The sequence below is a fragment of the Aulonocara stuartgranti genome (assembly GCF_965226115.1).
Source record: "Aulonocara stuartgranti genome assembly, chromosome: 8".
In the NCBI taxonomy this organism is placed as follows: Eukaryota; Metazoa; Chordata; class Actinopteri; order Cichliformes; family Cichlidae; genus Aulonocara; species Aulonocara stuartgranti.
Window position 1 is genome coordinate 31,621,366 of NC_138959.1, and position 144,179 is coordinate 31,765,544.

Consider the following 144,179-nt stretch of genomic DNA (forward strand, 5'->3'; position numbering starts at 1 on the left):
CAAACTTTGAATGGATTGTTAACACTGGGCCACTCTACATGCCTGTTTCCAGTTATGTTTACAGACACAGTGACACCAACGGCAGGAGTTATGTCACATTATTGTAACTGAGAAACGTCACAGCATTGCTCACAATGTGAGGGCGGGGCTGCAATAACCCTGCTGTGCTTTCATATTAAGACTAATCTGTGTTGACGTTTCTCTGATTATTGTTTCATAATGAAGAAAGGTCAGATATTACCAAACACATATAAAAAAAACTCATCTAAACAACATGTAGTGTAAAAATAAATGTCTTGGAGACAGCAGCTAATCAGATATTTTAATTGTCAGGTTTGGATTCAGCACATTAAAATAATAAGAAACAGCACTTTATATGTGAAACAGACGACTGTCCAGCAGAGTAAGACAAGCAGGTGAACAGCAGCAGTATATCGTGAAGCCTTTTATGGGCATGTTGGATGACAACAGCCATTCTTTCTAAATATGTTTCCTGTTCTTGTATAATTTACCAAGAAACCGTTGCACAAATGACCCAGAGGAACCCACAGACTGAGCTGCAAACATGTTCTTTTATTAGCACGTCAAGCTTCACCCTGAAGACGAGCTGCGTCTGCTCACAGACTCGGAGATGTGATTGAAAGCAGCTGTAGGATGTTTTTTACAGATGAATAAGACCGATAACTAAAAAGATGATTCTACACTCAAACTGGTGATGAGTTTTTCCTCTTACAGGTGTGGGGCGTTAGAGCCATTTCAGCTGAAAGCAGCTAGTGAACCTGTGACACTTGGATATACATTTGTGATCAAATGTCAGTTCTTTCTTTTTTTTACCGTAGCATCAGATCTTTCTGTGTCCTATCGGTACAATTTATGCTATCTCGCTAATACTAATGTTAATTCCCGGTGTCTTCTGGTGCCTCCGTCACAGTCATGTCTTCCTGCACTTTCAAAACACGGACTTTTCCATTTTCTTTTCCCGTCTGCTCCTTTTTGCCTCCATCGTGTTCTTCGTTTGCCGCCTGGTTGAGGCCCTCCAGCTCAGCGGCGCTTACGGCCATCTCAATCTTAGCCTGTCCATCTTCTCGTTCCCTCCTAATGCAAAGAAAGTTCCCGGTGGCAATGACAAAGGCAGATACTGTCACTTCACAGCCCGCCAACAGGAACACGTACATGTACTGATGGGTAGCGTCCAGGAGCCGACCTGGTGGAGAGTGCAACAGTGTTAGTATGAATGTTGTTCATTGTTCCCGTGATCACTTTATAAAAACAAAGAGGATACTAAGAAAGGGACACATGTAACGGTTGGTTTGTGTCCATGCGTGTTAGAAAGATGGAGCAGAGTACATGACCTAGTGTTTGTCACTGACTATGGATGAACCAAGGGTTGTTATTTTTGGTTTTATCTTAAACAGATACACAAAGTCAACATCTCTGTAAAAGACATGACAGCTGATGTTCTTCGGGAAGTGCTGGGACAGCTATAGCTAGCTTAAAAGCATCTGAAGCTCAAACACTTTAAGTCTGGATCTACTCATGTTGGCTGAGGTGATTAAGTAGTAAACTTCACAGTATAAACCCATCCAGAAAAACCCCACCGTACTAGCTTTCTATTATTTTAATAATTATCATTAATATTGTTTTGCATCGAGGGCAACATGGTGGTTGCAACCCTGTCCTCGGACATTTTCCCATGCAGATGTGAAGAGATGCAGATTAAACTGATAATCTGAGGATTAGGTGTTATTATACAGATGAGATATTTTACTCTAAATGTGGGCGGGATGGTAACAGAGAGAGCACCATCATTGCTTGGATACTCTGACCTGCTCCAGGAGGTCCCACCAGCACAGCAACAGCTTCCATTAGCAGCACCAGGCCGATGGCACTGGAAAACTTCTCTTTCCCCACAATGGCCATGAGGACCTCAAACTGAAGTGCTCCAACCATCCCGTATGATATACCAAAGAAAATACAGAAGACCACCAGACCAGCATAGTTCTTTGCCTGAAATGAGACAACAGGTTTCACACTACGTATACGGCCCAGTTTACAATATTCACTTATTACGACCCAGATCTGCAATCATTAAGACAACTCGCCAACTGGAAGCATTCTACTTGAAGAGGACTTGACTGCAATGTTACCTGCGATCCTATGATGTCAGTGCACCCATTGAAGATCATAGCGAAGCTGAAGAGATAGACGCTTCGAGGCCGCACACGCTTCATGCCTGCTATGAGTCCTGATGCAGGTCGGGCAAACATATCAACAAATCCTAAGATCGAGAGCAGCAGTGCTGAGTTGGTGTCCTTGTAGCCAAGGCCTTTAGCATAACTGACCACAAACACAGGCGGCACAAACAAGCCTAGCACCATCACAGAAGCTGCAATGGCATAGATTACAAAACCTCTGTCCTTGAACACACTGAAGTCCAATAGTTTCTTCTTTGCCTTCGGTTTGTCTGCAGCCAGCAGAGTGTTTTCTTCCAGCATCTGGGACTTCTTAGGGGTGGACAGGGGCCGCATGAGAGCACCACAGGCACAGCAGTTGAACAGCATGCCTCCTAGTATAAGGAATCCACCCCGCCAACCATACTGGTTTTGGAGACTCTGCCCCAATGGAGACAGACAGCATAGCGCCACAGGGCTGCCTGCTGCTGCCAAGCCATTGGCTAGAGGACGCTTCTCACTGAAGTAGCAGTTCAACATTATCAGAGATGGCTGGAAGTTCATTGCTAGACCCAGACCTGCAGAGAGACGCAAGTATAGAGAAATGAGTCACATTGCAGGGTTAATGAATCATTAATTGATTATTGGATCAATTATTCAATTAAGACAGACAGACTAGTACTTGCCACTCTGAGCATAAATTTGTTCACAAAGTCTAAATATTTAACACTTTTTGTGACTCTACCTGTAATAACTCCAGTGCAGAGGTAAATATGTGTGATGCTTTTGGCAAAGGAAGCCAGAATCATTCCCACTGAAGCAAAGACTCCTCCAACCATCATCACCGGCCTACAGCCAAATCTGTTGACCAGCACGCTGCACAGAGGGCCTAAGAACACAGTTCATCAGTCAGTACACAGAATACGTGTGCAATCAGTTATTAGCAGTTTCATGTGTTATACTTGGGTACCTGTGCCATATAGCATGGCAAGCAGTATTGAGGAGATCCAAGCTGTGGCACTGTAGCCAACCTCAAACTCTTGAATAAGGTCCTTGAAGAAGATGCTGACAGCCTTGGGGAACGCGTATGAGAAGCCAGTGATGACGAAGCATCCCGCCAACACTGCCCAACCCCAGCCTCCATCTGGCGCCTTCACTCCAGGAGGTCCATCATCCAACACCGCTCCTCCCATTATTTTCTGGGAGCTATGATGAGGTCAGTAACTGTAGACACATTGGTACAAAGCACAGACTTAATACAGCCATCAACCAACTCAATGCAAAAGCTGTGCCACAGCTGCAGATTCTTCAATATGTGAGTAAATCATACTAAACAGACTTTGTGACAAAAAGGAAAAATAAAGCAAACATAAGCTGTCTCTCAGGAGCATCTCCTCAGCCTGCTATGCAGCCTCAGCAAGCTAACAGTGCTGCAAGTTACTGGATCATCAGCACGTACGGCCTTGTCTGGCTGTTTGCTGGTCTGGAGACATCAGCAGTTGTCAGAAATGAATTAAATGTTGCTACCTATCAATCTGTTGGAGGGGTTATAAGGTCATTTCCAAAAATCTGAACTCAATCATGCTACAACAAGGGCAATTTTTTCAAGGAGGAAATCTTCCAGACACTTGCCGATCTTCCAAGTGGATTCTCAGCTAATCCAAGTACAGACCATGCAGTGCTTAGAGAAACCGTAAAGAAACCCTAGAGCTACATTTCAAACTCTACAGTTAAATGTTAAAGTTCATGACAGTACAATCAAACTATCTCCTGTGTCTAACCCAGGGCCAAAATACTAAACTCCTCTTTATTTAAAAAATAATCTCCAGTCAGTTTGTCTGACTCAAGCTTAATGAGCCTTATAATGTCATACAGAGATGCTCTCAGGTGGTAGAGACAGGAGAGCCTTCAGTTTTCAGGCCCCTCTTCTGTGGAACCAGCTTCCAGTTTGGATTCAGGAGACAGACACTATCTCTACTTTCAAGATCAGGCTTCAAACTTTCCTTTTTGCTAAAGCATATAGTTAGGGCTGGACCAGGTGACCCTGAATCCTCCCTTAGTTATGCTGCGATAGACGTAGGCTGCCGGGGGATTCCCATGATGCATTGAGTTTTTCCTTTCCAGTCACCTTTCTCACTCACTATGTGTTAACAGACCTCTCTGCATTGAATCATATCTGTTATTAACCTCTGTCTCTCTTCCACAGCAGGTCTTTATCCTGTCTTCCTTCTCTCACCCCAACCAGTCACAGCAGATGGCCCCGCCCCTCCCTGAGCCTGGTTCTGCCGGAGGTTTCTTCCTGTTAAAAGGGAGTTTTTCCTTCCCACTGTCGCCAAAGTGCTTGCTCATAGGGGGTTATATGATTGTTGGGTTTTTCTCTGTATCTATTATCTCTGGCTGTAGCTCAGGTGGTAGAGCAGGTCATCTACTGATCGGAAGGTTGGTGGTTCGATTCCTGGCTTCCCCTAGTCTGCATGCCAAATATCCTTGGGCAAGATACTAACCCCAAATTGCTCTCCAATGCATCCATCGGAGTATGAATGTGTGTGAATGTTAGCTATAAAGCATTTAGAAAAATGTGCTTTTACGAATGGGTGAATGCACAAGTTGTGTAAAGCGCTTTGAGTGCTCAGATGAGTAGAAAAGCGTTATATAAGAACCAGTCCATTTACCATTATTATAGGGTCTACTGTACAATATAAAGCGCCTTGAGGCGACTGTTGTTGTGATTTGGCACTGTATTAAATTGAATTGAATAAAGCATGACCAAGAGGCAACGATGAGGTGTGGCATGAGGACTATCTTGATGGGTATCCCAGGGACCAGCTGTCATCAAGGTTATGTGGCTTTTTTTCCATTGCCTATGATCAGGAGTGTGCTCATGTCTGCGTTTAAGGAACATCTTCTAGAAACACAGTTCATTTCATTTAGGTGTAGCTGGCTATAGTTGGATAATTAATTTGACTTATTCCAAGTTACATGGAAAAAATAATCACATTTCCTGAATTATTTTTGATCTATTAATTGTCTTTATGAAGTTGTGTTTCTTTTTGTATACCATAAATTAGGCAAGACATTTTCCTTTACAGTGGTGCGCTTTGGCTCTGTTGTCTCACGTCCCTTTTGTTGAACACTTAAAATGAAATTTGGTGTGTGTGGTCCACAATTTACAATAAGTCTGACTGATTATTCAGAGTAAGTATTTCCTTGCTTTGTACCATGCCTGAACACTAGCTTGTGGCTGCGGCAGGAACACCCAGACCTCCCTGTCTCAAAGCCATCTCCTCCAGAGCTCCAATCAAATGTCTCTCAGCAGTGTCTCCTCAGTCTGCCCTACTCTATCTCTAAGGAAGAGGCCAGCCACTGTCACGGCGGGGTACGCCAATGTGATGATGCAGTGGACCCAAGAGCAGAGAGGGAAGGAGGTGGAACTAAGTTTTTTTTAAAAAAGGCACACTGTTTATTTAGGCTGTGAACATGAATACAAAAATAAAGCAGCATGAGCAGTGACAGACTATAATAACTGTGTCTAAACTGTGATAACTATGAATGAACTTTGATAAGACGTGAAGGGACGTACCACAGAGAAGAAGACAGAGGACTTAAATACAGACAGGAGGAAGTGGAAACACAGCTGACTGAAATGAACATAATGACGCTGCAGGGGAAGTGAAACTAAACACACTGAACAAAGAAACACACGACTCTTTCAAAATAAACCAGGAAACACTGAGAGATGTAGACATGAAGACAAGGACAGACTTACAGAAGGGGACATCGATGGAAACCTAAACAAGTATAAAACTCAACTAAATCCTAACTAATAATGGCAACACGATAACTAAGCACATATTCAGCATAAGAACTCAAAATGCTGCGTCACAGACGGTTAGATTAGGAAAGTAGATCTGCAGGTAAATCGAGAGCTCTGCTTTTACACTATGCCCTCTCTCTTTACCACAACGGGCCGGTGCAGGGTCCGGCTCACTGTGGCCACGCCCCCAATAAGTCCGTCAGTTTCTTCTTTCCCTCCCTAGAAATTCTGTCCATAAAAACTGTGCACAGACTCGGTGACAAAGAGCAGCCCTGGAGGAGTCCAACTTACTGCCAGCAATGCAGACCGGGCTCCTGTAACAGTGTACAGGAAACAAATGGCTCGTAGCAGGTCTATAGAACAAAGTGCTGTATGCTTGGAAAGGACAGTATGACCAGGACCAATTCAGAATCATCAGACAACCTAACATGCATGTCTTTGAATAGTGGGCTCTAATTATACTTATATAAATGAGAAACCTTCAATGACTGTGAGAATATGAGCTTGTTGAATTATGACCTTTTGTAAAATTTGAACAAATAAAATGTAAACCTAGGGGGCTTCCGGTGTGGCGGTAGAGCAGTACGGTCGCATAAGTACAGAGCTCCCGCAAGCCAAGTAGATAAACTCCGCTAAAACACGAATTAAAGCGTGAGACAAAACAACTTTGGAAGATGAGCGGAGGGACAACAAAGCAAAGAATAAAAGAACTACGGACACCCAAGGTAAAGACATAAAACACCCGAACAACGAGGACAAGCTAGCACCTGAAGCTAATATGGCCGCGTTTCAAAACGGACTGGATTGTATTAGCAAACAAATTCAATCACTCCAAAACGAATTGAAATCAGACTTCATGACATTCAAAGAAGAAATTACCGGCCAAATGAGACACGAACTGTCTAAATTCAAAGAAGACATCGACCAGCAGTTTAAGAGCATGACTACAGAACTTAGAGAACAAGAAGGGAAATTAGAAGCTGCGCTGACGCACACAGAAGAAATAGAGACGTGGAGCCACGAGGCCAATCAAACCCTGACAGAACTAATGAGAGAACAAAAATCGATGGTGACCAAATTGGATGACTTGGAACTGTGATCCAGACGTAACAATCTGCGGATCTACGGGATACAAGAGGGAACCGAATCTAAGGCAGAATCGCTGACCCAGTTTCTGGAAGTCTGGCTCAGGGAGGAGCTTAATATTAACATCAACCTCCAGATTCAACACGCACACCGAGCGTTAACCCCGAAACAGCAGCAGGTCTCCCCCCGAGGTCAGTCGTTGTCAATTTCCAACAATTCACAACCAAAGAGATGATACATAAAAAGGTCAATAGTCACTCTGGACGGAAGCAGGGTTTATTTTGACCACGACTATTCGGCAAGAATGGTGCAAGAACGTAAAGCATACGTGAATATCAAAAAGATATTAAAGAAAGAAGGCATCCGCTTCCAGACTCCTCTCAGCAAGATGCAAGTCCATTGGCCAAATGGAGTGAAAACGTGTGGCAAAGCAGAGGAGGCTGCTAACGACCTGCAAGCGAGAGGATACAACGTGGAAAAAGGGATAAACAGCCAGGAGAGAGAGAGAGCACAGAGGGAAGTCTGTCAACCGGGGCAGCGACATGGAAACCGGTCCGGCCCACGTTTGCTGGGGTGGCTCGCAGGCGAGCTCGTGAGAGACTTCAAGAATTTCAGCATAACAATAACCATGCATGAGAGGCGTATATGGAGACGTATGACAACAAGATGGATTTAAGGTGTGTCTGGTAGGATTACATGGAAACACAAAGTTGGCTAGGGATGGACTATATAATATAATAATAAGGACTAGTATGAGTGTGACAATCTTTCGTGAGTCATATCTCATTACTGGAGGGGGGCCCTTTCAATATGAGAGACATACCCCCCAAAAACAAAGAGAGGAACAACAGGTGGGGAAGGTGGCTGGTACCTCTTTATTGAAGTCCTCTTATCTGTACAAAGTTAAACTAACTTGTAACTTGTTAATGAAAATGTTTTGTTTAAACAAGGGTTCAATGGAGTGCCTGTGGGGGTCTCAAAAGACAGCCAGTAAATCACAAAAGGATAATGCTCACTACACATGAAGAAATAAAGTGTATGTCCTTAAATGTTAATGGAATCTTTAACCCAGTTAAAAGGGCCAAGATTATGACTAAACTGAAAAAGGAGAAGACACAGATAACTTTCCTACAAGAAACTCATTTATCAAAAATAGAACATGAAAAACTGAGGAAATTTGGGTTCAAAAACACCTTTTATAGCTCTCATACAAACTCTAGGAAAAGAGGGGTTGCAATTCTGATAACTAATTCCCTTAAGTTTCAATCTCACAAAGAAATAAAGGATAAGGAAGGTAGATATGTTATAGTGAAGGGTGTGTTTCATCAAACACTGGTCACATTGATGAATGTGTATGCCCCCTGAAAGTAATAAGGAATTCTTCACATTAATTTTTGATATTCTTGTGCTACAAGCAGAAGGTATGTGCATATGTGGAGGAGATTTCAATGTGATATTAGATAGTCATTTGGACACAACCAGCCTGAAGAAAAATACAAATTCAATCCCAAAATTAGTAAGACATACACTGGAAGACACTAACTATTTTGATGTCTGGAGAGCTTTCCATCTGCTACAGAGGAATTATAGTCATTATTCAGCAACACATTATGTATATTCAAGAACAGACTACTTCTTTATGCAAAAAGGGAATAGAGATATAATAACAGATTGTTGGATTGGAGTGGCAGATGTGTCGGACCATAGTGCTATCTACTTAAAAATCTATCTTAAAGGTAGACCAAAAAACACAATATGGAGACTAAATGTGGGGCTATTAAACAATAAATCTGTGGTAGAACAAATACAAAAAGATGTCAAAACATATGTAGAAGAAAATGAAAAAGATCCCGTTTTTCTATGGGACTGTTTGAAGGCAGTTATACGTGGGAAACTAATCGCAATATCAAGTAACCTTAAAAGAGAAAGGATGAAGCAATATAACGAGTATGTAGTTGAAATGTCACAATTGGAGAATAAACACAAACGCAAGGTAGATGTCAAGATACAACAACAAATGAAAGATATTAAGAAGAAAATTAATAATTTACTCTTATATGAAACAGAAGTAAAAGCAAGATATGTAAAACAGAGCTACTATGAATCAGGCCCTAAAGCTGCACGGCTATTGGCAAGATGTTTACAGAAACAACAGTCAACAAATTGTATAATTCTAAGACAGAACAAATGGCACATAACCTAGAAGAGATAGAAAGTATCTTTACCGATTATTATAAGGACCTGTATACCCAAAATGCACTTACTAATAATGACCTAAATGATATCAAAACATTTTTAGATGCCTTAGATCCACCCTCTATTGGAACAATACAAAATGATCGCATGACAGCAAGCGATTGGAAAATTAAGAACAAACAAGGCACCAGGCAGTGATGGGTTTCCTGCCGAATGCTACAAGAAATTTGAAAAAAGAATTGATACCCTTACTCCACCAGACTCTTAATTGGACTCACACTAAACATGTGATTCTCTCCTCTTGGAGGGAGGCAATTATCACGTTGCTGCCAAAACCACAAAAACAAAGAGAATACTGCCAAAATTACAGGCCTATATCAGTGTTAAATGTTGATTATAAAATCGACCCTACAATCCTATCAAATAGGCTCCAGTCGTTTATACCAGACCTGATAGATGAGGACCAAGCAGGTTTTGTCAAAAATAGACAGGCACAAGACAATATTAGAAGGACCCTACACATCATACACCAAATACATAAAGACAAGATACCGGCTGCGTTGATAAGTTTAGACGCAGAAAAAGCCTTCGATCGAGTCAGCTGGGACTTCCTGTACCTAACCATGGCAAAGTTCGGGTTCACTACGAAATCAATCCAATGTATTAAATCTCTCTATGACAAACCGACTGCAAGACTAAAAGTTAACGGCTCATTGACAAAGACGTTCCAAGTAGAGAGAGGAGCTAGACAGGGTTGCTGTTTAAGTCCAACCTTATTTGCCTTGTATATTGAGCCATTGGCACAAATGATTAGACAAGACGCCCTAATAACAGGAATAGAAATCAATAAACAAGAGCATGTAATTAGTCTATTTGCTGATGACGTGTTGATAGCCCTCAAAAACCCCACAAACTCTTTTATGCAGCTCACAGAAATGTTAGGAAAATTTGGTACGCTTTCTGGCTACAAAGTAAATATACTTAAAACTCAAGTTCTAATGTTTAATTGTACACCAACTCAAAATCTTAAGGAATGGGAAATAAAGTGGGAGGCAAAAACCCTTAAATATTTAGGTATAAATATAACCAAAAACTATGCCAAACTATATCAAAGTAACTATGGACATATAAATAACAGGATAAGGCAGGATATGGAAAGATGGAATACATATCCGTTAGGATTTAGTGACAGGATAAATGTGATAAAGATAAATAGCTTACCACGATTGTTATATTTATTCCTCTTTTTTCCGATAAGCATATTCTCAGAATGGGATAAGTATATATCTAGATTTGTCTGGGAAGGCAAGCGGCCAAGGGTACGATACACTACTTTACAGCTTACTAAGGAGAAAGGAGGAATGTCGCTTCCTAATTTAAAAGAATATTTTCGTGCTGCACAGATACGCCAGATAACATATTGGTGTAGTGATGATTACGGGGCTCGCTGGAAGGATGTGGAGCTCTCCACACTCAATGTCCCAATTCAAACAAACATGGGTATAAAAAAGACCCCTGAATACATAACTAAAGACCAAGATAGGAACCCGATAATATCCTTTACATTAAATGTATGGTATGACACAGTAAAGGAGTTCAGGATTGGCAAAGAGCTTGGTTTGCTAAAATGGATAGCCTTCGATGAAGAATTTAGACCAGGAAAATTGGATCTTGGTTTTAAAAATTGGAATGAAAAGGGAATCACAGCAATTTGTTTATTAATCAAAAAAGGAGAAATTAAAAGTTTTGAAGAATTAAAACGGGAATACAACTTAAAAAACAAGGATTTTTTCAGATACTTACAGGTGAGAGATTACTTTAATAAAAACATAAAAATAGAGGAAGACAAAATCCATCCTATTATAAAAATAATTATGCTAGCATATAAAAGTGTTATTCCAAAAACAGTGTCTACAATGTTTGATGGAATCAAGACAGGACTCAACTGTATATGTTAAAGTAAAATGGGAAAGAGAGCTGAGTGAAGAAATCACTGAGGTGTGGTATGAAACATGGAAAGAACATAAGAATACAGCTCAGTCATTGAGGTGGAGAGAATTCATCTGGAAAAATCAAATTCGCTACTTTATTACACCTAAGATTAAAAATAAACAAACCAATACACAACAACAATGTTGGAGGCTGCGTGGATGGGATGAACCAGACCATACACACATTTTCTGGAAATGCAGAAAAATTCACACTTTCTGGGTCAAAATTCACTCAGCTCTCTGTGATATATCAGGTTATACAATTCCCAGAACCTGCCTTGTTTTGTATCTAGGATACTTGGAAGGTACTGTAGATGTAAAGGATCGATACCTGGCTCAGATTCTCCTTTTGGCAGCAAAGAAGGCCATCACCAAAAACTGGCTTAAGACAGAAACACCAGGAAAGCAGCAGTGGTAGCAATGGTGGAGGACATTATGGAGATGGAGAACTTTACATATAAACTGAAATTGAAGGAAGAACGCTTTTTGAATGACTGGGGAAAATGGTTAACGTACAACAAAAAAAAAAGAGAGCTGAATGAAGATAGACAGAAAAAAGAGAATTTGAAATGAATGAATGAAATGTTTGACACCGCAGGCATGTTTCCTTTTCTTTTCTTTTACTTTATCTTATTTTTCTAATTACCATTATATATGTGTATTAAATATATATATATTGTGACTCTCTTAGTATTCTGTTTTTCTGAAGAAACTGTATGTGTACTTGGGTTGACCGTGGCTCAGGGGGTTGGGAATCGCATCTGTAACCGGAAGGTCGCCGGTTCGATCCCTGGGCTCTCTGTCCTGGTCGTTGTGTCCTTGGGCAAGACACTTTACCCTACTTGCCTACTGGTGTTGGCCAGAGGGGCCGATGGCGCGATATGGCAGCCTCGCTTCTGTCAGTCTGCCCCAGAGCAGCTGTGGCTACAACCGTAGCTGCCTCCACCAGTGTGTGAATGTGAGAGTGAATGAATAATGGTATTGTAAAGCGCTTTGGGTGCCTAGAAAAGCGCTATATAAATCCAAATTATTACTAGACAGGAGAGTTGTTCAAATAAATAAAATAAAAAGTAAAAAAAAATGTAAATCTAAACAGCAGGAAATGTCGATAAAGAACAGAATGACTGTTTAACTGGCAGGGACAGTTTGTATTATGTTAGAAGCCAACGAGTCACACACATGTGGATAGAAACTGGTCTTCCTGTTCCTACATTAGACATGAGAAAACTCAGGACAGCAGGGCCCAGAATCGAGCATGTTAACGGGAACTGTTTGCCACGGTGGGCTTTCTTTCAACAGACCAAAAGAAAAAACAAAAACCTTCTAGATGTTCTGGTACAGAATTAAAAGTCTGTTGCAACATCTCTGCCACCATAATCTGTGATTCTCTGCACAGATACTGTTGTTTCTTCAGCCCAGTGTCGTCTATAATATGTGAAACATATGTCAACGTATCCCTCATGAATGATATCAAGTCATCTTGAGCCACAAACAACAATCCTGCAGCTCCGAGCTCCTTAGAATGGTAATGGCCTGTATTTATATAGCGCTTTACTAGTCCCTAAGGACCCCAAAGTGCTTTACACATCCAGTCATCCACCCATTCACACACACATTCACACACTGGTGATGGCAGCTACATTGTAGCCACAGCCACCCTGGGGCGCACTGACAGAGGCGAGGCTGCCGGACACTGGCGCCACCGGGCCCTCTGACCACCACCAGTAGGCACCACCAGTAGAATACCACGACCTTTGGCAGTGACGTTAATATATCCTTTTATTTAAGCAGTTTTAAAAAAAAATCATTGACACTAAAAATATCTTTTTTAAGAGTAATCAGGATAGCAGATATTGCAAACATATTTTAAGTGGACAGAAAGACCGGATTGGTTATAATGTAAGTACAATCACACAAAGTCAAAAAGATACTTGAAAAACATGGAACCTTTAAATTTGATATAAAACTCTTTTGTAAACCCTGCTCACCGAACATAAGTAAAGATATTACACATAGAAAACTCACGGAAACATTGGAAATCAGTTTTTGGCACAAACCGGTATCAGTGATACAGTCGCTGTATGTGCGGCGAATATAGTGGAAACCGGCAGTGCAACAGCAACATGGTGTCTATGTATACAAGAAATTTATTACTAAGTTGGTTATTCCAAACAGCATTATTATTATTATCTTGAAATCAGTCAGATACGGACGAGTCAACCTGGTGAAAACGCTGCACGTCTATGTAGCTGCTGAAGTCTCAGCGACTCAGGACACGAGCAGACACTTTCTGTCTAATCGCCTACTTTTGTGCTGCTTCCCATAATTTCACACGAGGGGAACGAGCCAGTGTTCACAGAGTACATTCTCAGTAGCTACATGTCCCATATATGCTTTTCTACATTGTGCTGATGCGCTTTAATAGACTGAATGACCAAAAACTAAACTTGGTGTGATGCATGCAGCTGGGCACACATGCGCCTGACTGGAGCAATAAGAGCTTCAGCTTTCAGTGCATCACGCAGACCTGAGATACACCTGAGCTCCATCACTCTGAGAGTTTAAAGTCTATTTGAACTTGTATTAAACTGTGAAGCAGTCGCTGCGCGCCCCACCTGTAGCACCCAGTGATGACGACAATCACAGCAGAGTGTGAAATGAAACAAATATCGCTCATCGATCACGTACCTGCTGAGATGCTGTCTGCGTCTGGCGGCTGGACTTCCTCGCATGAGCGCGCGTCCGTTGTCCGTTTTTATTGAAGCATGACGCGCACACGGAAAGCCTAAACCACGCCCCGCTTTCAGATCCACACTGCAGGAAACCGGACTCCGCTCCAAGTCAGGGATCTGTACCAGCACCAGCACAACAAAGCTCAGAAGACTCCTCCTGATGACGCCGGTGCTGTCCCAAAAAGTGATCGTCTTCCAAAAACTGATTTCCGGTATTTGCCAAAAACTGATTGCTCGTATTTAAATTGCTATAAGTAACTTATTGGGCTATAATATGTGAAACATATGTTAAATGCATCCCTTATGGATGACATAAAGCATAGGTGTCAAACTCTGGCCCGTGGGCCAAATTTGGCCCGCAGCCTAATTACATTTGGCCCGCGAAGCCATACCAAATTCCTATTAGAGCTGGCCTACTGGTATTATACAGCTAATATATATATTGCTTAGTATTAAGCTTTGTTTGTTCCATATTCAGTTTTTCAGCAAAGCGTGTTTGAGTTCATAAGAAAAGATTCATTCTTATATCTAGAGGAAGATTTGTTTTTCAATAAATATTAATGTTAGCCCAGTTTGGAATTTTGGCCCAGTGTGTATTTGAGTTTGACACCCCTGAAAGTCATCTTGAGCCACAAACAACATTCGTGTAACAAGGTAGAAGCCGCAATCAGTTTTTGGCAATGACTTTTACGTAACCTTTATTTATGCAGTTAAAAAAATCTCATTACCATTAAAAATGTCTTTTGTAAGAGTAAGCTGGCCAACAGGACAGCAGAAACGGCAGCAAATATTACAATAGTTCAGTAAAAATATTTTAAGTGAGGATAAAGGACCGGATTGGTTATAATGTAAGTACAATAACACAGAGTTGTAAAGATACTTGAAAAACAGATCATTTTTTAATTCTATATATAACCCCTTTGTAAACCGTGTTCGCCGAAGTCTGTTTACGAACATACGTAAAGATATTGCACAGAAAAAATACACAGAAACATTGGAAATCAGTTTTTGGCACAACACCGTGCTCCATCAGAACTATGTCAGGGTGGCGCTCCGTGATGCTGAGCACTGATCACTGCAGGTGGGACATGACTGTTATATGTATTAATGTAATGGCACTTCCGAGCTGTCACTTCTAGAAGAACACGAAGTCCGTGCTCCACTGTCCTCATCGCCCATCTGTCATCTCATACCAAACACAACATCGCACACAGTCTTGAACCCACAGCAGTAAACAGGAACCATGTCATCGCTGTAGCCGGGGAGCAATTTAGCCGACGCACGGTTTCCATGGAAACCGCTTACCTCGCAGGGGAATAAGCCAAAAAGTTCACGCCAGCTGTGACATGGTGACTGCATGAAGACCAGGCCTGCAGGTGTGCACGTAGCTGTTTAAGGTAACCCAACGATAGGCGGATGTGTGAGCGCGTGCTCGTTACGTCTTTGCACTTCCTGTTTTCATCCGGTAACAGCAGGTTCAGGGACCGGGCTGTCTCTGCGCTCGCGGCAGGAGTGATGCACCGGCTACAGCACACTGTGAGTGTAAAAGTTATACGTTTGTAACTTTGTCTCTGCGGCTGCGCACCACGACTGTGATGGAAACAGCCACTGACGTCATCATTAAAGTGGTGTCCACCATAATACCGCTATAAATCTGTATATGACATACAGCACCCAGCTGTTCAGCACATGCGCACAGACAACAGTCAGAGTCACAGAGCTGGACCTCTGAAGCTGAAACCCCAGGACAGCAGCCTGAGTCCTGGAGAATATTGGACTTGAAACAGTACAGCTGTGTAGTACTGTAGCTGTGTAGTACTGTAGCTGTGCAGTACTGTAGCTGTGTAGTACTGTAGCTGTGTAGTACTGTAGCTGTGCAGTACTGTAGCTGTGTAGTACTGTACTGTAGCTGTGTAGTACTGTAGCTGTGTAGTACTGTACTGTAGCTGTGTAGTACTGTAGCTGTGTAGTACTGTACTGTAGCTGTGTAGTACTGTACTGTAGCTGTGCAGTACTGTAGCTGTGCAGTACTGTAGCTGTGTAGTACTGTAGCTGTAGCTGTGTAGTACTGTAGCTGTGTAGTACTGTACTGTAGCTGTGCAGTACTGTAGCTGTGCAGTACTGTAGCTGTGCAGTACTGTAGCTGTGTAGTACTGTAGCTGTGTAGTACTGTAGCTGTGTAGTACTGTAGCTGTGCAGTACTGTAGCTGTGTAGTACTGTAGCTGTGCAGTACTGTAGCTGTGCAGTACTGTAGCTGTGCAGTACTGTAGCGGGGCACGTGGTGCATTGGGGAGACCAATGTGTGACTGATTACTGTCATTGTGAAAAATGAAGCTGTTCCCGTCTTTCACGTGTCTCACGGTGGATCAAAATCTGTGTAATTTGGCGTACTTCAGCGTTTTCTCCCTGTTTCCTGTTTCTTTGACGTTTTTTGTAGTCAGTGAAAGAAATGGGAACAAATGCAGTGTTTTTCCAACAGGCTCCTTGTAACACAGTAGAACAGGTACAATCTGACATTGATTCTTTTGTAAGTGTTATCAGGACCCAGCTGCAATGGTCCAGCTTTGAGGGCCAAGACCGTGAGTTTCATTCTTCTTCTTGGCTCTATACAGTTTTTGTTTGCTTACTTATTTACTGCTGTTATGTGTCGACACAACACTGGTTCATACCTTCAGTTAGAGACTTTTTGTGTTTGAATGATTCATACACAGAGTTAATGAGATTGTTAGCTGCACCATGGAGCTGGAAGTTACCTGGAATCCTCTGAATGAGTAACCAGGTTAGATAGATACATAACAAGGACCTTGATCCTCAAAGAGACTCAACATCATCTGTTTTTGGACGTAGTCTGAAAACACACCACAAAAAAAAAAGTTACTAATCCTTGTTGCCCAGCACTCAATCAGACATCCACAACAGTGAGCCGGTGCAGCGTATCCATTAGAGTCTAATGAGCTCGGAAAGTAATCAGCTGACTGACTAGAAGTGAAGAAGCTGTTGGGCTGAGAGGTGAAGTGCAGTCCCTTTCTTCCTGACCTCCTTAGAAAACCACGACCTGGATGGAACGAGGACAACTTACCAGGCAGAGGAGGCGTTATCCCCTCATGTAGTTATTTTTCCAAAGTGACAAAACCTGCACTGCATGTAAATTCAGTTCAATTCAATTTCTATAGCACCAAATCACAGCGGCAGCCTCAAGATACATCAAGCTGCAAGGTAACGATCCTACAGAGAGAAACTCCGTCCACCAAACGACCCGCTGTGAGCACTTCTCACTGACGTCGAGTTATTTGCTTCAGGTTTTAGTCACATCCGTCCTGCAGGTCTAATGAATGGAGTTAAAGATGGTTTATTTGTTTGCTGCAGATTGTGTGCAGCTCAGAGGTGTTTTTCACACCTTATTTTCAATAACACAAGAATTATGGAGATCAGGTTCATTCAAGCCTTAACAGAATAAAACGACTTTTCATTCACAGAGTAACACAAAGATCAAACCGTGTGGACCTGAAACGTCAGTATCTCAGCCTCATTTTAAACGACACTTACTGACGTGTGTATAAAGCTTTCATGCATCGCATCTCATGGTGCTGACAACATAAGGTGGACAGAGAAAGTACGCTTTATTAATTCTGTTTGTGGCAGCGGGCCATAAAAAATCAGACCTAGGGCCATGATTGGCCCCTGGGCTGGACTTTGGACATCCCTGTTGTAGCTTCTCATTTATTGGAGAGTCAATCAAGGTGAATAAACAACTTACCTGTCTGCAAAGAAGTTTTAATTAACAAGCATGTGGCACAGTGTAAAGAGGAGGACAGTGATTTCATTACAATTAGGATGTGTGTGTGTGTGTGTGTGTGTGTGTGTGTGTGTGTGTGTGTGTGTGTGTGTGTGTGTGTGTGTGTGTGTGTGTGTGGTCATCTTTCTTCTTAGAGGCGCTCTGTGTCTTTATATAATGCAAAGGTTTGTACACTGGCAGCACCACATGAATGTGAAAGCAGTGATATGTTTAATCCTAATAATGATTAATTGTCTTGACTATAGTCGTGGAGCTATAGATATAAAAAAACTGTGACTGCATTTATGATTATTGTTATGTACTTTACAGATGTTGTGGTCACTCTTGTGATATTAAGCCAGGCGAGGTTTTATAGAACATGAGCTGGTTATGGGCACGCTGTAGCATGCTGCAGGCGTGGGACATGAAGCATGTGGAGTGGAAAGCTGTGCTTTAAAACAAACATTTTTTTCATTGTATTTAAACTGCACCTCATGATAACAATCATCTCAAGGCTCTTTGTAATACGATCACATGATCCTCTATGAGCCCGCTGACAACTGCGAGGAAAGAAGTCCCTTTCAACAGGAAGTGTCCTCCTACAGATGCAGGGTCAGTAAGGAGAGGACAGAGAGGTGAACTATAGAAATGCATGAGTGAAAACAGGTGAGTGAAGAGGAAACGCTCAGTGCATGGAGGCAGTCGGCCTGCAGCCTGAGGCCATAGCAGGATAGCTGACCCAGCCAAACTCCAGGCTTCATCAGAGCGATTGAAGGCTGATCTTTAAAGTAGAGGCTGTCTGTCTCCTAAACTTAGACTAGCTTTCAGCTCCATGTCTGATAGAAATCTGTAATAATGTGAGAATATTTGTTTCATGTTCTGAGAAGGATGATGTGAAAACATGTGAACGTGTAACACCAGAACAATGTTGGTGTTGGAAATAATGAAGTAAGACCAGTGTAGCCGTGTGTTTGCAGTTACTCAGCAGTCGGGCTGTTCAGAGTGGGACGCTCATCAGCACTTTTTCATGTTTCTCTTTGTCATGATGAACTCGATTTGAACTTCTCTTTATTTGCACACATTTTGAAACATTCGTCTGCCTCTAGTGAAAACAATAGAGGTCTGTGGGCTATCAATAGACACTAAGACGTTGGATCTGGAAAGACAAATTGGTTTTGCTAAATATTTAAATGTCATTGTTTAATTTTCAATGCAACAAGCTCTGCAAACTAGATTCCATGCACCTCTATTGTCCCTGTTTAGATAACATGCAATCCCCAAATGAAACCAGGACAGGGCTCTAGAACGATATCAGGAAATATGTCATTTGCAAAAATATGTTTCACAGTATGTTTAAGCTGTTGATTGAAGGGTCTAGTGGTCCACAGGCTGTGAGGATGACTGAGGAGCTCTACATGTTGCTTTACATTAACAAGTTTTATTTCAGTGCAACTGCGAGGAGTTGTCTTTACTTGAGTGATGTTATTTAAAGCTATGTAAAAGTGTGTGTGTGTGTGTGTGTGTGTGTGTGTGTGTGTGTGTGTGTGTGTTGCAGAATAAAAGATCGTGGAGATGAGCTGAAACAGATGGAGAACAAATTACAGGTGGAGCGAGACTACCACAATAAGAAGTAAGTCAGAGCCAAACTCTTCTGTAGAACCTCAATTTGAAATAACAGTGAGTCACCGTAGCCTTTGGAGTAACAGTGTTTTTGTCAGCTGTGTTTGTTAACCCTAACCAGCAGTAGCCTCAGTAAAACGAGTAAACAGCACCTATTGAGTTTAATGAAGTAATAAAGTTATTATGATCCAATTGATCTTTCTGAGTTAACTTCAATAATTACTTCCTCCAAACCATCAACGTGTCTTTTAGACCCCATTCCTACAAAACTGCTCAAAGAAGTCCTGCCATTAATTAATTCTTCGATCTTAAATATGATCAACCTATCTCTAATAATCAGCTATGTACCACAGGCCTTCAAGCTGGCTGTAGTCAAAAAGCATCTCTAGACCCAGCAGTCTTAGCTAATTATAGGCCAATCTCCAACCTTCCTTTCATATCAAACATCCTTGAAAGAGTAGTTGTCAAACAGCTAACAGAGCATCTGCAGAGGAATGGCTTAATTGAAGAGTTTCAGTCAGGTTTCAGAGCTCATCATTACCTTGGCCTCCAGTAACGCTGTGAGGAACCTTGGAGTCATTTTTGACCAGGACATGTCCTTCAATGCACATATTAAACAAATATGTAAGACTGCTTTCTTCCATTTGTGCAACATCTCTAAAGTTAGAAATATCCTGTCTCAGAGTGACGCTGAAAAACTAGTTCATGCATTTATTACTTCCAGGCTGGACTACTGTAATTCATTATTATCAGGAAGTCCTAAAAACTCACTGAAAAGCCTTCAGCTAATCCAAAATGCTGCAGCAAGAGTCCTGACATGGACTAGAAAGAGAGAGCAGATTTCTCCTGTTTTGGCTTCCTGTTAAATCCAGAATTCAAAATCCTGCTCCTCACATACAAGGTCTTAAATAATCAGGCCCCATCTTATCTTAATGACCTTGTAGTACCATATCACCCTATCGGAGCACTTCGCTCTCGCTCTGCAGGCCTCATGGAAACCTCATGGTTTCTCCATGAGGTTTCTGGGCGTGCAGATCTCTGATGACCTCTCCTGGACTGCAAATACTACAGCGGTGGTTAAAAAGGCCCAGCAGCGTCTCCACTTTCTGAGAGTGCTCAGGAGGAACAACCTGGAGGAGAGGCTGCTGGTGACATTTTACAGAGCCACCATAGAGAGCATCCTAACGTACGGCATAACAACATGGTATGCAGGGTGCTCAGCTGCGGGCAGGAAAGTACTGCAGAGGGTCATCAACACAGCCCAGAAGATCACTGGCTGCTCTCTGCCCAGCCTGGAGGTCACTGCAAACTCTCGGTACCTCAGCAGGGCTGGCAATATCATCAAGGACCACTCTCACCCCAGCAACCAACTGTTTGAACTATTACCGTCAGGCCGACGGTACAGGCCACATAAAACCAGGACAAACAGATTCAGGGATAGCTTCTTTCCCAGAGCTATCACCGTAGTAAATAAGCACAAAAACAATTGAACCTATTCCATACAGTCACTGTCATTATATTATGCTGCTATTCATACTGTCATTATATTAATGCTGCTATCCCGTATATATTGTACTTACTATTGTTTGAGTACTTGCGATTATTTTATTGTACTTTTTATATTTTACATTTATATTTATTATTGAAACTTGCACCAAGGGAGTGGCACTCCAATTTCGTTGTACTCTGTACAATGACAATAAAGGCTATTCTATTCTATTCTATTCTACTTGTTGTTCCTAGAGTATTTAAAAGTAGAATGGGAGGCAGAGCCTTCAGTTTTCAGGCCCCTCTTCTGTGGAACCAGCTTCCAGTTTGGATTCAGGAGACAGACACTATCTCTACTTTCAAGATTAGGCTTCAAACTTTCCTTTTTGCTAAAGCATATAGTTAGGGCTGGACCAGGTGACCCTGAATCCTCCCTTAGTTATGCTGCAATAGACGTAGGCTGCCGGGGGATTCCCATGATGCATTGAGTTTTTCCTTTCCAGTCACCTTTCTCACTCACTATGTGTTAACAGACCTCTCTGCATTGAATCATATCTGTTATTAACCTCTGTCTCTCTTCCACAGCAGGTCTTTATCCTGTCTTCCTTCTCTCACCCCAACCAATCACAGCAGATGGCCCCGCCCCTTCCTGAGCCTGGTTCTGCCGGAGGTTTCTTCCTGTTAAAAGGGAGTTTTTCCTTCCCACTGTCGCCAAAGTGCTTGCTCATAGGGGGTCATATGATTGTTGGGTTTTTCTCTGTATCTATTATTGTACGATCTACTGTGCAACATAAAGCGCCTTGAGGTGACTGCTGTTGTGATTTGGTGCTGTATAAATAAAACTAAACTGAATTGAATTGAATTGAATTATGAATACTCAACGAGGAAGTGACCTAGGATTTTGAAACTGATACCATAGCTGCTAAAATTCTCACATGAGCCTTAATCACAGTGACCCTCACGTGAGAGGCGTGGGCGTGTCTGGATTAGCTTCCTGTCTCTCTCACAGCAGCATTTCATTTTACGTCCTCCTCCTCAGCCACCTTTTCTCGCCATGTTCCCTAAGGCTCAGTCCAACACACAGCAATATCACATATAAAATATAATAGCCCATATTTTAAGTACTAGTCTTATTCGGTCTGCATTTTCAAAGGCTTCACACAGAGCAGCCACAAATGTGGACTCAGTGGGACGAGTATGTCAGGCAGGTGTCCAGTGAAATGGTCCTGAAAGACACACAAATCATCAGCCTGCAGGAGAGAGAAACCACACTAAGGACTGAGCTGGAGCGGAGCAGGAAACAGACTGAAAGGTGAGAGGGGGAAAGAAGAAATACGAAGTCGGGAGTGCCATGGAGGTCCTTCCTGATGCATTGAATGGAGTAATAAACAGGGAGTATGGGCATCATCTCTTTGTATTTATAATTTCCTGTCAGGTACAAACAGCATCTGAGAGCTGGCCTCAACAGAGAGAAAGTCTTGGAGAAGAACAGCGTGCAGATGGAGCTGGAATGGCAGCGACGCTTTGAAGATGTAAAGGCGGACTACTACCTTGCAAATGAGCAGCTAATACAAGACCTGATCGAGGCCAGAGACCAGGTCAGTGGCTCACACATAACCCAACCCATTCAATAGACTCTGTGTGCACTTTAGCACTAATGCTAACTGAAATACCTGCAGTGATGGAAGCTGGACAGTTCACTGCAGGACAGAAAAAAGAGACTTTTTTTCACGTGTTTTCTGTTACACGCGTGTTCATGTCAGCAGGTGTCATTTAAAAAACGAGAAATGAGAACACATCAGATCTACGCTCATACAGACTGATGGTAGTGTTAGGAATGAAAGGACTGAATGATGGACATGATTACAGAGAGATTCGGATGCAGCAGGCTAGTCTGTGTGGATGACATTTCCTTGTAGCAGTTAGAGATGATACTGAGGAGTTTGTATGGTCCTCACGTTGCCTGACAACATCGGGGCATGCTCCTGATGAGATAACAGATCTGGCCCAGGGCATCATGGAGCTCCTGAACAGTCAGAGGTGCAACCTGGGAGTGTCTCTGGGGCCGCGACATAATGTCCCAGAGGTGTCCTACTGAATTTACATCAGGACCCACTGCACCAGTGTAGGGTCTGACACTGGTACAAGGATTTCATCCCAAGATGTAATCAAGATGTCCTTACCAATCCCTTTTTTTTTTTTTTCTTTTTTCTTTTTTTTTTGCCTGTCCCGTTTGGCTCTTTTGCATCAGAATTGTTGTCTAAAGGCAAACAAAGATGCCCAACGGATTTACTTTACCAAATTGACCATCCCAGCCTTGCCATAATGGTCCATTTGATTCACCTTTTATTGTTTATTTTATTTTCACTTACTGAATACGGGACAGACTTGACTGGGGGAAAGAAGGGGAGAAAGAAAGGGGGAAAGAGAAACAGCTGAGAAGAGGGACGGGGGAGAAGGGCAAAAGACAAAAACCAACAGAATGAGCAGAGAAAAAAAATGCATATATCAATCACCTGGATCACCTGCTGAGAAAGAAAAAAGAAAGCAAGCAGAAGAGAACAAGAGTAATAGAATAAACAACATCACAATGATATATGGGAATATGACAGTAAATACTAAATATTAAACATTATTGTGCAGCACATAAGATCAACAGAACACAGTGTGCTTTGAGGTAGGAGCCAAAAAGGGTGTAGTTTGTGATCACCCGTGTGTACACCTGTGAGCATGGACGCGCTTGTTTTTTTTTTTTTTAAAAGGTTCCTTCATGTAATAATCTGCTAGAGGGTGTGGGGGGGCCACAGCCCCGTCCTCCAGGGCATGAAGCAGGTATGGAGGAGATCAAAACTCCAGACATCCAGAGGCCCCCAGAACACAAGAGACCAAGGAAGACCAACAGAGGGGCAGCCGCGCCACTGTCCCAGAAAGAGCTGAGGAGAGTCCCAGATGAGGGCTCACTCAGCAGCCGCGGAGCAGAAGCCAGGGGGAGTTGCAGTGACGCGCCCGTGAGCTCCGCCGGCAGCCAGCCGTGCCTGAGTGACCGAGCCCCAGGCCGAGAGGCCGGGGGCACCCCACCTCCGAAGTGCCCGAGCGAGCCCCAGGCTCCAGGCCCCGATAAGCGGCCGCCAAGGAGTGAGCCGGTGTGTACCTGGACGCCCATCCCCGGACACAAAGAACCACCAACGCACCGATGTCTGAGGGGGTCCGCCACTGGCAGGGGAAGTGGTGGTGGGTGGAGATAGGCCTCCAAACCTTGGAGGGCCTGAGGTGTCCCCAGGGAGGTGGCGCCTGACACCCAACCTGACATATAGACACAGACATACAGGCACACACAGATACAAACATCCATTCCCACCCTCATGCTCTCATATGCACTTACTCCACACTCAACCAACGTGGAGACAGACATAAAGAGACGCTGTACACACGATCACACTCCCCAAGCGTACTCTACGAACCGGGTCTAGGTGCCCCCGCCCCTGGAGGGGGAACTGCACCCAGACCCAGGTGGTGTTACCCTTTTCCCTGCGGTGGGGAGAAGCAGACCGCCCCGACTCTGCAGCAGCAGGGAGGCCCCACACTCCAGACCGCAGTCGGACGGCCAACTCCTCCTCCTAGCCCCCCCGCTCCAGCAGGTCGCAGAGAATGGGGGTGAGAGAAGACTCCGAACCTCCCTCCACCCGCTCATTGTAGTGTTGATGCATGTGTGTTCTAAGGTGCAATTAAAACCCAGGAGGGCATGGAGCTACCTGCCAGAGAGCAGCAGGTAAGCGCATGGTCCCTCCTGCTAGCCCTCAATGTCTACATGTATTTAAAATTGAGAGGTGGGCAACGACGCCAGGGGTGGGGTGTACACCCTGATGGTACTTTGGTACCAATCCCTACATGAAAGTCCTTCCCCATAATGTGATGGTGTCTGTAACAATGTTGCAGGCAACATAACGCTCTCCACAGCTTCTTTCACGTGTGACCTGTGGTCAGGGTGAAGCTTCTTTCATCTGTGAAAAACACAGGGTGGATCTGCCAATACTGGTATTCTATGGCTAGTGCCAGTCATCCCATTCCTGTGCAGAAGCAGACCTGCTGAGGGGTTCAGGACCTGCTACAGCCCTTCAGCTCTCCTAGAGTAACTGTCCATCTCCCGAATCTCCTCCATGCTGATGTGCTGGGAGACACAGCAAACCTGCTGGTAATGGCAGCAGGCTCGGGTGGCCCCCACCCCCCCTCAACAGTGACCTGTTTCAGTTTCAGCACACTGACAGAGGAGAGCTGCTGGTTTCAAAGCCCAGGATGTTTTATGAATGTAACACAGTTTTCATGTGTCAGGCTAAAGCTGAGCTGATGGAGAGAGAGCAGCAGCTGCATGATCTGACCGTCTTGCTCCAGTCCACTAGCAGGGAGCAAGATCAGGCTGTACAGGTGAGCACATGTTTAACCACACACTAATATCAGTCTACGGCTTGGCTGCTCAGCCAAAGCGTGCTGGAACAGAGCTCCTGCTGTCATTCAGCTTTTTTTAAAACCCATTTTCTATTATAATTTACAACCTTGCAACTTATACTTGTCAATGTTCACAAGTTGAACAGATACAGGAACAGGGCAGCAATGTAGAAGTTAAATTAAAAAAAACTTCAAATAATATTAATAAGACGTGGCAATCTTAGTAGCAATAAATGAACAGAGTGAACCTCTGCTGGATTATTGAAACAATAAGCATGTATGGGTCATCACTGAACAATCCTCTCTGCATCTGCAGAGCATGTGTTATTCCCTCCATCTGATAAATCTCTCTTATTTTATCAATCAAGATTTAACCATTTAATGATGATACACTTTAGTGCTGCTGTAAGCAAGATTCTCAAGAGATACTCTTTATTGTTTCCTGTAAAACCATTTGGTAGTACCCCTAACATGGCTAACTGTTGGTCTTTTGTTAACGGTTGTTGGGAAACTATTGAGAGCTTTAAATATGTCCTTCCAAACGGAGCCAATGGACATGACCATGTGTGTGAATATGTGTGAATGGGTTCCTAAGTGAGTACCACAATTTCGCCAACAAGTGTCAGGAGTTGGTTCATTTTAGCAACGATCTCTGGGCGGTCTAAAATATCTCATGACCACCTTCCCTTTAAATTCTCTCCACAGCCCAGAATTAGTCACCAGATGGGCCTCACTGAACTCTTCTTCCCAAGTCTCCTCTGAGATTTGAGTGCCAAGCTCAGCTTCCCGCCTGGCCTTAATATACAAAGTTGCACTTGTATTAAAACTCATAAATGCATGATAGAAATTACTAATCAATTTTGGGGAGGAATTACTGTGAAATATTTTTAGAGATATTTCCTCGATGGGTGAGGGCTCCAAACTTGCTTCCATTCTTTATGTTTTGTCAAAAAACTTCTTAGCTGCAAAAATCTAAAAAAAAGTCAGAAGAAGGAAGCTGAAACTTCTGGAGCCCCTCTGATGACATGGTCCAAAAAATAAATAAATTGTGGCCACAAAATACTACTTCGTGCACTCGAAATAGTATAACGTGCGCACGAAATGCTCATTTGTGGGCACGAATTGGGTAAAACGTGGCAACGAATTCTGCATTTGTGGCAACAAAATAGATAACGTGCGCACATCATATTGATACAATCCTGGACAGCTGCGTAGAGACATAAGCATGAGAGTAGGCTAAACCTACACACCGTGGGCAGAGACGGTATGATTGACTTTTATTTTAGGCTGGGAATGAGCTACAAATACATTTTGAAAAGCCTGCAATGCAAGGAACCATTATTACGGAGAGACGTTAAAACAGGATACTGCAAGCCCAGTTGCTTTACAGACGTAAGTACCACCTGGACGCTGGGATAGATTTTATTGTCAACCAACTGCAAGGGCCTGGGAAGGATCACGGTTATCGGTCAAGTGTTTCGTGCCCACAAATTAGCATTTCGTGCCCACGAAATAGTATTTTGTGGCCACAATTTATTTATTTTTTGGACCATGTCATCAGAGGGGCTCTGTAGAAACTGACCTCTCAGCTGTTGAACTCAGGTGCTCATTCCTCACAACATGACAAAGTTTATGAAGCCCGTTATTTGACCATGCTCTGAAGCCAGGGTCTTCCATAATAGGACAAAAACCCTGCAGGTTGGAAAGGCTTGATACAATTAAAATTTCTTTTGGACCAAATGTTTGTTTGATTCTACGCCAAATCTTTAGTGTGACCCTTGTCCATTCCCCCATATGCACATCTTAAGTGAAATGTTAGAGAAAAGCAGGGATTCCAATGATCATATTGTCTTCTCAGTGTTTAGCCACGTGCTGAGGTGGTTTTTCCCAGCTCAGTCTGGGCGGAGTTCTTTTTTCTCCTCGTCTTTCCTCATGTGGTGCATTTTCCATAGTTATACCTCTCTGACCTGTCTACCCCGTGTGATGTTTGTGTCATGTACAGGTATGTATGGTCGAAAGGGTAAGATGGTGCTTGCAAAGGTCAGCAGCCTTAACCCAATTTCCTTCTGCGCAGAGCGCAGGGGTAAGCTTTTAGTAATAAGGGGGCGACTTTTTCCTTAAAGTCTTTATCATTAATAAAACCATCAGGCCAGGACTTGTTTTAGTTTTAAGGTTTGAAATCACCTGTAAAATGTCTTGTTCCTGAATTGGTTCATCTAACTCTTTTGCTACCGATTCCAGCAGTGTTCTTAGATTGATCTTTTCTAAGAAATCAGACAGTGTACTGTCATCCTTGCATGTATCTGAATTTTTATATAATGACTTGAAAAAATTGGCAAAGCAACTTGCCAATTTGGTTTGGTTTAGTAATTAGGGTTTGATTCGATCTCAGCTTTTGGACCATATTACAGAATTGCTGTTTCCTGAGTCTTATTGCCAGCACTCTACCAGCCCTACTACCTTGTTCCTAATACTTTTGTTTAATGTATCTTAAATTGCCCTCAATTTTATTGTTAATTAAACTATTAATCTCACTACGCAGCACTTTCAGATCGGACAGCTAGTCGGCTGTCTGTGGTTTTTGTGTGTTATTGCTCGAGGTGCCTTATTTTGGCCTCCAATTCACACCACCTGGCCTCCCTTTTTTTTTCTGGCACTTGCAAATGATATTATGCAACCTCTAATGTATGCCTTGGTGCAATCTGATAGAGTTAAGGGCGATATCTCCGGAGTTGTATTCAATTCTAAGTAAATATTTAATTCAGTATGTATGAACTCACTCAGGCAGCACGGTGGCACAGTGGTTAGCACTGTTGCCGCACAGCAAGAAGGTCCTGAGTTCAATTCCAACATCAGGCCGGGGTCTTTCTGTGTGGAGTTTGCATGTTCTCCCCGTGTTTGCGTGGGTTCCCTCCGGGTACTCCGGCTTCCTCCCACCGTCCAAAGACATGCAGCTTGTGGGGATAGGTTAATTGGATAATTCAAATTGCCACTAGGTGTGAATGGTTGTCTGTCTCTGTGTGTTGGCCCTGCGACAGACTGGCGACCTGTCCAGGTTGTACCCCACCTCTCGCCCTATGACAGCTGGGATAGGCTCCAGCGACCCTGAAAAGGATAAGTGGAAGTGAATGGATGGATGTATGAACTCACAAAACTCGCTATCATTTAGGAGTGAGGCCAAAGTTTTAGTTTTGGTGTCAATCCTAAGTCCCATGAGAGTGATAGCGGTGCATGGTCAGATAGTGTAATTGGTAAAATTCCAATATTGTTAATTCTATGTTCTTCTGTTTTGGAGGTAAAAAATAAATCTATCCTGGAATAGGATGCATGTCTATGCCAGTAAGAAGTATAACCTCTGACTCTAGGAAACCTATTTCTCCAAACATCAGTTGGTCCCAGTTCAGTTGTTAAGTGTTTTAGAGCTTTACTCATGTGAGACACATGACTTTTAGAGCTTGGTTGTTTGTCCATGTAAGGTGACAAGACACAGTCAAAATCACTCCAAGCAGTAAAATACCAGAACATTAAAAATTGTATGAACTTTGGCTCATCCTCATTAGGGGCATAAATATTGAAGAGAGAAACCAATACTCCATCGATGGAGCCATTGACCATAATGTACCTTCCATCTGGGTCTTTAGGATAGCCACCCCTCTTTTCCTGCCAGATTTGTGAGATGAATAAAACACTTGTTGTGCCCACGACCTTTTTAGCTTGTCATGCTCAACATCAGATAAATGTGTCTCCTGTAAAAAAGCTATGTGACCTCAGACCTCTACATTGGAGAGACCAAACAGCCACTTCACAAGCGCATGGCACAACACAGAAGAGCCACCTCCACAGGACAAGACTCAGCAGTCCATCTGCATCTAAAGGTCAAAGGTCACTCTTTCGAGGATGCCAGTGTTCACATTTTGGACAGAGAGGACAGATGGTTTGAAAGAGGAGTGAAAGAATCCATCTATGTCCACTGTGAGCGACCATCTTTGAACAGAGGCGGTGGTTTACGACACCAACTCTCTGCCATCTATAATCCAGTTTTGAGATCCCTTCCCAGACGCCTTAACGCCCACTCACATCCTGGACCATCTGACCTCAGGAATTCGCATGATAAGGTGGGGCCAGGTTTCACAATGAACACACCCGAAACTCTGGCTGATTGGGACCCACACCCAGTTTCACACCTTGGCTCAGGCGATTAGAGGATCATCAGGGGGTCCTTTTGTCCCTCTGTGGGGGGAAACTCCCACTAGGTTTATATCTGGGACTCTCCACCATTTGACCTTAGAACTGAAGAAGCTTCTCGGATGAGAGGTGAAATGTCTTCAAGCAACTTAAAGAAGTCCAGACGCTTTTCTTTGCAAGCTCCTTTGACTACGATGACCTGGATGACTGAGAACCTTCACAGACATATGTGACAATTGAAACTTTGTAGCTGACCTAGTGTTACCTCTTTTAACGGGGCTGTGGAGGCCTTTGACATTATAACTTATGACTTCATATGAAATGATGAACTGAAGTTCGGGGAGAATTGCTGCGAGCAGTCTCAGTGCAACCAACAGGTCTCAGTGCTGTCTGCTAGAACAATATTGGAACTCAGGCCTGCACAACTTGCAACTAAGCTCTGTGATGTAGCTTACTGAAGTAAAGAACTCCGAGTTACCTTCCACCTTGGTCCAGGAGATAAGACCATCATAGTTCACCACCTGCTGGAGAAAGTATGTTTTCCTTGACATAATCCATGGCTTTGGCAGCATCCACAAACTCTTTTTCAATGTTGTTGTAAGAGACAGGAAATCTGGCAGGGTACAGGATGTGGACTCCCAGTCTATCGTGGAGTATCTTCCTCACGCAGTGAAAGCTGCCCTGACTTTCGCCACCCTGCCGTGTAGTCGGGGAATATGGCGATTGGGTTTCCGTTGAAGAGTAGTTTACCTCTGCGCACACTCCTGAGGATGTCCACGGCATCTCCTTTGCTGTTTGATTTAGCAATGATAACTTGTGGGGTATCCCCGTGTCTCCGTTGAGTCAGACTACGATGAAATCTTTCCACGCGGACTTCCCTGTCAAGCCAAAACACCTCTTTCAGGAGCGCTGAGACCGCCTCCGGTGAGCTGGATCCCTGGGTTTCAGCCACACCGGTGGCTCGGCTTGGATAGCGGTAGTTTTGCTATTGATTTCTGCCGTGCTCTCATTGCCTACAACATGCTGGCTCATTATGATGATGGGACTTTCAGATGAATACAAGAAGCTAATAGAAGGGCTGCACGGTGGTGCAGTGATTAACCTCACAGCAAGAAGGTCCTGGGTTTGAATACACCGTCTGAGGGTGCATGTGATTATTAAAGTGGGACATCTGTCAGAATCACTGTACTGGGTTGACTTTCACAGATGCTCATTTCTGTTGTGGCCACAAGGTGGCAGTAATTTACTGTCCTGTACATCACTGATGACTGAGGATCTTCTAGACCCAGCAGTCTTAGCTAATTACAGGCCAATCTCCAACCTTCCTTTCATATCAAACTTCCTTGAAAGAGTAGTTGTCAAACAGCTAACAGATCATCTGCAGAGGTTTATTTGAAGAGTTTCAGTCAGGTTTCAGAGCTCATCACAGCACAGAAACAGCTTTAGTGAAGGTTACAAATGATCTTCTTATGGCCTCTGACAGTGGACTCATCTCTGTGCTTGTCCTGCTAGACCTCAGTGCAGCGTTCGATACTGTCGACCATAATATCCTATTAGAGTGATTAGAACATGCTGTAGGTATTACAGGTACATTTAGGATAAATATACACTTTGCTCAAAACATTTGTAATTTTGTTACCCATAAATTTGCATAATTATGGTTAAAAAGCTGTACAGTGATGCACATGTCTGAGAGCGGCACAGAGCTCTGCATAGTCCTGTTCAGTACTGATGGAAGCAGATTTATAGTTATTGTTGTGTTGTTGGTGTCCCTGCAGTCTCATCGTTTTGTGTATTTTTGATCTGAACATTCAACACACAATAATGCAAATTTCCAATTCCTGTTCTTCTTCCTGTGAAACATCACTTACACGACATAAAACCATCTAAATCCACAGGGTCTCACTCCAAAGGTGGATTCTCTGGCATCGGTGGAGATCCGGCGTCTACAGGAGCAGAACAGCGCCCTGCGTGCTGTGGTTACCCAGATGAGAAAGGACATGGAAGGTCTCGGCCATCTCCTAGTCTTACCTAATGCTGAGGCACCAGTGCAACCTCCGTATCAGGAATCTTCAGCCTCCAAAGGCAACACAGCAGGTGCTGTCTGGCTCTGTATACAAACCTTGATGAGTTTCTGCATCACTGTGACAAACTATACACGCAAACCCTTTCAGTGGGCTCCACATGCTAAGATAGATTTGACCCAGTGACCCACATCACTGCTGCTGATTCTTCTGTTAAACATGCTTTTGTTGAACTTACAGCCACAGACACTCTGCTCATCGCATGTAAGAAAGAAAAGCTTAGAATTATCATGAACTTGTTTTCTGTTTTTCATTTTAATGTATAAAATAATAGCTTTGGATAATCTGAGTGTTAAGCTAAACTTTAACACTCCTTCTCCTTCTCTGTAAAACTGGACTCAGACTCCCGTCAGCCTCTGGAGCAGGAGGTGCACCTGTCAGGTAAGCACCTCGAGGAGCAGCGAGGAGGTGTCACAGGACTGTCAGGCCTGGCTTCAGCCATGGAGGACCCACAACACATCAATCCAGGCAGATCACAGCCTGAAAATCAAGCTGGTATTATTCATACTGTTAATTTCCTCCATATAACCCCAAAACATTACGTTAGCTAACACAAACACTGTAAGTAGATGATAGAGAGGAACATAAGGCGTTAAGCAGCAGAGGTGTTTGTGGCTGTTGAACATGTTCATCTTCCACAGTCACTGAAACCTGTATCTTTGACGTTTGTTGGTCACATTGTCTCCCTCATATCACTGCATCATATTTGTGCCGTGGGTCCTCAGGTGGTTCGTGTCTGGATGAACGTGGCAGGTGCCCCGCTGTGACACGTGTGGAGTCAGCTTCCAATGACATCACACAGCAGGTACTACAGGAGGTTTATTGATCTGTCAGTGGAGGTGGAGCCACTGATCTGCTTAACCCTACCTATCACTGTTAGAAAGCACAAAATGGTTTCATCATCATCTTTTCAGAGGACACTGGTGCAGCAGCTCCAAGGAGACAGCAAGTATGTGAAACCAGCTCTGATGTGTGGCGTGTTTAAGAGCGTCCATCCTGCTAAAAATGACCCCCAGCTCCTTCGCGTCAGGCTGAAGCAGGCAGCGTCCTGCATCGCCCGTTTGAGCAGAGAGAAACAGCAGCTGATAGCGCTGGGCAACCGCCTCCGTGCCCAGATCGCCGCCGACGGACGGCAGGGTAGAGTTACACACCCGTCACTGCACACCCCGGTACAGCACAGCAGGGTGGCTGTGCTGGGAGGCTGCAGCCCAGCCCAGTTTACTGGAAGCATAAATGAATTTAAGGACAAACTGAGACGCTGGCAGTACAAAATCAAACTGGACCTGCACAGTCACACTTTTCCTCTTAAGAATAGTCGGATGGTGTGCCGCTATGAATTGTGGGGATTATTTACTCTCCTGTTGTAAAGAATGCTCCGGTTAATTGTATGCTAAAGGAGGTAATAAAGGACATAATGAAGTTTCCTTTAGAGAAGGAATGTGATTCCAGCACCTGTGAGTTCAGATACTGCAGGTGAAATCACACAGTTAGGAACAGCACGTACCTGATCGTCATCATCTCAGATCAGTCTGACATCACTCCACCTGACCAGTTAGCCTTCTTTTATTCAGTTCCTGTTGGCACTGACGTGGGCTTTCCTGCTGTTTCCTCCTTTTAGGAATGTAAAACAGCGACTCAGGGCCTTTTTGAGGAGACAGCAAACGACAGCAAAAGCATTTAGAGTTCCAGGATTGTGGAGTCACACGTATATCAAATGTTCTGCAGCGACTGCATGAGAACGTTTTATTACTGGATGGATTCAGACACAGCAGTACTGTGTGGGGCTGCAGTGGGAAAAGTTACAAGAAAAGTGATTCAGACTCTACGCGTATGGACTATTATTAGCATGCATGTGTGGTGTTTGTTTCCACAGGTGGATGATATATTCTGTGGTGTTTACAGACAGACTCATGAAAAATGAAGCAGTCCTTAAATATCTCTGTGTCCAACAGCACCGGGGGGGCTGGAGAAGGACACCCCCACAGAGAAACTAGGAGACCACCATGGCCGCCTTTCTGCTGTGGAACAGCTGCAGTACCAGCTCACCACTCAGGTATCTGCTCGTCCTCGTCCTCTTCTCCAGCAGGTTTACAGAGGTTTGAATGTGTTACTTTGTTGTAGATGTCATTTGAAATGGATACAAATGCCGTGGTCTCCATCCCTCAGTATCACACTGACACATGAGTGCAGGCGGCACTTTGTGCAAATGTGTTCAAATTAAAAATCTGACGTTTTTACTTGAGGGGAAAGTATGTGCTTTACTTTAATAAGAACACGTCCGTGTCTGTGCTGCACCGGATACAGTGTTGGTGTGTTTGTGCCATCAGGAGCTGCAATATGCACTGATGCAGAGAGCTTCTGCTGCTGCTGAACAGCACATCCCACCAACAAAGAGCCAGGCTTTCTTCAAAGGGACTGCAAACACTTGCCATGGGCTCAAACCCAGAGACACGTCTGAGGTGAGAGCCTTGAAGAATGCATTAATGCACTGCCAAGCCCAGCTGGCCTGTTCACTCCCTGCCTGGATGGCTGTGTTCTCCTCCAACATGCTTGTTATGTTGAGTGGTGTTCCTAAATGGCCTGTGGTTAAATGTGTGGGTTCAGTAACACTAGAAAAATGCTGCATACTGTAAATGCAAGTACACATTTGTGTGTATATATTAATGAAGTAGTAAACATCAGAAGAGTAAATCTGTGATTCGCACAGCCGTAGTGTAAAATAACTCTTCTTCTTCTTTAGACACGCTCACAGCTGCACTTGTCCAGGACTGTGTCGCATGAATCGCTGTGCTCATTAACGATGCTGTGGGACACTCTGGATCGTGGACTTACGGACTCAGAAGGTATCCACATCCTCCCCACGATGCGCTGTACTCGCAGTCTTTGCACATCACTGTAGTGTAGTCAGAGCACTGAGTGTCAGTTTGTAGCAGAAGACAAAACAAGTTCACAGCCAGCATCACAAACATTCATTTCATCTCATTTTGTATCTAGTTTGTGATCATAAGTACAGTTACTCTATGTTACTGGAATAAAACAAACTCTGCTCCCAGTGTGAGTCAGCGACAGATCAGCTGTTGCTCAACGTGTGGCCTGGTCTCTGTCAGCGCTCCAGGGAACAATTTCCCAACCAGATAAAGCTGACTTGCAGTGATTGGCATCATAGCAGTCAATAATTGTGAAACCAGAAAAACAAAGCACAAAGTTTGAATGATGTGTTGATAAAGGATGAGTTAGAGATGTCTGTGATAGCTGTTAAAGCAACAGTGCTGCTTTCTTGTGTACAGTTCCACTGTGGGAGAAACGTGAGTCTATCTTCTGTCTTTACCGACATCCAACAGTGAACTCTGAGACTGATGACTTATTTAATTATTTATTTATTTAGGACAGTGCATGTTAATGAACATAAATGTAAAAAAAACAAAACAATTACATGAATGTAAACATGCCAGATTATAGCCAAAGGCTAATTTCCATCTGTTGTCCTTAAACATAAAAAAATAGACATAATAAACTTATTTGAGCCAATGTTTCTGGGTGGTTCAGCAGGTAGAGGAGGTCATGATGAACAGGAAGGTACAGACACATCGAGCTACAGACCATCTCTAACTCGGACCACAGCCACAAATCTTCTTGTCCATCCAGCAGGTCGTCTCCAGTCTTCATGTGAAATATGGTTGGGCAACAGGCTGGGCCCAAGTTACTCCGTGAATGTTAGATAGAAAGTGCTTAAAGTGCTTGTGTGGATGGATGAGATTGCAGAAAGCACTGAGTGCTCAGTTACAGCAGAACAGTGCTAAATAAGAACGCGTCCACTTACCGTTTATTTCCTTCTGTTCAGCCCTGACAGCTCATTTCAGTGATGATGATGAATGTCTGCCTTTGGTGTCACTGTCATGGGGATGTGCTTCGTGAGTACAGACGTGAGGTCTCACGTCGTTTTGGGGATGGGAATGATGGTGGAGGGCGTCAGACTGGTGGGAATGGCAGCACGAGTCAGGGAGAGGTTGAACTTTGTACTGTTGTTGTTGTTTGTCAACAGAACTGCATAAAAATCAGCAACAGAATCCTTTTATTCATTTTAGGCATTATGTGGTACATATATATATGGGAAGCATCACTTTAGCTGAGCTGAGCACACATGTCATAAATACACTTGTAGCATCTGTAACCAAACCAGGTAATGAACAGCTGGTTGAAACTCGTGGGAGTTATGATGTCTTTGAACAGTTTATAGATCATAGACATGGCACGCATTAATAGGCTGCACTGGACCAACCTGCACCGACACGTCACTGCAGCGAATCGCAGTGACCTGTGCTGCTGTTAGTGTGTTTTTGGATCTGAATTCAACAAATGAAACAGTTGTAAGTCAACTTCTTTTGTCTCTCCAAAAGGTGAACGTGGGCTCAGGAGCAGACAGTCTGGTGGCTCTGGAGTCCAGATGATGGTGCATGGTAGTGGTGTGATTCCCAGCCAGCCCCAGACTGAGGTCCAGCAAAGCAGGAGCCAGTCTAAAACACTGCCAAGCACTACCAAGACCAACAGACCTGCAGTCCCTGCCAGGATCAGCAAGATCAGAAACTACAATGTTAAAGACTGAGATGGATGTTGAGGAAAAGCCCAGACCAGAGCTCCCAGCAGCTGGCACACTGGGAGTAACACACGAGCATCACGGACAACACAAAAAAGAGAGAAGAGTGGGACAAGGAAGGGAACGAGACTCTGATGGATGTAATGAAGACAATCAGACAGAAAACAACAGCAAACACACACCAGCAAAGGAGGAAACAGGCCACAAACACAAGAACACTCACAGTAAACATGAACACAAAGACAAAAACACTGCAGGACAGAGACAATCGAGACAGAGACAGGACGGATAAGAAACACTCAAGGGACCAAAAACCTGAAACTGGAGCTGAACCACACAGTCCATCAAACTGAGCAGGAAGCAGAACTGAATAACACAACAGGACAACTATGACTGACCGACAATGAAGCTATACAACAAACAGGTTACTGAATAAGATGTGATTGTTTTCATGCACATATGCACCGCAGCAGAAGGAGAAAACAAACCCTGACCAGCAAAAACCTGAACAGAAATCAAACGTGTTGAACCCACGTGAGAGTTTCAGGGAGGAATATTCATGATTTTAAGGAGCGTTACACCTTTATTGCTGCGCTCTCACACACTCTGTCAGATCCAATAACTGAAGAAACTACAGAGACACAGAACACACAGGAGCATACAGCACGAGGCCTTAAACACACACGAGGGGACGAGGCAGAGTGGACACCACAGGGGACACAGCTGGACAGAGTCACAGTAAGGGACTGTCAAAATAAAACAGGAAACGTAACACTGACACAGACACAAAGACGGACGAACCATGGACAAAAAGGTAAAGACACATGGAGACACGTGGAGGAAACTAATAAACCTGAAGCTAAACTAGAGTCACAAAAGTGAACTAACAGAATCCACAGAAAGACGAAGAACCAACCTGAGGAGCATGAGGAAGTAACACTGATCAGTGGGTTAGAACTCCAACATAAATCACGTACTCGTGAATAAATCCTTTATAAAGTTAAAATGTGTCCCCATCATTGTTCCAGTCTTGTTGTCCTTCAGTACATCTTCATGTCCTTCTAGTGGGAGGTTTCAGGTTTTGTCCTGTCGTGTGTAATTCTCTCTGGTGTTCATCCGTCTCTGTGCACACGAGGACAGTCGCACACAAACACTGTTGCAGCAGACCACGGTGGCTTCCACGCGAGCAGCTTCAAAACATGCTTCATCCCCGAGAAAGTATCTGCTTTACCACAGAGATCAGCTGGGTCATCAGCGTACACTGTGGGTGTGAATCAGAGCAGACAGTGGTGTGTCTGCGACAGAAACAATCACTGACAGGTTTGCATGTAAATAAAGCAACTTGCTTTGGTGAACTCTAAACACTCTGTCGTCATGGTTTAACAGACACATGATCAAATCTACAGGCAGCTTCTTTCTGAAACACGAGCAGCTGCTGCTGTTTCTCCTCAGGTTCAGAAACCCACTCCTGTTACATGTTGTTGTGGAGAAACAGGAAGTGCATTTCTCCCCTGGAATAGAGATTTTATAAGTGCTGGAGACCATATTTCATATGCTCCATATGATATCAGCTGTCACCCTGCCACATTTCCTCTCACCTCTCAGTAAACCTTTGTCAGTCCGTCCTTTTATTCCTGATATTCCCAGATACCAAACAGGTGATACACACTGCTAATTTTGTACACTGACCCACTGTGTGTTGTTTGGGACTGTCCCCTTCACTTTCATTATATTATCGTAGTATCTGTGGAAAACCTGGGAAACGCTGATCTGTGAAATACAAGTGTGGGCGTGCACAAAGTGTTTCGACACAAAGTGAACCATCATCAGGACATCATGTGTGGCAGCACTGGTATAGGGACACACAGGTGAATGCTGGGTGACAGCGAGACACACCTGAACTCTGAGTGCTTTGTATCACGCTCACTGCCTGCAGCACTCACATGGATGCAGATTCAGCTTGAGCGTTTTGCCCAAGGGCACTTTGTCATGCAGCCCTGAGGATCCACAGACAGGCTTTACTGTGGGGTATGACATGAAGTTATTTCAGACAACACGAGCTGTACCTGAGCTATCATCCATCCACAGACCTACATCGTGGTGAATGCACCTATTTTTATATAGCAGTCACACACTCACACAAGCACTTTCTTCTGTTTTTTCTCACATTCACACACTCCGATGGATGTGTGAGTAAATCTTGCCTGAGGATATTTGGCAAGCAGACTGGATCAGCAGGGACCGAAGCACACGCTCCAGTGTGAGACCTGCCCTGGCTTCTGAGGCTCCAGGTGGGACACACAGGTCACGGTGTGGCTGCTTTGGTGAGCTGTGTGCTTTGTGTAGATGAGTGTGATTGTTGTGGTCCATTACAGGACACTTCACCTCAGCTGAGGAGCCAAAGTCCCGATGAGCTGGATGGAGCTGATGAGTACTGACCATAGGTGGAGCTGGAGGTCAGCAGCTCCTTACACCATCATGCGACTGAACCGTGAACTCCAGTAACCCTGACAAGTCACGCGAGCTCTCCTGGCTACGTCACAGTTGGGTCCCGCCCTTTAATCACCCTATCTCAACAGTGGCTGCAGGTCTGCAGCGATTGGACGAAGCCTCACATCCTCGCTCCGTGATTGGCCAGCTTCGCCTGTCATCCAGAAGTTGCCGGCTGCACCTTCGCATCGTCAGCTGCGGTGTAACGTTGAGCAGCTCTGCGCGTGCACGTCCCGCAGCGCCCCGTGCACGCTATCAGTACCCCCCCACCTCCCTCCGTGACCGTCGTAGGAGGATGACTAGAGTTTATCGCGTCCCATCTGCCGGCTGCTCTCGTCACGCCGCTGCCGGTTGACCGTTAGTAACCCCGGCTCTTTTTTCTGCGCGCATCCACACAGTTGCTCCATCACTGGCTGGATCGCAGAGCCCTGCCTCTCCTCTCATTGGACTGCTGAGCCAAGCGGTTGTCAGCCCATGTGGCGTGGGCAGGCAGAGTGTGACACATTTAAGTTCATCAGAGAAAAAAGCGTGAATGAAGCGCGGAGGCTCTCACACCCACGGCGGCTGAAGACTCGACACATGACCGAGCGTGCTGAGCGGCTCAGCCTCACGTTTTACCGGAACATCCGTCGGTTCGGCTCAGACAGGTAAGCTCGTCCGCGGCTGCTGCTCGCTGCTTATTGTGGTCCCGACCGGTGTCCAAACTCGGCATCCCCGACAATTTTTGTTATAATGACTAACTACTCCTGACATTCTTGAGATGTTAGCTCTTCATACAACGAAGTTATAGTGGGATACAAATCATATCAGGCTGATCCTGCCACGATTTGTTCCCTCTGTGTAAATCACGGACAAACAGTCTCCCACATTGCTGATTTTTAGTTCACAAACACTTCTTATTATGACGCATTACTCCTGAAACTTTAGAGGATTTAGCTCTTTATATAGTAAAGTTACAGGAGAATAAAAATAGTTATCAGCCAAAATGTTAATGGTTTGTTAAAATAATCCCCAAGCTCAGCTGTGTGACAGCATGGAGCTGGCATACAAGATCCCAGGACAGAACAGCACTGAGGATGAGGGACGTAGCTCATCAGCATCTGTGACAGCCCACTGCCATCAGTTATTCTGGGAGAACTCGAGAGTCCGTGGACATACACGTGTTGGAGGCCTGGGCCCTGATCAGTATGGTGGCCACGCTGGTGCTTGGGTCCAGTGAACAGCAGCACTGTTGTTACTGCAGCCCTGTGGTCACCACGGTGCTTCAGGGCTCATTGATTCTTTTTAGACTCACTCATCTGTCAGATCGCTTTAAACTACAGTCACCATCGTTCACAGCACTTCATCAGCTTCACATTCAAAGTTGTTTAAAATGACCAGCTAAGCTAACAGGCATGTGTAGGACAGTGAGATTAAAGAATATGTTGACAAAAGAAACCAAACTCATTCCTGGAACTATTTCAGAAAGCATCGAGTCAGTGGCCGAGCCCCCTGCAGTGCAACGTGAAACTTTTTAATGACAGCAGTGTTGAAGCAACAAACTAATGTGGAGATGAAATCCAGGAACACGTTTTTCCTGTTCACGCAGCGCCCGTGGATCCACACATAGTTACAGTGTGGAGTCATGGAAGGAGCTGAGAATGTGTCATTGTTGTTCACTGTTTCACGCTCTTCCTGTGAAGATGCTGACAAGTCAGGTCCTGTTGTGGCTGCTGCAGAGCGAAGCCCTGACACAAAGGAGCAGAGTGAGGGAGAACGGGGGAAGACGAGGAGGATGTGCCCTGAATAGAAATGGTCACGCCGAGCTGTGCGCACACAGTGACTTTGCAGTTTAGCAGCTAGCTCGTAGTTAGCAAATTGTCTGCATACGCTCACAATGGGGTGTAATCTGGGTCAAGATGGTGCACTGAAGGAGCCGGGCTAGATGTAATCCCAGGGCGGGACATCCTGGAGTCCAAATCCCTTCAGACTGTGTCGTGTTGTGTAACGTGGTCGCGTTGTCTTCACATTTGTAATGCCACACAAGCAAAACAGTGGCATGAGTGTGATTGTTGGTTTTTGTTGGTGCAACCTCACAGTGTGCATGTCAGAGCTGCATGTGATGCTGCGCCGGGCTCTGGCACAGCTTTACTCAGGACCTGGATGGTTTTGGAGACACAGCGTAGCTGCAGCTCTGCAGGTCGCAGTCACACGCAGCAGTGTTTTTATTGTGTCCACAAAGTTGCAAACATCAGTGTGATCAGAGAGGACACACACACAGACCTGTTTTTTTCTAGGTCACTGTCCGGTGCAGCGTGGAGTGCTGTATTGTTGGGATGGTTGTTGCTATGGTTACATGAATAGTGAGTCTGGCCCCAGCACCGACCACATTCATTGTTGTTAAACTGCAGAATGCTTGTCACTGATTGGCCCTCTGTGTCTGCAGTAAATAAACATGGATGAGATCGTCATAGCTGGAATATCGGGCCGCCTGCCTGAGTCCAGCAACCTGGAGGAATTCTGGGAAAACCTCATCAATGGTGTGGATATGGTAACAGAGGACAACCGGCGATGGACACCAGGTAAAAGCTTCCCTTCGGTTTCTATGTAACATATTTACTGAGCTGAGTTTCTCGTCAAAGACTAATATTTTATACCTCCTGCACTGTGCAGCAGTGTTGGTGCCTCTGCAGGCTGAGCTGAGTTTAGCTGCTTTGACATATTTGAAGGTAAAATAATGAATGTGAGTCATCAGGAACAGAGGATGGAGCAGATTTAACCAACAGCTTGGTTTATTTACTTTAGTTGATTCATCTGATCGCTGCCAGTGTCACTTCAGTTTATTCCACTTCCTGTTAAAAAGTAAAGTTTTTTTTAATCATCATCATATGGATTTAACTTCATGGTTTCATTTTTTGTTATCCAAGTTTTACTGGTGATTCCTAACTGGTGTGATCATAAACCTGCTGTGTGCTTTTGCCTGCTTCCTGTGAGCTGCACACAGGCAGTAATAAGCACTCAGATGTCCTCTGTCGCTCTCTGTGCTGGAAAAGGGAAACGTCCTCGTGAGGATTTTCCTCCCCTCTTTGGCTCAGTCTGGTCTCACAGCATCGTGTTTGGTGCTCAGTGTGAGCAGTGGCTGTGGACCGTGTGTGGGGTCCTGCTGCTGTAACATTGTGCTGTTTGCAGGTCTGTACGGTCTTCCAAAGAGGAACGGGAAACTCAAAGACATCAGCCACTTCGACGCAGCCTTCTTTGGAGTCCATCCCAAACAGGCCAACAGCATGGACCCGCAGCTGCGCCTCATGCTGGAGATCGCCTACGAGGCTATTGTAGATGGAGGTGAGAGCAAACGAGTGGTGAGCTGAGGTTTAGTTTGCAGTTGGGGGAAAGACGACATGTGAGTGAAAATGAAATGTTGTGCTGCAGGACTGAATCCAGCCACGCTGCGCGGCAGCAAAACAGGCGTGTACATCGGTGTGAGCGGCTCCGAGGCGGGCGAAGCATTCAGCAGAGATCCAGAGGAGCTCCTGGGCTACAGCATGACGGGCTGCCAGCGCGGCATGTTGGCCAATAGACTGTCCTACTTCTTCGACTTCAGCGGTACGTGCACGCAGCGCTGCTCAGCACGTGTGTGTTTGCAGTGCTGTCGGCGTGATCCAGTGTGAGACACACACTCAGGTTTAGGTGGACGCTCTGCTGCAGCTCAGGATCACCTTTGATCTTAGAGTAGCAAAGGAGTCTGCAGATCAGTGACGTGCAGTAGTGTTTGTGTCGACAGGCAGGACGTAAACGTGCAGAGAGCACGCACGCTGCAGCAGCTGGACTGCTTTGAATGAACGATCTGGGCTCTGATTTTATTCGTCCACTGAATTGTTGCTGATATATTTTGTGTGTTTTTACTCTGTTTCTCGCTCTGTGCCGTAGTGGTTTCCTCAGCATACCACAGCTCGGACGATCAGATGGGCGGCTCCGTATGTGGCGCCCGGCTCTAACCCTGCTGCCTTTGTTCTCCAGGCCCCAGCACTGCCATAGACACGGCGTGCTCCTCCAGCCTGCTGGCTCTAGAAAACGCCTTCCACGCCATCCGGCAGGGCCACTGTGACGCTGCTTTAGTTGGGGGAGTGAACCTGCTTCTCAAGCCGAACACTTCAGTGCAGTTCATGAAGCTGGGCATGCTCAGTCCAGAGGGGACCTGCAAGTCATTTGATGCTTCAGGTAAAACATCACCTGGTCTACACGTGACATCACAGAGTTTCTGTTTGGGAGCGATGGGGAGGAGCCGCTCCTCCACCGGCTGCCGGCACATTTAATCTTTCTGTGTTACATTTACTTTGACATTTCTTGACTAACTCAATGACGTAGAACGTTTTTTGTCTCAGCTTTAACTGTCTTCAATGTGTGACATACATGCGAGCGTGCTGCAGGGTTAAAGCGTCACGTTTGTGTTGTCAGGAAATGGATACTGCCGCTCGGAGGCAGCGGTGGCAGTGCTGCTGACCAAACGACCGGCGGCTAGAAGAGTGTATGCCACAGTGATCAACGCAGGCAACAACACAGACGGATACAAAGAGCAAGGTAAGGAGGTCCAGGGGAGCACTGGAAGTCACGGCCGATCGGAGAAATGGTTTTGTTTACCGGTTTTCTGTGACGTGCTCACGCAGGGGTGACGTTTCCGTCTGGTGAGATGCAGCAGAGGCTGGTTCGTTCACTCTACCAGGAGGCCAGCGTGTCTCCAGAGCAGGTGGAGTACATCGAAGCCCACGGCACCGGGACAAAGGTCAGTGCAGCCGTCAGGTGTGTCGGCACAGAGAGGCGCTCTTACTAACCAGATCCACCGTATTTAACCTCTGCTCTGTCCACGCAGGTCGGCGACCCACAGGAAGTGAATGGCATCGTCAGCGTTTTCTGCGAGTCAAAGCGAGAGCCTCTGCTGATTGGCTCCACCAAGTCCAACATGGGTCATCCAGAGCCGGCCTCTGGGCTGGCTGCCCTGGCAAAGGTTTGAAACCACAGTCGTCTTCTAATGTTCTCACTGAGACCGTGTGACGTTGGAAACATCCAATCAGCTGACAGACGGTACACACAGATCACGAACACACTGTGTCCTGTATGCAGTCATCGCCGGGTGGAGCCACACCCACCCAAACACACCTCCTCCACTCTTCCTTTAGTGGCGTCTCAGAGAAATAAAAATGCTTCCAAATATTCTGAAGTGCTGCTTAGTAGAAATCTGGAGCTGTGGCCTCTTTTATGATGAGCTCTGTGTTAACCCTTTGAAGCCAGTCGGAGCGGGCACGCTCTTTTTTGCGTAACTATTTTTAAATCCCGGTAGCACTGCAACCACGTAAGCTAGCACAATAATTTGTTTTGCATATGAATCAGGAGGAGTTGTACTTACATCTGATGCCATCAGCTTGTCCTCGGTCACGGTTTCCTTCCACATAAAGTTTTGCAAAAACTGCATAAAAAGCCCTTGCAAGAACAAAAACATAATATTCCAGAAACACGCTTTGCCGATCCGATCAGCTGTTTGTAACACTTCCTACATTGAAACAGACGTCAGCGCGAACGATCGCATGTCCGCCATTTCCTGTCCGAAATTGGAAGTGACGTCATTTTCGCGGAAAATGTAGTTTTTTACTTGTAGGCCTTATAAACCTATACTGGTGTTTGCATAAGTCATGTTTGACTTGATGCTTTCCTGAATAGTTTCTGGGAAGCTTAGAACTTGAATTCCACAGCTGGAAATAGTTTATTTTGATGCACCTGCTGTTTTCTTTGCAAATTTGCATCATAGGATTGTTTTTGTTTTTCCTGCAGTATATAAAAATTGCTGCATCTCAAAAATAAAACTATGAAGACACTCAAAATAAGTTTCCTGTTGTTGTAAACTATTTTTTGCAACTTTTTAGTATTTAGAGTTTTGAGGGATAAGCCTCTTAAATTTCTCCAAGTAGAAATATATGTAAAAAAACAAAAACGATTTTCAATTTTTTTTTGTAGTTTATTGCACTTTTTTGCAATTGATGTAGTTACTATGGACTTAATGCATACATATTATTACAATTTGGGCTATAACAGTTGTATTGATGTATAGCAACTTGAAATGCTCCCAAAATTGGCACTACAGCATGTAAAAAAATAATATAAGCTCTGGCGGACTTGGTTCTATGGTCGGTCTTAAAGGGTTAAACTGGAATCATGAGTCATTATTTGCTTTAAACCGCTGCTCATGTGTTTGATGCGACGTGCAGGTGCTGCTCTCTCTGGAGCGAGGAGTCTGGGCCCCCAACCTGCACTTCCTCCATCCTAACCCTGACATCCCCGCCCTCACCGACGGTCGGGTTCGCGTCGTCGATCGGCCCGTTCCCGTCCGAGGAGGCATCGTAGGGATCAACTCCTTTGGATTCGGAGGTTCCAACGTTCACGTCATCCTTCGTCCGGCTGAGAAAACGGCCGCCTCGGCTTCACCCGGGAAGCTTCCCAGAATGCTTCAGGCCTGCGGGCGCACAGAGACGGCGGTGAGCTCCGTCCTGCAGAAGGGGAAGGAACACGCTGCGGACGACGCCTTCCTGTCTCTGCTGAACGAAGTGTCAGGAGCGCCCGCCGCCAGCATGCCCTACAGAGGTTTCGCTCTGATTGGCTCTCAGAGCGACGTCATGGAAGTGCAGCAGGTGCCGGGCGCCGCCAGGCCTCTGTGGTACGTTTGTTCAGGTGAGTCGCTGCACGCAGTCAGAAGTATGAGACGCTTCACATGATACAAAGATGTTTGGACAGATTTGGGGTGAACGATGAGATCGATGGAGGAACGAGAACGTAACAGGAGTGACGTTGAGTCGCTGAGAGCACGCTGTTACTAAGCAACCATCAGCTGGGCAACATGAAAGTTTGTTTCCAGTTTATTTAGAAGGGTTTGAACACAGCTGCGATGCAGAGCTGCACGCACCTACCTCATATACCAACGTGTTGCTACACGCTGTCTGTAATGCAGGTATGGGGACGCAGTGGGCCGGGATGGGCCGCAGTCTCATGCAGCTGCCAGACTTCAGAGACTCCATTCTGCGGTCCGATGCGGCGCTGAAGGAGACGGGGCTGGTGGTGTCTCGTCTGCTCATGGAGGCTCAGGAGAACACGTTCGAAGACACCGTTCACGCCTTCGTTGGCCTGGCTGCAGTACAGGTACAGCGATGCAGCGATGCTGCTTCACAGAGAGAAAAGGGAAGAATGTCAACACTCGTTCGTTTTCAAAGCTTCGAGTCGAGCACAGATCCATGTGTACCACTCAGTTTATAGAAGACGTCAGCACAAACATTTATTTATGACCCGACCAATCACTGTGCCCCTGCTTTAACTAACACCTGCGTGGAAACGTCTCACTCTGTGGAAACGAGTGTTTAGTCTGAGCTCACAGTGAGGAAGAGTTATTGGGTGTTTTTTACCTCTCAGCTGGAAAAGGTTGAGAGGAGCTTCAAATCGATACCTTAGCTCTATCTACTGAAAATGTCAGAGGAGTTTGGATCTCAGTGACCCCGACCTCAACATCAGGGGTCAGAGGTCAAGCGTTGTGAAAATCTTGTGAATGCATTGCACAGTCGAGCCACATTAGACCGGAGAGCACCAGAAAGAGCCTGCAGCGATCTGTGGGCACGAGGAGGAGGAGCATAAACATGCAGTGGCCTTCTATGGCTGCTGAGTTCACAGGTGGACGATGACTCAGACTGCCAGAGCAATCGTCGTGTTTTTTCTCCTTACAGATCGCTCAGATCGATCTGCTCACCAAGCTGGGTCTGCAGCCCGATGGCATCGTGGGGCACTCGGTGGGGGAGCTAGCCTGTGGCTATGCTGACCGCTCCCTGAGTCACAGCGAGGCCCTCCTGGCTGCGTACTGGAGAGGCCGCTGCATCAAGGAGGCCAGCCTTCCTCCAGGAGGCATGGCTGCAGTGGGTGAGAGCGCGTCTTCTTTTAACAGATGGGACTCAGTGTTGTGTTCAGGGCTCTGATTCTGCAGGGTCGGACGCCATGTTTGAGCTTTGTGCTTCCTGTGTGTTGCAGGGCTGACCTGGGAGGAGTGCATCGCTCAGTGTCCTCAGGGGGTGGTTCCAGCCTGCCACAACGCTGAGGACACGGTCACCATCTCCGGCCCTCAGGTCACTTTCCTGGTTCTTCTAGCAGCTTGAATTTCTTTTTCTGCTGGTTGGTTCAGTTTGAGTTATGGCACCAAATCAAGGTGCTTGCATACAGCACGTCTCTGTTTTACCTGAGCTTCATGTATCATATGACACACGTGATCGCCGTGACGCTCTCACTTATTTATAGCCAAACACAGTGAACTCATTGTTCCATCAGTCCAGATGAGTGACAGCTCAGTGTGTTTTAAACTATGGAAGCTGTGTCCTGCTGTACAGCTGTGGTCCCAGATGTTTGAACATGTGCCACGTTTGATTTTTAGGAAGCAGTCAGTGCCTTTGTGTCCGAGCTCAAACAACAAGGAGTGTTTGCAAAGGAAGTGCGCAGTGCCGGGGTGGCGTTTCACTCCTACTACATGGCCTCCATCGCTCCAGCCCTGCTCGCAGCTCTGAAGAAGGTATGTAGCGCCGCACGTCCCATCCATGCTCGGTCCTGTCAGTAGAAGCAGGGCTCACACATCAGCGTGCCAGGCGCCAACACTGTCACAGGAAACCTGGTGCAGACTGCTGTGCTGAATATTAATGAGCTGCCATCCTGTCACTGCAGGTGATCAAAGAGCCAAAGAAGCGTTCGGCGCGCTGGGTGAGCACCAGCATCCCTCAGTCTGAGTGGGACTCTGCTTTGGCTCTGCACAGCTCGGCTGAATACCACGTCAACAACCTCGTGAGCCCCGTGCTGTTCCAGGAGGGCCTGAGCCTGGTGCCCGAAAACGCTGTGGTGCTGGAAATAGCTCCGCATGCTCTGCTGCAGGTTTGCTACCAGTGCTGTCCACACATGTGGGGCTGCTTCCTGTGTGTGTCTGTGTGTGTCAGCCTCAACACACAGCGTTCAGCAGCTGTTGCTGTCTGAAGCTCAGAAACACTGATTTATCAAAGCTTTTTTTCCACACACACCTGTCCAGATGTTACTGGGTGATGTACTTTACAGGGACACTAGCCTGAATAGGTGGTGTTACCGTTGGAAACCAGGGCTGTAAAGCGTTTCACTCGCTGCTGTGACTGAAGCGTTGACTTCTTCACACAGGCCATCCTGAAGCGCAGCCTGAAGCCCACGTGTTCAGTCGTCCCCCTGATGAAGAGAGGTCACACCAACAACCTCGAGTTTTTCCTCTCGAACGTCGGGAGGATCTTCATGAACGGGTGAGGAGAGCCTCCCTCATTGGCTGTTTGACTGTGACAGCTGCTCACTCACACCACTCTCTGCCTTTAGCATCAACGTGGACGCCAACGCCCTGTGCCCCGCTGTGACCTACCCTGTGCCGGTTGGTACTCCAATGATCTCGCCCTTGGTGCAGTGGGACCACGCCCAGACGTGGGATATCCCTAAAGCGGAACACTTCCTGTCGGGCTCGGGAGGCTCTGGTTCTGCGGCGGTGTATAACATTGGTAAGAAGTGCGCTCGCAGTGTTTCCATCGCAGTGAAAACGTTTTTCTGATTTGGTTTAACGTCGCGTCATTGATGTAACAGACGTCAGCCCAGAGTCTGCAGACCACTATCTCATTGGACACAGCATCGATGGGCGTGTCCTCTACCCGGCAACTGGTTACCTGGTGCTGGCCTGGCGCACCTTGGTGAGGAGTCTAGGGGTTGTCATGGAAACGACGCCCGTAACCTTTGAGGATGTGACTATCCACAGGGCCACCATTCTGTCAAACGGCAGTAAGTATGGGAGGCGTGGCTTGTTAATGGCTTGAACCACGATCACATGACCTCGTCGAGCAGGTGAGGTCATGTGATCGGCCCAGTGCCTATCCTGTCAGTCCCACTTTAACCAGTAAGAGATGATGTGGAGGCGGTGAGATTGTTACAGCTTTGTAAGACCTGCCGAGCGTCTTAGTTACGCCACACTGACGATTTCACACGTTTAAATCCCTGAACTCACTGCGTGATTGGATGATGAAAATCCTCGATGCTCGTTATTGGCTGCCATGCTTCGTTTAACACGCCGGCGCTCTGCGGTGCACAGACGTGTTAACACACGTCAAACGAGGATTTTGTAACATTTTTCAGATTGAAAGTGAAATAATATCAAATATTGGTATTAATGTTTGAAAATCATCCTTCCTTCCTTGCTTCCTTGCTTCCACCTTGTATTAAATTCAGAAACCTTCAAGGAGACGGACGTACATCTTTGTTTCGGTTGCATATCGATGTTATTCTAGTTGAATTTGACCTTTGAGATAATTTTACAGATGTTGTCTCACTGTGTCACATGAGGGTTAGACGCTGCTCACACAGCAGCTCAGTCTGATTTTCTTCTGAATAATTATTTTTCCTCATTAATAAGACAAAAGTATTTTGTTTCCTCGATGACTCGACGGAGTCACTGACAGACGACTTCATTACTAAAATAATCAACAGCAACATCTTTTACATTTAATTGGTTTATTGTGAAAAACTCTGATTTTGATAAGTGCATTATTATTGTTATTGTTATTGTTACAGTGGATGAAGCTGTTGACTGTTTATCACAGGTGCGGTCCAGTTGGAGGTGCGTCTCATGCCCGCCACCAGCAGGTTCGAGGTTTCGGAGAATGGGAGCCTGACTGTCAGCGGTACGTCTTTGCATCAGCACACAGGCTGAGCTGCTGATGAAGATCCCAAAGTTTACACATCATTTACATTTGTCGCTGAAAATCACACAACATTATATCCACAAACATATTGTTTATTATTTAGTGCAGTGTCGTTTAAACGGGTTTCCCGTGTCGCTCGGCTGCTGATTGGTTCAGCACAGGCCGGCTGTAGCTCAGGTCACATGACACCGAGCTGCATCCATCAGGCTGAGGTGAAGCTCTGTGACCAGAGCAAGAAAACCTCAGAGGTCTGTTAGTTGTTCCAGCGACAGAGTAAAACTCGTCTGCAGACTTTTGACTTTCAGTATGAACTCGTGAATATTCAGAATCGCTGGTTTTCAGGTAAGGTGAGCATCCTGGAGGATTCGGCACTCGATTCATTCAACGGTGAGATCAGCCGGGAAGCTGCCGACAGGAGCGACGCCTCGATGAAGCTTATCGCACACGAGATCTACAAGGAGCTCAGACTGCGAGGCTACGACTATGGAAAAACCTTTCAGGGCATCTTGGAGTCAAACACAGCAGGTACGCTGGAGCTGTGGCTTATTGTCCTGCTGGGACATAAAAGGACATGATTCTAGTTACACTCAGATAAATGTTGGTAGGACTGTTTTTCTAATAATCTGATTGGCTGTTTCTAGGAGACCGTGGGAAGCTGGAATGGACAGGAAACTGGGTGACGTTTCTGGACACCATGTTGCAGATGATCGTCTTGGGGCTGCCGGGTGGAGGTTTGCGTTTGCCGACCAGAATCCGCTCCGTGTGCGTCCATCCTGCTGCACACCTGGAAAAAGTCAGCGAGCACGCTGAAGGAAAGCAAGGTGTGTTTGCCTCCCTCACTTCAGATCAGCAGCAGTGATCCTCCTGATCGTTACTTAGCGGTTTGTGGCTGTCATGTCAACATGATGTGACCGTTTTATGTGTAAAACACCGGCTGCTGTTCGCTCTCAGCGTTTGGTCCCCTTCAGCTCGATGTTTGACTCTGTTTGATTCCTGCAGCGGTTGATGTCCACGTAAGCCGTTACCTTGACAACATCACTGCTGGTGGAGTCCAGATCTGTGGCCTGCACGCCACAGTAGCCCCTCGCCGGCAGCAGCTGCAGAGCCCGCCCACACTGGAGGAGTTCCTGTTTGTTCCTGATGTGGAGACGGACTGCCTTACAGCCAATGGGAAGCTGGCAGAGCAGCTGAGGCTTTGCAAAGGTACAGACAATCTCTCCATCACTCACATGCAGTAAACATATGAGTGATAACTGGATCAAAATAATGTTTGCACGTGTGATCTGATGTAAACTGTGTGAGGAGACGGACATGATGGGATTGTCTGGTTGTTCGCATCTTTCTCCCTGTATGTATTTAAGAGCTGTTACCTGTTAGACTTGTTTTGATCTCCTTGTGAGGAGATGACGAACATCAAACCAAACATCGTGCTAAAGTCCGTCTTCTCTCCTGTCCTCCGTGTCCAGTTTTGATCCACACACTGCAGCAGAAGCTGGCCCCTCATGGTGTCAAGCTCTCCATCCCGGGGTTACAGGGGGGCTCTGATGCACCTCCTCCCAGCGGTGAGCCTTCTGAGCCCAGCCTGCTGCGGCTGCTAACCCTGCTCTGTGGCCTCGAGTTCAATGGGAACCTCCACTCTGAGCTGGAGCAGGTGGTGCAGAAGGAGCGGCTGTGCCTGCTTAAAGACGACCTGCTCCAGGGTCTGCTGGTCGACGACGCCCTGAGACATTGCCTCGACATCACGGTGGAAAACAGCACACCTGGCAGGATCAAAGTGTTGGAGGTAAGACTCTCAAACAGCTGGATTTAGCTGGATTATTTCCACACACTCATCATTTTCGCGCCTCTGACTCCTGCAGGCTCTCTCAGACGACGGCCAGCTCTTCTCTCGCGTCGTGCCCCTGCTCAACATCCAGCCCATGCTCCGTGTGGACTACACTGCGACTGCGGCCAGTCTGGAGCTTCTGGCCCCCCACCAGGCTCCCCTGGAGGAGCTCGGTGTCGCTGCGGCTCAGTGGGATCCTCTGACCGGCCCAGCTGCTGGAGACGTTGCTGTGGGGGCGGACCTGGTGCTGTGTAACCATGCATGGGGTCCAGTGAAGACAGAGCCCAGGCTGCTGGTAGCAAATCTGGCATCTGGAGCCAAAGAAAGTGGGTTTGTTCTCCTCCACACGCTGCTGAAGGGGGAGACTGTGGGGGAGGCTGTGGCCTTCCTGTCCAGCACTGCTCAGAGCAGCAGCCAGCAGGGACTCCTCACACAGGTGTGTTTAAACAGAACATTTTTCCACCCTGCTGTGACGTGCTGTCAGCTGAGTTTTGATTATTCTGATCTTGTTGGAAGGCTGAGTGGGAGGAAGTGCTCTCAGAGGCTTCTCTTAACCTGGTGGCTGTCAGGAAGTCTTTCTACGGCTCCGCCCTCTTTCTGTGTCGCCGTCAGTCTGTGAGTAAACAGCCGGTTTTCCTGCCTGTGGACAGCAAAGACTATCAGTGGGTGGAAACGCTCAAGGTCAGTCCCACTTTCGTCTCCCTGTCTGTCGTTGTCCCTGAACACTCACAGCTCGCTCATCGGGCTCGTCTGATTGGCTGTTTTCTCTGTGTTTTCTCTGTGTTATCATAAAGTATATATGAGAGAGATTTGAGCTGTTTAAAAGTCTAACTGTGGGGACTCTGCTCTGCAGCAGGAAGTGATGTCAGAGTCCTCAGACCATCCAGTGTGGCTGACTGCTTCTCAGCCAGAGTGTGGGATTGTGGGAATGGTCAACTGTTTACGGCAAGAGCCTGGTGGCAACCGGATACGGTACGACATCGTTAACAGCTCGTTGTTCTCACACTGCAGCTTTTATGTAGAAAGGATCACACCAAGACTTTCAGTCAGGATTTAGAGTCTTACTGATGATCACACATGTGCCAGAGCACAGGTTTCTAATAGACTCAGCACAAGTGTAATCAGTGAGGCTTCCTCAGACGTTAACACTTCATTGTACAGTGGAAACATAGTGGATCCTTTCTGTTGCTTATATTTCTGTGTAAAGTCAGTTTTTCCCACAGGCCTCAGATAGAGGCTCAAACCTCTGAGGACTCGTCCTCTGCTTTCAGACCAGCTAAAGTCTGTCACGCTCAGTCTGCCCTGGTTCAACACTTTGGGTTCACTGTTGTATTATTCATGTGTTACTGCAGGACCAACGTGTCTTTATGCCTGTTTGTGTTTCTTCTCTCGCTTTGCCACCAGCTGTGTGTTTGTGTCCAACCTAAACGAGTCTTCAGCAGCACCAGACCTCCAGCAGGATCACCAGTCCATCCAGTCAGTACTGCAGAAGGATCTGGTCATGAACGTGTTCAGGGACGGACGCTGGGGCACCTTCAGACACCAGCTCATCACTCATGGTTCGACTGGCACTCATACGTGTATTTAAGGAGGCGAATGAGCTGCAGATGGTCACGTGTCAGGATCCACTCATGTTTGGTCCAGGTCACTTTACATGTCTCGGCCTGCGCTCTAAACGTATGGAGGACGCACTTCCTATGAATGACATCACAAACATAAAGAATAAGAATGACGTTGTTATTTACACGTCATTCTTACAGTTCTGTTTCAAGACGCTGCAACACAGAGTTGAGATTCAGCTGCACTTTTACAAAAATGAATCCGTAAAATCTGCAAAACTGTAATTTTACATGGAACAAACAGTCGTCAGAATGACTTTTAATTGTAGAGCTGTGCTCTCTCACAAAGCTCTGTAAGGCGCCCCTGCTGCAGGTGTTTGAACCCAGCAGTGAGTTAGACAGTACTGCCTCCTTCCCTCTTGGTTCCCGCGCTCACTGAGGCTTGTCTGCTTGCTGTTTCAGATGTAAATGAAGCGCCGACCGAAGCCGCTTACGTCAACGTGCTGACACGCGGCGACCTGTCGTCTCTGCGCTGGATCGCGTCCCCGCTTCGCCACTTTGTGAGCAGCAGCCCTGCTGTGCAGCTGTGCCACGTCTACTACAGCTCGCTCAACTTCAGAGACATCATGCTGGCTACTGGCAAGCTGCCGCCCGACGCCATCCCAGGTAGTGTGTCTGTACACACCAAGTAATGCCACACTCTGCTGGGTCGTAGTGTGTGATGCTGTTGTTGAACATTCACAGTCACATGACAAACCTTTTCCATTTGTTATTTGTTATAAAGGGGACCAGGCTTTAAAGCAGTGCATGCTGGGTATGGAGTTTTCTGGTCGCGACCCCAGCGGGCGTCGTGTGATGGGGCTGTTGCCTGCCAAAGGCCTGGCAACGGTCGTGGACGCTGACAGAAGGTTCCTCTGGGAGGTTCCCCACAGCTGGTCAGTGTGCGGAGAACTCTGAACGTTCTCAGCAGCTTTAACATGAACATTAAAATACAAGAAATCTTTTTTTTAATCATCAGCAGCCTTCAGAGAAGCTCACCTGATGCCAGTAGTTACTAGTTTAACTGGCAGTGGTCTTCAGTCTGTTTGCACACATGAAGCTGTTTGTGCTGAAAGTTGAAACTAAACGCGTGATCAGAAACTTTGTATCAACTCTGCAGATACACAGTAACAGCACGTCCTACACATCTGTAACACAAAGATCCAGACTCCTGCTGATATGGTGACGTGTGTGTGTCCGTGTTTTAGATAAAAGAATCACTGTATGAATGTGTGTGTGAATGAGCAGACAGGCGTTGTGTACGTGCTCGATTATTAAGTGAGACAGTCTTCAGTGTCCAAGCCTGAAGGCGGAGCACTGACACAGGATTCATTTATTCATTAGTCTCATTCATGAAGCTGCTGCTGTGCAGTTTCTCCAGCATACAGCACAGTTACATCCTGCTACATAAACCACACACTTATTGTGTTGTGTGTGTGTTCAGGACACTGGAGCAAGCAGCTTCTGTGCCAGTGGTTTATGCCACAGCGTATTACTCCCTGGTAGTGCGTGGCAGATTACGCCCTGGAGAGACCGTGCTCATCCACTCGGGGTCAGGAGGCGTGGGCCAGGCTGCCATCGCCATAGCGCTCAGTAAGAAGTGCAGAGTGTTCACTACAGTCGGTGAGTATGTAACACTCGCACACAGACTCACAGTAACAACTCTTATTATAGATTCTTTTAAAGCCTCTTGCTAATAAGTTGTAATTATATCTCATGTCTTTTTACCCCAACTTTGGGGGCGGGGCCTCTTGTCTAGGCTCAATGGAGAAGCGGACGTACCTGCAGAAGAGATTCCCTCAGCTATCAGCAGAGGCTTTCGCCAACTCCAGAGATACTTCCTTTGAACGGCACATTCTGCTCCACACACAAGGCAAAGGTAGCTGCTCAGTGCTTCAGGGGACGATTGACATGACATCAGATATCTTGGATTAGCAGTCAGCAATCATTCCCTGTGCTCTGCTGCAGGGATGGAAGACCATTCTTCCAAACAATATTCCCTGAGTATTGATATACATTAGTATAAATGGCACTTACAGGTTACTCCAGCCTTTGAACACAGTCGTATTCCAAGAGCAGAGTAGCTGCTGTGAGTGGCTGATGAAAGCTGGGCCTGCAAAGCTGCTCGGGGCCCTGGCTTGAGTAGGCAGGCGAGATATGTGAAGGCCAGAGGCAGTGCCCCCACCCGTCGGCTCCATCCAGGCTCTGCACCGCCTTATGGATCATACTCAAAGGATCAGAGACTGGACTGTTTGAACAGAGAGCCGGTCCAGACTTCCTGTGTCGAGGTCCTGGATCCAAAGACGGACATTAAGTCCAGAATCTCTCGTCTTTCTTTCAGTAGTAATTTTCCCCGTCCGGTCACAGTGCTGCTGCTCAGCAGCTCTCACTGTAAACTCATTGGTGAAATGTGCATCATGCACCGGTGCCAGTGTGTTTCCTCCCAGTGCTGCATCGATGACTGTGTGTGCTTCTGTGTGAGCACTGGTGCTGTTCGTGGTTGTCAGCTCCGCCTCCTCTAACATGTTTGATGTTTCCTCTGGGACTTTAAAGCCGGTGTGGAACACGGCACGTGTACTGCAGACACTTTGTTCCATGTTGAGGAACCCAAGAATGTCCTGGAACAAGACTTGTGCACACAAAGCTTTAGCAGGTTTTTGAGTTTAACAAGTAACAGTTGTGTGAACTGAGTAATCCCCACTCAGTTATTCTTCCATGTTATACACTGACTGTATGTGACGTCGTGTTTGCTGCGTGTGTTTCAGGCGTGGATGTGGTGCTGAATTCTCTGGCCGAGGAGAAGCTGCAGGCCAGTGTTCGCTGCCTCGCTCGACACGGACGATTCCTGGAGATCGGCAAATATGACCTTTCCAACAACACTCCTCTGGGTCAGTAGATCTGGTGTTTATTGACAACAGGATAGATAAATATATAAACATGTTTTATTAGCTTTTTAAAGGTTCCTGCAGGTGTTAACCAGAGTTTTGTTGTCATAAATGATTCTTGAAGCCTTGACAAACGCTGTCACGTTGCTGTGATTCCTTCAGGCATGGCGTTATTCCTTAAGAATGTGGCTTTCCATGGTATCCTGCTGGATGCTCTCTTTGAAGAGGGCAACCAAGAGTGGGAGGAGGTGTCCCAGTGTTTGCAGCAGGGCATTGTGGGAGGAGTAGTTCAGCCTCTGAGAACCACAGTGTTCGATAAGGACCAAGTGGAACAAGCATTCAGATACATGGCTCAGGGCAAGCACATCGGCAAGGTCCTGGTTCAGGTGAGTGAGGTGTTTGTACTGGACCTGCCCATCCCTACATGCATGTGGTTGGTATGTTACTGTGACTGCAGAGTGGCTGGACTGCTGCTTATCTTCTGACCAGCTTTTCTTTTCTCACAGGTCCGTTGTGAGGAGCAGGGAGCAGCTGTACAGGCTGCTTCCCCTCTGTCTCTGCCAGCTATCTGTCGCACCTTCTGCCACTCGTCCCACTCCTACATTATAACTGGGGGGCTCGGGGGGTTTGGTTTGGAGCTTGCTCAGTGGCTGGTGGAGAGGGGAGCCCACAAACTGGTGCTGACTTCTAGATCAGGCGTGAGAAACGGTAATGCACGATGACACGGTGCTCCTACTGATGTGCACAGCCAAGTCCTGCATCAGTGCTGATGTGACTCATCTTACAGCTTCACTGTTGAACTGTCTTCAGGTTACCAGGCGAAGCGGGTGCAGGACTGGCAGAATCAGGGTGTGGAGGTGTTTGTGTCCACCAGTGATGTCGGCACACTGAAAGGAACAGAGCAACTGATTGCTGAGGCCTGTGCCATGGGTGCAGTGGGTGGTGTCTTTCACCTAGCCATGGTCAGATTCCCTTTAGTTATTTATATGTGTCACCTTGGAAAAATCATGTTTCACAGGTTTTATGGTCCTTCCTAAATTTGGACTACATATATCTGGTTCGTGCACTTTGGCTGCTGCAGCTGTCACTGAGCTGAGCCCTCCATACTTTTGCTCTTCAGTGTCACTAACTAACCGTGGGGGGGTAACTGCCCCTCCCAGAAACAAGCCGTGGATGTGTTAGAGGCAGCAGTGACTTTTTACAGCGAGCAGGGGAGAGTGCTACCTTTCATGTGTGTACCAGTGCTAGTACCTAACAGTAGCTTTCTTTCTTTACTTTTATTTTGAAACAATACATTTTATTTTCTAAAGTAACTTCTCAGTCAAGACGGTTTGTTTACATTTACGACGTCTTCCACCTTCCAGCAGGCGCCTCACTCGCTGTCTAATGCTGACGTTGCTGTCAGTGTTTGGATCCTGCATTATTACTGCATTATTACTGCATTATTACTGCATACTAGAATGATGGTCAGATCCCTTTGTTGGACTTCAATAGCTGCAGTGTCACATGACATGCAACGAAAACAAAAGCAAGAACGATGCTAACGATGTCGACTCAAGTTTCTCAATTATCAGATGCTAACATGCTAACAGCTAAACTACTGCCAGTTAACGTTTAAAGTGACCGTTTGTTGATGTTTGTTTGCATTCAGGTGTTGAAAGACGGTATGTTGGAGAATTTAACTCCTCAGCTTTATCTCGAAGTTAACAAACCTAAAAATGACGGCACCATCAACCTGGACAGGTAAGTTAGAAGAGTGGCTCCTCCCTCTGTGTGTCACTGGGCACCATCATGAGCTGACCTCTGGATGTTTCCATCCCCTCTCTAGAGTAACAAGGAAACTGTGTCCAGAGCTCAGACACTTTGTGGCCTTCTCTTCAGTCAGCTGTGGCCGTGGCAACGCTGGCCAAAGTAATTATGGCTACGCCAACTCTGCGATGGAGCGCGTGTGTGAGAAGCGCCACTATGATGGCCTGCCTGGACTTGCAGTCCAGTGGGGTGCCATTGGTGATGTTGGGGTGGTTCTAGAGACCATGGGTGGGAATGACGTTGTGATCGGTGGCACCCTCCCGCAGCGCATGGCCTCCTGTCTGGAAGTGCTGGACTTCTTCCTGTGCCAGCAGCACCCAGTGGTGTCCAGCTTTGTGCTGGCGGAGAGGACGGTCGTAAAGAGTGAAGCAGGAAACCGGAAAGACTTGGTGGACGCTGTAGCTCACATTCTAGGTAAGAGTCAGGTTATACCAAACTAGCGTTCATAAAGGTGTTATATAAGAAAAGACCGCCGTCCAGAGTCGCTTTGGTGATCTTTGAGGTTACTTTGTATCACAGACATCGACTCATTTCTTCGTTGTTTTTAACTTCTTCTCACTCACAGGTGTGCGGGATGTCAGCAGTCTGAATGCTGACACCTCATTGGCTGATTTGGGTCTGGACTCTTTGATGGGCGTTGAGGTTCGCCAGACTCTGGAACGCGACTATGACATCGTCATGGCCATGAGGGATATCCGCCAGCTCACCATTAACAAGTTGCGAGAGCTGGCCAATAGCAAGCCAGAAGGACAAAGCGGTATGAAGAGCTGCTTTTTAAATGCAGAAAGATCTTTGAAAAGGTTTCAGGTTGTAAAAAAGCACTTATGTATTTGTTTAAATCGAGCTGTTAAGACTCTTGTTAATATGAAATGTGTTATCATGTGTACAAACATAACTGAGTACATCTCCACACACCACAGCTAAGAAGGACGGCGTTCGCTCTGTGTTGGAGTCTGATCTGACCAAGCTGATGGTCAGCCCCAGCAGCCCTACTGTGATGTCACTGAACAAGGTGAAGAGCCAGGACGGGCCGCTGTTCCTGGTACATCCCATCGAGGGCTCCATCGCAGCCTTTAAGACGCTTGCTTCTAAGCTCAGCGTGCCTTGCTACGGCTTGCAGTGCACCAAAGGTTTGTTATACTTTAAAGACAATGAAAATACCGAGTCCTGCACAACAGACAGGAGCTACTGTGCACTTTGCATTTGGAAAGGAAATATGCAGAGTCGTTTATGAAACGTGTGCAGACTCAGGTGGATGCAGTCAGGAACAGTTTGTAGACTTCAGTCAGTATTTGGTGTGTCCGCCTTCTTCAGCACAGCCTCGACTCTGAGGAAGCTTTTTGTGATTGAAGTCAATCAAATCTAGAATCCTTCAGGACGTCCACAGCTCAGCAGGATCCCACACTGCTGGGTCCAGGTCCGGGTCCGGGTTCTGGGCTGATAGTGTTGCAGTGTGTCTGCGGATGGAAACGGACTCCATTATTGACGTCACTCATGGAATTAATTCCTTTATTGATTCTTATCGGCTCCACTGTGAGAGAACAGTCAAACACTTTCATTATGAATCAGTTATATGATGTCAAATGTTTGTGCATGTTGGAGGTGTGATCAGTGTTTGGGTCATGGGTGTACTCTGTTACATACTGCATTACTTTTTAGAAGTGTTCTATCTTAATTACTCCCAAGACAAAGTAATTAGTTACTTGTCTATTAGTTACTTGTTACAGTGCTTTCTTTGTGAAGCGCGCTGTCTCATAATTACATTTCACAATATAAACCTGCAGTCACACAAACACACTGTGTGTTTGTGCTGGTACCGTAGAAACATGATCAGAGGCGACCGCTCGACTGATCATCACCACCTCTGTTACCTGCTGAAGCTCAGCTTCCTCATCGCTCTGAGCTCTAGCTTGGAGCTAGCATGCTGTCCTTTTGTGCAATAAACATAAAAGTAATATTCATATCCAGCTTTAGACTGCGCCACTACAATTCGTCCTGATTGTAGCACAAGTGGAACCAATAAGCAGGATTCATTGGCAAGCAGACAACCAGTTCCAAGGAGTTGAACTACTGGGAAGAACCAGTGCGATGCATTTTGTGGTACGCGTCGTGGTAGCTAGCTCCTGCTAGGATTTAGGACAGACCTGAGGCTGATGAGAAGGATCTGGGTGTTGCAGGGCCGTCCTGGCTGACACGGCGCTGCGTGAAGCTCTGGGATGCTGCCTCTGGACTGGCACACTGGGGTGGTGGTTCCCCTGTTTAAAGACCTAGACCTGAGCGTGTGCTCCAACTGTCACACTCCTCAGCTTCCTCTATGCCAGGGTGTGTCTGTCAGTCAGGCCTCTGATTCAGGAGGAAGCAGTTTGTGTCCTGGTCATGATCACTGGAGCAGCTCGTTATCCTCTCGACTGCAGGGTCTGTGGGAGTTTGCACAACCAGTCTACATGTGGTTTGTGAGGCTTCCTACTTTTGTAGGATCTTCTTCTTACAGTACAAAGAGCCTTTGCTGCAGCTGTTGTTGTGTTTTGGCGCCTCATGGATAACTTTTCATGTCGTTTGAGTTTCAGGCTCGTTGGTGTTGCTGAGCTGTGTGCATCGTCGGTGTGGGTTTGTCAGCATAATGGGGCTCATATTAAAATGACTTTACAGTCACAGAGAAAAACTTTAAAACACAAAATCAACACTTTGAACCATCGTCATCAAATGATGAGTGTGCGTCCTCACCAGGTGTCACAATCATGTGTATCAAAACGTGTGTAACTGTTAAACAGCAAAATGTGTTGAAGCTGAAAGTCTGACTGTTCAAAGGTGAAACTGCAAACACTTGTACATGTACAGCTCCCTCCATAGTGGCCTGAGGAAAACCAAAGACCTGATGTGATTTCATGTTTTCTTTGTTTCACAGTTTAAAAGTTTGTGGTTCTGTTCTCAGACCTTTGTCACTCACATGTTGTGCATCAGCTGTTTATGTCACTGTGCAGCTAAACTAACTCCCCTCGTGTGTTTCCTTTGCAGCTGCTCCTCTGGATAGCATTGAGTCCCTGGCTGCCTACTACGTGAGCTGCGTCAGGCAGGTGCAGCCGGACGGCCCGTACAGAGTCGCTGGATATTCTTTTGGTGCCTGTGTAGCATTTGAAATGTGCTCTCAGCTGCAGACCCAGAATCAGCCTGTGGAGTTCCTGTTTCTCTTTGATGGCTCACATTCATATGTGGCGGCGTACACACAGGTCAGAGAAACACTCGCGCATCTTTATTTCATGTAATCAAAACATATTACGTAGGGCTGCTCAATTAATCGAATTTTAATCACGATTACGATCTGGGCTTTCAACGATCATTAAAAATGACTGAGCCGATTATTGGCCCCTCCCTCATTTATCCGCAACACCTTAAAGGCCGGTCCGTGAAAATATTGTCGGGCATAAACCGTCCGTGGCGCAAAAAAGGTTGGAGACTGCTGATTAAGAGGACCCGAGGGAAGCTCGGAAAGCTAAGCAGAAGTTATTTGGAGAGGAGAGTGACTGCCGCTGGTTGAAAAGAGAGGTAAAAAAAACTTCAGTGGTGTTGCACACTATTTTATATTATTTTTTAAAGTCATTGTTCAATACATTGTTATTGTTAACCCTTTAAAGCCGTCAGAGCAGCACGCTCCATTTTGTGTAACTATTTTTAAATCCCTGTAGAACCTGAACCGTGTAAGCTAGCGCAATAATTTGTTTTGCATATGAAACTTACATCTTATGCCATCAGCTTGTCCTCGGTCACGGTTTCCTTCCACATAAATTGCATAAAAAGCTCTTGCAGGAACAAAAACATAATATTCCAGAAACACGCTTTGCCGATCCGATCAGCTGTTCGTAACACTTCCCACAGTGAAACAGACGTCAGCGCGAACTATCACATGTCCGCCATTTCCTGCCCGAAACCGGAAGTGACGTCATTTTCGTGGAAAATGTAGTTTTTTTTACTTGTAGGCCTTAAAAGCCTATACTGGTCATGTTTGACTTTTCTGAATAGTTTCTGGGATGCTTAGAACTCGAATTCCACAGCTGGAAATAGTTTATTTTGATGCACCTGCTGTTTTCTTTGCAAATTTGCATCATAGGATTGTTTTTGTTTTTCCTGCAGTATATAAAAATTGCTGTATCTCCAAAATAAAACTATGAGGACACTCAAAATAAATTTCCTGTGGTGGGAAACTATTTTTTGCAACTTTTTTGTATTTAAAGTTTTGAGAGATAAACCTCTTAAATTTCTCCAAGTAGAAATATATGTAAAAAAACAAAAACAATTTTCAATTTTTTTGTAGTTTATTGCACTTTTTTGCAATTAATGTAGTTACTATGGACTTAATGCATACATATTATTAAAATATGGGCTATAACAGTTGTATAGCAACTTGAAATGCTCCCACAAATGGCACTACAGCATGTAAAAAAATAATATAAGCTCTGGCGGACTTGGTTCTATGGTAGGTCTTAAAGGGTTAAATAAATATCGTCAAATAATCGCGATCTCAATTTCAGTGAAAATAATCGTGATTATCATTTTTGCCATAATCGAGCAGCCCTAATATTAGGGATGATTGGCAGTGAGCCGCAGATGCGTTAAATGAAGGAAGGGTCACGTGTCGCGCTCAGGGATTTGACCTGAACGTGTCGACCTGTGATGGACGAATTCACAGGTCCAGGTTATGATTGTCAATTCAATTCAATTCAATTCAATTCAATTTTATTTATATAGCGCCAAATCACAACAAAAGTCGCCTCAAGGCGCTTCATAGATACAGAGAAAAACCCAACAATCATATGACCCCCTATGAGCAAGCACTTTGGCGACAGTGGGAAGGAAAAACTCCCTTTTAACAGGAAGAAACCTCCGGCAGAACCAGGCTCAGGGAGGGGCGGCCATCTGCTGCGACCGGTTGGGGTGAGAGAAGGAAGACAGGATAAAGACATGCTGTGGAAGAGAGACAGAGGTTAATAACAGATATGATTCAATGCAGAGAGGTCTATTAATACATAGTGAGTGAGAAAGGTGACTGGAAAGGAAAAACTCAATGCATCATGGGAATCCCCCGGCAGCCTACATCTATTGCAGCATAACAAAGGGAGGATTCAGGGTCACCTGGTCCAGCCCTAACTATATGCTTTAGAAAAAAGGAAAGTTTTAAGCCTAATCTTAAAAGTAGAGATAGTGTCTGTCTCCCGAATCCAAACTGGAAGCTGGTTCCACAGAAGAGGGGCCTGAAAACTGAAGGCTCTCCCTCCCATTCTACTTTTAAATACTCTAGGAACAACAAGTAGGCCTGCAGAGCGAGAGCGGAGCGCTCTAATAGGGTGATATGGTACTACAAGGTCATTAAGATAAGATGGGGCCTGATTATTTAAGACCTTGTATGTGAGGAGCAGGATTTTGAATTCAATTCTGGATTTAACAGGAAGCCAATGAAGGGAAGCCAAAACAGGAGAAATATGCTCTCTCTTTCTAGTCCCTGTCAGGACTCTTGCTGCAGCATTTTGGATTAGCTGAAGGCTTTTCAGTGAGTTTTTTGGACATCCTGATAATAATGAATTACAGTAGTCCAGCCTGGAAGTAATAAATGCATGAACTAGTTTTTCAGCGTCACTCTGAGACAGGATATTTCTAACTTTAGAGATGTTGCGCAAATGGAAGAAAGCAGTCTTACATATTTGTTTAATATGTGCGTTGAAGGACATGTCCTGGTCAAAAATGACTCCAAGGTTCCTCACAGTGTTACTGGAGGCCAAGGTAATGCCATCCAGAGTAAGAATCTGATTAGATACCATATTTCTAAGATTTTCAGGGCCGAGTACAATAACCTCAGTTTTATCTGAATTAAGAAGCAGAAAGTTAGCGGCCATCCAGGTCTTTATGTCTTTAAGACATTCCTGCAGTTTAACTAATTGGTGTGTGTTATCTGGCTTCATGGACAGATAGAGCTGGGTGTCATCTGCATAGCAGTGAAAATGTATGCTATGTCTTCTAATGATACTGCCTAAGGGAAGCATGTATAATGTAAACAGAATTGGTCCTAGCACTGAACCCTGTGGAACTCCATAATTAACCTCAGTGTGTGAAGAGGACTCTCCATTTACATGCACGAATTGGAGTCTATTAGATAGATATGATACAAACCACTGCAGCGCAGTACTTGTAATACCTACAGCATGTTCTAATCGCTCTAATAGGATATTATGATCAACAGTATCGAACGCTGCACTGAGGTCTAGCAGGACAAGCACAGAGATGAGTCCACTGTCAGAGGCCATAAGAAGATCATTTGTAACCTTCACTAAAGCTGTTTCTGTGCTGTGCTGAGCTCTGAAACCTGACTGAAACTCTTCAAATAAACCATTCCTCTGCAGATGATCTGTTAGCTGTTTGACAGCTACTCTTTCAAGGATTTTTGATATGAAAGGAAGGTTGGAGATTGGCCTATAATTAGCTAAGACTGCTGGGTCTAGAGATGGCTTTTTGAGTAAAGGTTTAACTACAGCCAGCTTGAAGGCCTGTGGTACATAGCCGATTATTAGAGATAGGTTGATCATATTTAAGATTGAAGAATTAATTAATGGCAGGACTTCTTTGAGCAGTTTTGTAGGAATGGGGTCTAAAAGACACGTTGATGGTTTGGAGGAAGTAATTATTGAAGTTAACTCAGAAAGATCAATTGGAGAAAAAGAGTCTAACTTAATATCAATGGTACTAAGAGTAGCTGTAGATAATATTACATCTGTGGGATGATTATTGGTAATTTTTTCTCTAATGATAAAAATTTTATTTGTGAAGAAGTTCATGAAGTCATTACTAGTTAACGTTAAAGGGATGGTTGGCTCAAAAGAGCTCTGACTTTTTGTCAGCCTGGCTACAGTGCTGAAGAGAAACCTAGGGTTGTTCTTATTTTCTTCAATCAGTGATGAATAGTAAGATGTTCTGGCTTTGCGGAGGGCTTTCTTATAAAGCAGCAAACTATTTCTCCAGGCTAAATGATGATCCTCTAGATTTGTGACACGCCATTTCCTCTCCAGATTACGAGTCATCTGCTTTAGGGTACGTGTTTCAGAATTATACCACGGAGTCAGGTACTTCTGATTTGAGGCCTTAGTTTTCACAGGAGCTACAGTATCCAGAGTCGTACGTAGTGAGGAGGTGAAATTATTAACAAGATAATCGACCTCTGTTGGGGTAGCGTTCAGATAGCTGCTTTGCTCTGTGTTGGTACAGGGCATTGGAGATGATAACAGTGGGTGGATTATATTCTTAAACTTAGTTACAGTGCTTTCAGAAAGACATCTACTTTGATAAAGTCTACTCTTCACCGCTGTGTAATCAATTATTGTAAAAGTAAATGTTATCAGGAAATGATCAGACAGGAGAGGGTTTTCAGGAAACACTGTTAAATGTTCAGTTTCTATGCCATATGTTAAAACAAGATCTAGAGTGTGATTAAAGTGGTGGGTGGGTTCTTTTACATTTTGAGAGAAACCAATTGAGTCTAATAACAGATTAAATGCCATGTTGAGGCTGTCATTTTTAACATCTACATGGATGTTAAAATCACCCACAATAATTATTTTATCTGAGCTCAGAACTAAATTAGATATAAAGTCTGAGAAATCAGACAGAAACTCTGTGTAAGGCCCAGGTGGACGATAGATGATAACAAGTAAGACTGGTTTCTGAGTTTCACAGCTGGGGTGGACAATGTTAAGCATCAGGCTTTCAAATGAATTAAAAGTCTGTCTTGGTCTTTCATTAATTAATAGGCTGGTGTGAAAAATTGCTGCCACACCTCCCCCTCGGCCTGTGCTTCGAGATTTCTGGTAGTTAGAATGGCTCGGGGGTGTTGATTCATTTAAACTAACATAATCATCCTGCTGCAACCAGGTTTCTGTAAGGCAGAGTAAATCAATTTGTTGATCAATTATTAAGTCATGTACTAACAGAGACTTGGAGGAGAGAGACCTAATATTTAATAATCCACATTTCACTGTTTTACTCTTTGGTTCAGATGTGGATACTGTATTGTTCTTTCTTTGTAATTGTTTATGTTTAAGTTGTTTGTTGCTGGTTTTTAGTTTGTTTTTTGTCTGTTTGGGAGCTGACACAGTCTCAATGGAGATGGGTTTTTGGGGGGGTAGCAGGAGGAGAGAAGCTGCAGAGAAGCGTGTAAGACTGCAACTCTGCTTCCTGGTCCCAACTCTGGATAGTCATATTTTGGGGGGTTTAATAAATTTGTCCATATTTCTAGAAATGAGAGCTGCTCCATCCAAAGTGGGTGGAGCAGCAATCACAATATGATTTGTTAAGCTTTCAGTATATGTGGGAATTTACTGCACGTCACTCTAACAATGATAAAGGCTGTTTATTATTCTAACTAATCTGCTGTATAGTGTGTGTGATGAGCTCTGGTCACATGATCTGCATGTGAACACGTTTATCTGTGTTTTTCATTTGCAGAGCTACAGAGCCAAGCTAACACCCGGCAACGAGTCTGAGGCTGAGACTGAAGCCTTGTGTGCCTTCATCCAGCAGTTCACTGGCATTGAATACAACAAGGTATACTGTGTCTGACCCACACGTTCACACACAAGTATTCCTTTATGTGGCATCAGCGTTAAAGGCCACACAACCTGAGCTTTTTGCCTGTAAGGTAAAGATGGTGACTGTAACACAGTCTGGAGCTGCTGTTCCAGCACAGTCTGTGTGTGGTGCAGGTTTGACTCAACAATGATGTGATGTTTGGAGCTGTTATGGAGACTAAAGTAAAACATGCGGTTAAATCAAAGCTTCGTACAGTTTCTCACTGAAAGCTGACATTTGTAACTCCTGAATATCAAAACATCTTCATTTTGCATTTTCATATACATAAGATCTGTGATGTTCATTATTATGTGTCACTTACTTTTCTGAAAACAATAATATCTCCGCGAGCACGCAGTAACGTTTGCTATGAACTTACAGTCGTCTCCATGGTTACGTCCTACAGCTTTTGGAGACTCTGCTCCCGCTGTCAGACCTGAATGCACGCGTCAGTGTGGCCGTGGACCTAATCACCTCCGCTCACAAGGACATCGACCGAGACTCACTGCACTTTGCAGCCTCCGCCTTCTACTACAAGCTAAAGGCTGCTGATGCATATGTACCTACTGCAAAATACCACGGCAGCGTGAAGCTGCTGCGCGCCGAAACCAGCAGCGAATATGAGCAAAACCTGGGAGCTGACTATAAGCTCAGCGAGGTAACGATGCACATTTACATCAGTCTGTAGTACTTATCTTCACTGTGCGTGTGTTTCTATAAACTCAGTCTGAGCCTTCCAATGTTCAAACTGTGTACTGCGTCTTTCTTCAGGTCTGTGATGGCGAGGTGTCGGTCCACGTCATCGAGGGAGATCACCGCACTTTCCTAGAAGGCGCGGGGGCGGAGTCTATCAAGAACATCATTCATAACTCGCTGGCTGAGCGAGCTGTCAAACCAAGGGAGGGTTAAACATCCACCGTCTCTTCACCCTAATTCCTCAGCTTTCCCCAAACTAGACTGTAAATGTGCCGTTATAGGAAGTCTTTGCACTGCTTATGTTTACATGCTACTGTTATCCTAATATCCCAAATGGTAATGGTTAGTGAACCAATCAACATCTCACAGCTCCATCGATTCCAACTGCAAGTTTTGTTTTGTTTTTTGTTGCCATGTTGTTTGCAGAAGTTCATCCCACAACAAAATACGTGGTTAAAAAATGAATGTAACAAAGTAACAAACACTGACACATTGAATCCTGAATTACATAACATCACTTAAATTGGTGTTTCTGCTCATGCAGACATCAGTAGACAGACAAACGCGCTGCGACCAGCCTGATGAGCGACTGTGGAGGGCTGACCTTGCAGCCGTGTTTCTGCACACTAACTACTCGTAACACCAGTTGGAGGCATTTTATTTTGTGACATTTGTTTACTTTTCAGTCATGTGACCACACAGTCATCAGTTACTGTGGCAACCAGCAAATGTTTACGTTGTCAGTAAGTTAACAACAAATTAATTGTTTCATAAACTGTGTTTTAACAATGACACTCGTGTTACTGTAATTTACAGACCAGTTATTTCACTAATTCAGAAGAAAAACTGCTTTTCTTCATGATGGACTGTATCAAACACACGCTGTTGTTCTGACAGACGCCTGTGACAGAGGCGTCGCTAAGGACCAAATGTGTCTCTTCAGAGGTTAATCAGAGATGTGAATGATCACTGTAACAGTGAGATCATATTTACTGATGTAACCTCTGAGAAACTGTTTCCTTTTAAAGGCTTTGGTCCAGAGAGCTAAAACCTCAGCAAATAATCCAAACCTGAGTACAACAGCTGGCCTGAGACCTGTGATTGGGTCAGTGAAGGAAGCTGCTGATTGGAGATGAATGTGCTGAGGAGTCACAGTACGATGGACGTGACAATAAAGGCCTCTGTGTTTTATTGTAATATTTCTGTTATGTTTTGTAGGACTAATAAAGGCCTCAACAGTCGCTCAGTGTTTTCCTTCATTGTAACGAGCCTGTCCCGTTGGATCTATGATTCCTGTGCTTTTGTTGTCGTTACTATTTCTGATCATTTATCTTGTAAATACAGTTTTTGGGTTTTGTTTTTTAGAGGATGGGTGAGTTTATCAGGGACTGAAACACAAATCCTGTTGGCCCAGAAAATTCTTAGTCGCTGTTGACATGGCGCCACCCGACCATTTAGTTCAGACCATTAAAGTAACGACTGGTTCTATATGACACTTTTCTACATGCAACAAAGGTGGTGATGGGAGGAGGAGAACAAACATTTTTGTCTGTATTTAATAGCACAATGAAGACCAGACAGCAAAGCAGGGAGGGAGAAATAAAGGGCCTCAGGTCAGAGTTGAACCCGGCCGCAGCATTTACCCCATGACCAGGTGACATGGTCACCCGCCCGACCCTTACGCACAGCAGTATTTCACTTCAGCTGCCAGGAGTGTGGGTCGAGCATGCAGACTGAACTTTAGCTGCATGTTAGAAAGCCGAGTTTATGAATGAAGGCTAGAACAAATGTCCCGGCTGAAGGAGGAGGGGCTGCAGAGGTGTATAAACACAGGTGGGCGGGGCAGGGCTAGTGTGCAGGATGACTCAGTGACCTGCACTGACCCCTATGTTGGTGAACATTTTGTTAAAGTTAAATGTTTTCAAGCTGACGAGTAAATTATCCAGCGAGCTAAGTTGAGCGGACCGACGTGCAGTAAGGTTTTCATGCTCTTCACTGAGAATATATCAACAGTAATAATGTCCTGTAATTCCCACGGCTCTGTATGTCACACCTGCGTATACTTCCCCATCACATTCATCACCTGTTCCTCTGGTGTCTCTGATTGGAGCACGCAGGTGTGTGGAGCAGAGTGAAATCACACACCTAATGCTGTTTTATTCAACCTGGATCTTAGAAGTTTTGATCAACAAAGGTGTCAAACATGATCTAACTCTTTGTCCCCTTCAACATTACATGTTGTTTTTTGAAGTAACAGGTTCAGTGATCTTAAAAGGCTGTGGTAACATGTCGCTGATAAAACACTGAGTCATTTTCAAATTATTCACTTTAGTTCAATTCAGCTTTATTGTTTTACAGTGCCAACAACAGCAGTCAGCTCTACAATATTACAGAGAACATTCCCCAAATCAAAAATCCTGCGTGTGCACTGCAGCTGTGGGTGGAAGGACCCACGTTAGCCTTTAACAGGAGGCGGCGTGTGGGGTGGTCAGCGGGACGAGGGAGGAAACAAGACGACAGTGAACCAACTGTAAAGCACTGACTGCTGCTCTAGTAACAAATCAAATGAACACTGAAAGCAAATCAGAAAACGCCCTGTCGTTAAAAGTGTCTGTATTATGGGATGGATACACCCTTAACAAAACAAAGAAAATATTACAAAACCAATTTTCCCCTCACGCTGTCGGACGCGCCTCGAGGAACCAGCTCCATTTAAAACATCACAGTCAGCTGTAAAGTGTCGTTTCAGTTTTTATACAACGTCAAAGAGCTTCATGTTTGAACAATCAGCTTATGAACAGGAATAAGAACTGCACGGTCTGGTTCTGGTCGGATGCAAACAAACAGCTGTGTGTTAATCCAGCAGCAGGACATGCTGGAGGATGGAGCTCAGCTGAAACGACCCATGAAGTCCTCACCGGCTCTCATGTTTACCATCAGGACCAATCCCTGCAACTGAAATATAATCTACTAAATATCAGAGTTGAGAAGGTTGTGTTAGCGTGTGGTGAGTGCAGGATGGGGAACTCCATCCTAACGACAAATTTCATTTCCTTAAAAAGGCATCAAGAGAAGCTTTGAAGGTAAAATGAAGGTTTTAGTGTGAAACTTTTATCTCAGCACCGTGGGAAGCTGCAGCTTTATACAGAGAAGGATGTAGTTTCACATATTTCCAGACAAAGCCATAAATGCTTCTTAATCAATGCCAGTAATATACTGCTTCCTGCTTTTAAGCTTGGGTGAGCCGTAGATGCTGAAATATTGCACCGTTCTTACAAATAAAGCAAACAAATGAAGAAATGTATTTCTATGATCTTACTCCATGGCCACGTTCATACATGTGAAAGTCTCCATCCTGTGTCCTTCACTTATCTTTATCCCAGGTGTGAATTGTTCACAGGACTTAAAAGAAGGACGTGTCTGTGGAAAAGGCTCCGGCCAACCTAAACTCCTCCCTCATCAGGACACAGAAGAGCCGCTGAGGCAGCGCCTTGGAGTACGCTGCTGGTCGCGGCACACAGGTGCGCAACAAGATCTCCCGGCCTGCTGGAGGAGGGAAGTCTGGTACTCTGCTGCTTCCCCCAGTTTGCTTCTTGTCAGATCCCAAGTCCTCATCGACGGGCGCCAGAAGGGCAGCCTAAAAGGGCAAAGGTCAAATGTTAGCAAACAGCAACCGATTCTGAAGAAATGTGCTGTGTGAGGTGGACACGTGGATATTCAGAAGTACTGTAACCGAGTCTCCCACAGAGACCTGATCCAGACTACAGCTCACAAACACAGCTCCTCTACCAACACCTCACTGCAGCTGCACGCTGCTGATCCTGTCTGTGATTAGAAATGATTTCAATAAAGTAAAACAGAGGCTCGTTTTCTATGAGCGTAAACAGGGATCTCTGTTTCAGTCTCAGTGTAACAAACGTGTTTACTGAATAAGTCTTTCAGTAAACATGTTTTTTGTTAATTCAGTAAAATCTGCAAAGATGACTTGTACTGTTGGCAGCAACAAACAGAGACAACAGAGTGTGGGACAGACAGGAAGTCAGGACACGTCTATGTGCTTCACAGTGGGACTAGAACATGAACATTTCTACACACACCACAGGCAACAACTGTGCAAACCTCCACGTCACCAAAAACACCCTGCAGGTCCCGTCAGAGCAACGGCAGAGAAAACAGATGAAAGGTCTGTTAGAGAGAAAAACGCTTCGCTGCTTTCTTACCTGTATGACACCAAAAGGGTTTTGTTTTTTTAATAACAAAGGCTTCATGTTTTACAGTTAAAGGTAAAGCTCATGCAAACATGCAGGCTTATTTGTCTGATCAATGCAAAAGTTCAAACATGTCTCTTTCAAGCCTCATTATCAGCTGAGATCATAGTAAAGAACAGACAGGATCCTGATCCATCTGTTCTTTATATAATTACTGTTTTTACTGTAATGTAGAATATCATGGACATAATACACAGACTGCAGCCTAAATACTGCTAAAAACAGCCCTTTTTATCTTTAAGTTTTTACGTATTAACCTTTTATTATAAAAGTCACCTGATCCTTAGCAGGTGTGTATACAGAAATACACCAGGTCATTATTTAAGCAAAGCAAAGCCAAACTGCTCCTGTGTGACAGATGAAGTCCACCTTTAAACAGCATTTAGATGCTGCTAATGAAACTCGATTAGTGGCAGCACTGGTCTGTGGGCTGGGAACACTGGTGACACCAGTACAGCGCGCACTTTTCACAGCGCCACCATGTGGATCAAACTCTATTCTGGGTCAAACCTGATGGTTTACACTGAACAAAAATATAAACGCAACACTTTTGTTTTTGCTCCTGTTTTCCATGAGCTGAACTCAAAGATATGAAACATTTTCTACAAACACAAAAGACCCGAGACTCGCAAGCAATGTTCCCTCTAAGCTGCACGCGTGCACAATTGCGCACTGCTGGCACGTCTCTGCGCACAGAAAATCTGCGTTGTGCACACAAAAAAATTTTTTTTTTTTTAAAAATCACCTGAATTGAAATTAAAATTAAAACTTTAACGATTCTGTTTTGCAGTGTGAGTCAGTGACTGGCTGCTCCTGTATGGGATTAGAACGAGGCCACCTTATCCCACAGTCCAGCCAATGATCCGATTCACATTCGCATACGTGGTTGTCAGGCTATGACAGCGTCCTTATGTGCCGACACCGGTGTTTTAGCAAAGCGGCTGATGTGGAGTGAAGCCACGTTAATGACAACGTGTACAACCACTGGAGATGTGAGCAGGACAGACGGAACAACTGACGGACAAAGTGTGGACTTTATACCAGTTTTTAAATTGTGTTGATCGGCCACGTAAAACCAGAGTTATGATAAAATATCTGCAATGTTTGGTTTTCTTCCTGAATACTGTCGTTGTTTATATTTACTGCAGGAAGAAACGGGAAAAACGGCGTTTTATAAGGAAAACGCTCGAAAGCCTGTGAGCAAAAACAACACCCCCCAGCCTTTCCTATTGGTGGAAAAATGTACCATGTGGACCAATCAAAAATGATATGGCAAGGGCTAGAAACGGGAGGAAGTTTTAGGAGTGACGGCGGTGCTTGGAGATGTGAGAGATTTGCGACGTTTAGCGCAAATCTTATGTAGTTAGTGTGTAGTTAGTGTGTAGTTAGTGTGTAGTGTAGTCAATAGTTTTGTTGTGTGTGTCAGAACAATGAGGCGACTGCTGAGTGTTACAGGTGTTACAGCAGTGATACATCTGCTGCTGTCAGGCCTGCAGGTATCAGGGTGTTGTTCTCCTTCATCTCATAGTGGACAGAAATTATTTTTTGGAGTGGCATGTCAAGGTGCTGATTAGACAGCATGAATATTGCACAGGTGTGTCTGAGACTGCCCACAATAAAAGGCCACTCTGAAATATGCCGTACATGTGTAGCACAATGACACACATCGTGGCTCAAGAGTTGGGAGTTCGCCTTGTAATCGGAAGGTTGCCGGTTCGAGCCCCGGCTTGGACAGTCTCGGTCGTTGTGTCCTTGGGCAAGACACTTCACCCGTTGCCTACTGGTGGTGGTCAGAGGGCCCGGTGGCGCCAGTGTCCGGCAGCCTCGCCTCTGTCAGTGCGCCCCAGGGTGGCTGTGGCTACATTGTAGCTGCCATCACCAGTGTGTGAATGTGTGTGTGAATGGGTGGATGACAGGTTGTGTAAAGCGCTTTGGGGTCCTTAGGGACTAGAAAAGCGCTATACAAATACAGGCCATTTACCATTTACATGTCGCAAAACCAGTCAGGATCCAGTTCAGCTCATGGAAACAAAAGTGTTGTGTTTATATTTGTGTTCAGTGTAACAAATACTGAGACGTGTATTATTGTTGTGTGTTGTTCATCTGAGGACGCTGCAGAGAACCAGATTATTTTTATTATCCTGTTTGTCTGTTATGTGAACCTTTAGAGAGGATGCACCTTACAGTGACTGAGTGTGTTTATCGCACCATGTTAAATGTAACTGTGAGCGACACGAGGCTTACTGCTCATGGTTACCTCATCAGTGGTGAAGTCAGCCAGCTTGATGCAAGAAACAGGAAGAACAAAAGGATGAAAGAGCAACACACAGATGAAAAACAAAAACAGACTTTCTAACCGACAGAGCTGAAATCTGAACATGTCACCAGCTGCAGGAGGCAACGCTCTGAACCACGTCGTTCCTCCTCCAGATGGAGCTTTCACTGCCTAGAGTCTCTTGACATACAATGGTTGGATTCTCCTATGGTATCAGCTGAGCCTCAAATTCTTATGATCTCGAGCTTCTTCAGTCTCAGTGAATCCTTAGTTGGCTCAGATGCATCATCTGGTGTTTGAGTGTAACAAGGTGGTTGTAACACAAAAGGAGTGTAAACAGGTGAGTGTGGTTTGTAGTGTAAACTAAAGCAGCGTGTCTAACCAACCACATCTCCAGGGCTGAATCAGGTGACCACGAGCCATCGCTCCACAGCTGCTGAGGGAGCTACAACCCTCATTCACCCTTTCACAGACATACGGTACTGTATGAACTGTATGAACAATAAACTTTATTCATACACACAAATCTCTTTAGGGTTGTGTCAGCGAGGGCAAACGTGCCACATCAAATACATGGAGCTACAAGCTGTGGTGACCCACTGTCAGTAAGGGAGCTTTATTACACACACACAGCATCACAACAACAGTTACCTCAAGCTGCTTCTATGTTATAAGGCAAAGACCCTGCAGTTACACAGGAAACATTAGGTGACCGTCTGTGAGCGACAGTGGGAACCAAAGCCTCTAACATCCATCGATAGATGAGGGGCAGACGGACTGAATGCAGAGAGGTGTACTAACACATGCTGAGTGAAGAAGAAACACCCAGTGCATCATGGGAAACTTAGACCTATAACTTAGACCTGTGCGCCTTAGCATATGCTACTTCCGGCGTATAGCGCTTAGTTTCCGGTGTGATATTCGCTCCTTGTTCACGGTCGTTTTTTCAACCAAATGGACGAATCAAGTGGCGATTTACATTTCTCGAGATGTCGAATGTATCTGTAGATGATGTTGATCGACTTGTCGATATTTTCCCCCCGCGCCTCAGAGCAAACGAGAGAAAGGATTCAAATTTTATACTTCTCAGTATCTGTAAACAGCGCTCCCTCGTTTATCGCGGGAGTTACGTTCTAAAAATATCCTGCGATAGGTGAAATCTGCGAAGTAGCCAACTTTATTTTTTACAATTATTATAGATGTTTTAAGGTAAAACCCGTCACTACACACTTTATAGCGCAGCAGCGCCTCTTCTTTCTCAGGAGACTGAAAAGATTCGGCATGAGCCCCCGCATCCTCAGGACCTTCTATCACTGTGCCATTGAGAGCATCCTCACTGGATGCATCACCACCTGGTATGGCAACAGCACCGCCTACAACTGCAAAGCTCTCCAGAGAGTAGTGCGGTGCTCTGAACGGATAATTGGAGGTGAGCTTCCCTCCCTCCAAGACATCTACAGGAAGCGCTGCCTGAGGAAAGCGGGGAGGATCATCAAGGACTCCAGTCACCCCAGCCATAAACTGTTCAGACTGCTTCCATCAGGAAGGAGGTTCTGCAGCATCCGGTCCCGTACCAGCAGACTGAGAGACAGCTTCTTCCACCAGGCCATCAGACTGCTGAACACGTCATAGACACCTCAGCTTCACTACTGGAACTTTAACATTATGCACTCCACACTGTACAGTAATGGCACTGTTTTGCACATGTCTCACTCTGTATATTTTATTTTTTTTTATATATTTTATTTATTGTTTACTCTATTTAATTTGTAAAATATGTGTACACACACACACACACACACACACACACACACACACGTAGAAAAATATTTAGTATACACATCCAGAAATGCATACACTATTATATATTGTACATATATTTATTAGTTTCAGATGTAGCCATTCTTGTATTTTGCACAACTCTGTTGCTTGTGGGGCTCGCACACAAGAATTTCACTCACATGTGCTGTACCAATGTACCTGCACATGTGATGTGACAATAAAAGTGATTTGATTTGATTTGATTTATACACTCAGACAGGCATGAACATTTTCACACGTTTCTCTCTTGTTTAAGCTCTCAAAGTTCAAACCTTCGTAGACAAATAAGTCCAGTATTACAGAAACCAAAGATCAAACCGTGTTTTCAGGTCCAGCACATGAGAACAGAGCAGCTGAGAGATAATTCAACATCAGTGAATCATTAGTGAATCAATGAATCAGCGATTCTGTACTGTACAGGAGAGACGGCACGGAGGAGATCAACAATAGTCTGCAGCCAATCAGGATGCAGAACACAAAGCGCTGTGCGCAAAAAAAAAAAAAAGCATGCAAACTTGCACAAAAAAAAAATCTGCGAAACAGCGAGGCCGCGTTATAGCGAGGGACCGCGGTAATTTTGAAGGTACGTCACAACATACCCTTCGTAAATACTCATGCATAGAGACCCTTACCACGGTTTGTTGACATGCTGTGTAGGTGTGTACTTGACTAGCAGGGAAACCTTTGACTATTGTTCACCTGTAGTTTGAATGCTGTTTAAATCATAAGAACTGTCACTATACAGAGATGTGCTTCTGATTCTGTAATGCAGTTCTGCTTGTGTTGAGTGATGTAAACCACCAATCGATCTGCACGCTTCAAACCTCAAAACTGATCATTTGATTTTTTTTATGACACAGCAGTGGTGAGTGTTCCCACCTTCTGCTCTTTGTAACTTAACGCGATCTTTCTGTTTTCATATTTTGGACATGATTTTGGAGTCCATCTTTGCAGCAGCAATTGACCGCAAAGTAAAGCTACCGGAAATGTACAACCCTGCATCCGATCTTAAAACAGGAAGTTAGCATTTTCTCGTGCACAGGGTCTATTGCAGACTAATTAAGGTTCCTGATCCAACTTTATCAAAGAGGAAAGTTTTGTCTGTCTCCTGAATCCAAACTGGAAGCTGGTTCCACAGAAGAGGGGCCTGAAAACTGAAGGCTCTGCCTCCCATTCTACTTTTAAATACTCTAGGAACAACAAGTAGGCCTGCAGAGCGAGAGCGAAGTGCTCTAATAGGGTGATATGGTACTACAAGGTCATTAAGATAAGATGGGGCCTGATTATTTAAGACCTTGAAGGAGCAGGATTTTGGATTCATGTTCCAGTTGATGCATCAGAGTCAATCTGGGATCCAGTGTGGAGCACATGGACACTTTTAAGGCTTAAAGAACAAACCGATGATTCGATTAGATACTCGGCTCCATCTCTGGAGTCACGGCCACCAAAGCTTTGTTTCTGCTAACACTGTAAACATATACAAATGCACATTAATAGTTGTTACAGCAGAAAGAGAAAAAGAAGCGTCAAAGACAGGAAGGAGATCTGCTCCACTGTGGAGAGAGCTGCACAACTTTGTTCCTGCAGAATTGTCACACAGTCAAACTGATAATTCTTCATTTTTCATTGATAGTTAAACAGACTGGTTCTTATAGCTCTGAACGTGCTTCACAGCACAGCAGCAGCAATTGTGTGTTTCAGGAAGAAACAACGTTACAATAGAGCAGACTCTCCTGACACTGACAGACAACACTGCGTCTTTACATCAGTGCTGACCACGTCCTTCCAGTTTCATCTACATGAAGTATATATAAATAAAACAGCGCTGACTTCATGTCTTGTTCTAGGACCGGGACACCGACCTATTCTTGATGCTGATATTGAATAAGTGGTTGACTGGTGTGTGTGTGTACCTCTAAAGATGTCTCTATAGATGACAAATACATGACTGTATACATCAAACTGACAGCAAGACGTGGGAAGGACACGGAGGCAGAGTGAGAGTTACCCTCTGAGCACTGATGAAGAGTCTGTGGATTATACTGCCAGCCAGGCCCTGGCCTGCTCCTGTCACTACCACCTCTGGTTCCTCCAGCAGGGAGCTCACAAACCTAGAGACAACACACAATGTGGGAAATGTTACAATATTCCCACAAAACAAAACACTTAAATAAGAACATGTAAAACCTGAAGACACCAAAACTATAAATAAGACCACCAACATGAGCGAGAAAGAAACATCATCATCATCATCGTTTATTTGTATAGCACTTTAAGAACACACCAGGCAGACCAAAGTGCTGAACAACACAGATCAAAACAACAACCAAATTAAAAATACCATAAAATCATTACATACAATAAAATAAATAAGAAGGTGTCAGTTTCCTACAGTTAAAAGCCAGGGAATAAAAATAGGTTTTCAATCTGGACTTAAAGACCTGCACTGATGACGCTTGTCTAATTTGGAGGGGAAGGTTATTCCAGAGCATCGGAGCCGCAATTGAAAAGGCACGGTCTCCTCTGCATTTCAGCCGCGACTTAGGGACCGACAGCAGCAGCTGCTCAGCTGAACGGAGCGAGTGAGGAGGAACATGTGGCTTCAGCAAGTCAGATAAGTACACAGGAGCCAGACCATTTAAAGATTTAAAAACCAATAAAAGGACCTTAAAACGAACCCTAAAATCAATGGGAAGCCAATGCAAGGAAGCCAGAACCGGAGTGATGTGATCGAATCTCCTACTACCGGTTAAAAATCGCGCCGCCGCGTTTTGCACTAACTGCAGGCGTGACAAGGTGAAAGGTGAAACGTGTGAACTGACTGTGATCCTTCAGACGGCGTCTTTGTGAAACGTTAACAGATTCATCGTGACAACCTGTTACTGACAAACTATCTATAGTGACGGTGAAGACGTTTACATGTCACCAACAGCACAAACAAAGCTGTCAGTGAGCGCAGCTCAAACTCTGCGACTCACTTCTTCAGTTCATCAGCAGCCTCTCCGCTGTCGTCCTCAGGAATGGAGAACTTGGCCTTGAGCGAGCGAGCTTGAGTGATGACTGTCTCCATGCTCAGCAGCTGGTTAATGAAATCCTGCACACAGGACAAGAACAACTGTCTGCTCAATCCTGACAGCATGAGACCCCAAGACTGTCACATTTATACACATACAGTGGGGCAAAAAAGTATTTAGTCAGCCACCGATTGTGCAAGTTCCCCCACTTAAAATGATGACAGAGGTCAGTAATTTGCACCAGAGGTACACTTCAACTGTGAGAGACAGAATGTGAAAAAAAAGTCCATGAATCCACATGGTAGGATTTGTAAAGAATTTATTCGTAAATCAGGGTGGAAAATAAGTATTTGGTCACCTCAAACAAGGAAAATCTCTGGCTCTCACAGACCTGTAACGTCTTCTGTAAGAAGCTTTTCTGTCCCCCACTTGTTACCTGTATGAATGGCACCTGTTTGAACTCATCATCTGTATAAAAGACACCTGTCCACAGCCTCAAACAGTCAGACTCCAAACTCCGCCATGGCCAAGACCAAAGAGCTTTCGAAGGACACCAGGAAAAGTATTGTAGACCTGCACCAGACTGGGAAGAGTGAATCTACAATAGGCAAGCAGCTTGGTGTGAAAAAATCAACTGTGGGAGCAATCATCAGAAAATGGAAGACATACAAGACCACTGATAATCTCCCTCGATCTGGGGCTCCACGCAAGATCTCATCCCGTGGGGTCAAAATGATCATGAGAACGGTGAGCAAAGATCCCAGAACCACACGGGGGGACCTGGTGAATGACCTGCAGAGAGCTGGGACCAAAGTAACAAAGGTCACCATCAGTAACACACTACAACGGCAGGGAATCAAATCCCGCAGTGCCAGACGTGTTCCGCTGCTGAAGCCAGTGCATGTCCAGGCCCGTCTGAAGTTTGCCAGAGAGCACATGGATGATACAGCAGAGGATTGGGAGAATGTCATGTGGTCAGATGAAACCAAAGTAGAACTTTTTGGTATAAACTCAACTCGTCGTGTTTGGAGGAAGAAGAATACTGAGTTGCATCCCAAGAACACCATACCTACTGTGAAGCATGGGGGTGGAAACATCATGCTATGGGGCTGTTTTTCTGCCAAGGGGACAGGACGACTGATCCGTGTTAAGGACAGAATGAATGGGGCCATGTATCGTGAGATTTTGAGCCAAAACCTCCTTCCATCAGTGAGAACTTTGAAGATGAAACCAGGCTGGGTCTTCCAACATGACAATGATCCAAAACACACCGCCCGGGCAACAAAGGAGTGGCTCCGTAAGAAGCATTTGAAAGTCCTGGAGTGGCCTAGCCAGTCTCCAGACCTCAACCCCATAGAAAATCTGTGGCGGGAGTTGAAAGTCCGTGTTGCTCGGCGACAGCCCCAAAACATCACTGCTCTCGAGAAGATCTGCATGGAGGAATGGGCCAAAATACCAGCTACTGTGTGTGCAAACCTGGTAAAGACCTATAGTAAACGTTTGACCTCTGTTATTGCCAACAAAGGTTATGTTACAAAGTATTGAGTTGTATTTTTGTTATTGACCAAATACTTATTTTCCACCCTGATTTACCAATAAATTCTTTACAAATCCTACCATGTGGATTCATGGATTTTTTTTTTCCACATTCTGTCTCTCACAGTTGAAGTGTACCTCTGGTGCAAATTACTGACCTCTGTCATCATTTTAGGTGGGGGAACTTGCACAATCGGTGGCTGACTAAATACTTTTTTGCCCCACTGTACGTGGTTTTTCCTACGTGGAACGTTATAGGCTGAGTCTCGGGGTGTAAAAGGCGTGTTTGGAGTCACAGTGGATACATGGCATACTTAAATGTACTTTGAGAAAGCCAAGAATACTTTTACACAACAAGACTGTCCAATCAAGCAAATATAACATGGTGGGGTTTAGCTGTGCAGCTGTACAGTGTTATTCAAAGAAAAGGGGCTGTATGGATACTGAGTGCTAGTGAGAAGAACATTTTTATATGTGAAGAAGTGATGATTGTTCTCAGACTTTAGGACAGTATTAAAGCAGGTGTTTAATGCACCTAACGTGTGATCAAACTCAATAATAACAATCTCAGTCTCTGTTTTCGATCACTGATAAACACATCCGATATCAGCAGAGTATAAAAGCTTTGAGCCCAGGTGGGAACAGCCGAAGGAATTACCTAGGTTTAGAAAAAAGTTAGCCATCACTGAGGAAGCACTGGAGTTTATTACTCCAGCTCCCACTACAATCCCACTGCACCACACCCCTGTTTTCATGGTTCAACCATCAACAGTCATAATAATTATCAGCCAAGTTCTCAGCCATGGTGCACACTGTCCAGTCTACGTACACCTCATGTACAGCACATACTCAACTACAACAAAAACACAGTTAACAATCAATCAATAATGTATTAAAAACAAAACTTTTTTGGGTGAATCTAATGATACTTTCTTTTAAACTGAATCATTTGTGGAAAGTCCGGTCGAGTTTTCACTGACCTCTAACTTCTTGTAGTCCTGGTTGGGGGACTGCAGGAGCTTGCTCGCTTGAACTGTAGCTTGCTGAATGGTTTTTTGCACTGATGGAATATCTTCAGCAGACTCTGAAAGAGAAGAAATGACAGTGTTTCCAGAGTGACAGAAAGCTGTGATTAAAAGAAAGACCTGCCACGTTTGTAACCTCAATTACTGTTAACATGAGAAAAAGCCTAAAATCGAGTAAACCTGCAAACTATTATCTTACTAATACAGATCCTTTTGAAATAAACAAAACCTTCACAACATTTTATAATAATCTTTACAGAGATTAAAACATATCCACAAAGTCTTGATGGATTATTATTGGAGTTAATTAATCCAGCTATTTCAGAGGATCACAGAACACATCTGCAAATAGAAACTAAGCCTTTTGTCCAGGAATATACCCACATGTGCTTTGGCACAAGGAAAAACTCCCTTTAAACAGGAAGAAGCCTTCAGCAGAGCCAGGCTCAGGGAGGGGCGGGGCCATCTGCAATAACCGAGTACAATAACCTCAGTTTGATCTGAATTAAGAAGCAGAAAGTTAGCGGCCATCCAGGTCTTTGTGTCTTTAAGACATTCCTGCAGTTTAACCCATTGGTGTGTGTTATCTGGCTTCATGGACAGATAGAGCTGGGTGTCATCTGCATAGCAGTGTAAATGTATGCTATGTCTTCTAATGATGCTGCCTAAGGGAAGCATGTATAATGTAAACAGAATTGGTCCTAGCACTGAACCCTGTGGAACTCCATAACTAACCTCAGTGTGTGAAGAGGACTCTCCATTTACATGCACAAACTGGAGTCTGTTAGATAGATATGATACAAACCTTCACACATTCACGTGTTATCAGCACGGAGCGTCTCTGTCAACCTCTGGAAGTAAAGCTTTTAGTAAGTGTCATAAGATCAAAATACATTTTTTAAAGAAGTGAAACGAGGACATTATTGTTGTGTCCAAGCTATGTTTTGTATTTTGTAGTCCAGACTTAATCAGAATTAATTTGCATACAACCTGGATATGCACCAAAGCATTTCTGACATGCTGAAACATTCTGGGATATTACAGAATAAATGAAAACTAGCTTTCTGGTTTAATTAGAGAAAAGGTCTGAGTATCACAGCAGGACGTTAGCTGATTGAGGTTTCTCCAAAGTACTAGAAAACTCTCCTCAGTGATGTCCTTACTAGTGTCTCTCATTGGCTGTCTCTAGACTCAGAACTGGTCTTAGCAGTATACCGTCAACTTAGAGACGATCCAGAAACTAAGACCTGTTATAATTATACGTGAACTCTCATTAGCTAAATTAATGGTTGCACTGCAGGTGTCAGGGAACAACAGCAACACGACTGAAAGATCTTTAGCTTCTTCTAAAAACCAAATCAAATTATGCCCTGCTCCAGATGTGACAGTCTGAAGACGAAATCTAGACTTTTCTGTATCCTGGAATAATTATCAATTTATTGTGTGTAGAATAAAATAAAGAGTGGGTTTTATCTGATTTCTGATCATTACTGGAGAAAACTTGACTGAAAGAAATTCATGCTGGGGAAACTTTCCAGGCTCCTTTTACAGTGAGGGTTGGGTAGCTAGTTAGAGTAAACAAACTAAATCACATTTACCTGCATTTTAACACCAGGGTCATGTTCTACCCATCATGCCTACGCAGCCCTGAAAATATCACGTGTCCATCTCTGATACTTATAAGAGCTCAAAACTGGCCCAAACCCTGATGGAGTCCAAGGGCCTGCAGTGCAGAACACATCTTGAGCCCAAATCAATCAGAATCAGAATCAGAATACTTTATTGATCCCCGGGGGAAATTATTTTTTGTTACAGTGCTCCATTATAAACCAACATTAAGACAAGACAGACAATACACTAACCAAGAATAGTACAATATATACATATATATATACATACATACATAAGTCACTCATAAATAAATAGCTGAAAAAGAAAGAAAAAGAAACATGTGCAGTAAATCTTGGGGGGCTCAGGATTTGGGCTTTTTCTGCAGCTCATGGGCTGCATTCACTGAACCGACCACAAACTCATCTGTGCACCAAAGTACACAGTGAGACGTCCTTTACCCTCACATCACTGGACACTTCCAGGTTCTGGGTTCCAGTCACTCTATACCAGTGGTGCCCAAATCTTTTTGCATCACAGCTGTGATACAGAACGGCTGTGTGGGCGGAGCCTGTTTCGCTTCAGTGCCGGAAAAAAGGGGTTGTATTTTGATGTAATGACTGTGTCGATGCAATCAGTCATTACATCACTCAGCTCAGGACTGAGCTGTGTAGACGCCAGCGTGTATCATACAGTGCGTCCACTTGCAGCCCTCCTCGTTTCCCAGCCGTCGCGCCCCCGTCTGCACGTCCCCACACAGTCCTCACGTTTCACAGTCAGTGATTGTAAAGAGTTCCTCTGCAGTGGCTCTGCCAGGAGCCTGTCTGCAGAAGTCATTCCTTTGTCACTATCAGTGGCTTTATCCACCTGCAGAGGAAAGCAGCTACCATGCACCTTATCATTAAGCACTCGATAGGCAACTTTACAGGAGCAGAGCACAGACGCAGTTTTAGCAGAGACACTGTTGAGCACGACAGTTTAGAAGTGTGTGTCTGAAAAAGCCCTCTGACTTGTCTTTGTGCTCTGGATGTTTGGCGTCTTAGCTTGTTAAGCTTTAAACTGTCACAAACTTGCACTTTAAGACAGACACGCTGCGGCCTCTCCTCATCACCCACCGCTGCGCAGGTATGCTTCATCTTATCTTCTTTGGTTTGGAAACATATTTGGTGATGCTTCATCCTCTGCTTTGTGTTTGTGTGCGAGCCCCGTCAAAAGCCTGTGCATTATGCTGGCAGCGTCCAAGATTTCTACTTTTTTATTCATGCAGCTTCTGTTTTTTTTTCTCCATTAACATCTCGGGTTGCATTTCATTTTTTTAGTACTTATTTTAATATCTTTAGTTTTTTGTATTTCGGTCTTACTGTAATTTACCTGCTGTGGGCTCAGAGTTATTTTCCCTGATTTTATTTCATATAAATGTGTTTTTCAACCAAACGGTGAGGACTTACCTTCTTCCTTCAACTTCTGAATAGTTGCATGAAGTATACAGGGCAGGAGGTGACGGGCCAGGTCTGCAGGTTTCTGCATCGCCATGTAGTGCAGAACCTAAAGACAAACCCCCAAAAAGTTTAGTTTGCCTGGCTTCTGTTTTCCTTTTGCTCTTTCAGATCAACAGAATATTTTTGCACAGCCAACAGGCTGCCTCTGAAGAAGACTCCAGATAAACGGTGACCTTTCTCTATGATGGTTATTCACAGAGGGACCAGTCATACCCAGATCTTTAAATCTGTCATAAGACTATCAGTGAGCATTATTTTTAACTTTCTCTTTTTGGATAAACAATGTCTTTAAAAGACAGGCAACATTTTCAGTGATGGTGCAAACTGGAGCTCCGAGCTCTGCTTTCATATGTGCAGGAAGAACATGCAAACGCTTGGCAGGGACCTGCCCGGGTCCAAATCCAGGACCCTCTTTGGGTGAGGAAACAACTAACCCCAGTTACTGTTTGTCCCTTTCCCATAAAGCCGACCGGATCATTAATAGAAGCTGGTTTAAAGTTGTTCTTCATTTAACACCATCACACCACAGAGAGCTGCTGTGTGTCAGTTAAACATCGTGCGTGACAGCATCAGATCCTTTTTCATCAACATGTGAAAATGCTTCAACATGTCTGTGAGCACAGATCTGTGTTAAACTGACTTCTCCAACATACATGAGCCAAAACGGTCCCATGGCAGAAGCTGATCCTGAAAATCAGCAGAAACATTCATGAAAACACTTTGTGATCCACTTAGTAAACACGTTTGGCTTAAAAACACGCATGCGGCAAAACGAACGACCTGCTTCAGACCTTCTCGGCCTCCTTGGTGTCATCAAAAAGTCTTTTTTGGCGTCGTGCAGGTGTGACCCTGGCAGTCTCCCAAGCCTCCACCCACATGTTGCCTGGGATCTTCATCCTGGGACTGAGTGTCCCGGTCACCATCGTGTTGCCCTTCTCATCAACCACTTCCTCTTCTACGTAATCCCGAGGTGAATACCAGCGCACAAAATCCTCCAGGACACAGCCGGGGTTGGCTGCCTGTGGACAGAGACACAAACTCGTACTTTAAATGAAGTAATGTGTAAATATATTCACTGACACCTCATACTGGCACTGACGACTCGAACAGGGCCCACTCACAACACCACTGCATTCATGGACCCAAGCACACCAGGCTGTCACTGAACATAAAATGTCATTTATGCATCAAAACGATTTCCTTCTGTTCAGGACTGGAAGTAAATACGTGTGATCTGGCAACAAAAATGTTTTACTTTTTTGTGTAAGAGTAAATCTGAAAATCTATGAATAACAAATCAATTGTATTTTAGTATTAAAACCAGTTCAGACTGAATAAAGAGCTCGTCCACACTGGATCAGAAACAGAGACATGGTGGGAATAACCAACACTGTAGATTCAGGGCAGCTGCAGCATGACTTACACTGTGTGCTGGTCATTATCACTGCATTACTGCCTCAGATCTGCAGGTCTCTGCAAAGACAAGGTTCAAATAACCTCTGAAGATGATTTATAAAACTGCAATGAGCTGTTTGAAAACTGACGACCACGTGATCGTCTGGTGATCAGAGGTTTCTGCACTCACGTAGCTTCTCCCAGCATGACTGCATCCATCATGCCACACGTGTCAGTGACAGAGTCACAGCTTTCCACAGCGTAGGCTGATCAACAGTCCTCTTATTTCACACTAGTTTACTTGTAAAAGCCTACATGACATTTTTTATTAATATCCCATTCATTAACTGCAGAGAGAAGACGTCGTTTTCTTTAAGCTAACAGTATTATTAAAGTTCTTCATGACTGGGCCCAGTGTCCTCTTTATGGTCACCCTACCACAGCGGTACTCTCTGTGACTACTGTGTGTGTGTGTGTGTGACTGCACAGTTATGTTCACTGCAGGCAGTTCACACACACACACAAAACATCCTGAACAGTAAAACTAGCAGACATGTAGCAACTCGAGGGCACACTGACGCTAATGTGTGTATAAGAATTTATTTTATTTATGTATTATTCATATTATGTTATTGTATAATGCCTTGGTGCCACTGGATTTTAGCATGTCTCACACTCATGCAGTTACACAGATGGTGGGAGTCTGGTAAGGAAGTTGGGGGGAAGCAGAACTCCACAGGAAGAATCTTTTGTCTCTTCGAGGACTCTGGGAGGTAGCAAGGGAGTGTGAACCTTAAGGTGTGAAACAGCTGTGTATTGCCTTTTGTTCCTGAAGAAGGTTTTTAACTGAGAGCCACGCTAGGCTCAGGGAGACTCTGCTGACCGTCTGCCCCGCGGTCATGCAGGCTCTCCACCAAGCTTGGTTTTCTGTTCTTTGTTTTGATTAAAGAATGTTAGCTACCGCTCGTCTGCAGGCTTTATTTAATGGAAAACTTCCACAACATGTGGCTAATGCTGAAGGCTAACGGGTGGCTGTAGCTCATTAGCAGGTCATCTACTGATCAGAAGGTCGTGGTTCAATCCCTGGTTCCTCCAGTCTGCAGGCCAAGTATCCTTAGCCAAGATACTAACCCCAAGCTGCTCTCTGATGTGTCCGTCTAAGTGTGGATGTTAGACAGGAAGCACTAAGAAACTTAGGAGACAGCTGACCCAGAGTGTGTCCGACTCACTTTGAAGGACTCCATGTCAGATAGCAGACAGGCACTCTGCATCCGAGCACGCAGGTGGGTACCTTCAGCTGATGTGCCCAGTTTGGTCAGTACCTCTGACTGCTCTGCTAACAGGTCCTCTGTCATTGGAGCAGGTTCCTGAAAATGAAACATGATGCACAGATATCAGACTCAGTCAGCTTCAGCTGAGCTTAATGACATTTCTGTGAACCACTTATATGAGATCTGCTTTCATGGTTTTGTCACACAAAGGTCGCCTCTGTACTGTTACAACCGCTTTCTTTTAGTTCTAATTATTAACTGCACGTCTTTGAACATAGAGCGAGTGGGGTTGGGTTAACTCTGACTCTAAACTGCCCACAGGTGTGAATGAGAGCATAAATCAGAGGTGTCCAACTCCAGGTCTCGAGGGCCGGTGTCCTGCAGGTTTTAGATGTGTCCTTGATCCAACACAGCTGATTTCAATGGCTAAATGACCTCCTCAAAGTGTCTTGGGTTAGGGCTATCCTTTGTTGCTAGTTAGCCTGACCTGTATCCCCAATGTTAAGTTTGTACATTGTATCTATGGTCGATTAGGTCATCTCAGTTGCAGGCAACCAACAAATAAAGCTTATCCTTATCGTGGAAGTTCTCCAGAGGCTGAACTAATCATCTAATTCTAATAGGTGTGTTGACACAGGGTGAGATCTGCAGGACGCCGGCCCTCGAGGCCTGGAGTTGGACACCTCTGGGTTAAATGTTTGTCTGTCTCTCTGTGTTCGCCCTGCGACTGGCGACCTGTCCAGGGTGAACCCCGCCTCTCGCCCTATGGTATGGGATAGGCTCCACCCCATGTGACCCGACTATTATTTTCAACATGCTGTATTTGGAATAAATAACAGCATATGATGTGTTTGCACAGTGAGGCAGTGACTCTGACCTGTGTGACGGGAACATAGAGAGGCTCTGCAGAGTTGAGCAGAGTCATGTTGTTGTGGGGGTGCAGCCTGCCCTCAGCTCTGCCCTCAGCTTGTGTCGCCTCAGTCTCGCCCTGGTCACTCAGGCACTCGAAGAATTCCTCCTCGCTGTCACTCCACGAGTCCCAGGATTTTCCTTGAGACATCTCTCTTGTTGAACTGGAAGCACTGGTTGCACACTCTGGTCCTTGGCGGCTCTTCTGGCAGGCACCTGAGACCCTGTGTTCCTTTTCTTTCCCCTCGGGTACCTTGTGAGATTCATCTCTGGCCTTCTTCCTTTCGATACAACAATTCAGCATCTGTCCAGGAACAAAAACTCTTTTCACACATGGAAACATAACACTGCTACTTGTGTTCAACAGACAACACGACATAAACAGGTGTTTGGGAGTTTGAAGATGCTGTATCACACTGAGCATCAGCTCTCAGAATTCATTTTTCTCTTTATCACCTAAACATCGTTCCAATTATCAAAGTTAACACAACACTTTTGATAAACCACTGGAATTAAAGTTGCAAGTCTACAAATGTGCATGATGTTGTTTTTTGTCTTTTAAATCGTTCAATTAGTCCTTGCACTGTGTGGCTACCTGGAACTTCTGATGCAAAAGACAACAGCGAAGATCAGGAGCTCCACCTGCCAGCCTGCAGATTAGGAAGCACAGAGATGGATATGAGTGAACACCAGTGTGTTAACAGAGAAACAAATACTGCTTAAACAATTTCAAGCAAAGTTTTAGTTAGAGCACGGCACAAACACTGCAGGGGCTTTTGTACCTGGTATTATGTACTTGGAGTTGGATTTTTACATTTTGGTCATTTGTCTGTTATTAGAGACGGACGGAGATCCAACATGACTGACAACAACACCAAAGCCCGATTCTAAAGTGTCAGCTCAGCTGGTCAGCTGAAGCTGGACAAAGTACAGACATCCAGCATTTGACTTTATTTATATGGCACAGGATAAGAACCACAGAGTGCTTCACAATAATATGAAACAGCACAAATCTAGTTCAAAGCCAGGCTAAATAAATGAGTCTCAAGCTGCTGTTTATAAAAATACAGTGGGGCAAAGAAGTGTTTAGTCAGCCACCGATTGTGCAAGTTCCCCCACCTAAAATGATGACAGAGGTCAGTAATTTGCACCAGAGGTACACTTCAACTGTGAGAGACAGAATGTGAAAAAAAAAAACCATGAATCCACATGGTAGGATTTGTAAAGAATTTATTGGTAAATCAGGGTGGAAAATAAGTATTTGGTCAATAACAAAAATACAACTCAATACTTTGTAACATAACCTTTGTTGGCAATAACAGAGGTCAAACGTTTACTATAGGTCTTTACCAGGTTTGCACACACAGTAGCTGGTATTTTGGCCCATTCCTCCATGCAGATCTTCTCGAGAGCAGTGATGTTTTGGGGCTGTCGCCGAGCAACACGGACTTTCAACTCCCGCCACAGATTTTCTATGGGGTTGAGGTCTGGAGACTGGCTAGGCCACTCCAGGACTTTCAAATGCTTCTTACGGAGCCACTCCTTTGTTGCCCGGGCGGTGTGTTTTGGATCATTGTCATGTTGGAAGACCCAGCCTCGTTTCATCTTCAAAGTTCTCACTGATGGAAGGAGGTTTTGGCTCAAAATCTCACGATACATGGCCCCATTCATTCTGTCCTTAACACGGATCAGTCGTCCTGTCCCCTTGGCAGAAAAACAGCCCCATAGCATGATGTTTCCACCCCCATGCTTCACAGTAGGTATGGTGTTCTTGGGATGCAACTCAGTATTCTTCTTCCTCCAAACACGACGAGTTGAGTTTATACCAAAAAGTTCTACTTTGGTTTCATCTGACCACATGACATTCTCCCAATCCTCTGCTGTATCATCCATGTGCTCTCTGGCAAACTTCAGACGGGCCTGGACATGCACTGGCTTCAGCAGCGGAACACGTCTGGCACTGCGGGATTTGATTCCCTGCCGTTGAAGTGTGTTACTGATGGTGACCTTTGTTACTTTGGTCCCAGCTCTCTGCAGGTCATTCACCAGGTCCCCCCGTGTGGTTCTGGGATCTTTGCTCACCGTTCTCATGATCATTTTGACCCCACGGGATGAGATCTTGCGTGGAGTCCCAGATCGTGGGAGATTATCAGTGGTCTTGTATGTCTTCCATTTTCTGATGATTGCTCCCACAGTTGATTTTTTCACACCAAGCTGCTTGCCTATTGTAGATTCACTCTTCCCAGTCTGGTGCAGGTCTACAATACTTTTCCTGGTGTCCTTCGAAAGCTCTTTGGTCTTGGCCATGGCGGAGTTTGGAGTCTGACTGTTTGAGGCTGTGGACAGGTGTCTTTTATACAGATGATGAGTTCAAACAGGTGCCATTCATACAGGTAACGAGTGGGGGACAGAAAAGCTTCTTACAGAAGACGTTACAGGTCTGTGAGAGCCAGAGATTTTCCTTGTTTGAGGTGACCAAATACTTATTTTCCACCCTGATTTACGAATAAATTCTTTACAAATCCTACCATGTGAATTCATGGATTTTTTTTTCACATTCTGTCTCTCACAGTTGAAGTGTACCTCTGGTGCAAATTACTGACCTCTGTCATCATTTTAGGTGGGGGAACTTGCACAATCGGTGGCTGACTAAATACTTTTTTGCCCCACTGTAAATGCAATCAAGGCAACATAATGATGGAGGCAAAGCACTCCACAGCCTGGGGGCCCCCGCTCTGACAAATCCATCTCCTCTGGTCTCAAAATGTGTTTCCACAAATGTTTGCAAATAGGTTCTGCTCTTCCATGAACTCCATTGAGATCCCGACTGAAATCGGCTGATGCCAATATCTGCTGAGTGTTGGCCACGAATAAAGCAGCAATAACAGAGTTCAACGAGAACAACAACTTTTCATTATCACTTATTCTTCACTCTCTCCACAGCTGATGGACCAACAGCAGCACACAGAGGACAGTGGTACCAGATACTTTGTATGCCGTCACCATCTGACAGCAGGCAGAGGAGCTGCAGGGCTGAAAATATATCCTCAACCTCAGGTTCAACTAACGAACTGACCCAGTCACAGACTTCCAGGGAGGCTTTGGAGTATCATTCCCAAGTTCAAGCACAGCCCCTAGTCCCACTTCTTAGAAAGGGAAACCGCTACTGTAGTCTGCTTATCCCGAGGTGGGAAACCAGGACAGTCCAACAACATCCACAGACTCAGTGGGACTCGCACCTCCAGCCCAGGAGTCCTGCCACCAAAGAGTCATGTAACTCGTCACAGACCTCGCCAATTAATATCAAATCAAATATCAGCTGGTTCAGTCCCAACTGATGGTCTCATTATTCAGGTTTCACACAACAAACGTCTCATGATGGGTAAAAACAACGAGCTCTCTCAAGACCTTTGCAAAACATGCTGGTGGCAGTGGTCACAGTAGAACTACTGAAGGTTCCAGCGCACTTTTGGTAAAGTGGAAAGAATATTATTTCACCATAAATGGGCCACGAGATTTCACACAGACCAGTGAAAAGAATTATCAGAAGAGTCAAGGCCCAGTTATGAAGAGCCACAGAAAGGCCTGGAATCAGCAGGTACGACTGTTTCAAAGAAAACAATATGTGTGCAAGAGCCACAGAAAAAAAGAGAAGCGTGAAGTGTGTTTAAAGTTTGCTGAACAAGTCTGTGAAACGCTGGCAGAATATTATCATCTGCATTCATAAAGTATCCACAGGCGTCTTTGCCTGCTCTCCTGTACACTCATGAGTTCACACCTACCTGCCCCTCTAACACCATCGTTACATTTGCTGATGATGCGACAATCATCAGTGGAGAAGACGGCGAACAGGCAGGAGGTTAAAAACCTGACAGGCTGCTGCAATGAACACAAGCGTCTGCTCAGCGCCATCAAAACTAAGGAGATGTGACCTCAGCAGAGGGAAACACGTTCCTCTCCACATCAAGCAGACTGTGTTCAGCGAGTGTCCTCGTTCCTGGGGACTCACGTAGCTGAGGACCTCTCATGGTCCAAAGTCAAAGACTCCACCTCAGGATGCTGAGGAGGAGGAGGAACCATCTGGAGAAGAAAGTCTTGGTGGCTTTTTTACCACAGCACCATAGTGTGTCCCCACCTACTGCTAACAGCTTGGTATGCTAACTGCTCGGTGGGTCATTAAGACAGTACAGAAGAATAGTGCCTGTCCCTTTCCTTCCCTGGAGGACATGGTCAGCACTCGCTGTCTCAGGAGAGCCAATCAAATCTCATCTCATCCTGGACAGCACCTGTTCAAGAAACAGGACAGCCAGGCTAAGAAAACAGCTTTTCCCCTGGACCATCGATCACTGAACACTAAGCTCAGTGAATGGACCGAGTGAGCCTCCCTCCTACCTGAGACACTCCTGTGTAACATTCAGTATAATGTTCACTAATGCTGCCAAATGTAAGCTTACATCTAATACAAAACACCAGCATAACACGGGACAATTACACCCTCCCTCCATGGCTGCTGCCATCCAACCAGTGCAATACTCCCCTGGTTAAATGGTAAATGGACTGGTTCTTATATAGCGCTTTTCTACTCTTCTGAGCACTCAAAGCGCTTTACACAACTTGTGCATTCACCCATTCGCACAAGCACATTTTTCTAGGTGCTTTCTAAGTAACATTCTCTCTCACACACACACACTCCAATGAATGCATCGGCGAGCAATTTGGGGTTAGTATCTTGCCCAAGGATATTTGGCATGCAGACTGGGGGAAGCCAGGAATTGAACCACCAACCTTCCGATCAGTAGACGACCCGCTCTACTGCCTGAGCTGCAGCCACCCTATTTTATTGCCATTTTATTCAGTTTGACGAATGAATGATGAGTGTAAGCAGGTAAGAATGTATGTAAGCTCTGCTCCAGTGTAATGCATAGGTACAACAATACGCTTTAACTTTAACATAGTTTGGTCACATAATTCAATTCAATTCAATAAAACTTTATTGATCCTGAAGGCTGACCCCGATGGAAATTGGGTTAAGGCTGCCGACCTTTGCCAGCGCCATCTTACCCTTCTGACCATACATACATGACACAAACATCACATGGGGAAGACAGGTCAGAGAGGTGTAACAATGGAAAATGCACCACATGAGGAAAGATAAGGAGAAAAAAATAACTCCCCCCAGACTGAGCTCCAACAGGGAGATCAGTTTGAGAACAGAAAAAAACACCTCTGCACATGAAAAAACTCTTAATACACGAAAGAAACACATGACAAGCAACAGGGATGGGTAAAGGGTGAGAGACAGCCAGTGTAGACAGTACATCCGGGCCTGCGTGCGCTGGTCTCCTTGATCCACCGTCAGCATCGGAGGGGAATAAGCGTCGAAGGCGTTTGGAGGGGGGAGGAGTGTACATCTGCATGTGTATATATATGTCTGTGTAAGCGTGTGCGTGTCCAGAGTTCAGCTGAGGCAGTGTCCTCCTCCCTGCCAGGCTAAGTAAACAGTCTTCCAGCCAACCCAGGTGGCCTTGCATGGAGTGGGAAGAACAGTCTAAACACAGTCGTTATCAGGGAGTTGTTGTTCGGCCCCAGCCTTGAGCCCACAGCTGGGGCCGAAGGGGTATCCGCATAAGTGATGGAAGTTTTTACTTTAGTGCGAACAGCTCATATGAATTTCAAAGCTGTTCTAACACTCCGACACTGGTCTCTCAATCTCCCATTGGAGAGCCGTGAGCTTCTCCATGATGTTATCAAACTTGCGCTCCGTGATGTTGTCATTCTTGTGCTCAGAGAGCCGATTCTGAGAACTCACGACTGTTAACTCAAAAGACACGACGTCGTAGTCTCACTCCAAGCGCTTTATTTGTTACGCCATTTTTCTCCACACCAACAACAACCCTTCGCAGGCAACAGTACTCTCGCAATATAACAGAAAATAACAAGTTAACAACGACCGCAGTGAGCTTCTCCAAGATGTGATCCAATTTGCACTCAGAAGTCTTATTCTGAGTATTCACAGCAGCCGTAAGCTTCTCCAAGATCTTATCCATGCTGCACTCAATGAGCTCATTTTGAGAAACTCACGCCTCTTCCCATCGTTTCAATCCCAGCGGGCAGCCTTGTGGGGGTTTGAACAGCTGGTTCCGCTTTCTTAATTCTTCGATAAGTCAGGGCCAAGCCAGCTCCGATCAGCCAGAACCCTGTTACCATGGTTCCGAATAGGTAGATATCTTCAGCACTCAGGCTCACCCGAGCCCAAACTTCTCGTTGAGAAAGGGGTGTCAATTGCATTCAGGGACCAGTTGATCAAATCCATAATTCCTCTTTTAGGTTTTAGAGAACAGACTGTGAGAGAGTGTTCCAGGGAAAAGTAATACAAAAAACACGAGACAAGACAAGGACATAAGAGGCTAAGCAGGGAAGCTAAGGGAGAGGAGGAGAGGAGAAAAGTGCGACCACCTTTGTTAAGAGCAAAACTCTTTGAATGCTGTAAACACACCGTGTTTGGGTGGCTTCATCCCAAAAACACCACAGCAACACTGAAGTCTGGAGGTGGGAGCATTATGATTTTGATGTTCCCAAAAAAATGTGTGATTGCTTAGAAAAGTTATGCATAAAAACTTTATAACAAGCTGCAAAAGGGACTGAGCCATTAAACATAACTCCAGGAAGGATGAATGGAGACATTGTTGATTAAAATCTGCTGCCATCTACCAGGATGATGAAGATGAAACAAGGATGGATGTTTCAGCAAGACCATGATCTCAAACACAGCCAATGGAAACCGTTGGTTTCAGAGAAATCAAGTAAAGCTGCTGGATCGGCCCAGCCAATCACCTGAGCCGAATCTGTGGGAAGGATCCACGGAGCATTCGGGATTTAGAGACTGTTTGTGTGGTGAGTGGGTCAAAGTCATGAGCAATGATGGGACTGGTTTCTCCATACAGAAGCTGCCATGAACTGTCATCACCAACATTTGTATAAAGTAATAAATAAATGTCTGTGTGTTTAATGTCCCTGTGTTACCGACATCTGGTGATAATTTCACATCAAAGCACCTTTAGAAATATATTTGCTTAGAGAACTGCTGACGTGTTCAATACATATTTTAAGGATGGGTATTGATAAGATTTTCACGATTCCGATTCCATTTTCGATTCTGTTTAACGATTCGATTCTTTATCGATTCTTTTTAAAAAAAGGAGAACACTAAGGTCGATTAGCTTAGAACTTTGTTTTATATCTTCTCTTTGAACAAGATAGAAATTTAGGAGTAACATGGCCTTACAAACCCAACAGTGAGATCTTAATGATCCACAGCCTACGGCTCTTCAATGGGGTGTCCCAGGGTCCCCAGGAAAAAAAATTGTAAATGTTCTTCTGTAGCAATAACAAAGTATAACATAAATTATTCTGTAGCAATTACACAAGAATATCCAGTAATGTCCCTGCCTACAATTAAACACATTCACTTACCGAAAATCGGGGGCATCTGCTGTGGCAAACGGGTGCAAGCCTTTGACCACAAACTGAGTCACTGTTCGGTGACATTCGTCTATCCTGGCCTGAAAGGAGACGCTGCCGGTAGACTGCAGCGAGAGCTGCCAGCATCTGAGCCAGACTCTGTCTGTCTCATCATGGTCACTAAATGCACAGTAATGGTTTTGTAATAAGGCAGATCGCGCTAACATAATATGCACTGTTGTTGATTATTTACCTGCCGCATTAACGGGAGAGGACGTGCAAACGTTACCGCTGCTGCTGGGTTGAGATTCACGAGTCCGGAGCGGAATTAAAAACACGACATTCATTTAAGGTCATCACGTGTTTTGTGAGCAAATGCTTTTGCATATTCGTAGTGTTTCCTCCCTTAAATGAAACATCCACTTTGCAAGTATTGCAAGTTGCCCTGTTGTCATCCGTTCTCGTAAAGTCTAACCAAACTTTTGAGCGTTTGAGCTGCTTACGCGCCATGTTTCCTGCCAGGTAAATGACGCTCCGCAACGTGGTGACGTCATTCGGGGCGACTGGAATCGATAAGGGAATCGTTTGCAAAAATGGCAAACACTTCCAAGGAACTGAAACAGTGGGAACCGGTTCTCAACAAGAACCGGTTTTCGATACCCATCCCTACTTATTTTACCTGCTATAAAATGAAAATGTTAATATGTGTGACATCTTTAAAATCAAAGCAGCACGAGCCTGTGAGGTACCCACCCACAAATAAGATGGTTATTTTCCCACCGGTAACGCAACTCAAGGACAAACTCCTGCCAGAGGTGTCCAACAGCCCGCAGCCCACCGTAGTAATAGTTGACCAGACACACACACAGAGCCAGACGGTAGGTCAGACTGTCACTGGGGGCTGACTTCAGCTGGTGGAAAAGGTTCTACAACGAGGGAAAAGACCAGCATGAAATCAAACAGCAGGACACCAAATTTAATACATTCTAATAAAAATCCTGACAAAGTACTGACAGCACTGAGCCTGTCTTCACTCTGAAACTTATATTGGACCTGACCTGAGTGTAACCTTGAGTGTGCGAGTGGTGAAGAGGCAAACATACATAATCAGAGGTTTTCTCTTGCTCCGATGTCCCACTGGAGTTGGACAGCTGAGTGTTATTCTTACAGTCAGACTTCTCCACAGCAGCATCTGGAAACAGATACTGAGACACAAACACAAATAAATAAGTCTGTCATTTAGAAACTCTGTTGTTTTCTAGATGTTAGAAGAATTAAACAAGTGCAGCTCACGTAGTCATCACTTCATGATAAAACACAGGATGCTGATCGCTCAGTGGCAAAAGCAGGATGTGACCAGAAATAGACAATAAAAATAAGAACGCTGCCTGATATCCTGTTTAAGATGACGCTCTTGTGCTTTACTGAGCTGCTGTCAGATGGGATCAATATCTGTGGCCAGCACTCTAAGACATAAATGCAATTACGGCTGTAGTTTGAAGATTCAAGGCTGTCTTAGCTCGAGCTGCTGAGTGTGACGGGCTCAACAGTAACCAGGAAGGAAAAACTGTTTGTGACAAGAAGCAGAGGAGCCACATCAGTACGAGTCAAACTACCACACGCTCCGAGGTCTCTGCTGCTCTGAATATCACGCTCACCGTCTCCTAACACGGGATCCACACCTCTTCTGTCAGAATCAGTTTCCTCATAAAATGAGCTGAAACCATTAAAACTCAGTCAAGTATTAGTCAACTCCGACTAGTTAATGCCTTTTAAACAGGTTACATGATTAACTCTTACCAGAAGGACAGAATTGAGTATCTCGGTGTTAAGGGGCGACTCATCGATGCGTCGATGGCGGCGAATGTGCTTCCGGGCACTGTGCACCATGTTGGAGACAGACAGTTTGGAAATGGGCACAGTTGCTGCTGGCTCGGTCAGCTTGGACAAAGCAGAGCTGATATCACTGTTTTCTACAGACGACAAACACATCCAAGAGTTTCTGTTCAATTGCTGAGGCCTGGGTCAGCACAGATGCCCAGATCTCCCAGTAAGCTACGCACGTTTCCAGAATGCAGTATGGTCACTCAACAAGTAAAGCCAGGAACCTGACCTTTGCCCTCATCTTCAGCGTATCCTCTTCCAGGAATCTCCTCTGTAGACTCAGTCCTACAGCAGAGTTTAAAGAGCTCTGTCACAGCCTCACCTACAGGGAACACAAACAGTTACTGACCTGATATTTTCTTATTCAAACTTTTCATGAAGCACACGCTTCAGCACAGCGAAGCAGGACAACATCTGTGTAACATTTTCTAAATCATGGACGTGGCAACAAAAGAAAAGTCCACTTTACATCACATGTAAAGTGCTTGGGGCTGTCATGAGAGGCGGGGCACACCCTGGACAGGTCGCCAGTCTGTCGCAGGGCAAACACAGAGACAGACATTCACACCGTGGGAAATTTAGGGCCCCAATGAACCTGTCCCCACTAACTGCATGACTTTGGACTGTGGGAGGAAGTAGGAGGCCCACACATAGAACAATGAGGAAAAAAAGACACTTTATTTGTCCTTCACTATGTTCTTTCTATCGGTAGCTTGATTACATCCGTCTTATCTGCTGCGTATCATTTGATGCATGAATTTTAGCTTAGAAATAGTTTCCTCTGTGCTGTTCGGACAAAAAACAAAGCCATAAAAAGTCTTCACACATCACACAACAATGTGTATGTTTGTAATGGATCCAAGTGTATTAGCAACCAGAAAAATACAACATTAAGGTCAGTGCACTTAATGCACTGACCTTAATGTAGTATGTAGTGGTGTGTTTGAAATCTGTACTGACTAGTAAAACCTCTGTGGTCTGCCCCAAAGCATCATGGTCTCTGTCCCTGAGTGTCCCACTGATCAGTTTAACTTACCCAGTAAACACTGAGGATTTTCAGCCGTCCTGACTCGAACTGACCAGTGAGGAGCTTGAAGAGGGTCGAGGTCACTGTTGGGTGATAACCAGAGTAAACAGTAGAGGAGAGTTTCTGATACACTTTTAGTTAAAGGGTTTTTATAAGTAATGAGTCATGTTTGATTACATGTGACGTAGTCCTTCACCAGTAATCAAGATAATTACACATGTAAGCATTTCCTTATGTCACACTCAGTTTGTCCCTTCATGCTTGTTAGACCTGTGCCAGCTCTGTTTGGGCCTTACAATCAAACCCATGTACGTTTACCCTTTTAATAAACTGCTCCACCCATTTCCTACTTTACGAGTGAAATATGAAGCAATGCAGTGTGTACACGGATGCAACACTCAGTGCTCAGCGCAGCGTTTTGTGTGCTATAGTGCAAGTGAACAGCTCACTCCCATCAAAGCTTTTCCATTGGATCGTTAACACAAACACCAAATGTCAGGAGGACATGCGCCTCAAACTGGAGTTGTCTTTCTAGCCCGGGTACCTCATCACTCAGTGTGGTGCACTTTAGCCCACGCTAGCATCAGCTGTGGTCACTGGCTGATTAGTGCTGGTTTCTATGGGCTCAGATTGTGGTCAATTGTACTTGCAAATCAAATGTGTAGTTGTGAGCTTTGTAACCTTGTAAGCCAGAATATCTGAAGATTTCATGTTTGTGCATCTACAGATGAGAATTTGTGTGTTTGTAAAAAATATTTACACGAGTTACAATTTTTTTTTTGTTAAGGTTGTCTTACAGACACAAAGCAACAAACTGTGTGTAAAACTCTGCGCTCAGGTTCCCTAGCAGTGTGTGAGTTTGAACTCACAAGTACAAAATATTTATGACCACAATTTGAGCCCATCGGTTTCCTCGTGGCTCAGCTGGTGACGCAGTTGCAGTGAGGCTGAGTGTTGCGAGGTAACAAAACGATCTAGCTGGTATATTGCAGCTGCTCTTAGTACAGTACACCAGAACACTGCACACACAGCCTTACCTGTACACGTCATTATCCACAACTATGCCTTCAGTAAGATGAGGCCAGGTTGTTGCGAGATGAAGTTCACTACAAAAGTGAAAAACAGAAACACAGTAACAGCAAACAAAGTAAGTCTTCCTCAGACCCACAGATAAGGATGATGATGAAGAGGCTCCAAGACCACGTGATAAGCAACAAAGCCGTCACACCGACTGCTCAGTGTGCAGAAAACATGTGACTGTAATTTTTAGAAAGTATCATCAGTTTTTACCTTATTGGCTCCTCACAGGCACCGAATGGAAACTTCCCAAACTCCACCCCCCCCACCTCGCCACCAAGGAGCGCATCAAAATCTGCAGGGAAAAACACAAAAAACTGAATAATCGTCCAAACAGCAAAGCAGGCAGTCTGTCACCAGAGCCCACCCAGGGCGTCCTCACAGTCAGGGAGTTCAGTAACACAACCAACCTCTGTTTGTGACACACACACGTAAAACATATTGAACGCATCACCAATTGTCTACATATATTTCTAAAGGTGATGTTCACATGAAATTCTCACTAGATGTTGGTAACAACCCATCCAATCCACACATGCAGAGAAACAACTTTAAATCAAACAATATAACAAATAAACTCGATGTATTGTGAGTTTTTCTACGTACGATGGTGAAAATTCAAAATCCTGCTCCTCACATACAAGGTCTTAAATAAGGCTTTGCCAACTCCAGGCCTCGAGGGCTGGTGTCCTGCAGGTTTTAGATCTCACCCTGGGTCTACACACCTGAATCAAAGGATTAGTTCATTACCAGGCCTCTGGAGAACTTCAAGACATGTTGAGGAGGTGATTTAGCCGTTTAAATCATCTGTGTTGGATCAAGGACACATCTAAAACCTGCAGGACACCGGCCCTCGAGGCCTGGAGTTCGATGCCTGTGTCTTAAATAATCAGGCCCCATCTTATCTTAATGACCTTGTAGTACCATATCACCCTATTAGAGCACTTCGCTCTCGCTCTGCAGGCCTACTTGTTGTTCCTAGAGTATTTAAAAGTAGAATGGGAGGCAGAGCCTTCAGTTTTCAGGCCCCTCTTCTGTGGAACCAGCTTCCAGTTTGGATTCAGGAGACAGACACTATCTCTACTTTCAAGATTAGGCTTCAAACTTTCCTTTTTGCTAAAGCATATAGTTAGGGCTGGACCAGGTGACCCTGAATCCTCCCTTAGTTATGCTGCAATAGACGTAGGCTGCCGGGGGATTCCCATGATGCACTGGGTGTTTCTTCTTCACTCACTATGTGTTAACAGACCTCTCTGCATTGAATCATACCTGTTATTAACCTCTGTCTCTCTTCCACAGCAGGTCTTTATCCTGTCTTCCTTCTCTCACCCCAACCAATCACAGCAGATGGCCCCGCCCCTCCCTGAGCCTGGTTCTGCTGGAGGTTTCTTCCTGTTAAAAGGGAGTTTTTCCTTCCCACTGTCCCCAAAGTGCTTGCTGATCGGGGGTCATATGATTGTTGGGTTTTTCTCTGTATCTATTATTGTACAATACTGTGCAATATAAAGCACCTTGAGGCGACTGTTGTTGTGATTTGGTGCTGTATAAATAAAACTGAACTGAACTGAACAGGTAAAAATATGGCGACATCAGGAGTTTCAGACGGTGAGAGAATGAATCTCGCTGCAAAAGTAACGATGTTTTGAACCCTGCATGTCAACGTCTCCCTGCACACCAAGCAAACATTAAATAAACTGTTTTATAGTCACTGTCTCGACTTGTTTCTGTAATTTGATGTCATCCATTTTTTTTATTTTTGTCATTTTTATAGGAACAACAGAGCAGCTTTTTCATTTCAGTCGTTTTATTTTGACTCATGATTCTTTTCTTGACGTCGTTTTTTGTTGCTGTGATCTTTTGATGTTAAAGTCTAGTGTTGACCACAGAAAGAGACTTACTGTGATTATACTGTAATCTGTGAAAATCCTCTGTGTGCAGCTGATGGTTAAAAGAAAACATTTCAGTTCATTCAGATCATTTTTATGTTGACAATAGAAAACCATCCTGAATGGTCGGTTTGAATAAGTGCAAATTTAGATCCTATATGGTTGAAAATAACTTAAACATATCGTGATTTATTTCGTGTTTTGTGATATAGCAAAAAAATATTGTGATATTACATTTTGCTCATATCACCCAGCGCTACCATAGATGTCCGTACATGACATCTAACAATGAAGAATGACACGGGGGAAATGTATTGGACAGAAAGAAAGGTGCAAAAAGACACATTTATGAGTAATTACAGAGCAATCCTGCCACTTAGTGCAAATTAATATCAGCCGGTTCAGTCCCAACTATGGCCTCATTAGCCAGGTTTCACACAAGAAGCGTCTCATGATGGGTAAAACCAACAAGCTCTCTCAAGACCTTTGCACACTTAAGACTGATGGCATCGGCTACAGAAGAACTTCTAAGTTACTGAAGGTTCCAGTGAGCACTGTTGGGGCCATAAACCTGGCGTTGCCCCTGCAGGGTTTTTATTTATTTACGATAAACCAGCCACGACCAAGCGCTCCCCACACGATTTCAGACAGACGAGTGAAAAGACTTATCAGAAGAACGACCTGGAACCAGCAGGTACAATCGTTCCACAGGAAATAACAACATGACCTGCATCACACACACGCCTCCTAAAAGCCACTGGCAGGGTTTCTGGATGTCAGCCACTTGCTGACATGTATTTAAAAAAATTTAATAATTTCTTAATAATAATATTACATTTTTTTTATTTGTGTATTAATACCATAACATGTACTGCCTACCTGGAGGCTGCTGTGGCCATGAATACTGCTGCCAGTCTTGGAGCACGTAGGTGAAGCGAATGGCGATGTTGACTGGAGGCAGAGGGAACAGGGAACAACCCTGATGACAACAGGAAGACATCAGCTCATGTTTATGGTAACAAGCTGCAGCATTAATCTCTCTGTACAGGCGTGGATTACACCTCGTCATTGTCGGCTGTTTCTGGGAACATACTGAACACATTTAACCCTCATGTGTGGATGATGACAACATCAATCAGGATTTTTATTCTTCTTTAGGAATGAATATAAGATTTTTGAACTTCATTTTTTAAATGTCCACTTAGGTGGACAACATCGGTTTTGACTTATGAAGGGTATGGAGACATCAGTGTGTAGTGTTTCTGTGCAAGTTTACCATCAACATCAACACAAATACAAGAAAACAGCCTTTGAATAGCTGCAGACCACTGTGCATGAAAGGGTTAAACAACGTGATGTCTGGGAATCCATTGTGTTTCCAGGAATAGGAATAAACAAAGTTCAAACAAACTGATCATTAAACCAACATCCACTTCCTAACAGTCTTTATTTTATTCACAAATTAATTTCACAAAAATCCAGAAACCGAATTTACACAGAATTAGACGTCTTCTTCTTCCTCTTCTGTTTTCCCAATGTTCACATAACTAAGCAGTGTGCTGTACTGTTATCAACCTGCTCTTTGACAAACTATTACAAGAATATATTCCTATTATAAGATAAGATGTTTGTGTTATTTTCAAGTTGAATACAGTTTTTGTGTGACTGTCAGAGCACAGCAGGAGGAGGAGGAGGAGAGACTGTACATGAGCAGGAAAAACCAGATGAATAAATGTTTTAGAAAATACATTTACATGCACTTCGTGGATGCTTTTATGATTATTAGTTGCATTTAACAGGATTCACATCGTCCTAAAATGGTCTGGAACAGGATGCTGAGGTGATACTTGTAGAACATGGGTACATGACGCTCTGTGGCTGTACAATTTTAATTTTTCTTTATTAAAAACAAACAAACAACCTTGAAATATGATCCATATAAAGATGTTTGTTCCAGAGCACTTACTATCTTAGATTTGAAGATGTCGAGCAGGCCGGACAGGTGGTTGTACTGCACGGGCGCTCGACGCAGGTGAACGATCTCAAAGTCGGTGCGCACGCCTGGTCCTTTGCACTCTCCGGCATACATCCGCCTCCACTTCTGCTGGATCTGCACAAACATCGGCACCTGACTGAACACAAGATAAACAGCAGAAGGCATTACTAGCAGGATCTCTGGTACACGCCCGACATCCAGCTTCAGTTTCTCTCAACCAGCAACAATCCAGCTAAACTAAACAGTCCGACTGAAACACAGAGCAACAAGCTGCAGAACTGCATTGTACTGGCATGTATGTCAGCACTGTCACTGCACGGACCGCTGAGTGCTACACAGACTGGTTTTAATATGTTGTGTTCATTGGCGTAATCTGGGGCTGCAGCAATTCATCACTTCTAAAAAAAATCCTCCAAACCAATTCTTTGCTGCGATGCTGCGATGCTGCGATGCAGCGTGCTCTGTAGCACAGACTTGTTCAACGATGTAAACGTGTGTGAGGGATAGGTCAGTAGGTAGAGTGGCTGCCCCGGGATCAGAAGGTTGGGGGTTTGAATCAAGTGAAAAGCTAAGCTGAGGTACCCCTGAGCAAGGTCCCTACACACTCCCCAGGCGCTGCATTGGGTGAATGGGTTAAATGCAGAGTTATTTCGCTACGGCCTACGGGGACTAACACATATACATTATTCAGCCACATTTGTGAGTATAAACAGCCATGCAAACCAAACTTATTTAGGAGCAGCATGTGAATAAAAGGTCTGACAACATTAAGCCCACACATCCCCAGTGTTAAACAAAAACACTGATAACACAGCAGCAGTGATGATGACGCTGCAGTTTGACGTGGAGCTGAAGTTTACACACTGACAGGAGCAAAGAGGCGTTACTGAGACGGTGAGCTCAGGTAAAGTGAAAGAAAACTTCTTTCAGCAGCGCTGCTCTCGTGATCATCATTAAAACCTTTATTCTGAAAGAGCTCGTCCTCCATCACAGCAGGAAAGCTACAGAAGTCAGGCTACATTCAAATATGTTGATGAACTATTCATTTAGTCTGATACCATGTTTACATGTCACAGCCTGCAACCGTCGCATTTTACCTGCAGCAAACAGGGGTGAGTCTAAAGGGGGGGCATGGGGTGGATGAGACCATGTTAATTTAAAGGCTTTTTAACATTTTTCAGATTGATAGTGAAATAATATAAAAAATAAAAGCCAATCTAAATGTAAAACTCTTCTTCCAGTAGAATAACAATAATAATAATAAATTGTATTTATAAAGCGCCCTTCAAGACACCAAAGGACACTGTACAATAGATAAAAACACATAACAGAACACTGACACAATGAAGAGCAATAAAAACAAAAGTAAGAGATAAAATGAACAAACAGTGGATTCACAGTGAACATGCAGATTTGAACAGATGGGTTTTGAGTTGAGATTTGAACTGGGGGAGAACCAGTGTTTCTTATATGTGGGAGCAGAGAGCTCCACAGCCTGGGAGCAGAGCAGGTGAAAGCTCTGCTTCCCATGGTGCTGAGGCGGAAGGGAAGCACAGAAAGCTGGATAGAAGAAGAAGATCGAAGTGAGCGGGCAGAACAGGTAGTGCTGAACAGGTCAGAAAGGTAAGGAGGAGCGAGGTTATGAATGGCCTTGAAGGTGAGCAGAAGTTTGTATATTATCTGGAACTCCACTGGGAGCCAGTGAAGTTCCTGAAGAACAGGTGATGTGCTGGTAGGAGGGGGTTCTGGTGATAATGCGAGCAGCAGAGTTCTGAACCAGTTGAAGCTTATGGAGGGATTTATGGGGGAGACCATGCAAAAGAGAATTGCAGTAGTCAATACAGGAGGTAACGAGACTGTGGACAAGAATGGACGAAGACTGGGTGGAGAGAGAAGGACGTAATCTGTTAACGCTGCATACCCCACCTCTGGCGCCGGTGCCCACCTCTCAACTTTAAATCCATGTAGACATTGAGGGTTCTCGGGAGGGGCCGTGCTAACACCTGCTGCTCTCTGGCAGCAGCACCATGCTCTCCCATGTTTTAAATGCACCTTAGAACAACACGCAGCAACACTACACATGAGCGAGAGGAGGGAGGTTTGGGGTCTTCACACACCCCCGTTCTCTGCTGGCCATCGGGGCCTCTTCCTGGGCAAAGGGGGCCCTCGGGCCTGCGGCTCGGTTCACTCTGGCACAGCTGGCTGCCGGCAGAGCCGGTGGGCACGCCACTGCAGCCCCCTCTGGCTTCTGCTCCGTGGCTACTGGGGTGACCCCTCGTCTGGGGCTCTCCTCAGCTCTTCCCAGGAGGGTGGCACGGATGCCCCTCCGGTGGTCCTCCTTGGGCTCTCACACTCTGGGGCCTCTGGATGTCTGGAGCCTGGATCTCCTCCATGCCTGCTTCATGCCCTGGAGAATGGGCTATGGCTCTCTACATCCTCTTGCAGACCGTTACATGGAGAAACCTTTTGAATACAAGCGCGCTGATCCACACAGGTGTGCACACGGGTGTTCACTGTTCATAGACATAAACTACACCTTTATTGGTGCTATTTCCAAGCACATTGTGCGCTGTCTGTCCTGCGTGCTGCACAACAACATTCAATATTTAGTATTTACTGCTGTTTACACTTAGCTAGATTAATGCGATGGTGTTGTGTTTAGTATGTTGCTTTGTTTTTTTTGCTTGTTTTCTTTTCTTTTTCTCTCAACAGGTGATCCAGAAGATTTTTTTCTCTTCTTTCTCTTTTTAAGTGCCCTCTCTCACTGTCCCTCTCCCCTTCTGTTTTTCTTTTCCTTCCTCTTTCTTTCTCCCTTTCCTATCCCTCAGTCATGTCTGTCCCGTCTGTAACAACTGAAAATAAAATAAAATAAATAATAACAACAACAAAGGTCGATCAAATGGACCAGTACGGCAATGCCACGATGATCCATTTGGCAAAGTAAATCCATTGGGTCTCCTTGTTGGTCTTCAGACAACAATTCTGACGGCTAAAGAACCAAATGGGACAGGCAAAAAAAAAAATGCTGCATAGATGGAAACAGGCAGAATAGGTGAAATTATTGATGTGAGATTTATAGGAAAGTGAACTGTCTAGGATGACACCAAAGCTCTTAACCTGAGGAGAAGGGAAAACTGTGGCGTTATCGATAGTGAGAGAGAAATGGTTCGCCTTCAAAGGGTGAACCATCACTCCTTCAGTTGCACACTTAAAACTCAAACATGAACACACATCACACCGTCAGGAGGCACTAATGTGCTCACAAAACCTTCCACGCAGTGCGATGACCGTAACTTACCAGCCACTGTTGGCCAGAGAGATGGAGATGGAGCTTAGAAGCAGGTTGCATTTCGACTCACTGATGACGGCCTCACAGTTCGTTCCAGGGCTGATGACCACAAACTCTCGTATGCCAAACCTACCAAGACATACAGCATCACAGCAGACATTTATCCACATAGGATGGAAGAAACATTTGCTTCATTCTGTATGCTGTTAGATCCCTTGGTAACAATAAAGACCATCACTAATCAATGGGATATTATTTTACTATTACACTCTGAAGAAAAATAAAATATTCAGAAATTGTCTGAATTACCTCTTTGTAGACGCATCTATGATTCTCTGCTTATATTTACGAAGTCTTTCTGGCAACTCAAAGCCAGAAACACTTGCACTTTCTGGACTTGCTCTCTTAAATGAAAGACACACTTAAACTATATGTTCATGTTGCACTTTATGCTATGCACTGTATCTAGCTCACATATCCATTTAACCTGTGGGATTATAATATTATTTTATGCCATGTTAGACCCCTAATTAAAGATTGTGAATTATTATGTAGTTTTAGTTTGCATTATTCTCCTGAATTAGACGAAGCTGATAACTATTGTATTAGTTAAACTGATTTGCATTACATTAGACTGCTGATTTATTGTGAATGAATGATATTGTTTTATGATGCATTATACTGCTGAGTTATAAGAAATAGTGTTCGCAGAAAGTCATCGCCTTATTTGTCTGATTAGAAGAGAACAGAACATACTGGAGAGGTTTTCTGCCCCATCTCAGCAGGAGCAGATAAACAGGGAGCCAAGGTCGTAGCTTAGGCGCCGTGTGAGGGAAAGAATGTGAATGTTTAGGCTTTATGATTAGGTGGGGGCCACTAGAGGCTATAAGAGTTTGATCAATGCTCCACCATTTTGAGATCTGATGCTGTCTGCGTACGGTGTCCATCTCCCACGCGTGTGATCATTAAAATCATCGTTTGACTCAACCCGGCTGGACCAGTGTTGTTATTTTGGTTTTTCCTCTTGTATCCATCCCCAATATTTGAATCCGTAACAAACCTAACATGCACATCTTTGCACTGTGGAGGAAACCTGCGCAGGCACAGTTACAGGATGCATCTCCACACAGATTTGATCCGGGACCTTCTCGCTGTGAGGCGTGCAGATAAATGACTCCACTCCACTTTGAGTGAAGCAGTTTTTTAGCATAAAAAGTAAAGACTAAACTTACCATCTGACCAGGCAGTGGGCTCGTGGAGGGAAATCATTGTTCATACAGAGAAGATCCTGCATTGCCAACGGTATAGCATCTGCCAATAGAAGAACTGTGTCAAAAACATTGTTCATTTTAAACACCATCTGAGGTGCATATGATTATTAAAGTGGGACATCTACCAAAATAACTGTACTGGGTTGACTTTCACAGATGCTCATTTCTGTTGCGGCCACAAGGTGGCAGTAATTTACTGTCCTGTACATCACTGGTGTCTCTAGTGATGTACAGGACAGACCCAGCTGACTTACAGGCCAATCTCCAACCTTCCTTTCATATCAAACATCCTTGAAAGAGTAGTTGTCAAACAGCTAACAGATCATCTGCAGAGGTTTATTTGAAGAGTTTCAGTCAGGTTTCAGAGCTCATCACAGCACAGAAACAGCTTTAGTGAAGGTTACAAATGATCTTCTTATGGCCTCTGACAGTGGACTCATCTCTGTGCTTGTCCTGCTAGACCTCAGTGCAGCGTTCAATTTCAAAGATGGAGCCTTGCTACCCTCCTCAGTGGACGCCCACTGCCATTCACAACCAAATAAGCAAGTATCCAGGTAACATTTCTGCTTTGCCTGCTTTTATTTGTACAAAGAAAAAAGGTGTTTATTCCTTTTTTTAAGCGGATACATCCAAACCTCGTGCTTTTTCCAAGGTTTACTTCATCAGTGTTTCAACAGTGGTGTGGGAGCAGGCTGTGGTACAAGCCAGAGTCAAAGCATGAAAACCAGAGGATGGAGGCCCACAGCTGTGCCCTGGGATGATGTTAATAATAATAAATATTTCTGCAAACCTGCAGGATAATAAAAACTAAAGCTACATAATAAAGGGTGTGGAGTCTGGATGTCAACTTGTCATCGTTCTGATAACAAAATTCTGAAAACGTGACGGTCCTTCCACCACAGCCTGCATGTGCACTGAGCAGGACTGTCCAACACTGTCGACATCATTCACAACAAACAGTCAATGAAAAGCTGATGTTGATAATAGTGCAGACAAAGTGACTCTACCTTCCTCGAGGTTGTCCTTGCCATCATCCTCTTCACACTCTTGTTTCAGAAAGTAGTGGCTTATGTAGAACTTGAAGTCAGCAAAATTAATTTCCTGCGACTTCTCCGCCCAGGTTCCACTGGTGTATTCCCCCTGTGTTCAGATAATGCAGCATCATACGATGAAGGTGAGATACTTCCTTTCTGCATACTTCACACGCATGTAAAGATTTGATGAGTAAAAAATACCTTCTCTGGAGAAACCTTCCGTGCAGTGTTCCCTGTCAGCTTCCAATCATTAAGCACTTCCTCCACTCTGGACACAAAACTTCAGGCAGATGAACAGATTAGCCCAGCATACATGCACAGTGTCTGGTTCATGCTAAATAACCACTGAAACTAATCTTCAGAAATGAATTTCCCTCCAAGCACACTGTGCTTTAAATATTACATCTACAGTAAGCAATGAATATGACTGAATGCAAATGTTAACTGTGATTCGTTAAAGAGGCTGCAGCCATTTGAACTGCCTCTGCACACACGAGCTGCACCAACCAATGGATCAACATATTAGGACATGACAACGCAGTACAAACAACCATTTTAATGAATCAATATCACTTTATTCAAGCTAAAATCGATTTTAATTGGAATATCGATTATGGAAACCCACTCCTAGTTCAAACTTCTGGCTCAAGCCCTAACAAGCAGGTGAGTTCCTTATTGACAAATGTGTCTAATTACAGGTCAGTTCTTGGAAAATGCATTTTATTTAACGCACATTTTGTAATAATACATTTTAGTTGGCTATAGTTTGTTTGGTAATCAATATCCAGAAGATTATTTAAAAATGGCTCACACATATGGCACCAGTCTTCCTATTCATCTACACCGGAAGCACATCTATATCTGTGCAGTGTTATAGTTTTAGTGATGCTGGTGTGCGATATCAGAGTGGTGGTAAATGTATATGCACAGATACACAGCCTCACTCTTTAGCTTGACTATTTGAGGTTAGGTTCGCTGTAATATACAATCATGTTGTTATGTTTAGGCCTGAAGAAATAAATGCAGGTTCGTGTCTCCCGAGGGCGAGCTGTGCGGAACACGTAAAGCTGTGGACTAATCCTAGTTTTCAGAGTAATGACCAGCTGGCTTACCGCTCCCACTCGGACGCAGTGGTGAAGTCGGTGATCTCGAAAACCTCCGACTCGGGCTGCAAAACACAAACGTAAACGTAAAATCAGCTGTCGTATTGTTACAGCGCGCTTAACAACCACACTGACATGTTACAAAACAAACTCACATCGCTATCAGCAGCCATGTTGTTGCCTTTGGCTGCCTGATCGGTTCCGGAAACTAGGATGTTTTTCTACGCATGTGCGAAAAGGTGGTCGCTTCCTCTATAGTTCTTTCACAATAAAAGAAAACAAACAAATTCTAAATTCAGTTAAATTTTATTTGTGTAGCGCCAAATCACAACAACAGTCGTTGTGCAAAACTCATTCAGGCATTTAATGACAGGTTTCAAGATGTGAAGAATATCCAAAAGGAACTGGAGATGTTTGCTACGCCGTTTAATGTGCAACCATCTGTGCCAGACACTTTCCAAGTGGAAATAATTGGGCTGCAAAACAACTACGAGCTCAAAGCTAAGTATAACAGCCTCTCTCTGCTGGACTTTCACAAACTGTACTTTCATGCTGAGGCTTTTCCCATCCTGGCGAGACATGCCCTGAAATGTGCATCTCTGTTTGGGACAACGTACCACTTTGAACAGGTCTTTTCAAAACTGACTCTTGCAAAGAGGCGCTTCCACTCAAGACTAACTGAATCAAACTTGAAAAAGCAGCTTCGAGTGGCATCATCATCATCACTGCCAGCTGACATCAGACACCTCGCCAAAAAGAAACAGTTCCAGCCATCTCATTAGGTGAGTCTGATGAGCAGAAATGCAGCAGTAACACAGCAGCAGCCCAAGCAGAGAAGCCTCCTCCAGCTTGTCCGGGGAACGCCAACCCATTCTCAGACCAGCCAAGAGATGTTAATATAAGCAATTAGCAGGGTGTGTCAAAGAGTGAACAGAACATCGCCGAGTCAGCTGACAGCTCCATAAAACGTGTTTCCTACAGCAGCAAACAGGCTTCAAGAAGTGACAGTAAGGAGAGGTGTCAAGATCTGTGGGCCAGTCGGCCTCTTGTGTAAAGGACACAGTGATGCTGAAGTCATAGAGGCTGTGGTCAGGTCAGTCAGCCCAGGTTTCAGTATTCCTGACATGCCTGAGATAAAAGGACCTCACTCCCCGTTAGTTAAAGGAAATATTGAAAGCTCATCAAAAAACTGCTGACTTAACTCTTTGTGCTTGCATTTGCTCTCAGGAAGGCATCAGTGCAGCACTGTACCAGTGACAGTGAGGAAAGGTTATGGCTCAAGAACTGCTCCAAAATCGAATTACCACCTCATTCCTGCAAAGCAGGCAGTTTATGAAAGATTTTGAGAATATATCAGTGATTCTTGAGATAAGGGACAAAACATGTCCAAAGTTTCTGTCAACACCATCAGATTTTTTAAAAAGTACAAAAAAATCAGGAATTATTGTGGGTAACTTACACTGTGAGGACCCCTTTACCACTTCCTGTTTGATACACATGCCATGAGGTCACTGCTCTGGTGAGTTTTTTTAATTTTTATTTCATTTATTGCATACCTTTCTGATAAAAAAAACTCTGTGTCACACCCATAGTGCATCAACACCACAGTAGAGGCCATAAGCAACTGATGAAAAACAAGATGGCGTCTGTCAGAAAAACGTGCTATGAGAGAAAGTAGGGTATTTTGTCAGCACCATCAGGATTTTTGCCTGACGGTGTTGACCCTTTTTCTAATGATTTTGGCAAATGTCACAAAAGTGTCCTATTCACTAATTATATTAAGTTATTTTTATTACTATTTCAGTCATATTACTTCCTGTGTATTTTACTGATATTTCTGCTTTACAGATGTGTTGAATATTATGGAATTTGCCTGATCTTGAATCTCATAGTTAATGTATACTTTATTAATCCTGTAGGAAAATGCTTAGTCCTCTGCATTTAACCCATTTACTCAGTGAAGCAGTGGGCAGCTACCAATCCATGACCTGGGGAGCAGTGTGTAGAGACGGTACCTTGCTCAAGGGTATCTCAGGATAGCCGCTGTTCAGTGGATTTGAACCCCCAACGATCATGGGGCAAACACTCTATCTACTGAGCTATCTCTGCCCCGAGAGCTGGTCTTTTAAGTGATAATGTATGAACCCTGCTTTCGGGTCCAAACTACTGTGTTTATTAAGGCTGTTGTGTTTTAACATGTTTTTATTCTTTTTTATCTTGTTCTATTTAATCTGAACAAGCCCCTAAAAACAGTCAGTGATCACTGTCAGCCTAACCATCGGGAACCCTCACGTTAACTTTTATCAAGTGGAAAAAAGTTTCACTGTGTTTATGTTACGCTAACATAGCTGTGTCGCTAGCAATCATGTAGCACATCATTATATACCAGCTAGTCCAACATCAGTAACCCTACAAACGCCACTGCTGTTTAGTTTTGTCTTCATTTATGTTGGAAGTGATAACAGAGCTGGTGTTAAGGTGGAAACCGGCGAGCTAACTTCTAACTCTGTTAAATTTCATATATTCTGTTTTCATGGATGCCTGGATGTTACACCTGGTAAAACAGCCACACTGATCATTTTATTAAAGATGAAAGAATTTAGACAGTTTGTAACTCTCAGTGATGCCGCAGAGTTCGTTTGACTTTGGGATCTGCAGCGGAGTTTGGACCTGGAAACGGCTAATGACATCAGACTTAAAGACCGGATAGCATTTCTGTTGCTTAATACATATTTGTGTTGTGAATATTCATCCTTAATATGTGTAAATGCATATGCTTCAGAAAAATTATAGCAATTACAAAATGGTACATTTCAGGCTAGAATAGCAAAGGGGAAGCTGTCAGTAGAGGAACAAAAGAGAAGGAACAGGGAGGATCAAAAAATAAGTAGAGAAAAAATTAACAGCCAGCCTGAGTTTCTCATAAAGGGAAAGATGGACAAATAGAGTGAAAGAGGGAAAAATAAAGAACATCAGTGATCTGAAAGGAAGAGAAAAAAGGCAGAAGAGAAGGTTTTGGAAACTAGCACAGAGAGTCAAAAGTAGAGAAAGTCCAGCAGGGTCTAAACACACAACCACAGAGTACTTTAGGAATCAAGGAGTAGTAGGCAGCTACTTGCTGGTGAACTATTAAGATGTAGAACTTGACGTGTGCAAAAACAGAATTGTTATGATGTGTCTTGTGATATTACAAAGGTTGTTAAGGTTTAATGGTCATTTTGAAAGAAATAATATCTTGCTTTCTACTCGTGTGTCACCACTTGTCAACTCCATAATATGGATTTTTTGTTTATTTTTCTGTTTTGAAGAACCATATATTTTCCTCCCTCATGATCTTCCAATAAAAATACGTAATTTTCTAAATAAATATGTAATTTTCATGCTGCTAAATATGATTGTTTCTTATGGAGATTAAATACAAGCTTCTGAAAATATGTATGACTGTAACTCTAATAATCCATCCATCCATTCATTCGCTTCCACTTATCCTTCTCAGGGTCGCGGGGAGCGCTGGAGCCTATCCCAGCTGTCATAGAGAGAGAGATGTTTCTCACCACATATCCAAACCGACATCATGACCAGCAGCTTTACAGCTGTGGCTCCAGCAAACATCAGCTGATACTAGAAAGTAATATTAAATAAATTCTAACAACAGCTGATCAAGCTTAAACGTGCTGCTGTTTTTTAGCGCGACAACCGCTGGCTTCCTCTTTCTGGCGCAAAGTGGGCGATAAACTAACGAGAGAGACGATCAGCTGATCATTGATCAGTTTCATGATTGAAGTAGCAACAGGAGAGGGAGGGTGAGAGAATGAGAGAAGAAGAGACAGCTGACAGTGTAAAGACACAGAATAACTCCAGCTTTGTGTCTTTTTCCATTGTAGCTGAAGTCCGGGACAAACTGTGCTCCTTTTCACCTCAATACGAAACGAGTAATATTTTCTCTGAATGCGGGACAATTCCGTTTTTTAGGGGACGGTTGGCAACTCTACTAACTAACCTTATGAATAAAATGAAGTTCACTATCAGTAACATCATAGCACCACCCAGCTGTAGAAACTCCATCATGCTGGCTAGTACGCAGTACGAGTTATTGTAACTGACTGTAAAAAGTCAGCACAACGAAAATAAACTCCACCTAAACTTGGTTTATATCTGACCCAGATAGACTGCAGGTCAGAACTTCTTACCTGAAGTTCAGTTCACCTGACACTCGGACCGGCGGCCGCCTCGGGCCTCTGCTCCTCCTGCCTCACCTTTCCCTCATCCACCTGGCCTCTTGTGGCAGCTCCGCCATAGCCACCACCAAACAACTGTGAAAACGTAAAGTGGGCAGCATCTGACTGCATTTCAATGGAAGACTGCAAAGCTGAGTGCAGACTTTTTATTTTCTGCTATTTTCCATTGTTTCAAACTTGTCCAGGCCTTAGACCTCAGGTGTGTTCTCCCAAGTAGTACTTAATGCATAAAAATACTATTTTCATGAAAACACTGAATAAAATGTTGCTTTGTTGAAAAAGAATATGTACATTTGAAAAATAACATAAAATCAAGTTATACAAAGTGTCTTTGAATGGCAGAGATGTGTGCACATACCACAGAGCCATGGCTCACTGTCTGAGTGTCTAAATGAGTTTCACAGGCCTGAACGCTCGCTTGAAGTCGTTAATAATTCTTAACTTGTTGGATCTGCTGCTCACCACAAAGAAGCACAAGCATGAAATTTGGACTTTTAACCGTGTTTTTATAAGTTTTACAGCTTTTCCTAGTGATAAAAACCTCCTTTATTGCCATTCATGCTACACAAAGACATCAAGCAAATAACAATTAAATGACAGAAAAGTTTGTTTTTCACTTTTTACTACAGAAATCTCTGTTTTATATGACTACTGACAGGGGATTTTTAAAAATCACCCCGCAGTTCTTCAGCTGAGACACCTGAGTTAGAAAACACAAACACTGCAGTTGTGTTTACTCGTGAGGACGGTCACAGAGCGCTCGCACAGGAGACATTCATGGACTCGCGCTCTGTCACCGTCTGCTTTCTTTCTTTATACAACAGGAATTAATACATTCGTTCAGTGACATGAGCATGTGCATGTGTGCATGTGTGCGTGCGTGTGTGTGTGTGTGTGTGTGTGTGTGCGCGCGTGTGTGTGTGTGTGTGTGTGCGTGTGTGTGTGCGTGTGTGTGTGTGTGCGATGTCAGAACTGCTTGTTCAACTTCTTACTATCGCTGTGGAAAGATTCAGATACGAATATCAGAACACGTTTCATAAAGAACAATCAGTTCTGAGCAATGAAGAGATCATCATGCAGCATTCTATCACGAATAAACTTATATCATTAAAAGCTTATACTGACTAAACAAATACAATTTTCTATTGACATTCCCTCCTGTTGTCAGTATAACCTTTATACGGTTAATTTATGCGGTTAATCAATTTTCTATTGACAACTACAGTTTAAAAAACGAAAGGAAAAACTGTGCAGTTTGGGCAATGAGCTGTCAGGGCTTTTTTCTGTAATCTTACACGTTTATTTCTTACGATTTAAGTACAAAGAGCCGTGCCGACAGATTTCTGTCTTTGTCACATCAGCTTTTTCTTTATCATGTAGAAAAACAGTTAAATATGTCATCTTTACACTGACAGAAAGGAGAATTTCACTGGTCCAGCATACAGGGAGTGCAGAATTATTAGGCAAATGAGTATTTTGTCCACATCATCCTCTTCATGCATGTTGTCTTACTCCAAGCTGTATAGGCTCGAAAGCCTACTACCAATTAAGCATATTAGGTGATGTGCATCTCTGTAATGAGAAGGGGTGTGGTCTAATGACATCAACACCCTATATCAGGTGTGCATAATTATTAGGCAACGTCCTTTCCTTTGGCAAAATGGGTCAAAAGAAGGACTTGACAGGCTCAGAAAAGTCAAAAATAGTGAGATATCTTGCAGAGGGATGCAGCAGTCTCAAAATTGCAAAGCTTCTGAAGCGTGATCATCGAACAATCAAGCGTTTCATTCAAAATAGTCAACAGGGTCGCAAGAAGCGTGTGGAAAAACCAAGGCGCAAAATAACTGCCCATGAACTGAGAAAAGTCAAGCGTGCAGCTGCCAAGATGCCACTTGCCACCAGTTTGGCCATATTTCAGAGCTGCAACATCACTGGAGTGCCCAAAAGCACAAGGTGTGCAATACTCAGAGACATGGCCAAGGTAAGAAAGGCTGAAAGACGACCACCACTGAACAAGACACACAAGCTGAAACGTCAAGACTGGGCCAAGAAATATCTCAAGACTGGTTTTTCTAAGGTTTTATGGCCTGATGAAATGAGAGTGAGTCTTGATGGGCCAGATGGATGGGCCCGTGGCTGGATTGGTAAAGGGCAGAGAGCTCCAGTCCCACTCAGACGCCAGCAAGGTGGAGGTGGAGTACTGGTTTGGGCTGGTATCATCAAAGATGAGCTTGTGGGGCCTTTTCGGGTTGAGGATGGAGTCAAGCTCAACTCCCAGTCCTACTGCCAGTTTCTGGAAGACACCTTCTTCAAGCAGTGGTACAGGAAGAAGATTTAGATTAGATTAGATTAGATAGAACTTTATTAATCCCTCGGGTGGGTTCCTCTGGGAAATTCGATTTCCAAGAAAGCACAGCACCGACAGAAGTTACAGAGTTACAGAATAATATATATATATATATATATATACACACACACACACACACACACACACACACACACACACATATATATAAATACAGAGACAATATAAATAAAATATACGAAGGGGATAAATAGAATAAATAGGAATAAAAATAAAAATACAAGTGAATTGCACATTTCAAGTATTGAGTCTATTGCACCGTTGACTATTTACAAAAGTATTGCACAAAAGGTATTGCACAGTGAGGTGAAGAGGCACTACAGCTTAGTTGTTCCCCCCTCCTTTGTCCTCCTGTTTCCCCTCCCTCTCCCCTCCAGAGAGGAGTTAAACAGTTTGATGGCGTGTGGGACAAAGGAGTTTTTAAGTCTGTTAGTTCTTGTCTTTGGGAGAAGCAACCTGTCACTGAACAGACTCTTCTGGTTGTTAATGGCCGTGTGCAGAGGATGCCCAGCATTGTCCATAATGTCCAGCAGTTTCTTTAATGTCCTTTTCTCTGCCACTGTCACCAGAGTGTCCAGCTTCATGCCGACCACAGAGCTAGCCCTCCTGATCAGTTTCTCCAGCCTGGATGAGTCCCTCTTTGCTGTGCTGCTCCCCCAGCACACCACAGCATAGAAAAGTACTCCAGCAACCACCGACTGGTAAAACATCCTCAGGAGCTTCCTGCAGATGTTAAAAGACCTCAGCCTCCTGAGGAAGTACAGTCGGCTTTGGGCTTTTTTATACAGGTGCTCTGTGTTGCATGACCAGTCCAGTTTATTGTCCACCCACAGCCCGAGGTACTTGTACTTGTTTTGTTGACCACCTCCACCTCCTCCCCCTCTATCTGAACCGGTAGTGGACCTTCTCTGGACCTCCCGAAGTCCACAACCAGTTCCTTAGTCTTTGAGGTGTTGAGTTGCAGGTGGTTTGTGTGACTCCATGCGACAAAGTTCCTCACCAGACTTCTGTACTCCTCTTCCTGATCATCCCAGATACACCCCATGATGGCCGTGTCATCTGCAAACTTCTGAATGTGGCATAATTCAGAGTTGTAGCAGAAGTCAGAGGTGTACAGGGTGAAGAGAAGAGGGGACAGCACAGTTCCCTGTGGTGCTCCTGTGCTGCTGACCACTGTGTCAGACGTGATGTCCTTCAGCCTGACGTACTGTGGTCTGTCGGTGAGGTAGTCGGAGATCCAAGCCACCAGGCAGGGGTCCACCTCCATCCTGTTCAGTTTTTCCTGAAGCATACAGGGCCGGATGGTATTAAAGGCACTGGAAAAGTCAAGAAACAGGATCCTGACCGTGCCTTTTCCCCCATCCAGGTGTGAGTGGGCTCTGTGTAGGAGGTACAGGATGGCATCCTCCACTCCGACACCCGCCTTGTATGCAAACTGTAGTGGGTCCTGGGCATGTTGTACCTGTGGTCGGAGGAGGTTGAGGAAGAGCCGCTCTAGAGTCTTCATAAGATGTGACGTCAGTGCCACCGGTCGGAAGTCATTCAGCTCATTGGGCCGGTTCTTTTTGGGGACCGGGACGATACAGGACGTCTTCCATAGGGTGGGCACTCTCCCCAGTCGCAGACTGAGGTTGAAGACTCGTTGTAGCGGCTCCCCAAGTTCAGCAGCACATGCCTTTAGCATCCTAGGACACACCTTGTCTGGGCCTGCTGCCTTTCTGGGGCGAAGCTTCCTCAGTTGCCTCCTGACCTGATCCACTGTGACACTGGGAGATGTTTGGGAGGAGGGGAGGGGGGGAGATGTCTTGCTGCTGAGAGAGGGATTGGAGGAGGGGGGTGTCATGGTGTCAGGAAGGGGGGAAGCGAGGGAGGTAGGAGAGTGGGGATTGGACTCTGTAGTGAAGGTGAGGGTGAGGGTGGGGGGGTTGTGGGCTGGTCAAACCTGTTGAAGAAGTTGTTGAGTTCGTTTGCCTTCTCCACAGTCCCCCCCACTGTGCTTTTCTTGGTGTTGTGGCCTGTGATGGTTTTCACACCATTCCAGACCTCCCTCATATTGTTCCTCTCCAACTTCTGCTCCACCTTCCTCCTGTAGGTGTCCTTTGCTTCCCTCAGGCAGCGTTTCACCTCCCGCTGTGCTGCTTTCATCTCCTCCTTCACTTTGCTCCTGAAAGCCTTCTTCTTCATGTTGAGGACAGCTTTGACTTCCTGTGTTACCCACGGTTTGTTATTAGGATAACACCGTACCATCTTAGCAGGGGCGACTGTGTCCACACAAAAGTTGAGGTAGTCTGTAAGACAGTGTGTCGCCCCCTCTATGTCCTCACCATGTGGGCTCAGGAGCACATCCCAGTCTGTGGTGTCATAACAGTCCCTCAGAGCATCCTCCTTTTCTGGGGTCCATCTCCGGATGGAGCGCGTTGTGACAGGCTGCCTTTGGACGAGGGGTGTGTATTGTGGCTGTAGGTAAACCAGGTTGTGGTCTGACTTCCCTAGTGGGGGGAGGGGGGTGGCTCTGTATGCATCTCTCACATTAGCATACAGTAGGTCAATTGTCCTGTTGCTCCTTGTGGGACAATTCACAAACTGGTGAAAAGCAGCCAGAGTAGAGTCCAGTGTGGCATGGTTAAAGTCTCCAGATATAATAATGAAAGCCTCGGGGTTTTGTGTCTGAAGTCTTGCTGTGACTGTGTGTATTTTCTCACAGGCAGCTGTTGCGTCGGCCCTCGGAGGGATGTAAACACACACACAGATCACATGACTGAACTCCCGAGGTAGATAATATGGCCGCAAGCTAACAGCTAGCAGCTCCAGGTCCGGACGGCATACCGAAACTTTAACGGAGACGTGTCCAGGGTTACAGTATCTGTTGTTAACGTAGACAATGAGTCCCCCACCTCTGCTTTTTCCGCTGGCCTGCGTGTCCCTATCGGCTCTCACGGATGTGAAACCACATAGGTCTACGTTAGCCTGCGGCGTTAGCTCGGTTAGCCACGTCTCCGTGAAGATAAACAAGCTGCACTCACGGTATAGTCTGTGGTTGTTCAGAGCGCACAGTTCGTCAATCTTATTCTGTAACGAGTTCACGTTGCCCATGATCACTGTCGGGATTGATGGTTTGAATCACCTCCGGTGATCCGCTCTCCTCGCTCCAGCTTTGCAGCCTCTGTAGCTCCTCTTTAGCTCGGCCGGGATGTTGTGTCGCATGCCGGTCTGTCCCTTTGTTTTTAGTGCCAGCAGCTCCGCTCTCGAATAGATGAAGGAGCTGGTTCCAGAAGTTTTGAAAAGTGCATTATCCATCTTGTATCGCTATATCTAAGAGGTATAAGTAGAGGAAGGTGAAAAAAAGTTTGAAAAGCCTAGTCTAAAAAAGTTAAAGTTAATAAAAAAGGTGCGGTGTTGCAGAGCTACTTGGAAAGGCTGCCGTCACTCCAGCGCCATCTTAGATTCATCTAAGAAGTCTGCATCCTTCAAGAAAAACATGATTTTCATGCAGGACAATGCTCCATCACACGCGTCCAAGTACTCCACAGCGTGGCTGGCAAGAAAGGGTATAAAAGAAGAAAAACTAATGACATGGCCACCTTGTTCACCTGATCTGAACCCCATTGAGAACCTGTGGTCCATCATCAAATGTGAGATTTACAAGGAGGGAAAACAGTACACCTCTCTGAACAGTGTCTGGGAGGCTGTGGTTGCTGCTGCACGCAATGTTGATGGTGAACAGATCAAAACACTGACAGAATCCATGGATGGCAGGCTTTTGAGCGTCCTTGCAAAGAAAGGTGGCTATATTGGTCGCTGATTTGTTTTTGTTTTGTTTTTGAATGTCAGAAATGTATATTTGTGAATGTGGAGATGTTATATTGGTTTCACTGGTAAAAAGAAATCATTGAAATGGGTATATATTTGTTTTTTGTTAAGTTGCCTAATAATTCTGCACAGTAATAGTCACCTGCACACACAGATATCCCCCTAAAATAGCTAAAACTAAAAACAAACTAAAAACTACTTCCAAAAACATTCAGCTTTGATATTAATGAGTTTTTTGGGTTCATTGAGAACATGGTTGTTGTTCAATAATAAAATTATTCCTCAAAAATACAACTTGCCTAATAATTCTGCACTCCCTGTACAGTGAGCCACAGCCGCCCTATTTTGAAACTTCTTACATTTTCTCGTTACTTTTGGTTCAACAAATTTACAGGGAGTTATTGTTTCTGTCACTCTGAGCCTTCATTTAAAATAATCACCAGGGGACGTCACATAAAAAGAGATGACGTGTGCCATAGTAAAGGGTCCAAGTGGGCCGCTGTGTGGTTTTGATTTTTTGGCACAGCTCTGGAACGACTGCAGGTGTCCATAAGTTGTGGCCGCGGTACTTCAGCATCTAATGAGCCCTACAGAAGACGATCAAGCATAAAGGGAGTAACATGTCGTGGCAGGTAATTTCAAATGCAACGTTTCTATCAGCTGTGGAGATCAGGGAAATTATTTCACTGCTATGGTTCATGGTCATCATCATTACCATTGCAGTAATGACATTAATAACATAATCTACAGCATTGATATTGTATTCAGATGTTTAAACATATTGGTAGCCAATTAGCCTTTATTACAGGTGCAGTTATAACCACGTTAAACTGTTGAGTTAAATCTATAATCTTAAATGCTTTTGAATGCTTGTTATAATCTTAAATGTGTATGTGCTGATTCTGTTGCATTATAAAAGAAAGGCCTAACTCTGAGTACACTCTGTGTTAAAGTAGACAGGAAGCACAGGCTTTTGCAGAGCGTGCTTGTCAAAGTGAAAGTGACTTTGAGGAGCTGTGTGGATGCTAAGATAAGATAAGATAAGATAACCTTTATTAGTCCCACACGTGGGAAATTTGAATTGCTATTTGAATAACCAGGTTATTCATTATTGTCTTTTATTCATTTATATCTTTTGATTAGGTTATTATGCACATGAGAATTGGCCTCTCTTCTCATAAGACAAAGTTCGTGTGAGGTCGAGCCACACACACACACACACACACACACACACACACACACACACGCGCACACACGCACACACACACACACACACACACACACGCACACACACACACACACACACACACACACACACACACACACACACCTGCACACACTGTAGGTAGGCTTATGTTCTAGGTGAGAGTTCAGATATATTTTCTTGCAACGGCATTTTTGTGCGTGCAGAATTGCTAGTTTGTTGCAGAGCATGGCCCGAGGTTTTGGAGAAGCGAGAGTCAGAAGATGGACCTGGCATGGAGACGAGGCGATGTTCTTTTCAAACTGTGTTAAAAGTCATTGTGGTTTTGATTTGACGTATGCATGTATTGTATCTGATGACGCATGAGGGGGCGTTAACCCTGATGAATCAAAAGCAATCTGAAGTGTCTTTTTGGGCGGAGATCTACAGCTGATGTTTTGCAGTGTACATCTCACCACGCTGCGTGTGGTCATTAAAATCAATTGTTTGACCAAGCTCTTCTGGACCATGGTTGTTTTTACTCTCCTCCTAAATATTGAACCCTTAACACAGCTCAACAAACATCAGCAAACACACAAACTGTTTTTGTGCAGTTTGTTTCACAGTGTGTTGCAGCTAAAAGCTGCTGTATTTCACAGAGACAGAAACGAGTTTGAGATAACTTCACTCAGAGATGGAGAAAGAATACAGGACAGGAAGAGGAGAGCTTATATTTAAAGGTATGGACTGCTCAGGACTGCTTGATGCAAATTTAAAGCTTGCATGGATTTCCTCATGTTCTCATATTGTGAAACACGCTGCAAAGCAAACCAACTGTGTTATTTAAAGAGCACATGAAAATCCTCTGCAGGTTAGTGCAGGATAATCAGGTTAGTTTACAGTAAAGAACTGCGTGTGACTGATGCACAATGGCTGTGGTGCTCGTGGTCTGTTACATCAAGTGTAACAGAGATGGATATGAATTTCAGCTGGTGATGCTTAAATATAGAAAAAAAAGACTGTGTAAACAGCGTCCTGTCAGTGTAGAGGGTGGAAATCAGCCAGGACAGTTCATGAAATACCTGCTTGCATCTTGTTGATTTGTGTAAAGAGCCACTACAGCTGATTTTAGGGTTCCCCCACTCTAAGATGGAAACCCCTGCTGAGCAAAATGAACAAAGGCTGCTCTCAGTTTTGCCAGAAAACATCTCAATGATCCCCGAGACTTTTGGGAAAATACTCTGTGGCCTGTTGAACTATCTCTGCTGCTCGTCTGCAGAAGTGACGAGTATCTCAGCCTTCCACACAGTGAGCCTTGTCTCTTCCTTCAGATTGTATCATGGACTTAAGATCTGTGGTTTGATCTCTCCTGGTTTATTTCTCAATGATCTCACTTGCTACAGTGACTACAATAAAAACATCCCGTTTGTGGAACAGCACATATGTGTCTGATCACTCTGCACTGCACGCTCAATACAAATCCCACCGCCAGTAAGGACCTCAGTCACAAAGAGAAAACCTCAACACATGCACAATACATGAATCCCAGCTGTCATAATGTGCACCAAAAAGGGATTAATACTGTTTTTTCTGCCCTTGCAGCGCTTTCTGTCATCTAGAGCCAGTTAATGTTTCCAGACCAGCCCTAAAGAAGTGAAAATGAATCCACTGTGTGTGCACACGTCATTGTTTTTAAGCCCCACAGATACAATCATAGTTTAACTGTACAATGCAATGTAGTCCAAATAATCCAGCACATATACAGCAGTGTTAGGGTTCAAATATCAAGGAGGGATACAGGAGGTAATCCAAAAAAATAACAACACTGATCCGGCCGGGTGAAGTCAAATGATGATTTTAATGACACGCGTGGAGAGACGACCGCTGTACGCAGACAGCATCGATCTCTAACTAACAATGCACGAGCAGATGTTTTATACCATTAGGGCTTAAATTTAATGACGCCCCTTCAACGTCAAACAGATACAATAGATACGTAGGTTTCACAACCAAAAAAGTTTCATTAACGATTTTTAAAAAAGTTCAAAAGAGCATCTTATTCGCCTCCGCGCCAGGTGTCTTCCGGTGGCTGTCTCCCCTCGCTTCTCCAAAACCTCGAACCATGCTCTGCAACAAACTAGCAATTCTGCACGCACAAAAATGCAGTGACCAGCAAATATTTGAACTCCTTGAACTCTTTCAAAATGCTATATTTTAGGTTTTACCTTTGGTAGAATCACACTTTTACTTTTCTGTGTTCGTGTATTTGAAGTGAAATTAAAGCTAATTATGGTTCAATGGCAAGAAAGTGAAAGTGGAAAGTGCTAAAAATAGAGAATTATCCTTTTAAGTGAATCTAAATATTTTCCTTCCTCTGTCTAAAAAAAAAGATTCATCTCCTCTCTCTGTTTATACCAACTCTACTGTCTGACTGGCTTTTGGAGACTCAGATTTGAAGCCAAACAGAAAAATCAATTTTGTTTTCACTGAATGTTTTCTAACAGTAAATATTTTTCTAACATTTGTTTCCAGTTTCTGTCTTTTCATGTGTTGTCCCTTAATCTGAACTGGAACCAAATGAAGCAGAGTGTAATCACCTACGAGCCATCCCGTCACAGTGAGTGGAAGCTACAGTATCATATACTGGCTCTTTGTGATTTACAATGTGAGCTATTCATGGTGGCCTAAAACAAACTGTGTGCATGCTCCTGTTGTTAAAGGGAATCCTCCTGCAAAGCCACAAGTCAGCGTCACCTCTGTTTCCTGGGCCCTATTTCAGGAAGCCGGTTTAGTGCAAACTCTGAGTAAGTATACCCTGAGTTAACGAAAACTCTGGGTTTTCGGTTTCACAAAGCGAGTTTAGATTAATTCTGAGTGAGTTACTATGACGACACACTCCGTGAAGCTAACCTGCCCCCTAGCAGGTTTACTTCAACTAACCCTGACGTTCTCCGCCTCTTTGTCAGAAACCTGACTGTAGGAAGTGTCAGACATGGCGTGCTCCTTCCTTGAAGAGCCAGTAGATGTTGAAGCCCAAATTCTCCGCAGAGCTCTCCGCCGGGAGAGAGTGATTAGAGCGCGTTCGGACATTTTATCATTTCCTGATGATTTCCTGTGTGAACGTTACCGTTTTTCAGCACAATCTATAATTTATTTGAATAACATCCTCAGGCCTAATATTGCTCATGTGACACATCGCGGACATTCTCTCAGTTCTGTACATATTATTTGTATCGCACTTCGGTTTTTTGCAAACGGGAGCTTTCTGTATAATATTGGTGACGCTGAGCACGTTTCCAAGGCTATCGTCTGTCGGGCAGTCAGGAATGTTACAGTTGCACTGAAACGTCTCCTGTACTCGTTTGTGGTGTTCCCCGGTCATAGACCCACAAGATTTATCAAAGAGGGATGCCACAAAATTGCAGGTAGCAGGATGAACAAAACTTAATACATGATGTGGTGACACTTGAACTACTACTTAAATTTTACATTTATTCTCACGGTTCCCAGGCGTGATTGGCTGTATAGATGGCACTCACATTCCAATCATTGCTCCTTCACTAAATGAAGGAGACTATGTGAACAGGAAGTCTTTCCACAGCATTAATGTACAGGTACATAGTTCCCTGTAGCATTTCAAACTAACAGATTATTTCATTATAGTAATGGATGCTAATTTGTGTTCTCTGCACTGTGAAGATCATATGTGATGCTGCCAACATTATCACAAATGTGGAAGCCAACTGCTCAGCCTCTGTAAGTGGTGGTGGTGGAGGACCTCCACCTGTTTTTCGGGCCTCCGCTTTTTTTTCTGTTGGCTATAACAGGTCACATTTGAGCATACAGAGTAAGCAAATATGTACTTGTAATGTGCTCAGATAATTTCAATAAGTGCTTACAGAGGGGAAGTTAATGTAGCCTCTAACTGCAATTGATTTACAAACAGACCAAGCACTATGGCTCATAATACAATTACACCTTACCTGTTTGGACTATATTTTTATATTTCATCTTTACTTGCTGCCAGGAACGTTTGGGGCCTGTTGGGTTGCACCTGCGCTCAAATCACATCACAAAATAAAATGTATGAAATAAAAAATAAAATAAAATATAATGAAATATAATAAGATAACGTGTTAAATGGGTGGAAATCCCTAGATCAATGTTTAAATTAACACTCATGCATTGACTCTGTCGGCTTTGTTTTGCCGTGCATGCTCCCTTTCTTTTGCAGCTGAGGCTGTGTTACTTTTTTCCCGCAAAATTTGCATGTTATCAGCATATACTGCCATCAGAATTTCGGCCTGAAGCGCTGTAAAATACATTGACCGCGCCTTCTTTCCCTCCGTCTCCATGGTGACTCGCTTAATCTGTGCTCCACTAATCAGGGCTTTATGTATCCTCGTGCGCGCGCTTAACTTGGGGTTAAAGCAACTCCGCGTTGATTGAACTAATTGTTATCAGCCTTTCTGAAACCGAATATTCCGAGTTGGACAGTTCGGGGTTACTCAACCCTGAGTATCGTTTTTCACTCTGAGTTTTCTAAACCGGCTTCCTGAAATAGGGCCCTGCTTGTCCAAAGTGAACCGTGATGAAAAGATCAATTCATACAGAAGTGAAGCAGGAGTATCAGTCATGGACGCACGAGTTTGTTTGTTTTGTGGAACCACAAGGGAGCCTGGAGTGACTGGAGCTCCACTGGATCATCACCAGTAGGAAGAAAAAAAAACCCACCACGTGGAACTTTTTTGTAGAATCGTTGCAAATTTTCCAGCACACAGTGGATGTGATCTGGGAATGCAGTTTCTTGCAACGTGTACTCAGATATTTATGCAATACTTATGTAAGAATGCTGTTTGTTGACTTCAGCTCAGCATTCAGTACAGGCATTCCCTCCAAGCTGATCACCAAACTTGTGGATTTTGGACTCAGCAACTCCAGGCGACCATGGTTCAGGGGATTGGGAAGCTCATCTATAACTGGAAGGTTGCCGGTTTGATCCCCCTGGTCGTTGTGTCCTTAGACAAGACGCTATATAAATGTAATCCATTATTATTATTATTATTATTATTATTATTATTATCTGTACCTGGATCATGGACTTTCTGACCAACAGACCCTGGCATGTAAGGTCAGGCTATAACTGCTCTACCACCATCACACTCAACACTGGCACTCCACAGGGCTGTGTGCTGAGCCCGTTCCTCTATGACTGCAGACCTCGGTCCGGATCCAACTCCATCATCCAGTCTGCAGATGACACCGCGGTGACTGTCTCATCAGAGACAATGATGAGTCTGCTACAGGGAAGAGTAAAGCACCTAGCTGTGTGGTGCTGACAATAACCTGCTCCTGAATACCAGCAAAACCAAAGAGCTCATTGTGGACTTCAGGAGGGAGAACAGAGACCCCCATGTCCCCATCTACATAAATGGCACAGCTGTTGAATGGGTCTCCAGCTTCAAGTTCTTGGGGACCCACATCTCTGAGAATCTGTCCTGGTCAACTGACACCTCCAGCCTGGTCAAGAAGGCCCATCAGCGCCTTTTTTTCCTTGAGGACACTGAAGAAGAACCACCTGTCTACTGACATACTGGTTAACTTCTACCACTATGTGATAGAGAGCATCCTGACCAACTGTGTCACACTCTGGTATGGGAACTGTTGCTGGCCACAAGGCACTGCAGCGGGTTGGGCAGTTTTCACCACAGGGCCTCCACTTCCTGCCATTGAGGATGTCCACAAGAAGAGATGTCTATGCCGAGCACGCATCATTCTCAGGGACTCCTCTCATCCTGCCAATAAACTCTTCCAGCTCCTCCCCCCCAGAAGGTGCTACAGGAGCCTTCAGACTAAAACCAGCAGGTTTAGGAACAGCTCCTCCCCCACAGCTGTCACCCTACTGAACTCAGCCCCCGCTGAACCTTTCCATCCACACTCACTGAACCCTTCTACACTCCTCCTCCCAGTGACCATGATTTCATTCTCAACATTGTTACGTTCTAAGTCTAGGCGTGTCTTGAACGCAACACAACATTGGCCCACCACACTCCACCCAAAACAAGAACCCAAACAATAGTATCTTTTAAAATGCTAAGCAGCCATTTATTTGCTTCAGCAGTGAGCAGTGCCGAAAATAAACAAAACTCCCTAATGGTCCCTACGCTTTCCTACCCAAAATGAAAAACCAAACAAAAGACAATTCACTTACCTAACTCGCTACATGAAAAACAGGAGAAAACTTAATCAACAAAAATGGCTTCTCACGCCTACTAGGCTGCTGCAGTGAACAATATATAAATCAAATTCAAATTTTATTTGTCACACACACACAACCATACACAGTATGACATGGGGGTGAAATGCTTGTAGCTGTACAATGCCCGACCATTAGATGACAGAAGAAAAGTTTTACAATATTTACAATTTACTACAAAAATGTACAAATTAACTTAGGAATTTACAGTAAAGAATGTGCAAATAGCAGAAGAGATTATAAAGATAAGGATTATAAATTATAGGAATTATAGAATTATAGGAAATGTGTGGTGGTGCGTGTGGTGACGTGTGTGAGAGTCCAGTCTTATAGTGACGTGTTTGGGAGAGTGGTGGAAAAAAGGTGGAAAAAATACAAGGTGGAAAAAAAAATACTTAATTGCTACTTTACAAATCTATTTACAGCTATATACAAAACTACGATACCAACACCACAATGATCACGACGCATGACAAAATGAAACACAGGGCTTAAATACATAGAGGGAGCAATCAGGGAACGGACAACAGGAGGGAAACACAGCTGGGGCAAATCAGAACTGACGAGACAAGGAAGCGTAACCTGAACACACTGAGATAAGACAGACCTTCAAAGTAAAACAGGAAACACATAACAGTCACGCCTAACACAAAACACTGACAACATTGGATCGTAACAACATTCACCACATGCTCACATTGGTTACTGCTATAGTTTTACGACACTGACAGAGTCTCTGTTATAGTGCCTACACTGTTCACTGTTACAGTCTGTTCAGAGAGCTACGCTTCCACTGCTGTAGATATATTCATAGCACTCTGTAGATCTGTTTACCTCACACCGATACATCTGCATATATGTAGCACATCTGTATATTTGTTCACAGTACACCTGTATATCTGCCCATCTGTACAGCAATACAGAACATCTGTATGCTACACCATCTGTATATCTGTACATATGTATACAACAGTACATCTGTATATCTGCTCTCTACTGAACTTATACATAATCTGCTCTTATTGCACTTACTGATTAGATGCAAACTGTATTTTGTTACCCTGTATTTAGACATGTGTAATGACAAACGTTGAATTCTAAATGCTATCCTAAACATTTAAACAGCTACAGGAGAAGTTTTTAGAAGACCAGTAAAGAGAGCATGGAGGCAGATGGAGGATGCCAAGTCCACTGTATCTACACACTTCCTGTTTCCACCTCATCCTTCCAGTGCTTTACTACTATGGGCTCAATTGTGGTCATAAATATTTTGTACTTGTAAATCAGTTTTGTACTTGTAAATCAGGATTTGTGTGTGTAAAAAAGATTTGTGTGTGGACTTATCCAAAAAATATGTGTGAAAGTCTGCACTAAACTTTCAAGTTACAAGTACGAATTTTGACCCTATTTTTCTTCCTCTCATCTGATTGGCCAATGTCATGTCAATCACAAATTTAACTATCCAATCAGAGAACACGATTGCGTGTCCCGCGAAAAATTGGCAACACAAAAAAAGAGAAATGAAATGACTATTTAGTGTATATCAATGTGTGTGTCTCCTATATGATATATGCAAGTGACATTTTTTACTGTAACAGCGATTCATACAGGAAAATAATGACCAATGACCGCAGCCGCGTTGTACATTTTTTTCAGTTTCAATATTTTTTTCGGTTTCATGTCAAGGTGGCATTGTTCTGATCCCATACACACACAAATCCTGATTTACAAGTACAAAATATTTATGACCACAATTTGAGCCCATATACTCTCTCTACCACAGCTGCCTTTGAACTTGCCTGGGCCAGGTCTGAGTCCAGCTTTGCTACTCCTGCCAGGTCACATGACACAGGGGTGTGGTCTGATGTCAGCAGGCAGGTCAGTGGAGCCCTCTGGTGATGGATATATGGCAGTGAAGCAGGAGGAGGCCTGAGAACAGACAGCAGGCTTAACTAGCAGGACAAAGTAGCATGTAGTACTTGAAGGAGTCATCACAGCCAATCAGCTCTCAGGAAAATGGAACATCACATAAATATTTCTCTTCTTTGATTTTCATCAATGTATTTCCTTTGATAGATTTTCCGTCAACACTTCTGCTTGATTAGAAGCTCATAGGCAGTTCCTGTCACTCTACAATAAAACAATGTAAAGGCTGCGCTCTCTGCCCTCCCACTAGCTGACACAAGTAAACTGTGCTAAGATGCCCTACATGGACTAAGGTTCTTGGCCACACACATATAGATTTAGTTGGCTGTAGAAATCCATGCCATGAAGCTCCCAGCGCACATTTTTGATGCTTCTGTCTGTGGAAGAGCAGGTTTGGAGCTCTGCAGAGCCTTGGTGACTTTTACTGACTATGCACCCCTACCCATTTATTATGAACTAACAGCACAACGGTTTGTGCTTTTTTCTATAATACACATGTATGATTTAGATTTGTACTTATGTGGCAGCTATTCACTGACCTGACAAAGTTATTTTCCATAAAAACTAAAAGTGTTGAAATTCTCAGAAAATGAATGAGACGTGCATGCAATTTGACATATTTTATTGTTTTCTGTGTGTGTTTGTCTGTGTGAAGTTTTGATGTGTATGTGAAAAACACAATTTTGAAAACACAGGAAAAAGACCTCAAGACATGTTTTCCTTTACTTTCTATGAAACAAAAATTCCCACCAAGGCTTTTCAGTGTGAAATTTAGTGTATAGAAAATACCTGTGCCAGGTTGTCTCCATCTAGTGGTGAACATGGCCTCACCACTACACCACCATCAGGTGAGCTTTTCACTGTGCACAGTGACACAAAAGTCATTTAACAATTTTTAAAAAAAGCAATGTTACAGATTCAGTAAGAACTGAAGTTTATCATAATCCTTCAAGTTTCACTCAGTAACAGCAGCTTTTTAATATTATTGACTATATTTTAGAGTCACATTTATATGAAATGTCAAACAATCACAGAGTGACACTGAACTAAACAATCAATGCCATGTGAGTTGTTCTTGTTTGTTCTTTATCTCGGATTTATTGTAAGCAGCGGGAGTAGAAGCTAAAGAAAAATAGTAAAGACATGAATAAATCTCTGCTCTTACAGCTTTTATTGTGCCATAATGTCTGCTTTGAAACTGTCCTCTTGCTCGTCTCTTGGATGCTCACCTCTTCTTCACCTGTTCCTTTGACCAAACTGCTGCACTCTCGTTCTCTGCTCTCGCCTCCTCTTCTGGTTATAATTAGGATGCAGTCAGCATGTGCCAAACAAACTCCCCCCAAATCGATCATGTTTGATATGATGATGACGTTTTTAACATCTTATTTATGCACTTGTTGGGTGGGACAGAGTAAACAAAGATGGGGCATAGAAGCAGAACTGAGTCCTACGTGTGGCGGGACAGTAACTGTGTGTGTATATGTAAGCATTTAAACACTGCAGAGAGTCAAATTAACAGTAACACTATTTTGTCTAAGTCCGCCATTGTAGAAATTCATTTCACCGAAACAATAACATGGCGCACAATGTGACAATAAACGTATAAAACACAAATTCTTACCTAGCAGGAGAATAAATAATCAGTATTTTAAGGCTACTGCATGTATAGATGTCACTGCTGGCTCACATAAGCTAGCTCTGAGACCCGCCAGAGTTTACGCCACAGTTGACTGTCGCGAAAGAGTCGTAAATCACCGGCATTGTAAAACTTAAAATGATTCCAGGGCATGTTATAAAACACCCAATAGATGTGCTGGATATTAAACGGTATCAAACGACTAAATGAACACAGGGTTACAATTACATGCTCACATCGTCACATCGAGAGTTTATTCATTAATCATCAGAGTTCAACAATTTTACATCCAGTTGAAAACAGCTTCACTAACGCCAGCAAAACAGGCTAACAGTATATAAGAGCACAGAAACAGCCGTGCTTATCGACAGCTCGACATATCCTCAACAACTCACCTCAGTATGTGTAACCCGTTCATGTGTTACGCCTGTTGTTCTTGCGTTGTGTTCTGGCGTGAAAGTAAGAGGCAGGAGACAGCTGGATCCTTAGCTTCCTGTCTGACAGACGCCAGGTGGTCAGACTGGGCAGCATCACCTCATCCCCCATCACACTGAACACTGGTGCTCCACAGGGGTGTGTACTGAGCCCTCTCCTATACTCACTCTACACCTACGACTGCACAGCCACTAACAGCTCCAACATCATTGTGAAGTTTGCGGACGACACTACAGTGGTGGGTCTTATCACCAACGGTGATGAGACGGCTTACAGGGAGGAGGTCAGCGCCCTGACCCACTGGTGTCAAGACAACCATCTCACCCTCAACGTCGCAAAGACAAAGGAGTTGATAGTGGACTTCCGGAGGTGCAGAGAAGTGCACACCCCCATCACCATCAACGGCGCTGCTGTGGAGAGAGTGAGCAGCTTCCGGTTCCTTGGCGTACACCTGGCTGAGGATCTTACGTGGTCAGTACACACAAACAAAACAGTGAAGAAGGCGCAGCAGCGCCTCTTCTTTCTCAGGAGACTGAAAAGATTCGGCATGAGCCCCCGCATCCTCAGGACCTTCTATCGCTGTGCCATTGAGAGCATCCTCACTGGATGCATCACCACCTGGTATGGCAACAGCACCGCCTACAACTGCAAAGCTCTCCAGCGAGTAGTGCGGTGCTCTGAACGGATAATTGGAGGTGAGCTTCCCTCCCTCCAAGACATCTACAGGAAGCGGTGCCTGAGGAAAGCGGGGAGGATCATCAAGGACTCCAGTCACCCCAGCCATAAACTGTTCAGACTGCTTCCATCAGGAAGGAGGTTCTGCAGCATCCGGTCCCGTACCAGCAGACTGAGAGACAGCTTCTTCCATCAGGCCATCAGACTGCTGAACACGTCATAGACACCTCAGCTTCACTACTGGAACTTCAACATTATGCACTCCACACTGTATATAAATGCCACTTGTTTTGCACATATTCAACTCTGTATATTTTATATATTTTATTATTATTATTATTATTTTATTTTATTTTTTTACTATTTAATTTGTAAAAATGTGTATACACACACACACACACACACACACACACGTAGAAAAATATTTAGTATACACATCCAGAAATGCATACACTATTATATATTGTACATATATTTATTAGTTTCAGGTTGGCCATTCTTGTATTTTGCTCGTTTGTGTTGTTGTGTTTGCACATCTCTGTTGCTTGTGGGGCTCGCACACAAGAATTTCACTCGCATGTGCTGTGCCAGTGTGCCTGCACATGTGATGTGACAATAAAAAGTGATTTGATTTGATTTGATTTGACAGTACTGGGTCTTTGGCTCTTTACTGCACATCTGCAACACAGAAACATGTGTCTGATCTGTGTGTGTCACGCGACTGCCAGTACACCTCTCCTCCGGCCATGCTGAAAGCAGCTGTGTCTGCAGCTTCATTAACACTACAATAATATAATGAATCAAATACAACAAATTGTTTTAAAACATTAACTTAAGCTCTCAAAAACAAAAAGCACAAAATAAATAATATGTCACTGAAAAAAACATCAAAAACAACTTATAAGAACAATAAACAAAATAATTCAAAAACAAATAAACAGTCAGATAAATACAATTCAATAACCAGGACCCAATATTCTGGTACTTATAGTTCAAACATTATACTTCAGTACAATTATATTAATAACCGCCATCTAACAGGCAGTACAACACTGTACTTATAAAAACAATGACTGAAAGACAGCATCTCCAAAACATAAGAACATCTCCATACCTGCAACACAGAAATATGTGTCTGATCTGTGTGTGTCACGCGACTGCCAGTACACCTCTCCTGACGAAGGAAAAAAGAGTGCATGCTGTTAAAAAAAGACTGCCGCGAGTAGCCGCTAGCAATCAGGCTAACTTAGCATGCTAGCATTTTAGCTGCGTTCTCGGCTAAAACTCATAAGCGTATATTAGTGAACTCCGCCCTCCACAAAACTTATCCCGAATGAGTCTCTTAATGACAAACAAAAACGCGGCGGTTTGGCTGTATTCACATTGCAGCTTGGGATCTGAACAAACTTTAATTAGCTGAGAGCAACGTGGCAGTGACTTACCTCCGGCCATGCTGAAAGGAGCTGTGACCGGGGCACACATGCACGCGCCTACGTCACCACGCAGCGCACACACACATGAACGCACTATACACATATGCAGCATATTTATATTACTTGGTTTTAGAGTTGGAGTATTTACATATTGATCTGAAATATTTTGCTGCTGAACAGCAGAGCTCCAAAGCGTCCCCCTGTAACCATGGTTACGCAGATGCATTCCGACTGTCACGTCACCGAGGAGAACCTGTTTCAAATGTATACCTGGATCAACCTGCAATCAGTTTGAAAAGTTTTCTGCTGAGATCCGCAGCTCGACTTCCTGGCACCCCGGGATAAGATGAGTTGCTGTGTTTTTCACGGAGAAAAAATAACGTCAGTGTTAGATGAAAAAAAAAAGATGCAAGCAGAAGAGGACAGCAGATTGAGAAGAGATTTATTCAAACGGTAAGGAGCTTCTAACAAGTGATATCTGATAAGCTTAAAACTTAAATCTTAAATCTAATGTCCAGATTCATGCTAAACTTTTCTGATTACTCCGTGTATCTGCACCGTTAGACTTTTCATCGCCACTTTACGGTAACATACTGGCGTCACTGCTGCCAGCGTCATATCGTGACGCCGTGTTACGGTAGCTTACCTTTCTGCAGGATGATACCGTTTTTTGCTGGTGTGGTATAATACTCTTGGACAAATTATGGTAACGCACCGTAGCCTTTTTTACGGTATCTCACTGGCGACAGTTATGTCAGTGAGATACCGTTATGTCGTTATGTCGTAAATTACGTCAACAAAGTAACATCATACTGTGATTAATAAATTGGTATACTACCGTTTATTCACGGTATGTCACTGTAAGCCCGCTGCAAGGTAATAAACTGCAATATATTAACCAGTAACTTACCGTTGGTACGCATCATCAGTACCAAAAATATTCATCTCTGCTAGAGGACACCGTGTCCTAACAGGCGGTCATTTACTCTTTTAAAAGGTCGTAATTTACCGTAATTTCAGTTAACAGTAACATACTGTAAGAGACTGGAGGGTTCCAAAAAAGTTGGATGGATGGATACACACACACACACACACACACACACACACACACACACACACACACACACACACACAAAATATAATTCATGTGCTTTACACCACTTTATTTCAATTCTGATTCTTCCCTGCTGAAATACACATTTCCAAAATCAAAAACTGAAAAGAACTGAAAACATATTTTCATTGAGGAAGCACTTGTTTTTACTAAACCATGTAATCCATTATTTTCTCAGATGGTTGTACAAACAATAACAATATTATGTCATATCCATATCATGGCAGACAACACATGCTCAAGTGTTGGGTTTCCTTACTTATATTTTGTAGGGTCTCAAACCTACAATGTGAAGTGCCTTGGCATTCATTTTGTTGGCACCATACAAACAAACTGAATTGTAATGGATATAATATCAAGCCCCACACGTCTGCCTTTATATACACTTTGTCCAAAATACTGGCTCACACGACCAAATCATTGCACAAAACAGGGTCCACAAGGACATGGATGAGCGTGTGTGGTGTGAAGGAACTTGACTGACCTGCACTGAACCCTGATCTTGCTTTGTGGACTGAGTTCATTGATTTGTAGGGTGAGCCAATACATGTGACAATTAAAGTGTAAGTAGCTGAAATAATTTTTAACAAACGGGTAAAAGAAGGTTAGCACTGTTGCCACACAGCAAGAAGGTCCTGAGTTCAATTCCACCATCAGGTCTTTCTGTGTGGAGTTTGCATGTTCTCCCCGTGTTTGCGTGGGTTCTCTCCGGGTACTCCGGCTTCCTCCCACCGTCCAAAGACATGCAGCTTGTGGGGATAGGTTAATTGGATAATACAAATTGCCACTAGGTGTGAATGTGCGAGTGAATGTGAGTGTGAATGGTTGTCTGTCCCTGTGTGTTGGCCCTGCGACAGACTGGCGACCTGTCCAGGGTGTACCCCGCCTTTCGCCCTATGACAGCTGGGATAGGCTCCGGCGCCCCCCGCGACCCTGAAAAAGGATAAGCGGAAGTGAATGGATGGATGGATGGGTAAAAGAAGGGGAAAAAATCAAAACTGTTGCACTCAAAAAAACCTATTGGACAGAGACAGCGTCTTGCAAGATGGCGAGAGAGCTTGTCTTCATTGTTGCTCGTCTTGTGTAAATGTCCAGAAAGCATGGGCCATGGATCATCTGTGGAGACATGGGTAACAACACATTGGTCACTTAAATTATACAAGAAATTTACTAATTTCCCTAATTTGAAGTTCTCCACTCAAATTCAGTAAGCCACTGGAGGAAAGTTGTGACATGAGGGTTAATGTGAACAACCTTTCGCTTCACAGTGGTCCCAGTCTTCCTGCTTGTCCCAACCTTGGAGGTACATTTTGTTCCCTCTTCAGGGTTTATCCTTACAAAAAACCTTGCACCCGCTGACTCCTGGTATTCCAGGTTCAATACATAGAATGAACCAAAGAAGACTGACATTGCATCAGCACAGGTGTTCTCTTTGTCCAGCTCAACAATTACACGCCCCTCTGCACTCACCATCCAGCAGGTGGCGGTCATTGAACTTTGTCCTTAAATGTATAGGGGCAACATGTTGTCATTATGCAACATAAAATAATTTCAATACTTCACTTCTTCACACTGTCTAGATAGTCATAAAGCAAATACCTACGTACAGTTAATTATTAATGGCCTTGTGTACATAGGTCCATTTTAACATATTATAATTGTATATAATTGGGAATTATTCTGCACATTAAACACACCTAACAAAGAGTCAGCCCAGTTAAAGTACCGGAGGTGAATCAACTGTATGGTTATTTTGGAGTTTATAGTTTGTGCTGCTGTTAAACTTTACAGTATTGACTTCAGTATTTCTGCTGTTGGTGTAGCTAGACTACTGTTGATCAGTAATATGTAATGTGAAATTTGATATTGTTACTTTGCTGGATTCACTGAGACACATGTCCAACAACCTTGGTTTATAAAGGAAATTACAGAAATTTGAGCTAACAAAACAGAGACTGGATACCTGTGTCCACGAAAAGCTCCTGTGCCAAACAGAAATTTTAATATGGTCTAATCAGCTCTATGTCATAAATGACTTCTTACCAAGCATAATCAGCCTTGGGGTGCTTGGCAGGCTTTTAACATGCAAACTGAACAATATAAATTTGTGTGCACTGAAGCCACAAAATTTAGAAATACACAGTTGCAAAAACTTCAGTGACCAATTACCTTTCCTGAATGACATATTCAATGCAAAAAATAAGAGTATTGTCAATAGGGACCAATTCCCAGTTTTTACATGATCAAAATTATTCACAAAAGGCTTCAATAAACAGAAAATGTGTGCCAACAAGAGAACAGTGCACAAAAATGAAAAGATATTTGAGCTCGACGCTTTAATGGGTTTAACATGACTTAGTCAGCACTCCGCACCGTACAGGTAGTACAAGCACACCTGAAAACACTGACCAGCTAACAGCTTTAAGCATTTGGGCGCAACCTCGGTAGTTCACCGATTCACCTGTTGCAAACGTCCAAGTTTCTATCAAGTCTCATAAATCCATCGGCAAATTACCTAACTAGTCTTTTGAGTCTCCACATTCAGAGATATTGACAATTTGTCTTTAAATGAAAATATCCTGGTAGGGTAGCTTAAAAGTCAAAACAAACAGTACTAAGAACGCATTTCGGACTTCTCTCGAATAAGTGAAAAAAACACTTACCTTCAGACTGATTAGCAGGTTCCGATCCAACTTTAATGTGTCCCATGTCAGTCCGTTTTAGGGAAAAAGTGTTAAGTGGTTTCATTTAATTTTGAGATACTCCCGCATGGACGAGCAGCAATTTGGAGTCTAGCAGAGTTACCAGGAATAGCATACGATCTTCAGATATAATCCAATCAACCTTGCATTTAACCCGATTGAACATCCAGTTACCTCTGACTACTTCTAAGTTGCACATGTTAACGGTCTCATCATCACTCTGTGCTGCAGCGAACTGTATCTGTGGCACAGAATATTTGATGGCCATGTCGTTCTCCTGCTTTGCAGCTTTTTTTGAGTCTGAATTGCGGCTTAAACGTGCAAAACTAAGAGAAGCAGACCAATATTTTCTTCTTGTTGTTATTTAATGGTGGTTGGCAACCAGCGAAAGGAGCATTAACCACCTCGAGCACTATTTTCTATCCCCAGTGTTGTTTTGAAAGTGAATACCCAACGTGTGCGTCATACGTCACGTTGTACGTCAGGTGAAGGTGTGGTGTCGGCTATCGCACCTGTCGCATTACAAAGCTTTAAAAACGTAACAATCCAACACAACCCAACGCGCTAAACTGTGATAATGTGTTACATTATCACTGAAGGAAACGGCTTCCAGGGCCTAATCCGTGGATCGGCTTCCTCCGAGGCGTGGACGTCTATCAGCAGAGAATGTACCTTAGTCTGTAACACAGTCAAATATATTCTCAAGTAATATTCAAGCATGCCATTCAGCGTGTTAGTACGAGCTCGGGAGCAGCTTGGGAGAACAAGAAAACAGAGACTGCTTCAGGTTGTCTTCCCAAATTGACTCAACTTTATTCACAAGTACAACAGTTTATATAGAGGGACAAATTCATGAGTCAGCAGATTCTCAGTTTAAACCAGTACAGACCAAGATAAGGGAGCGTCTTTCTGCCCTTGGGTGAAGAAGCATCCTTTGTATAGTGTATCAGTTCAGCTACAATTGTGATTATCTCAGCGACATATTTTCAAGGCACGAAATAAAGAGTTCTTTCATTAGTGAATTCTGAAACAAACCATCTGGCCTTCAACTATGGAACGCCAGGACTGCCATAATGAATTAATTAAATACACCATTAAATAATTAATTAAATGTGGCAATAATTAATTAAAATTGGAATTAATTAATTAAATAAATAGTTATGATATATGTAATTAATTAATTATTGACACATTTAATTAATTATTTATGTATTTCACGTTTTAATTAATTATTGACACATTTAATTAATTAATTATTGACATATTTAATTAATTATTTATGTATTTCACATTTTAATTAATTATTGACACATTTAATTAATTATTGACACATTTAATTAATTATTTAATGATATATTTATTTATTTCATTTTGGCAGTCCTGACGCCTGGCTCTCATCATGAAATAATTTTATCTGTCAGCCTCACCCATCAAACTCAGGGGGCGGGGTTAACGCTGATCGAGTCAAAACCATTGCTTTGGCCTGGTGGCCATTGTTTCTAGCACACAACAACCGGCATGTGGAAGCTAACAGAACTGAGCTTTGAAAAACCCTGTTTGTGTGTTACCAAATCAGGGCTCTCAAAATTTCAAAATCCCTGGTAGCCCTTCGGGCAGGGACTCTTCAGTTTTTGGTAGCCCAAAATAAATGTAAGTGGCCCGAATAAAAAAGAGAGCAATTTTTTGATTGATGTTTTGTTTCCTGTTTTGTTTCCTTTACAATATTATACATTAAAGTATAATATTGTAAAGGAAACAAAACATTAATCAAAAAATTGTTGAAAAACAAATTACAACATTGTATAAAAATTACAATCATCAACTCAAATACTTGGTTCTAATTGAACAGAAATTTCTATGAACTTGTAAGAACTGTGTAGGACATGAATCAGTCTGTGTCAGATCCTGAATTTGAAATTTCCACTGAAGTCACGGGTAAGAGGCATGTGGAACCAAGATCGAGGCCATTTGCTTTTTGAAGTTTGCAAAGACTGCTAAATTTTGCCAGTGGTAGTTCACTCTTTGCAACATAGTACGCTGTTCTAAACAGATTTTTCAGGTTTATTTTTAGTATGTTATTTGCAATTGGTGTTTGTTCTGGGAAAGATATTGCAGACTGAGCAATAATGCATTTCTTGCATTTCTAATGGGGGCCTTTCTTAAAATGACTGGTCCCAGTAACAAAGGCGCTTGTCGACTCAGAAATCGAGAGAAAACCAACAACACACCCGGCAGAACATTATGTTATTTACACGGGTGCACATAAGTGGTCCGCATGTGCGCATTCGCTGTCAAAATAAAAGACACGCACCAGATAAGAAGTTGCAACGCGCGTTTGCGTCCATATAAAAAGCACTGTTTTTGTCCGCTAGAGTGGGATTTTCACGGCACATTCCGCACCACATCTCTGTGTGTTCATCATTTGTTTGAAACCAGCTCACCTCCTGCAACCACTTTTCCGAGAATACGCGCTTCTTTTGTGGTTCGGACTCCTTCTGACATTTCTTTGGAGGTAGAGGAACACTAAAGTAATTGCTTAAAGGAGCTTCTTCGACATCTTTAAGAGTTTTAAACAAATGTCTGTCCTCCTCCAGAAAATCTTATGTATGCAAGCACGCGTTGCAACTTCATATCTTGTGCGCGTTTTTTTTGTTTTTTTTGTTTTTTTGACAGCGAATGCGCACCTGCGGACCACTTATGTGCAGCCCCGGTTATATAGCTCGTCATATTGCAGCCACAGAAATTCTTTTGTCCAAGAAACCATAAAGCTGCACTTTCTTTTTGCCTTATAGTCTGATTTGTCATAACTTTTCCGTTTTGTGGTAAGCTTTTCTTTGGCTGTCACTTCTTCACCCTGACCTGTCTTATTTGGCTCAGCAGAACTAAAATATATATCCTGCTGCTTTTACACACATAACGGTCAGCAATTCTCTGCGTGATCAACCTCTCACATGTTTAAGCTTGCTGCAGGAGATTTCACTTGTCATGTTTGCACAGTAAGCTAACGATTGATAAGATGATGTCAGAGGAATTGGTGCGCAAATTATCATCACTCATCAATCAGTGCTGTCGCTCTCTATACACAGTTCGCACGATTGCAAAGTGAAAGCAAAAAAACAAGCGCAAATTCAAACGCGATTTCAATATGTCACATATTGACAGTGGCTCACCGATGCCAATGACATAATTACCCAGCTACATTTCTGAAAGAATGCAAAAGCATTGACATATATTTTTCCTTCCTACAACAGCCCGACGGGCAGGGCAGAGATAGATTTTGGTAGCCCGACTGGAAAAATCGCTAGCCCCGGGACCTCGGGCTAGCGATTTTGCAAGCCCTGTATCTGATTGAGGAATCACTAATCTTTGGAAAAGAGAGTTTATTACAGAGAAATGGCTCTTTCCAAAATAAAAGCTATACTATACGCTTCTTCTGGGCTATATTCTCAGCAGCATATTGTAGCGGGTCAGGGCTGTTCGGGGTTCTGTTTGTACAGTTATGTTTTGTTTATGTTGCCATAGTGACGGGTGACGCCCTCTCGCTGCGACGTTGTGTCCTTCCGGGGTCAGAGGGCGCCCTGTGTGTTGGTGTTGTTGTTGTTGCTGTGCGGTTGCTGCGCTGAGCAGTTAGCTAGCAGCAGTGTTCTTCTGCAGATGTCAATAAACGGCTGTGCTCCCTGGCTAGCAAGACCAAACTACACCTCCGTCTCCTCGTTGTCTGAGCTCGCCACATTGGTGTCAGAAGTGGGATGATAGTGGCACCCCATGTTCTGACCCGAGTGACTTTTCCCCCGCCGGTCATGACCATGCGCCAAAAGAAGGCACCTGGACATTTGCAAAGTGAAAGCAAAAAACAAGCGCAAATTCAAACGCGATTTTAATATGTCACATATTGACAGTGGCTCACCGATGCCAGTGACATAATTACCCAGCTACATTTCCGAAAGAATGCAAAAGCATTGACATATATTTTTTCTTCCTACAATAGCCCGACGGGCAGGGCAGAGATAGATTTTGGTAGCCCGACTGGAAAAATCGCTAGCCCCGGGACGTCGGGCTAGCGATTTTGCAAGACCTGCAAATACCGTTTTAATATTTTTTTAGCCGAGAATGTAGTGGTTTAATCTTCATGTGTCTGGTCGGTTTGTCAAGATACAGCCTCTTTGCAAAAGTGTTTCGATGATTTCGGAGATGTCTGCCCAGTCTCACGGCAAAGCGTGGGATAGACCCGCTCGCCTCGCAAGCAATCCCACCGACAAAGCGCAGGCCCCGGTACACAGCTGTAGTAACCCCCGCTGACTTCTTTTACTGAGGTTATATTTATCGGTGTTTTATTTCCTGATGTTCTTATGTGTCCTACGTGTTTCAGTCGCCAATTCTGAATTATAACTAACATTAAAAACATGTTTAAGGAGGAGAGAGAGCAAATAAATCTGTTTAACATCTGATCTTTGGGTTTTTGTTCAGTAATCAGCGTGACCTGTGTATAAACACATAAAAGAGATAACGTTGGTGTTTCCGTCATGTAGTAACTGCTGGCTTTAACTGTACAAAGGTTGTTCGACACTATGAAACACATACAGACTTCATGATGTTCGGCTAATATTTTTATTGTGAATATTAATCATGCTGACCTCGCTCTGTACACCACGCAGCGAGGTCAGCATATCCACGATATCCTCAGCTCCATGAGTTAACACAAAGTTTCCCAGCTGACTATCTAACTGCCAACTATTCCAGAGACATGAAAATATACAGCATAAAGAAAAGTGTAAGAGACTCAGCAGCAGATTAGAATAACAGTTTGTGGCGTGAATAAGACACGGCGGGACCACGGAGCAACGTTCAGAGTCATCTTTATTTACATCTCACCACACCACAACACCCCCAAACCCCTCAGTCCCCGTGTTTTTAACTAGGCGGGCGTGATTAAGGATGCCGTGCAGGTGCGTCCGCCCTCCCTGCACGGCACCGCAGACCACGCCCCACCACATACCCCCATCGCCCGATTGAGGCCGGGGAGCCATCCGGCCGAACCTACTCCCCCACCGCCAGTGGGAGAGGGAATCAGCCCGGACAGCTGGCACCCCCAGGCCCCGGCCAAGCGACGGGGAGGTGCGAGTTCAGGCGGCCGCCCGCGAATCCAGCGGCGCAGGCAAAGCTGGTTCGGAAGTCGGACACGTGACAGGTGCACCCGGCGCGGCCGGCACAAGCGTGAGCCCCAGCTCACAGGTGGCTGGGCAGAGGTGTGGCGTGTACAGGCCTCTGGTGGTGGTGAGGCCGGTCTGGCGAGCACGGCGATCTCAAGCGTGGCGCCCGCCTCGCTCGCCAGTTCCACTCGAGCAAGCTCCCCTGGCACTGGGACCTCCAGCTCCTTGCGCGGCCCCTCCGTCACCGCTGTCGCTCCCTGCTGGAGCAGCCCATAGCGCGACTCCTCCGTCACTACTGCTCCCTCCGCCGCCACTCCCGGCTCGAGCAGCCCCTCGTGCAGCTCCTCTTTCTCCAACCGGCGCAGACCCTCGCGCACCTCGTCTGCCGCCTCCGGTTGGAGCGGCTCATCCACCACTCCCGGCAGGAGCAGCCCTTCACCTGGCTGTTCCCCCTCCTCCGGCAGGCGCAGATCCCCGCGCGCCTCGTCTGCCACCTCCGGCTGCTGAGGTGCCTCACGCGGCTCCTCCACCGCTTCACTGTCCTCGGGACACACCTGTGGGGGTGGCGCCCAGGCCCAGAGCAGCGCCGCCAGCTCCCCAATCCTTTCCAGGTGCCGCTCGGACTGGTCCTGCAGCTCTTCCTGCCTCCGCCGCCTGCTCCCGCTGGGCGGCCGCCATTTCGGCCACCCTCTGGGCCAGCTCCTCCATTCCCTGGCTCCGATATGGACCCGCCGTGCTGCCTCCTGGGTTTCGGCACCAATGTGGCGTGAATAAGACACGGCGGGACCACGGAGCAACGTTCAGAGTCATCTTTATTTACATCTCACCACACCACAACACCCCCAAACCCCTCAGTCCCCGTGTTTTTAACTAGGCGGGCGTGATTAAGGATGCCGTGCAGGTGCGTCCGCCCTCCCTGCACGGCACCGCAGACCACGCCCCACCACACAGTTATACATTTAATAAATCACCAAATGAATCCAAGAAACGAGCAAACCTGTTCCGACAATTTGAATTTGTATTCCCTCAGCTGCAGACTCGCTGCTGTTTAAATGTTTGAAAAGGAAGATTAGATATAAACAAACGTCAAACATAGACTCAGTCTGCCTTCACATTTGATATGAGGCCAGCACGTATAGTGGCCTCAGCAGGCTATTACTGAAATACACGTGCTATATCATAAACTATGATATAAATAGGGAGGTCCTATTAACATGTTTAGTTTTAAAGGACACCTTCCTGCCTTTAGTCTCATTCATGAGCAGTATTAGTTTTCTTCTAACATCCAGAAGTCTGCACAATGTGTTTCATAGTTTGTAACAAGCCTTTGACAGGTAAACATAACATGACCGAAAAAGCAAAAAAAAAAAAAAAAAAAAAAAAAAAGAGAGAGAGAGAGAGAGTGTTGACATAAGAAGAGAAAATGCTCTCAATTATGGAGACAGGCAAATGGTTCATTTATGTTTGATGTGTGTTTATTCCTCCCTAAATATCGTCGGTGAAGTTCGCCATGCATGTCAGATTTTCCTGCGCATTTTTATACGTCTGCCAACAGAGAGAGAAAAAAAATCACATTCTAACAGACAGCTGGTGCTTAGAATACAGTTGAATAACTATTAAAAAACAGATGATATTTAGATGATAGTTCAGTCTAACACATGTGCCAGTGAACCATTAAACGTCTGTGAAACTATGCAGTTATGAAACGTAACTTTAACCTCAGCCAAACCGATTTGCTCAGTTGTAAATAAAACAGCAAAGTAAACGTGAGC

General features: G+C 44.3%; 4 protein-coding genes across 18 annotated transcripts; 2 read left to right on the top strand and 2 right to left on the bottom strand.

Moving 5' to 3' along the window:
• Positions 1-308: 308 nt before the first annotated feature.
• On the bottom strand, positions 309-15,387 carry LOC309713634 (monocarboxylate transporter 4-like). Its single transcript, XM_082545432.1, has 7 exons — positions 15,296-15,387; positions 13,947-14,107; positions 3,142-3,395; positions 2,917-3,060; positions 2,148-2,749; positions 1,827-2,007; positions 309-1,204 (listed from the first exon to the last, which is right to left on the bottom strand). Exons 3-7 carry the CDS (start codon positions 3,362-3,364, stop codon positions 897-899), a joined length of 1,458 nt encoding a protein of 485 aa, XP_082401558.1. The 5' UTR covers positions 3,365-3,395; positions 13,947-14,107; positions 15,296-15,387; the 3' UTR covers positions 309-896.
• ccdc57 (coiled-coil domain containing 57) lies at positions 15,298-38,635 on the top strand. 9 transcript variants are annotated; one of them, XM_082545426.1, is made up of 13 exons: positions 15,298-15,387; positions 19,322-19,396; positions 22,028-22,186; positions 22,310-22,472; positions 25,204-25,296; positions 31,401-31,599; positions 31,929-32,081; positions 32,312-32,391; positions 32,501-32,723; positions 33,539-33,639; positions 33,914-34,045; positions 34,327-34,429; positions 35,984-38,635. In XM_082545426.1, the coding sequence occupies exons 2-13, from the start codon at positions 19,353-19,355 to the stop codon at positions 36,187-36,189; spliced, it is 1,656 nt and encodes a 551-aa protein (XP_082401552.1). In that variant the 5' UTR covers positions 15,298-15,387; positions 19,322-19,352; the 3' UTR covers positions 36,190-38,635. The 9 variants fall into 9 exon arrangements, with proteins under 9 accessions (XP_082401552.1, XP_082401551.1, XP_082401555.1 ...); XM_082545425.1 differs by lacking the exon at positions 15,298-15,387 and adding an exon at positions 15,438-15,526; XM_082545427.1 differs by lacking the exon at positions 15,298-15,387 and adding an exon at positions 16,277-16,570.
• A 239-nt stretch (positions 38,636-38,874) lies between these two features.
• fasn (fatty acid synthase) lies at positions 38,875-68,076 on the top strand. Of its 2 annotated transcripts, none has more exons than XM_082545412.1 (42): positions 38,875-39,317; positions 41,096-41,231; positions 41,839-41,991; positions 42,079-42,252; positions 42,667-42,867; positions 43,105-43,227; positions 43,314-43,429; positions 43,517-43,651; positions 44,907-45,366; positions 45,644-45,831; positions 46,407-46,596; positions 46,705-46,799; positions 47,102-47,236; positions 47,386-47,589; positions 47,863-47,978; positions 48,049-48,224; positions 48,307-48,498; positions 49,314-49,394; positions 49,758-49,940; positions 50,057-50,236; positions 50,415-50,618; positions 50,882-51,198; positions 51,275-51,676; positions 51,757-51,921; positions 52,094-52,212; positions 52,645-52,799; positions 53,262-53,465; positions 53,584-53,734; positions 54,283-54,461; positions 54,598-54,717; positions 55,604-55,726; positions 55,886-56,109; positions 56,230-56,431; positions 56,534-56,685; positions 57,375-57,466; positions 57,552-57,946; positions 58,098-58,289; positions 58,453-58,662; positions 60,548-60,759; positions 66,017-66,115; positions 66,546-66,797; positions 66,911-68,076. In XM_082545412.1, exons 2-42 carry the CDS (start codon positions 41,105-41,107, stop codon positions 67,046-67,048), a joined length of 7,536 nt encoding a protein of 2,511 aa, XP_082401538.1. In that variant the 5' UTR covers positions 38,875-39,317; positions 41,096-41,104; the 3' UTR covers positions 67,049-68,076. The 2 variants fall into 2 exon arrangements, with proteins under 2 accessions (XP_082401538.1, XP_082401539.1); XM_082545413.1 differs by having other exon boundaries at positions 52,097-52,212.
• A 1,086-nt stretch (positions 68,077-69,162) lies between these two features.
• On the bottom strand, positions 69,163-131,378 carry rab3gap1 (RAB3 GTPase activating protein subunit 1). Of its 6 annotated transcripts, XM_082545415.1 has the most exons (29): positions 131,294-131,378; positions 130,428-130,555; positions 130,052-130,122; positions 129,136-129,265; positions 109,494-109,549; positions 108,583-108,661; positions 108,355-108,487; positions 107,309-107,387; positions 106,086-106,205; positions 102,758-102,923; positions 101,671-101,770; positions 99,119-99,200; positions 98,866-98,934; positions 97,838-97,911; positions 97,031-97,123; positions 96,718-96,890; positions 96,021-96,122; positions 95,671-95,843; positions 88,052-88,106; positions 87,425-87,760; positions 86,506-86,643; positions 84,673-84,900; positions 83,831-83,927; positions 80,730-80,833; positions 78,178-78,293; positions 77,208-77,310; positions 73,361-73,384; positions 70,955-70,975; positions 69,163-70,472 (listed from the first exon to the last, which is right to left on the bottom strand). In XM_082545415.1, exons 3-29 carry the CDS (start codon positions 130,069-130,071, stop codon positions 70,239-70,241), a joined length of 3,105 nt encoding a protein of 1,034 aa, XP_082401541.1. In that variant the 5' UTR covers positions 130,072-130,122; positions 130,428-130,555; positions 131,294-131,378; the 3' UTR covers positions 69,163-70,238. The 6 variants fall into 6 exon arrangements, with proteins under 6 accessions (XP_082401541.1, XP_082401543.1, XP_082401542.1 ...); XM_082545417.1 differs by lacking the exons at positions 129,136-129,265; positions 130,052-130,122; positions 130,428-130,555; positions 131,294-131,378 and adding an exon at positions 109,640-109,744; XM_082545416.1 differs by lacking the exons at positions 70,955-70,975; positions 73,361-73,384; positions 130,428-130,555; positions 131,294-131,378.
• Positions 131,379-144,179: the final 12,801 nt, after the last annotated feature.

Bases quoted from the DNA above. Each gene is read 5' to 3' on its own strand.
- LOC309713634 (XM_082545432.1), bottom strand. From the start codon at position 3,364: ATGGGAGGAGCGGTGTTGGATGATGGACCTCCTGGAGTGAAGGCGCCA. The intron at 2,750-2,916 runs GTAGAGTCACAA...GTCTCTCTGCAG, and splicing joins CTGCACTGGAGTTATTACAG to GTCTGGGTCTAGCAATGAAC. The intron at 2,008-2,147 runs GTAACATTGCAG...GTCTCATTTCAG, and splicing joins CTGACATCATAGGATCGCAG to GCAAAGAACTATGCTGGTCT.
- ccdc57 (XM_082545421.1), top strand. From the start codon at position 17,779: ATGTGGCACAGTGTAAAGAGGAGGACAGTGATTTCATTACAATTAGGA. The intron at 22,473-25,203 runs GTCAGTGGCTCA...TTCATGTGTCAG, and splicing joins TGATCGAGGCCAGAGACCAG to GCTAAAGCTGAGCTGATGGA. The intron at 32,392-32,500 runs GTACTACAGGAG...TCATCTTTTCAG, and splicing joins CCAATGACATCACACAGCAG to AGGACACTGGTGCAGCAGCT.
- fasn (XM_082545412.1), top strand. From the start codon at position 41,105: ATGGATGAGATCGTCATAGCTGGAATATCGGGCCGCCTGCCTGAGTCC. The intron at 43,430-43,516 runs GTCAGTGCAGCC...CTGTCCACGCAG, and splicing joins CCCACGGCACCGGGACAAAG to GTCGGCGACCCACAGGAAGT. The intron at 57,467-57,551 runs GTAAGTTAGAAG...TCCCCTCTCTAG, and splicing joins GGCACCATCAACCTGGACAG to AGTAACAAGGAAACTGTGTC.
- rab3gap1 (XM_082545415.1), bottom strand. From the start codon at position 130,071: ATGGAGACAACCTGGCACAG. The intron at 102,924-106,085 runs GTAAGTTACGGT...TCTTGTGTTCAG, and splicing joins TCTCTGGCCAACAGTGGCTG to TCAGGTGCCGATGTTTGTGC. The intron at 86,644-87,424 runs GTCAGAGTCACT...TTTCATTTTCAG, and splicing joins TCTATGTTCCCGTCACACAG to GAACCTGCTCCAATGACAGA.